Source organism: Carcharhinus amblyrhynchos, chromosome 30 (assembly GCF_965287045.1).
Source record: "Carcharhinus amblyrhynchos chromosome 30, sCarAmb.v2.hapA, whole genome shotgun sequence".
Classification (NCBI taxonomy): domain Eukaryota; kingdom Metazoa; phylum Chordata; class Chondrichthyes; order Carcharhiniformes; family Carcharhinidae; genus Carcharhinus; species Carcharhinus amblyrhynchos.
In genome coordinates this window covers 91,386-235,564 of record NC_137353.1, presented here as the reverse complement: position 1 = coordinate 235,564, position 144,179 = coordinate 91,386, and the positions used below count along the sequence as shown (strand labels likewise).

Sequence of the window (144,179 nt, the reverse complement as noted above, 5' to 3'; positions counted from 1 at the left end):
TCACTCAAAGGGTGGTGAATCTCTGGAATTCTCTGCCCGTTGAAGTGTGGAGGCTGCCTCGCTAAATATTTTTAAGACGCGGGTTGATGGGTTTTTGATAAGAGAGGGGATTAAGGGTTATGGGGAGAAAGCAGGAAAGTGGAACTGAGCAGCGACAGATCAGCCATGATCTTATTGAATGGCGGGGCAGGCTCGAAGGGCTGGATGGCCTACTCCTGCTCCTATTTCTTATGTTCTTATGAAATTAGGAGAGCCAGAAGGGGTCAAGAGAAGGCCTTGGCAGGTAAGATTAAGGAAAACCCCAAGGCATTCTATAAGTACGTGAACAGCAAAAGGATGAGATGTGAAGGTATAGGACCTATAAAATGTGACAGTGGGAAAGTTTGTATAGAACCGGTAGAAAGAGCAGAGGTACTCAATGCATATTTTACTTCAGTATTCACAGTGGAAAAGAATCTTGGTGGTTGTAGTGCAGGCTTGCAACTGACTGAAAAGCTTGAGTATGCTGACATTAAGAAAGAGGGTGTGTTGGAGCTTTTGAAAAGCATCAAGTTAGATAAGTTGCCGGGACCAGATGGGACGTACCCCAGGTTACTGTGGGAGGCGAGGGAAGAGATTGCAGAGCCTCTGGCAATGATCTTTACATCATCAATGGAGACGGGAGAGGTTCCGGAGGATTGGAGGATTGTGGATGTGGTTCCTCTATTCAAGAAAGGGAGAAGAGATAGCCAGGAAATTATCGACCAGTGAGTCTAACCTCAGTAGTTGGTAAGTTGATGGAGAAGATCCTGAGAGGCAGGATCTATGAACATTTGGAGAGGATAGAATGATCAAAAATAGTCAGCACGGCTTTGTCAAAGGCAGATCGTGCCTTACAAGCCTGGTTGAGTTTTTTGAAGATGTGACTAAACATATTGATGAAGGAAGAGCAGTAGATGTGGTTTATGTGGACTTCAGCAAGGCGTTCGATAAGGTTCCCAGTGCAAGGCTTATTGAGAAAGTGAGGGAGCATGGGGTCCAAGGGAACATTGCTTTGTGGATCCAGAAATGGCATGCCCACAGAAAGCAAAGAGTGGTTGTGGATGGGTCTTTTTCTCCATGGAGGTCAGTCACCAGTGGAGTGCCCCAGGGATCTGTTCTGGGACCCTTGCTGTTTGTGATTTTTATAAATGACCTGGTTGAGGAAGTGGAGGGATGGGTTGGTAAGTTTGTCGATGACACAAAGGTTAAAGGTGTTGTGGATAGTGTGGAGGGATGTCAGAGGTTGCAACGAGACATAGATAGGATGCAAGACTGGGCGGAGAAGTGGCAGATGGACTTCAACCCGGATAAATATGTGGTGATTCATTTTGGCAGGTCAAATGGGATGACAGAATATAAGACTCTTGGCAGTGTGGAAGATCAGAAGGATCTTGGGGTCCGGATTCATAGGACGCTCAAATCAGCTTTGCAGGTGGAAGATGTGGTTAAGAAGGCATATGGTGTACTGGCCTTCATCAATTGAGGAATTGAGTTTAGGAGTTGGGAAATAATGCTGCAGCTGTATAAGACCCTCACTTGGAGTACTGTGCTCAGTTCTGGTCGCCTCATTACAGGAAAGATGTGGAAGCCATAGAAAGGGTGCAGAGGACATTTACAAGAATGTTGCCTGGATTGGGTGGCATGCCTTATGAGGATAGGTTGAGAGAGCTCGGTCTTTTCTCCTTAGAGAGATGAAGGATGAGAGGTGACCTGACAGAGGCGGATAAGATGTTGAGACATATTGATTGAGTGGATTCTTAGAGGCTTTTTCCCAGGGCTGAAATGGCTGCCACAAGAGGACGCAGGTTTAGGTTGCTGGGGAGTAGGTGCAGAGGAGGTGTCAGGGGTAAGTTTTTCACTCAGAGGATGGTGGGTGCATGGAATCAGCTGCCAGCAGTGGTGGTGGAGGTGGATTCGATAGTGAGTCGTCATCACTCCTGTCCTACCACAGAAATTCACTAAATAGTGCACCCAGGCCCATCACTTTCGGTGTTGCAGGAGAATGTAGGACTCCGGGTCAGAGGGGATGGTTGTTTGTTCATCATCATTGATGAGGACCTCAACACCATTAGTCATTCTGAAGCTGGTTGCGGTGTGTCCAAAGATGACTGATCAGGCCAATTCGGGCACGGAATGTCCTGGCACACATTGGACAGAGTTGTGTAGACACTGTAGTTGTTCCGCTGGTGGCTCTGGACTTGCGCAGCTTGTGCTTAAGTTGTGCTTCAGCAATACCCCTTGCTTCATGAGCTTGACAGCCTTTGTGGATGAGCCAGCGCTAGTTAGGGCGGTTTTGTGCCAGCATTTCCGAGACGGTCATGTCAATGTCAAGAGACTTCGGGGGGCCTTGAGTATGTCTTTGAAATGTTTCTTCTGCCCTCCATGCAAGCGTCTTCCAGCAGAGAGTTCCCCAAAAAGGAGCTGCTTGGGTATGCACTCGTCTGACATACGGATAACATGACCTGCCCACCGGGTCTGCGCTCTCATCAGCAGTGTGTGTGGACTGATGGTAGACTTGTTCTAGAGAGAACTTCAGTGTCTGGTTCTTTGACTTGCCATTGGATACGCAATATTCTGCGAAGACAAGTCATGTGGAAATGATTGAGCTGTCTTGCATGCCTTCGATACACAGTCCACGTTTCACAGGCACACAGGAGGGTAGTGAGTGCCACGGCGCTGTAGACCTTCAGTTTTGTTGCTGGGCTGATGCCTCAACGTTCCCATACAGTGGAGCATAGTCTACCAAAAGCAGGACTTGCCTTTGCTATTCTGCAGTTAACTTCTGCATCAATAGTCACTGCTTGGGAGAGGGTGCTGCCAAGATAAGTGAACTGGTCCACTGCCTGTAGTTTCTGCCCTTTGATTGTGATTATGGGTTCTGTGTATGGTGCCTGAGGAGCAGGCTGGTGCATGACTTCGCTCTTTTTAATGTTGATGGTGAGTCCAAAGTTGTCACAAGCCGTGGAAAATATGTCCATAGTGACTTGCATCTCTGGCTCTGAGCCAGCATACAGGGCACAGTCATCGGCAAAGAGGAAATCTCTCAGAACAGTCTCTTTCACTTTCGTAATAACTTGAAGTCTCCTCAGGTTGAAGAGCTTCCCATCCACTCTGTACTTGAAGCTGATCCAGCAACACTGTCCTGGAAGGCATCATTCAGCATGGCAGTAAACATCATGCTGAACAGTGTGGGTGCGAGCACACAGCCCTGTTTGACGCCATTGGTGACTGGAAATGCCTCAGAGGATTCTCCGCCAACCAGTACTTTGGCCATCATGCCATTATGGAACTGGTGTCCATCTGAATGAATTTGGGGGGGCAGCCGTGAAGGGGATGGAACCTTCATGTGGCAACACAGGCTTCTATTGTCCAAAGCGGGTGGTGATCAGGGCCGCCCTCGCACGCCTGACCCTTGCTGCCGCCAGTCCTCCAGCGCCTGGGTGGTGTTGCTCATCGACTTCCTCTTCCTCCTTCTGTTTGGCGGCCTGCTCCTCGGCGATACCCGGCTGGTCGGCCTCCACGTCCTCCTCCCCCAAAAGGTCTCCTTGCTGCTGCACCAGGTATTGTAGGCACAGCACACCACCACAATGCAGGGTAATATCAGGGGGCTACATTGGAGGGCCCCACCAGAGAGGTCCAAGCACCTGAACCACATCTTGAGGAGCCCCATACACCGCTCCACTATTGAACAGGAGGCAAAGTGGGCCTCATTATACTGGGTCTCTGCATCAGTCTCAGGCCTCCACACAGGCATCATCAGCCAAGTCTGCAGCGGTTACCCCATGTCCCCCACCAGCCATCCCTGCCCCCTGAGCTCCTCCTCAAAGACCTCTACGATAATGGAATTCCTCAATATGAAACTGCCATGCCCGCTGCTGGGGTGTCTGGTGCGGATGTGCATGATGTTCAGCTGATGGTCACACACCAATTGCACGTTTATTGAATGGAAGCCCTTTCTGTTCATGAATCTTCCTGGATTCTTCACCGGAGACTTGAGGGCGATATGGATGCAGTTTATAACCCTCTGCGCATTTGGCATCCTCACAATGCCATGGATCCTGCAGCCCGAGCTTCCTACTGGGCTGGTCCAGGTCAAATTTGATATAGTGGCCAGCCTGGGCATACAGGGCATCTGTAACCTCCTTCACATGCTCGAGGGTGGATGTTTGGGAAATGCTGCAAAGGTCTCCACTGGCAATCTGGAAGGACCCGGTGGCATATAAGTTTAAAGTGGCCATCACAGCCACTGGGAGTGGGGCCATCCCTGTGTCCCAAGGTGCCAGATCCTGCAACAAAAGGCACAGGTATTGCACTGTCTCCTTTCGGAGCCGGAGCCGTTGGCAGCACGTGATGTCCAACAGTTGCTGGAAGGACATTCAAAGAACAAATAAAATTATACCACAGGAACAGACCCTTCGGCCCTCCAAGGCTGTACAAACAATGCTGCCCATGTGAACTAAAACCCCCTACTCTTCTGGGACCATATCACCTCTATTCCCATCCTATTCATGTATTTGTCAAGACGCCCCTTATAAGTCACTATTGTATCTGCCTCTACTACCTCCCACGGCAACAAGTTCCAGATACCCATCATCCTCTATGTAAAAAATCTGCCTCGTATATCTCCTTTGAACTTTGCCCCTCACACCTTAAGCCTAGACCCCCTAGTAATTAACTCATCCACCTTGGGAAAAAGCTTCTGACTATCCACTCTGTCCATGCCCCTCATAATCTTGCAGACTTCTATCAGGTTGCCCCTCAACGTCTTGTCATTCCAGTGAGAAGAACCCAAGTTTCTCCAACCTCTCCTCATAGCTAATGTCCTCCATACCAGGCAACATCCTGAAAAATCTTTTCTGTACCCTCGCCAAAGTCTCTACATCCTCCAAGTAGTGTGGTGACCAGAACTGAACACTATATTCCAAGTGAGGCCTAACTAAGGTTCTATAAAGCTGCAACATGACTTGCCAATTTTTAAACTGAATGCCCCAACTGATGTAGGCAAACATGCCATATGCCTTCTTAACTACCTTCTCCACCTGCGTTGCCACTTTAAGTGACCTGTGTACCTGTACACCCAGATCCCTCTGCCTCTCAATACTCTTAAGGGTTCTGCCATTTAATGTATATTTTGTTTCTGTATTAGAGCTTCCAAATTGCATTACCTCACATTTGTCCAGATTAAACTCCATCTGCCACCTCTCTGCCCAAGCCTCCAACCAATCTATATTCTGCTGTAGCCTCTGACACTGTAAGGAAATTTGTACTCAATATGTACTGAATAATTGTACCTAAACTGGGTATGAAATATGGAATCACGGATAGTATTAGAGTGTCTTCCTGAAATAGATTTAGGATGGGACTAGTAGGTTACTTCACATAATCAAGTATAGCTGCTGAAATCAGTGCATGCAACCCGATGAAGTAGTATAGTAGTTATCCATTAATGAAAGTAAACAGCAGTCACTTGGGGAGACAATGGGTACTATACAGCTGTCCAGCTTAATATATGATCGTAACAAGCAAGAAAGAATAAAGTGAGCATGTTTTTCTTCACATTCGGCCTAAGTCAGCTAAACCACTATTGTTGTACAAGCAGAGTCGTAAAGATAAGGGCAAAGGATGTAACTACCATGGTTTCGAGAGGAAAAGAGATGTAACAATGGGTGACCAATCTCAAGCAAGGTAAATAAGGGGTCAGTACAGAAACAATGATGGCTAAACGAGGTCGCATTGTAAAAGCGAGATAAGAATCTTGAGATATGGAGCTGAAATGTGCATAAAAAGACTGTAAGCCGAGGGCTCTGTGGAGTGTTCCGGACCTCCCGGCTTTATTTCTGTTGTACTGGAAATAAAGTCCATTGCTTGGAGGATTACAACTCAGACTCTCTGTTTCAATCGGGTTAAATAAGTTGTCGTCTTGGGGAACCACGACAACACCTCTGTGTCTTCCGTAAACTTACCAATCAAACCAATTATATTTATCTCTAAATCATTTATATATATTACAAACAGCAAAAGTCCCAGCACTAATCCCTGAGGAATGCCAATTGACACAGCCCTCCATTCAGAAATGCACCCTTCCACTGCTACCCTCTGTCTTCTTTGACCGAGCCAGTTTTGTATCCACTTGCCAACTCACCTCTGATCCCATGCAACTTCACCTTCTACACCAGTCTGCCATGAGGGACCTTATCAAAGGCCTTACTGAAATCCACGTAGACAACATCCATTGCCCTCATCAATCATTTTTGTCACTTCCTCAAAAAACTCAATCAAGTTAGTGAGACATGACCTCCCCTTCACAGAAACATGTTGCCTTTGGCTAATACATCCACATGTTTCCAAGTGGAAGTAAATCCTGTCTTGAAGCAATTTCCCTACCTTTGATATAAGGTTCACTGGCCTGTAATTACCTGGATTATTCTTGCTACCCTTCTTAAATAAACGAACAGCATTTACTATTCTCCAATCTTCTGAGATCTGCCCTGTCGCCAGTGAGGATACAAAGATTTCTCGCAAGGCTCCAGCAATTTCCTCCCCTGCCTTTCTCAGTATTCTGGGATATATCCCATCAGCCCCTGAGGACTTGTCTACCTTAATGTTTCTCAAGAACCCCAATACCTCCTCCTTTTTGATCTCAACATGGCTCAAACTACCTAGATACTCTTTCCCAGATTCATCATCCACCATGTACTTCCCTTTACTGAATACTGATGCAAAGTACTCATTTAATACCTCACCCATTTCCTCTGACTTCACGCAGAGATTTCTTCCCTGTCCTTGAGTGGGCCAACCCTCTCCCTGGCTACCCTCTTGCTCTTTATATATGTATAAAAAGTCTTGGAATTTTCCTTAATTCAGCTGGCCAATGATTTTTTGTGACCCCTTTTAGCCCTCCTTACTCCTTGCTTAAGTTTTGTTCTACTTTCCTTGTATTCCACACTTGCTTCATGTGTTTCCAGCCTCCTAGCCTTGACAAATGCTTCCTTTTTCTCTTTGACTAGGTACACAATATCTCTCATTCTCCAAGATTCCCAAAACTTGCCATACTTATCCTTCACCCTGAATTCCTAACAACTTACACTTGAAAGCCTCCTACATGCCAGATGCTGATTTGCCCTCAAACACCTGCCCCCAATCCACATTCTTCTGTTCCTGTCTAATATTGTTGTAATTAGCTTTTTCCCAATTTAGCACCTTCACTTGAAGATTCTATTGATCCTTATCCATCAGTATCTTATCTTGTGCTTAAACAAAGAGGACTATAAAGGGATGAGGGAGGAATTGGATAAGGTAGACTGGGAGCAAAAACTTTATGGTGATATAATTGAGGAACAGTGGAGGGCTTTTTAAATGATTTTTCACAGCATTAAGCAGAAGTTTATACCAGTGATAAGGAAGGACTGTAGAAAAAGCGATAATTAGCCATGAATATCGAAGGAAATAAAGAAGGGTATCGAATTGAAAGGAAATTCAAAGTGGCAAAGATTAGTGGGAAAATAAAGGTTCGTGAAATCTTTAAAGGTCAACAGAAAGCCATGAAAAAAGCTATAAAGAAAAGTAACATGGATTATGAGGGTAAATTAGCTTAGAAGATAAAAACACATATACATAAAACGAGAAAGAGTGGCTATAATAAACATTGGTCCTTTAGAGAAGGGGGATTTAATAACAGGAAATGAGGAAATGGCCGAGGCATTGAACAGGTATTTTGTGTTGGTCTTCACAGTGGAAGACACAAATAACATTGATGACGAGAAGACTATGGCAGGTAAGAACCTAGAAATTATCATGATCATGAAAGAGCTAGTGGTGGGCAAGCTAATGGGGCTAAAGTCTCCTGGCCCTCATAGAATGCATCCCAGAGATGGTGGGGGAAATAGCAAAAGAACTAGTGGTAATTTACCAAAATTCACTAGACTCGGGTGGTTCCTGCAGATTGAAAAACAGCAAAACAGAGGTAGACAAAAGGCAAGTAACTATAGGCCAGTCAGCTTAACTTCTGTAGTATGGAAAATGCTTGACTCTATCATCAAGGAAGAAATAGCGAGACATCTGGATATAAATTGTCCCATTGGAAAGGCATAGCATGGGTTCATGAAGGGCAGGTCATGTTTAACTAATTAAGTGGAATTCTTTGAGAAAAATACTTATGTAGCGGACAATGGGGAACCTGTGGATGTAGTGCATCTGGATTTCCAGAAGGCATTTGACAAGGTGCTGCACCAAAGGCTGCTGCATAAGATAAAGGTGCACGGTGTTACAGGTAATGTATGAGCATGGATAGAGGGTTGGGTAACTAACAGAAAGCAAAGAGTGGGGGTAAATGGGTATTTTTCTGGTTGGCGATCAGTGACTAGTAGTAGGAATCAGTGTTGGGACCGTAATTGTTTATGATTTACATAGATGATTTGGAATTGGGGACCAAGTGTAGTATGTCAAAATTCACTGACGACACTAAGATGAGCGGCAGAGCAAAGTGTGCCGAGGGTGCTGAAAGTCTATAAAGGGATATAGATAGCCTAAGTGAGTGGGTGAGGTTCTGGCAGATAGAGTACAATGTTGGTAAATGTGAGGTCATCCATTTTGGTAAGAATAACAGCAAAATGGACTATTATTTAAAAGGTAAAAAATTGCAGCATGCTGCTGTGCAGAGAGACCTGGGTATCCTTGTGCATGAATCACAAAAAGTCGATTTCCAATGTAGCAGATAATTAAGAAGGCAAGTGGAATTTTGTCCTTCATTGCTAGAGGGATGGAGTTTAAAAACAGTGAGGTTATGTTGCAGCTGTATAAGGTGCTGGTGAGGCCGTACCTAGGGTACTGTGTACAACTTTGGTCTCCTTACTTGTGAAGGGATATACTGGCACTGGAGGGGGTGCAGAGGAGATTCACTAGGTTGATTCCGGAGTTGAGAGGGTTGGCTTATGAGGACGGACTGAGTAGACGGGGACTATACTCATTGGAATTCAGAAGAATGAGGGGAGATCTTATGAAAACATATAAGATTATGAAGGGAATAGATAAGACAGAAGCAGGGAAGTTATTCCCACTGGCAGGTGAAACTATAACTAGGAGGTAGGGCCTCAAAATAAGGGGGAGCAGATTTAGGACTGAGTTGAGGAGGGACTTCTTCACACAAAGGCTTGTGAATCTGTGGAATTCCCTATCTCAGTGAAGCAGTTGAGGCCATTACAGAGACTTGGATGTCTCAGGGACAGGACTGGGTACTTCAGGTGCCGGGATTCAGATGTTTCAGGAAGGACAGGGAGGGAGGCAAAAGAGGGGGCAGGTGGCACTGCTGATCAGGGATAGTGTCACGGCTGTAGAGAAGGTGGACACCGTGGAGGGACTGTCTACGGAGTCTCTGTGGTTGGAAGTGGTTGGTGTTTTCTATAGGCCGCCCAATAATGACAGGGAAGTTGAGGTGCAGATAGGGAAACAGATCCTAGAGAGATGTAGTAATAACAGAGTTGTCATGATGGGAGACTTTAATTTCCCAAACATCGACTAGAATATCCCTAAGGTAAGGGGTTTGGATGGGGAGGAGTTTGTTAGGTGTGTTCAGGAGGGTTTCCTGACACAGCACGTGGATAAGCCTACGAGAGGAGAGGCTGTACTTGATCTGGTGCTGGCTAATGAACCAGGTGATGGATCTCTCAGTGGGAGAGCATCTCGGGGATGGAGATCATAATTCTATCTCCTTCACGATAGCATTGGAAAGAGATAGGATCAGGCAGGCTAGGAAGGTGTTTGTCTGGAGTAAGGGGAAATATGAAGCCATCAGACAGGAAATTAGATGAGTAAATTGGAAGGACGTGTTCTTGGGGAGAAGTACTGATGGAAGGTGGCAGATTTTCAAGGAATGTTTGTCTGGAGCTCTGCACGACAACATTCCGATGAGACAGGGAGGTTTTGGTAGGTCACGGGAACCGTGGTGCACAATGGTTGTGGTGAACCTAGTTAGAAAGAAAAGGCGTACAGAAGGTTCAGAGCTGGGAGAGGTTAAGGATCTAGAGGAGTACACGGGTTGTAGGAAGGAGCTTAAAAAGGAAAGTAGGAGAGCCAGAAGGGTCATGAGAAGGCCTTGGCAGGTAAGATTAAGGAGAACCTCAAGGCATTCTACAAATATGTGAAGAATAAAAGGATGAGATGTGAAGGAATCGGACCAATAAAAGGTGAAGGGGGAAAAGTTTGTGCGGAACCTGAAGAAATGGCAGAGGTGCTTAATTAATACTTTGCCTCGGTATTCACGGTGGAAAATGATCTGGGAGGTTGTACTACAGGTTTGCGACGGACTGAAAAGATTAAGTATGTGGACATTAAGAAAGAGGATGTGTTGGAACTTTTAAATTGCATCAAGATAGATAAGTTGCCGGGACCAGATGGGATGTACCCCAGGTTACTGTGGGAGGTGAGGGAAGAGATTGCAGAGCCTTTGGCGATGATCTTTGCATCGTCGATGGAGACAGGAGAGGTTCTGGAGGATTGGAGGATTGTGGGTGTGGTTCCTATTTTCAAGAAAGGGAACAGGGATAGCCCGGGAAATTACCGCCCGGTGAGTCTGAACTCAGTGGTTGGTAAGTCGATGGAGAGGATACTGAGGGACAGGATTTACGAACATTTAGAGAAGATTAGTATGATCAAAAGTAGTGTGCACGGCTTTGTCAAGGGCAGGTCATGCCTTACGAGCCCAGTTGAGTTCTTTGAAAATGTGACTGAACACATTGACGAAGGAAGAGCAGTGGATGTGGTTTATATGGACTTCAGCAAGGCGTTTGATAAGGTCCCCCATGCATGACTTCTTGAAAAAGTGAGAGGGCATGGGATCCAAGGGGCTGTTACCTTGTGGATCCAGAACTGGCTTGTCTGCAGAAGGCAGAGAGTGGTTGTGGATGGGTCTTTTTCTGCATGGAGGTTGGTCACCAGTGGAGTGCCCCCAGGGATCTGTTCTAGGACCCTTGCTGTTTGTCATTTTCATAAATGACCTGGATGAGGAAGTGGAGGGATGATTCGTGCCGACGACACGAAGGTTTGTGGTGTTGTGGATAGTCTGGAAGGATGTCAGAAGTTGCAGCAAGACAGATAGGATGCAAGACTGGGCGGAGAAGTGGCAGATGGACTTCAAAGCGGATAAATGTGTAGTGGTCCATTTTGGCAGGTCCAATGGGAAAAAGGATTATAATATCAAGGGTAGGATTCTTAGCAGTGTAGAGGGTCAGAAGGACCTTGGGGTCCGGATCCATAGGACTCTTAAATCGGCCTCGCAGGTGGAGGATGTGGTCAAGAAGGTGTATGGTGTATTAGCCTTCATTAATCGAGGGATTGAGTTTAGGAGTCGGGAGATAATGCTGCAACTTTACAAGAGCCTTGTCAGACCCCACTTGGAGTAATGTTCACAGTTCTGGTCACCTCACTACAAGAAGGATGTGGAAGCTATTGAAAGGGTGCAGAGGAGATTTACAAGGATGTTGCCTGGATTGGGTGGCATGCCTTATGAGGATAGGTTGAGGGAGCTAGGTCTTTTCTCCCTAGAGAGTCAAAGGATGAGAGACGACCTTCTAGAGGTTTAAAAGATGTTGAGAGGTAGAGATAGGGTGGATTCTCGGAGGCTATTTCCCAGGGCTGAAATGGTTGCTATGAGAGGACACAGGTTTAAGGTGCTGGGGAGCAGGTACAGAGGAGATATCAGAGGTAAGCTTTTCACTCAGAGGGTGGTGAGTGAGTGGAATCGGCTGCCGTCGGTGGTGGTGGAGGCGAACTCGTTGGGGTCTTTTAAGAGATTTCTGGATGAAATCATGGGATTTAATGGGATTGAGGGTTATAAATAGGCCTGATAGGTAGGGATATGATCGGCGCAACTTGTGGGCCGAAGGGCCTCTTTGTGCTGTGGTATTCTATGTTCTATGTACCTCATTGAATGTTTTTAAGGCATGGATAGATAGATTTTTGAACAGTAAAGGAATTAAGGGTTAATGTGAGTGGGTGACTAAGTAGAGCTGAGTCCACGAAAAGATCAGGCATGATCTTATAGATGGCCAACTCCTGTTCTTATGTTCTTAAGTACCTTGAAGTTTACTGAATTGTGGTCACTTTTCCCAAACTGCTCCCCTATTGAAACATCAACCACCTGGCCGGGTTCATTCCCCAATACCTGGTCCAGTATGGCCCCTTCCCTAGATGGACTATCTACATACTGTTTCAAGAAGCCTCCTGGATGCTCCTTACAAACTCTGCCCCATCCACACTCCTAGCATTGTGAGTCCCAGTCAATATAGGGGAAGTTAAAATCTCCCAAAACAACAACTTTGTTATTTTTATACCTTGTCAAAATCTGCCTACATATCTGTTCCTCTATCTCCAGCTGGCTGTAGGGCAGCCTATAGTAAATCCCAACACTGTGACTACATCCTTCCTATTCTTGAGCTGTAGCCATATTGCTTCACTGTATGAGCCCTCCGAGATGTCCTCCCGCAGTATAGCTGTGATATTCTTAACCTCCAGAGCAACTCCCCCACTGCTTTTCCATTCCCCTCTATTCTGCCTGAAACATCTGTATCCTGGAATTTTAAGCTGCCAATCCTGTCCTTCCCTTATCCAAGTCTCTGTAATGGGAACAACATCATAATTCCTAGTACTAATCCAAGCTCTAAGTTCATCTGCCTTACCTGTTACGCTTTTCGCATTGAAACAAATGCACTTCAGTCGACCAAAACCTCTCTGGTCAGCAATCCCACCCTGTCTGCTCTTCCTCTGAGTCTTAACTGACCCTACTCTCTGGTTCCTCTTCAGTTAATTCACTTTTGCTTTGGTTCCCAACGCCCCTCCCCGCCAAACTAGTTTAAGTCCTCCCGCGTAACATTAGCAAACGTCCCAGCCAGAATATTTGTGCCCTTCCAGTTTAGATACAATCCATCCTTCTTGTATAGGTCCGACCTGTCCCAGAAGAGATCCCAATGGTTCAGATAGCTGAAACCCTCCCTCCTACACTAGCTGTTTAGCCACATGTTGAGCTGTACAACTTGCTGGAACTGCTCGTCTCCGCTCCATCCTTTTCCTGTCTCTCTCCCCCGCCCCCGCACCCTCGTCCCCAGATGAATGGCGGCCATGTCCTGCTTCCAGTGGCCGTCTCCCTCTGATCCTGAGAGTGGTAAGTCCCGGGCCTCCCGAGCCCACAATTCTTCCTCCAGCTCCTCCTCCTCAGCTCCAGCAGCAACCAAAAGAACGGCGAGATCAATCAGTTGCATTGCAAAAGTTATCTCGCCAATCTGGATAGTGGAGGAGGGGGGCAATTGGGAGAAGGGGAGAGACAGATGGTGAGATTAAAGAACTCTGCTTGCCTCCACCCCAGCAACACAGACCCCCCCAAACCTCCCTCAGCCCCTCGGAACACAGCCCCCCAAACCCCTCCACAGCCCCTCAGCAGTACACACACCCCCTTTCTCCCCCACAGCCACCCAGAAGCACAGCCCCCCATTATCCCCACAGCTCCCCAGCAAGACAGACACCCCATAACTCCCCCAACTACCCATCAACACAGCCCATCAGCAACACAGCCCTCGATTCCCCCCAAAGCCCCACCCCAGCAACAGAGCCCCTCCATTCCGCAGCCCCCACAGACTCCCAGAATGCAGGCCCCCCAACTTCCCCACCATCACACAGCCAGAACCCCTGCAGTAGTGAGCACACAAGCTGCCTGACAGTTTCTGAGGCTGCAGCACTGCCACTTCAGCCCATCCCCCACCTGCAACAGTGCTTCCTGCAACCTGCACAAGGATCACTACAGACAGTTACCTGCAGACCAAAGACCAAAGAACATACACGTCAACTCAACACTCTGATCAAGACCTTTGATCCGGACCTTCAGAGCACCCTCCGAGCTCTCATCCCACCTACTCCCCGCGTTGGAGATCTCTACTGCCTCCCAAAGATACACAAGGCAAACACACCCGGCCATCCCATCGTATCGGGCAATGGGACCCTGTGTGAGAATCTCTCTGGCTATGTCAAGGACATCCTGAAACCCATTGTACAAAGAACCCCCAGCTTTTGTCGCGACACTACGGACTTCCTACAGAAACTCAACACACATGGAGCAGTTGAACCATGTTCTCGTCACAATGGATCTCTCAGCACTCTACACCAGCATCCCCCACGACGATGGCATTGCTGCAACTGCCTCAGTACTCAACGCTAACAACTGCCAGTTTCCAGATGCAAGTTTACAACTCATCTGCTTCATTCTGGACCACAATGTCTTCACCTTCAACAACCAGTTCTTCATCCGGACACATGGAACAGCCATGGGAACCAAATTAGCACCTCAATATGCCAACATCTTCATGCACAGGTTTGAACAAGGCTTCTTCGCTGCACAGGACCTTCAACCGATGCTATACACTAGATGCATCGATGACATTTTCTTCCTTTGAACTCATGGTGAACAATCACTGAAACAACTATATGATGACATCAACAAGTTGGGGCGGCACAGTAGTATAGTGGTTAGCACTGCTGCTTCACAGCTCCGGGGACCTGGGTTCAATTCCTGGCTTGGGTCACTGTCTGTGTGGAGTTTGCACTTTCTCCTTGTGTCTGTGTGGGTTTCCTCCAAGTGCTCCGGTTTCCTCCCACAGTCCAAAAATGTGCGGATTAGATTGATTGACCATGCTAAGATTGTCCCTTAGTGTCCTGAGATGGATAGGTTAGAGGGATTAGTGCATAAAATATGTAGGGATATGGGGGTAGGACCTGGGTGGGATTGTGGTTGGTGCAGACTCAATGGGCCAAATGGCCTCTTTCTGTACTGTGGGGTTTCTATGATTCTATGATTTGAACAAGTCCCATCCTACCATCAGACTCACCATGGACTATTCTCTGGAATCAGTTGCATTCTTGGACAAGCGCATCTCCATTCAGGATGGTCACTTCAGCACCTCACTGTACTACAAACTCGCAGATAAGCTCACAATGCTCCACTTCTCCAGCTTCCACCCTAAACACGCTAAAGAAACCATCCCCTACGGACAAGCCCTCCGTATATACAGGATCTGCTCAGATGAGGAGGATCGCAACAGACACCTCCAGACGCTGAGAGATGCCCTCATAAGAACAGGATATGGCACTTGAATCATTGATCAACAGTTCCAATGCACCGCAGCGAAAAACTGCACCATTTTCCTCAGCAGACAAACATGGGAAACAGTGGACAGAGTACCCTTCGTCGTCCAATACTTCTCCAGAGCGGAGAAGCTACAACATCTTCTCTGGAGTCTTCAACATGTCATTGATGAAGACGAGCATCTCGCCAGGGCCATCCCCACACCCCCGCTTCTTGCCTTCAAACAACCACACAACCTCAAACAGACCATTGATGTCAGCAAACTACCCAGCCTTCAAGAGAACAGTGACCACAACACCACATAATCCTGCCACAGCAACCTCTGCAAGATGTGCCGGATCATCGACATGGATGCCATCATCTCACATGAGAACACCATCCACCAAGTACACGGCACATACTCTTGCAACTCGGCCAACATTGTCTACCTGCAGGAAAGGATGTCCTTAGGCATGGTACATTGGAGAGACCATGCAGACGCTACGACAACGGATGAATGAACATTGCTCGACAATCACCAGGCAAGACTGTTCTCTTCTTGTGGGGAACACTTGAGTAGTCATGGGCATTCAACCTCTGATCTTTGGGTAAATGTTCTCCAAGGCAGCCTTCATGACATACAACAGCGCAGAGTTGCTGAGCAGAGACTGGTAGCCAAGTTCCGCACACATGAGTACAGTCTCAACTGGGATCTTGGGTTCACGTCACACTACCTGTAACTCCCATGACTTGCCTGAACTTGCAACATCTCACTTACTGTCCTGTCTGGAGACAATACGCATCTCTTTAACCTATGCTTAATGCTATCTCCACTCACATTGTCTGCACCTTTAAGACTTGAATAGCAGATTAGATGTAAAGACTCGCATTCTAATCAGTATTCTGTAAACTGTGTGCCTTTATATGCCGTGTTTGTGATCAGAACTCTCCACTCACCTGATGAAGGAACAGCGTTCCAAAAGCTAGTGGCGTTTACTACCAAATAAAGTTATTGGACTTTAACCTGGTGTTGTGAGACTTCTTACTGTGTTTACTCCAGTCCAATGCCGGCATCTCCACATCATGCCTGCGCTAGGACCCACAGTCAATGCTCTGACCCGGGTCTACGCTGAGAGTCCGAGGTTGGACCCCATGAGCAACAACTGCCCCCACCCACTCCAAACACTCACAGCCCCCCTGACCCAAAACGCAACACGGCTGTCATGAAACAACCTCCCCCAACCCCCCCACCTCGAGCAGCACGGAGCAGTTTGACAGTTTGAGCACTCACACTCACTGATCAAGTACCAGAATCTGACTTTTCTCCAGGCGGTCTTTTCCTGACCAATCCAGCTGCAGCGAGCCAGGTAGTTAAGGTGGGTGAGCTGGGACAATTGGGAGTGAATCCCACGAATGGCTTTGTGATGAATGCAAAAAACATGCAAATTGATGTTTTGCCCATTTTGGGTGGGGTCCGATCGTGGCGATCTTTTTCCCATGCTAAGATGGGAATGGGCATGACAACGGGCAACATTTCCTTCAGCTCTTTTAGGCCCACTTTTACAACACTTTCCTGCAAAGAGATTGCAAAATTCCATCCTTTGTGTCTGCAGCGTCAGGTGATGTTAAACTTCTTACCAAGCTGCAAGTCTGTGGGCCACAGACTGGGGGCAGAATAATCTTTTGCTTTTCTTCAGCTGTTAATTCATTTGCAACAAAGGAATAACACAGCCTTCCAATATCCTATCCCCATTTTCCACTTCAGATGATTAAATTCTCCCAATCACAGGCACTTTACTCTGCGAATATACCTTGCTGCTTCATATTCTCAATGCTCAGGTCTCCTCCCCATTTAATTTCACTCTGGATCCCCGGTGAACATTTTTCTTCATCACCAGTGTAATAAATTGAGGGTGGCTTAATGTGACTCAAAGTAACAAAAGATTTATTACATAGAACATAGAACACTACAGCGCAAACAGGCCCTTTGGCCCACTAGTTGCGCCAATCACTTCTATACCTACTAAGCCATAGACCTATCTATAACCTCCAATCCCATTAGATCCCATATATTCATCCAGAAATCTTTTAAAAGACCCCAGCGAGTTCGCCTCCACCACCACTGACGGCAGCCGATTCCATTCACTCACCACCCTCCTGAGTGAAAAACTTACCCCTAACATCTCCTCTGTACTTGCTTCCCTGCACCTTAAATCTGTGTCCTCTCGTAGCGACCATTTCAGCCCTGGGAAATAGCCTCCGAGAATCCACCCTATCTATTCCTCTCAACATCTTATAAACCTCTATCAGGTCGCCTCTCAACCTTCGTCTCTCCAGGGAGAAGAGTCCCAGCTCCGTCAACCTATCTTCATAAGGCATGCCTCCCAATCCAGGTAACATCCTTGTAAATCTCCTCTGCACCCTTTCAATAGCTTCCGCGTCCTTCCTATAGTGAGGCGACCAGAACTGCACACAGTACTCCAAGTGGGGTCTGACAAGGGTCCTATAAAGTTGCAGCATTACCTCCCGACTCCTAAACTCAATCCCTCGATTAATGAAGGCCAGTACACCAAACGCCTTCTTGACCACATCCTCCACCTGCGAGGCCGATTTAAGAGTCCTATGATCCCGGACCCCAAGATCCCTCTGTTCTTCAACACAGCTAAGACTCCTACCCTTGATATTGTATTCCTTCATCCCATTGGTCCTGCCAAAATGGACCACTACACATTTATCCGCGTTGAAGTCCATCTGCCACTTCTCCGCCCAGTCTTGCATCCAATCTATGTCTCGCTGCAACTTCTGACATCCCTCCAGACCATCCACAACACCACCAACCTTCGTATCGTCTGCGAACTTGCTAACCCATCCCTCCACTTCCTCATCCAGGTCATTTATGAAAATGACAAACAGCAAGGGTCCTAGAACAGATCCCTGGGGCACTCCACTGGTGACCGACCTCCATGCAGAAAAAGACCCAGCCACAACCACTCTCTGCCTTCTGCAGGCAAGCCAGTTCTAGATCCACAAGGCCAAAGCCCTCTGGATCCCATGCCCTCTCACCTTCTCAAGAAGTCTTGCATGGGGGACCTTATCAAACGCCTTGCTGAAGTCCATGTAAACCACGTCCACTGCTCTTCCTTCGTCAATGTGCTCAGTCACATTCTCAAAGAACTCAACTAGGCTCGTAAGGCACGATCTGCCCTTGACAAAACCATGTTGACTATTTCTGATCATTCTAAACTTCTCCAAATGCTCATAAATCTTGTCCCTCAGAAGCCTCTCCATCAACTTACCAACCACTGAGGTCAGACTCACCGGTCGGTAATTTCCCGGGCTATCCCTGTTCCCTTTCTTGAAAATAGGAACCACATCTGCAATCCTCCAATCCTCCGGAACCTCTCCCGTCTCCATCGACGATGCAAAGATCATCGCCAGGGGCTCTGTAATCATTTCCCTCACCTCCCACAGTAACCTGGGGTACATCCCATCCGGTCCCAGCGACTTGTCTATCTTGATAGAGTTTAAAAGTTCTAACACATCCTCTTTCTTAACATACACATACTCAATCTTTTCAGTCTGCCGCAAACCTGTAGTACAACCTCCCAGATCACTTTCCACTGTGAATACTGAGACAAAGTACTCATTAAGCACCTCTGCCATTTCTTCCGGTTCCACACAGACTTTTCCCCCTTCGCCTTTTATAGGTCCTATCCCTTCTCTTCTCATTCTTTTACTTTTTACATATTTGTAGAAGGCCTTGGGATTCTCCTTAATCTTAGCTGCCAAGGCCTTCTCATGACCCCTTCTGGCTCTCCTAATTTTCTTTTTAAGCTCCTTTCTACAAGCCTTATACTCCTCTAGATCCTTACCATCTCCTAGCTCTCTGAACCTTTTATACACCTTTCCTTTCTTCCTGACTAGGTTCACCACAACCTTCGTGCACCACGGTTCCCGTGCCCTACCAAAACCTCCTTGTCTCATCGGAACGTTATCGTGCAGAGCTCCAGTCAAACATTCCTTGAATATCCGCCACCTTCCTTCTGTACTTTCCCCCAAGAACACCTCCTTCCAGTTTATTTATCCAATTATCTGCCTGATGTCTTCATATTTCCCCTTACTCCAGACAAACACCTTCCTAGCCTGCCTGATCCTATCTCTTTCCAATGCTATCGTGAAGGAGATAGAATTATGATCTCCATCCCCAAGATGCTCTCCAACCGAGAGATCTGACATCTGTCCTGGTTCATTAGCCAGCACCAGATCAAGTACAGCCTCTCCTCTCGTAGGCTTATCCACGTACTGTGTCAGGAAACCCTCCTGAACACACCTAACAAACTCCTCCCCATCCAAACCCCTTACCCTTGGGATATTCCAGTCGATGCTTGGGAAATTAAAGTCTCCCATCACGACAACGCTGTATTTACTACATCTCTCTAGGATCTGTTTCCCTATCTGCACCTCAACTTCCCTGTCACTATTGGACGGCCTATAGAATACACCCAGCAAAGTTATCGACCGTTTGCTGTTCCTAACTTCCACCCACAATGATTCTGTTGGCAGTCCCTCCACGGCATCCTCCTTCTCTGCAGCCATGACACTGTCCCTGATCAACAGTGCCACTCCACCACCTCTTTTGCCCCCAACCCTGTCCTTCCTGAAGCATCTGAATCCTGGCACCTGAAGTACCCAGTCCTGTACCTGAGACATCCAAGTCTCTGTAATGGCCACCACATCACATTCCCAAGCAGCAATCCACGCCCTAAGCTCACCTACCTTATTTACTACACTCCTGGCGTTAAAATAGACACACCTCAGCCCCTCGGTCTGGACATTTCTCTTCTTCACCACCCGTCTAACCTCCCTCTCATACCGTCTACAGTCCTTCCCTACCCGGGAGCTAAACTCCTCGGTCTCAGTCTCCTCATCTCTGTTCCCTCCCCCCAACCTTCCTAGTTTAAAGTCCCCCCAGTAGCCCTAGCCAGTCTTCCTGCCAAGATATTGGTCCCCCTGGGATTCAAGTGCCACCCGTCTTTACTGTACAGGTCACATCTGCCCCTAAAGAGGTCCCAATGATCCAGGAACCGGAATCCCTGCCCCCTGCTCCAGTCCCTCAGCCATGCATTCACCCTCCACCTCATTCCATTCCTGCTCTCATTCTCCCGCAGCGCAGGCAGCAATCCTGAGATTACGACCTTCGCATTCCTCTTTCTCAGCTGCCTACCCAGTTCCCTATAATCCCTTTTCATGACTGCTTCCCTCTTCCTGCCTATGTCAGTAGTACCTATATGAACCACAACCTGCGGTTCCTCACCCTCCCCTTTCAGGACATCTGGGACGCGTCCAAAGACATCCCGGATCCCAGCTCCAGGGAGACAAACCACCATCCGCGACTCCCGTCTGCGTCCGCAAAAACGCCTGTCTGATCCCCTCACTATGGAGTCCCCTATTAGTACTGCCTTGCTGCTCTCTTTTTTAGTTTTTTGAAGTACTGGCTCAGCTCCAGAGAGCTGGCCACTGCTTCCTCCTCCAGATGAGCTGTCCCCCCCAGTGGTACTCAGGCAGGAGTACTTATTTTGAAGGGGGACATCCACCGGCGTGCTCTCCATCACCTGAGGTTTCCCCTTCCTAATAGTTACCGACGTGCCTTCTTCCTGTTGCCCTGGTGTGACCACTTGCCGATAGCTCCTATCAGTTATCTCCTCATTCTCTCTAATGAGACGAATGTCCTCAAGCTGCCTTTCCAGTTCCTTTACCAGGTCCTGTAGGGACTGCAGCTCCACACACCGAGCACAGGTATGGATGTCTGGGAGACCAGGAGCATCCAAGACCTCCCACATATTGCATCGGCAACAACATACTGGCCTCACACTCATATTTGCCCTTTTTAGAAATACAGAGAAAAAAGTAATATAAAAAAAACTTATAAACTTACCTTGCCTCACCCTTTTTGCTTTGGCCCTCTGAGCCAAAGCCCTTACAGCTCACGCAAAGACAAACTTACCTGCTCTCACTCAGAGCCCCTCTCTCTCTCTCTTTTTGGTTAGAGGAGAAGGGAGGGGTGGGATACTCTACCTGTGTTGAGTATCGGGTTTCTTCACCTTTCCAATTTATGAGGGTCCAGAGGGGGGAAAAAAACTACTTCCCTATGACTACTTCCTGTCTCCGATTTAAAATTTAAAAAAAAGCTTTAAAAAAAGAAACACAGTAACTTACTCACCAGTCTCTCCCACTCTGATGTGCTCCCAAGGAACACATCAGAGAGGGATAGAACACATCACATTTATTGCCAACAATAAATAAATACTTACAACAAAGGGTCAGACTGAACTAACTGCGACTGTACAACACTCCTCAGCACTGATCCCTGTGCCACATCCAGAAAAAGACCCAGCTATGTCTACTGTGTGTTAACTAACCAATCTTCAATCTATGACACTATGTTTTCCCCTACACCATGATTTTCTCTTTTCTGCAATAATCTTTGATATGGAACCTTAGAACATAGAACATAGAACACTACAGCACAAACAGGCCCTTCGGCCCACGAGTTGCACCGATCACATCAACACCTGTCTATAACCCCCAATCCCATAAAACCCAATATACTCATCCAGAAGTCTTTTAAAAGACCCCAGCGAGTTCGCCTCCACCACCACTGACGGCAGCCGATTCTACTCACTCACCACCCTCTGAGTGAAAAACTTACCCCTAACATCACTCCTGTACTTTCCTCCCCGCACCTTAAATCTGTGTCCTCTCGTAGCGACCATTTCAACCCGGGGAAATAGCCTCTGAGAATCCACCCTATCCATTCCTCTCAACATTTTATAAACCTCTATCAGGTCACCTCTCAACCTTCGTCTCTCCAGGGAAAAGAGACCCAGCTCCCTCAACCTAACTTCATAAGGCATGCCTCCCAGTCCAGGCAACATCCTTGTAAATCTCCTCTGTACCCTTTCAATAGCTTCTACGTCTTTCCTATAGTGAGGCGACCAGAACTGCACACAGTACTCCAAATGAGGCCTGACAAGGGTCTTATAAAGTTGCAGCATTACCTCCCGACTCCTAAACTCAATCCCTCGATTAATGAAGGCCAGTACACCATACGCCTTCTTGACCACCTCTTCCACCTGCGAGGCCGATTTAAGAGTCCTGTGGACCCGGACCCCAAGATCCTTCTGCTCTTCAACACTACTAAGACTCCTGCCCTTGATAGTGTACTCGTTCATCCCGTTGGTTCTGCCAAAATGGACGACTACGCATTTATCCGCGTTGAAGTCCATCTGCCACTTCTCCGCCCAGTCCTGCATCCTATTTATGTCCTGCTGCAACTTTTGACATCCTTCCAGACCATCCACAACACCACTGACCTTCGTGTCATCAGCAAACTTACTTACCCATCCCTCCACTTCCTCATCCAGGTCATTTATGAAAATGACAAACAGCAAGGGTCCTAGAACAGATCCCTGGGGCACTCCACTGGTGACTGACCTCCATTCAGAAAAAGACCCAGCCACAACCACTCTCTGCCTTCTGCAGGCAAGCCAGTTCTGGATCCACAAGGCCAAAGGCCCTTGGATCCCATGCCCTCTCACCTTCTCAAGAAGTCTTGCATGGGGGACCTTATCAAACGCCTTGCTGAAGTCCATGTACACCACGTCCACAGCACTTCCTTCGTCAATGTGTTCAGTCACATTATCGAAGAACTCAACTAGGCTTGTAAGGCACGACCTGCCCTTGACAAATCCATGCTGACTATTCCTGATCATGTCAAACCTCTCCAAATGCTCATAAATCTTGTCCCTCAGAAGCCTCTCCATCAACTTACCAACCACTGAGGTCAGACTCACCGGTCGGTAATTTCCCGGGCTATCTCTGTTCCCTTTCTTGAAAATAGGGACTACATCCGCAATCCTCCAATCTTCCGGAACCTCTCCCGTCTCCATTGACGACGCAAAGATCATCGCCAGGGGCTCTGCAATCACTTCCCTCGCCTCCCACAGTATCCTGGGGTATATCCCATCTGGTCCCGGCAACTTATCTATCTTGATAGAATTCAAAAGTTCCAACACATCCTCCTCCTTAATATCCACAAACTCAATCTTTTCCATCTGCTGCAAATCTGTAGCAAAATCTCCCAGATCAGACCTTACCCCAGACCTTATCAAATGCCTTGTGAAAATTTAGGAACAGTACGGGGAAAATTAAGATTAAAAATGAAATTGAGATAAAAGAAAACAAAAAAGGACGGTTTTAAGGTCAGATGTCTAAAGAGATGTTGAGATGCAAGTTAACATATCAATGAGAAAAGCCTCTATATCAAGAGGAAACCAATGGGTGGGTGTAGAAAATGTAGCTTCAAAGTGGAGAGATAAGGAAAGTGACGCTTATATACCAAAAGCTGACTCCACGAGGTGGATAACATCAAAGGGAAGAATGGTATATCTATTGCACAATGATTATGGAAAGGGACATAGTGACAGCTAACGTCATCCACACTCAGCTGCAGAAGCAGTCTCTCAAAAAAAAGTAGCTTGTTTGGCCTTCACTGAAACTGAAGATTGTTTTCCCAAATGTGGCCACTTAACCTGTTTGTTGGATTTGGCTCAAAGAGTTACCTAATATTGAATGTTATTTGGAAACAAAGGGGCGGCTCAGGATTCATGAAACATCAGTAGCTGAACGTAAAGGGGTAACTTCATGTAATTCTGTATATGTATAGCCATCAGTGTAGTTAAATATATTGCATAGTGTGCTATAGTCCTTGTTGTGTGTGCTTTTTTTATCCTTTTATGCTAATAAATATTCTTTATTCATAGATTTTTTCACAATACTGTTCACAGAAAGACTGGACTATCCTCCCTGGTTTGTATATTTTTAGTAAAAAGTCTGACAACACCAGGTTTAAGTCCAACCGATTTATTTGATTTTATTTATGGCATATCCACATCTTGTATATTTTTCTCAGTCTACCAGATTGAAAATGTTTAAGAGAGTGGTGTATCTAAGAATTGGTGTTCCAAATTGCTTTTCCTGGTTTTGGGGTACACTGACAAATAACATCAGTGGAGTTCTAAACTGTAAATCCACCAGTTATCCACAGCATATGAGACTCTTGCAAAGAACCCCAGTAAATTGGTTAAACATGATTTCCCTTTCACAAAGGACAGTGCAGAGGCACAGTGGTTGGCACTGCTGCCTCACAGTATTAGAAATAAGGCATATCTTGAAGTAAGTTTAATTTTTGTGATTCTGAATTTCAAAGGATTTGTCCTTCAGTTTAGCTGAGATGCATGCATGGTATGCATGCATGACCAAAGAGGTGGATGGGGTAAGGCAGTTGACGTGGTATATATGGATTTTAGTAAGGCGTTTGATAAGGTTCACCATGGTAGGCTTCTGCAGAAAATGCAGATGTATGGGATTGAGGGTAGTCTGGGAAATTGGATCAGGAATTGGCTAGCAGATAGGAGACAGAGGGTGGTGGTTGATGGTAAATATTCGTCATGGAGTTCGGTTACGAGTGGTGTGCCTCAGGGATCTGTTTTGGGGCCACTGCTGTTTGTAATTTTTATTAATGATCTGGATGAGGGTATAGTTGGGTGGATTAGTAAATTTGCTGATGACACCAAAGTCGGAGGTGTGGTAGATTGTGAGGAAGGGTGTCACAGTTTGCAGGGAGACTTAGACAGGTTGCAGAGCTGGGCCGAGAGGTGGCGGATGGAGTTTAATGCGGAGAAGTGTGAGGTAATTCACTTTGGTAGGAATAACAGATGTGTTGAGTATAGGGCTAACAGGAGGACTTTGAATAGTGTGGATGAACAGAGGGATCTAGGTGTATGTGTACATAGATTCCTGAAAGTTGGGAATCAAGTAGATAAGGTTGTTAAGAAGGCATATGGTGTCTTGGCGTTTATTGGTAGGGGGATTGAATTTAGGAGTCGCAGCGTCATGTTGCAACTGTATACAACTCTGGTGCGGCCGCACTTGGAGTACCGTGTGCAGTTCTGGTCCCCACATTACAGGAAGGATGTGGAGGCTTTGGAGAGGGTGCAGAGGAGGTTTACCAGGATGTTGCCTGGTATGGAGGGGAGGTCCTATGAGGAGAGACTGAGGGATTTGGGGTTGTTTTCGCTAGAAAGAAGGCGGCTAAGAGGGGATCTTATTGAAACATATAAGATGATTAGAGGTTTAGATAGGGTGGATAGTGATAGCCTTTTTCCTCGGATGGAGAAAGCTAGCACGAGGGGGCATGGCTTTAAATTAAGGGGGGGTAGTTATAGGACGGATGTCAGGGGTAGGTTCTTTACCCAGAGGGTGGTGAGGGATTGGAATGCCCTGCCTGCTGCAGTTGTAAATGCGCCTAGTTTGGGGGCGTTTAAGAGATCCGTGGATAGGTTTATGGACGAAAAGGGATTGGTTTAGATTAGTGGGTCATTGTTTTTTAACTGGTCGGCACAACATCGTGGGCCGAAGGGCCTGTTCTGCGCTGTAATGTTCTATGTAATGAAAGTTCATGATACGAAAACAAATAGAGTCAAAGGAAGACTCAGCTGTTGCTTAGCAACCACAGGCCATCCTAGATTCGAAAGAATTTTTGAGTTTAAACTGGACCAGGTGGTGCTGGGCAGGAACAAGAAGCTGGGAAAAGCAAAAGAACCAAAAGAACAAAAGAATATCCAGAAATCAAGGAGTTGGGTCAAAAAGTATTTCTCAGGAAAGCAATAAGTTAAAGGAACAAAGAACAAAAAGTTGATCAAGGTTGAATTCAGGGGAATGCGAGTAAAAATTAACGAAAATGCTCTCAGTTAAAGTGACAGCTTCAAAAATCTGATTTAAAGTGAGAACCCAGACATTTGACATAAACCAAAAGTTTGGTGATATCTTAATACTGGCTGTATAGCAATATCTCACCAAGGCCATCCCCACACCCCCACTTCTTGCCTTCAAACAACCACACAACCTCAAACAAACCATTTATCGCAGCAAACTACCCAGCCTTCAAGAGAACAGTGACCACGACACCACATAATCCTGCCACAGCAACCTCTGCAAGACATGCTGGATCATCGACATGGATGCCATCATCTCACGTGAGAATACCATCCACCAAGTACACAGTACCGAATCTTGCAACTCACTGATATGCTGCAGGAAAGGATGTCCCGAGGCATGGTACATTGGGGAGACCGTGCAGACGCTACGAAAATGGATAAATGAACGTTGCTCGACAATCACCACGTAAAAGTGTTCTCTTCCTGTTGGGGAACACTTCAGTGGTCACAGGCATTCGGCCTCTGATCTTTGCGTAAGCGTGCTCCAAGGCAGCCTTGGAGAGTTGCTGAGCAGAGACTGAGAACCAGGTTCCGCACACATGAGCATGGCCTCAACAGGATTTTGGATTCATGTCACACTGTCTGTAACCCCCATAACGACTTGCCTGGGCTTGCAAAATCTCATTAACTGTCCTGTCTGGAGACAATACACATCTCTTTAACCTATGTTTAACACTCTCTCCACTCACATTGTCTGCACCTTTAAGACTTGATTACCTGTAAAGACTCACATTCCAATCATTATTTTGTAAATTGAGTTTGTGTGTTTATATGCCCTGTTTGTGAATGGAACTCCCACTCACCTGATGAAGGGCAGTACTCCAAAAGCTAGTGGCTTTTGCTATCAAATAAACCTGTTGGACTTTAACCTGGTGTTGCGAGACTTCTTACTGATTTTACCCAAGTCCAACGCCAGCATCTCCACATTCTGTCCATTAGCCAGTCACCTATCCAAACTAACAAATTACCCCTAATCACTTGTGATCTAACCTTGTGAACTAGCCTTTTGTGTGGCACCTTATCGAACACCTTCCGGAAGTTTTGCCCTTCATAAAAATTGACTCTGATAGATAACATTTTGACTTTCCAAATGTCCTGACGCTGCTTCCTTGATAATTGATTCTAACTCTTTTCCAACAACTGATGTTAAACTAACTGGTCTGTAATTTCCCACATTTTGTCTCCCTCTCTTTTTAAATAAGGACGTTACATTAGCATTTTTTCAATCCATTGGAATTTTTCCCGTGTCCAGGAAATTTTGGAATAATATAAAAAATGGATCCACTATCTCTGCTGCCACTTCCTTCAATACCCTTTAATTCCTTCTGTAGTCAAACTTCTCACATTTAATAAATGTGTTATTCTTTTGTTAAAAGTTAATACGTAGTCCTGTTCATTCACATCTCTGAACAAAAAATAACAGTTATGACTTATTCAGCCAGGGTTTCAATTTTGGATCTAACTGAAATGAAACAAAAGTGAGGCTGTTGCTGGATTCGAAATGTGGCGAATGGATTGTTGGTTGCTGATTAGTAACAATACTTCAGATAATTTGAAATGTGGAAAACAAATTACTGGACACATACTTGTTTGAAATTTATTGTTATCAAGTGGGATCTCTGAATCCTTCAAAAAAAGAATATTTATGGGGTGGAATCCAAAATGACATTGAAATTTGCTAATATTTTTCTAAAGATGTAAGATGTAACTCACAAAAAGTAATCAAAAGTCAGTTGATGGAATTGGAAGATCAGCGCTGTTAATTACCCAAAGGGGTACAGAAAGCTGACATCATCAAATAGCCAAGCATTTTAAATTGCAAGGGATAATTGAAACCAAATTCTCCAAAGCGTGAGGCACTTGAATTGGCTAACATTCAGTTACAAATAAAGCAATTAGATATTTCAAGAGTAAGTTGACAGGGAATCAGGACCGGCACATTCCTACAAGGATAAATGATAAATATGGCAAGTTTTGGGAATCTTGGATAATGAGAGATATTGTGAGTTTAGTCAAAGAGAGAAAGTAAGCATCTGTCAAAGCTAGGAGGCTGGGAACACATGAAGAAAGTGTGGAATACAAGGAAAGTAGAAAGAAACTTAAGCAAGGAATAAGGAGGGCTAAAACAGATCACGAAAAATCATTGGCCAGCAGGATTAAGGAAAATCCCAAGGCTTTTTATACATATGTAAAAAGCAAGAGGGTAGCCAGGGAGAGAGTTGGCCCACTCAGGTACAGGGGAGAGAATCCAGAGGAAATGGACAAGGTATTAAATGAGTACTTTGTGTCAGAATCCATCAAAGAGAACATAAGAACATAAGAAATAGGAGCAGGAGTAGGCCATCCAGCCCTTCGAGCCTGCCCCGCCATTCAATAAGATCATGGCTGATCTGTCGCTGCTCAGTTCCACTTTCCCGCCCTCTCCCCATAACCCTTAATCCCCTCTCCTATCAAAAACCCATCAACCCGTGTCTTAAAAATATTTAGCGAGGCAGCCTCCACCACTTCAACGGGCAGAGAATTCCAGAGATTCACCACCCTTTGAGTGAAGAAGTTCCTCCTCAACTCCGTTCTAAACCGCCCCCCTTTTATCTTGAGGCTGTGCCCCCTAGTCCTACTGTCTTTTTTGAGCGGGAAGAGTCTTTCCACCTCTATCCTATCCATCCCATTCATCATCTTATACGTCTCAATGAGATCTCCCCTCATTCTTTTAAACTCTAACGAGTACAAGCCCAGTTTATTCAGCCTCTCCTCATAGCTCAACCCCCTCAACTCCGGTATCAGCCTAGTAAACCTCCTCTGCACTCCCTCCAAGGCCATGGATGATGAATTTGAGGGAGGGTGTGTAAATAGTTTGAGTCATGTTGAGATCAATAAGGAAGAGATATTGGGGTTCTTCAGAAACATTAAGGTAGTCAAATCCCTAGGACCTGATGGTATATATCCCAGAATACTGAAAGAGGCAAGGGAGGAAATTGCTGGGGCCTGAGAGAAATCTTTGTATCCTCACTGGTTACAGGGGAGGTCATGATGTGGAGATGCCGGCATTGGACCGGGATAAGCACAGTAAGAAGTCTCACAACACCAGGTTAAAGTCCAACATTAGTCAGGTTTATTTGGTAGCACAAACCACAAGCTTTCGGAGCGCTGCTCCTTCATCAGGTGATTGGAGTTGTGTTCACAAACAGGGCATATAAGACACAGACTCAATTTACAAGATAATGGTTGGAATGCGAGTCTTTACAGGGTCTGTTTTCTTGCACCTTTGTAGAAACTTGATGTCTGTGTCGATATGAGCGATCTTCTTTCTGTAAATTCCTCTAGACTCACATTCCAACCATTATTTTATAAACTGAGTTTGTGTCTTTATATGCCCTGTTTGTGGACACAACTCCCACTCATGTGATGAAGGAGCAGCACTCCGAAAGCTTGTAGCTTGTGCTATCAAATAAACCTATTGGACTTTAACTTGGTGTTGTGAGATTTCTTACAGGGGAGGCTCCAGACAATTGGAGGATTGGCTAATGTTGTTCCTTTGTTTAAGAAGGGTAGCAAGAATAATCCAGGTAATTACAGGTCGGTGAATATAGTGTTCGATTCTGGTTGCCACACTACCAGGAGGATGTGAAGGCTTTGGAGAGGGTACAGAAAAGATGTATCAGGATGTTGCCTGGTACAGAGGGCATTAGCTATGAGGAGAGGGTTGAGGGAAGACCTAATAGAAGTCTACAAGATTATGAGGGGCATGGACAGAGTGGATAGCCAGAAGCTTTATCCCCAGTGTGGAAGAGTCAATTACTCGGGGGCATAGATTTAAAGTGCAAGGGACAAGTTTAAAGGAGATGTATGAAGCAAGTTTTTTACACAGAGGGTGGTGGGTGCCTGGAACTCGCTACCAGAGGAGTTAATGGAAGCAGATACGATAGTGACTTTTAAGGTGCATCTTAACAAACACATGAGTAGGATGGGAATAGAGGGATATGGTCCCCAGAATGGTAGGAGGCTTTAGTTCAGTCGGGCAGCATGGTCGGTGCAGGCTTTAAGGGCTGAAGGGCCTGTTCCTGTGCTGTAATTTTTCTTGTTCTTTATATAGAAAGAGGAAAAGAAATGAAACACTTGAATTGGAGGCAGAGGTAAATGAAAAGGAAAGAGTGTTTCAAAAACAAATAGGAATTAAGAAACATGCAATAAAGAAACAAAACAAGAAAGAAAACATAAGAACATAAGAACTAGGAGCAGGAGTAGGCCATCTGGCCCCTCAGGCCTGCTCTACCAATCAATAAAATCATGGCTGATCTTTTCATGGACTCAGCTCCACTTACCCACCTGCTCACCATAACCCTTAATTCCTTTACTTTTCAAAAATCTATCTTTGCCTTAAAACAAGGTAGCCTCAACTGCTTCACTGGGCAGGGAATTCCACAGATACACAATTCTTTGGGTGAAGAAGTTCCTCCACAACTCAGTCCTAAATCGGCTCCCCCTTATTTTGAGGCCATACCCTCTAGTCCAGTGGAAACAACCTCCCTGCTTCAATCTTATCTATTCCCTTCATAATTTTATATGTTTCTACAAGATCTCCCCTGTTTCTTCTAAGTTCCTTTGAGAATAGTCCCAGTCTACTCAGTCTGTCCTCATAAGCTAAACAGGAAAGAGAATTGGAAATAGAGAAGTTAGCAAAGGAAGAAGGAGAAAGGGAGAAAGACAGAGGGTAGGATTTTCTGGCTGTGCTCATTCTGAAACCAAAAAAAAACACACCCGAGGTCAATGGACTGTTGCATGAGCCTTACATCAGTGGTAGGGAAATTATTGGAGAGATTTCTTCGAGACGGGATTTACACCCACTTGGAAATAAGTGGACGTATTAGTGAGGGGCAACATGGTTTTGTGAAGGGGAGGTCGTGACTCACTAACTTGATTGAGTTTTTTGAGGAAGTGACAATGATGATTGATGAGGGTAGGGCAGTGGATGTTGTCTACATGAACTTCAGTAAGGCCTTTGACAAGGTCCCTCATGGCAGACTAGTGCAGAAGGTGAAATCGCATGGAATCAAAGGTGAGTTGACAAGATGAATACAGAACTGGCTCAATCACAGAATGTGGGTATGCCGGCGTTGGACTGGCGTAAACACAGTAAAAAGTCTGACAACACCAGGTTTTAGTCCAACCGATTTATTTGATAATAGACTCACAAGCTTTCGAGATTTCCCTCTTCGTCAGGTGAATGGAGAGTTCTGGCCTCAGACAGAGCATATGAAGCACAGACAGTTTAGAGATTACTGATTAGAATGCGAATCCTTACACCTAACCTGCTGTTCAAGACCTGAAGTAGCTGACAATGTGAGTGGAAGGAGCACTGATCACAGGTTAAAGAGATGTGTATTGTCTCCAGACAGCACAGTAAGTGAGGTTTTGCAAACCCAGGCAAGTCACGGGGGTTACAGATAGTGCGACATGAACCCAAGATCCCTGTTGAGACCGTCCTCATGTGTGCGGAACTTGGCTATCAGTCTCTGTTCAGCGACTCTGCGCTGTCGTGTGTCGTGAAGGCCGCCTTGGAGAATGCTTACCCGAAGGTCAGAGGCTGAATGCCTGTGACCACGACACACGGCCTTCACGACACACGACAGCGCAGAGTCGCTGAACAGAGACTGATAGCCAAGTTCCGCACACATGAGGACGGTCTCAACAGGGATCTTGGGTTCATGTCGCACTATCTGTAACCCCCGTGACTTGCCTGGGTTTGCAAAACCTCACTTACTGTACTGTCTGGAGACAATACACATCTCTTTAACCTGCGATCAGTGCTCCTTCCACTCACATTGTCAGCCACTTCAGGTCTTGAACAGCAGGTTAGGTGTAAGGATTCGCATTCTAATCAGTAATCTCTAAACTGTCTGTGCTTTATATGCTCTGTCTGAGGCCAGAACTCTCCACTCACCTGACGAAGAGGGAAACCTCAAAAGCTTGTGAGTCTATTATCAAATAAATCGGTCAATCACAGAAGACAGAGGGCCCTATTTTACCATTGCGTGGCAAAGTTGGGTGTAAGGCCATTAACGCGATCCGTGCCTGCATCTGTGCAGATGGCCACTTCATCGAAACCCAGGAATGGCCATGACCCACTTTGTGCCCGAAACTGGCACAACGGTGATTTAAATGTATTTACGAACATAAGAACATAAGAAATAGGAGCAGGAGTAGGCCATCTAGCCCTTCGAGCCTGCCCCACCATTTGCATTTTATTTCAATTGAATTAATGAACTGCCTGCCCAACTTTATCAGCATTTCCCCCTTTACCACCACGTTCGTCGATCCAGAATCACGCCGAAATGAACCTGCTGAATAAAAGTCTAAATCGGCACTCCAGCTGCTGAAGAGCGAGTTCAGAGCTTCCAACGGTTCTCTGACTGATGCAGGGGTGGGGGGAGGGGTGGAGGCAGGTCAGATCATTCTCTGTTTGGAGGGGCCGGGGAGAGGAATGAGGCCAGACTGTTGTCTGGTTGGGGGGAGGAGGAGGAGGAGGCGGGTCAGATATATCTCTGGTGGGAAGAACATAAGAAATAGGAGCAGGAGTCGGCCATCTAGCCCCTCGAGCCTGCGCCGCCATTTAATAAGATCGTGGCTGATCTGAAGTGAATCAGTTCCACTTTCCTGCTTTCTCCCCATAACCCTTAATTCCTTTGTCTATCAGAAACCTATCTACCCGTGACTTAAATATATTCAGCGGGGTAGCCTCCAAGGGTCAGGGGAGGGAGGCCCGAGCGTTGTGTGGTGGTTGGGAGGGCAGAGGGGGAGGGGGGGGCAGGAAGGGCCGATTGTTGTCTGGTTGTGGGGAGGTGGGGGTGAGCTGATCGTTATCTGGTCGGGAGGGAGGAAGAGGCGGGTCAGATGTTCCACTGGCAGGGGTGGGGGGGGTGGGGGGTGGTGGTGAGGCCAGATCATTCTTGGGAGGGGGTGGTGAACGAGGCCAGACCATTCTCTGGGGGGGAGGGGGGGGATGAGTGAGGCCAGACCATTCTCTGGGGATGGGGGAGAGGGTGTGGGGGGAGTGAGGCCACACTGTTCTCCGGTGAGGGGGAGGACGGAAGTGGGTAAGATGTATCACTGGTGGAGGGGTGTGGGAGGCCCGATCGCTCACTGGTTGACGGGGGGGAGTGGGGGCAGATGAATCTCTGGTTGGGGGGGGGGGGGGGGTAGGGGGCAGGGGGGTCCGCTGCCACTCTGGGGGCGATCGGTGGGGGCGGGAAGGGGGAAGAAGGCAGGGATTCCTGAGGTGTACAGATAGAAATTTTGGAACACGATAACACAGCCAGGACACACCTACATTGAATTCAAGATAATAAAGTAAAGTAATTTTGACCATTTGATGTGTCTGTTAACAATACAGGGAACATTTAAAGCTCTTAGAGAGATAATTATTTTAGAAGAATTTAAAGATTCACTATCTTCAGTGGTAAGAACTCGTGTTGTGGGTTTAAGTCAGCTAGGCAGACAGCAGAAATAACAGATGATTATGAAATGAGCTATAGAAGATATTCTTTACTCCATCATCTTTTTAAACCTGAGAGAGATAGAAGGTGGGAAGGTGAGAAAAGAATAGGAGGTCAAAGAAAAGAAGGAACAGTTGAGACCGATCAAGAATTTTTTCCTCAAATCAGAAAGGAAAGTGTTGAAGGTGGCATCTCAATAACATCCTTGAAATGGCTAAAGAAGATATTGAGCAGGGAAGAAAGGAGATGTTAATGGCACAAAAACGGCATTTTGACTTTGATAAATCAAAATGAGAATTTATCGCATTTGAATTCAGGGAATAAACTTGAGAATGGAACTGTGCTTACAAGTAATGAAAAGGACAATTGGATTTGAATGAAATTTTCATTGCTGAGTTGAAAATGGAAAACATAAGCACAAGACTTGAATAGTGATAATGCTGTGATGTGCAGATTCTGATAGAGTTGTTACATTGTTTGCCCTTGATTTGATTAACTCTGAAATCATACAATATTAAATGTGTAATTGTGAAATATGAGAAGCTTACTTTTAGGATGGAATTAGGTTTTTGTTCGTTATCTCTGATGTTGAGGGTTTGTGTGAAGTGAATGTAACACCTGTAAAGAAATCTTGATAAACATGAAGCTTTCTTGCTTTCAAAGATGAAGTGTCAGAAAACAGAGGTAGTTTACAAATATAGGTAACCCATATTTGTACTTGTGGGCATTAGAAAGAAGGCATAGTTTTAACTAAGTTTAAATTTTGGTCCTAAATTTGAAAGGGTTAATGAGTTCAGTTTTGTTTAGACACATGCCTGGTGATGAGAAATTATGATATGTAAGCAAGCAAGGTTTAAGGAAAGATTAGGCTGTTACTTAGCAAAAAGGGGCTACGCAAGATTTGAAAGAACTTTTGAGTTCAATTTTAAGTTGGATCCAAAAGGAGCTGGACAGGACAATGGAGCTGGAAAAAGCAGACTTCTCAAAAGAACAAAAGAAAGTCCAGAAGCCAGGAAATTGGGAATAAAAAGTATGTCTCAGGAAGACAATTAAAATAAAGAAACAAAGAACAAGAAGTTGAACATGGTCCTGTTGGGTGAAATTCAAGTAAAAAACAAAGAAAGTAGTCTGAGTTAAAGTAACAGCTGCAAGAACCTGATTTAGAATATAAGAACATAAGAAATAGGAGCAGGAGTAGGCCATCTAGCCCTTCGAACCTACCCCGCCATTCAGTAAGATCATGGCTGATCTGAAGTGAATCAGTTCCACTCTTCCGCTCTCTCCCCATAACCCTTAATTCCCTTGTCTATCAAAAACCTATCTACCCGTGACTTAAATATATTTAGCGAGGTAGCCTCCACCACTTCAACGGGCAGAGAATTCCAGAGATTCACCAACCTTTGAGTGAAGAAGTTCCTCCTCAACTCCAATCTAAACAGCACCCCCCCCCTTATCTTGAGGCTGTGCCCTCTAGTCCTGCTATCCTTTCTAAGCGGGAAGAATCTCTCTACCTCTACCCTATCCATCCCTTTCATTATCTTATACGTTTCCATAAGATCCCCCCTCATCCTTCTGAACTCCAACGAGTACAGACCCAGTCTATTTAGTCACTCTTCATAGTCCAACCCCCTCATCCCCGGTATCAGCCTAGTGAACCTCCTCTGCACTCCCTCCAAGGCCAAAATTTAAAGTAAAAAGCTGAACGTTTGAGGTAAATCAAAACTCTAGTGACATCTTAATACAACCTATGAAATAGTGGTGTTCTGACAGTGTGAGAGATTTTCTGAAAGCTTCAATACACGTGGCAATCCAAGGCAGAGGAATACTAAAAGAAGCGATTGAAGTCCTGAACTGAATCTTTCATGAATGCAAATGAGGGAAAGTGTTGTTTGGGAGAACAGTCAAAGATGTGTTGTTCCAAGAGTTCAGGTTGAAAACACTCATGTGGAAGTCAGATTCCAGTGAGACCAGTTGGTTCACAGTGTAATAAGTATTAGGGGGATTCGATGAGAAATCCACAAACATTATATAAGGTGACACTGCCACTTTTTCGGAATGTACCATGTCTGTACATCTGTTTATTTATTAATGTCACAAGTACGCTTACATTGACACTGCAATTGAGTTACTGTAAAAATCCCCCAGTTGTCATATTCCGGCGCCTGTTCAGATGAACTGAGGGACAATTTAGCATGGTCAAAGCATCTAACAAGCACGTCTTTGGACTTTGGGAGGAAACCGGAACACCCGGAGGAAACCCACGCAGACATGGGGAGAACGTGCAAACTCCACTCAGTCACCTAAGCCGGGAATCGACCCCAGGTCCCTGGCACCGTGATGCAGCAGTGCTTGTTTCTTCAGAAGAACTCTTCAAACTGCAGCTAGTGAAACAACAACAAAACTTCCTCCATCTTATAAATCAAAGAAAGGGTTTAATAAAGAAACATCATTATTCCAAACTTAGGGCCTTGCCTTAGGCCACTCCAAGCCCCCACAATTCTACATTGTTCCTTATTTATAGTGAATCAGTTGGTCAGCTGACTATTATATCACTCTGTTTTATGTTTTACTGGGTCAGCTGACCCTTTCATCTTGTTCCCATTGGTCACATTACATCCAATACAAATTTGTCATTGGTTGTATTCTAACAGTGCTAACCACTGTGCTTCTGTGCCACCAAATCTATTGAGTCCAACAGTAACATCTCACTCAACTTGTCTAAATCATCTTGAAGCCTCTTAATATCCTCACCATGCTTATTCCAACCTAATTTTATGTCATAAGAACATAAGAACATAAGAAATAGGAGCAGGAGTAGGCCATCTAGCCCTTCGAGCCTGCCCCGCTATTCAATAATATCATGGCTGATCTGTCGCGGCTCAGTTCCACCTTCCCGCCCTCTCCCCATAACCCTTAATCCCCTCTCTTATCAAAAACCCATCAACCCGCGTCTTAAAAATATTTAGCGAGGCAGCCTCCACCACTTCAACGGGCAGAGAATTCCAGAGATTCACCACCCTTTGAGTGAAGAAGTTCCTCCTCAACTCCATTCTAAACATCAGCAAACTTAGAAATATATTTGATTCCCTCATCCAAATCATTAACATATGTAGTGAATAGTTAGGGCCGAAGCACTAATCGCTGTGGGACCCCACTAGTCACTGCCTGTCACTCTGAAAAAGATCCATTTATTCCTATCCTGTTTTCTACCTGTTAATCAATTTTAAATCCATGCCAATATATTGTCCCTAATCCCATGCACTTTAATTTTGCACACTAGCCACTTGTGTCAAAAGCTTGTGAGCATAAAGTGGCAGCACATATTCAATGTTGATGTACTACCTGCTGGTCATATGTGACATGCCTGTGCATTCACATACACTTACAATGCCTGATGCCCTCATGGGATTGTCAGTTTACAGTGATAGACATAGCACCTAACTCAGTTGGAGCACAGTAGATCATTCATTCTCTCCCAGCCCTGCAGTGGGGTTCTGTGTTGCACTCAAAGGGCACTAATATCTGTTGTGTTCTCCATCCAAGCCATATGTACTATCTACAAGGTGCACTCCATGAATTCAGCAAGGCTCCTTAGTCAGCATTTTCCAAACCCAAGACCACTACCATCTAAAAGGGCAAGCACAACAGATGTATGGGAACACCACCACCTGGAGGTTCCCCTCCAAGACACTCACCATCCTAACTTGGAAATATATTGCTGTTTCTTCTCTGTCACTGGGTCAAAATCCTGGAACTCCCTCCCTAACAGCATTATGGGTGTACCTATACCTAAGTAACAATAGCAGTAGTTCAAGAAGGCACTCACCACTACCTTCTCAAGGGCAACAAGGGATGGGCAATAAATGCTGGCCTAGCCAAAAATGAATAGTTTTTTTTTAATACGTGTTTAGCTGGCCTGCCTCCTAGCTGGAATTATTCTATTTCCACACCCTCCACCAAAACTTATACTTTGCTAGCAATGAAGCAGCTGGTGAAATTTAAGTACAACTAATTAAGAAATCGAGAATTAAAAGCTGGGCCTGAATTTCATGCTTGGCGTGTACGCAAAGTCTGTGGGTCCAGAAACAAAAGTAGAATTCATTCCTGGACGAATTCACATTCTCAACATGATTTCACGATGAGTAGCCAATTAAAGCTCAGCAAGCATGAAATGTATCTTCCAGTTTGCCTGACATTTGGATTGGATGGGAATGAGTCGGGAGAGCAACTGGTTCAATACTGTCTCCAGAGGTCCCTTTAGTGACTTTAGTTTAACCTATAATGGCAAAACAGGTAGGTCTTACAACATGGTAGAAAAGTGAAAGGGGAGTTGCTGGGCATTGCAAATGAAGTGTAGATATTTACTTTTGAGGGAAATCCTGTTTTAAAAACTGTTTCTAATTATACAGCAATCTAGTCATATTTGACATCAACTACTGGGTCAGTTGGGACAACTCCATCGACAAAACAGTAGTGTCTGTGTGTTGCATCACAGTGAAGGCCTGAGTCTTAGGGATTCTCATATTCAGAGAGCCCCTACCCTTAGCTCAATACCAGCCCTTCCTCCACACCCCTCTCTCCAGGTAAGTACACTGGCAAGATGCCAAAAAGCCATGGATTTTTGAGGCCAATATCTTTTATAAACGTCAATGTTCCCATGATTTGCATAGACTGATCCATTTTATTAGAATTTTGGCACAGATTTGTAGATGAAGAAGTTAAGAAAGATAACGCAGTCTAATGGAAGTCTGTCAAAACTCAGAAATGTGACAGCAACAAATTCAGAAATAAAATGAAAATGTTTGTCCCCCAGAGATCTTTAGTGTCCACTTTCACCACAAACTGATCAAAAGTGTAACACCTGCCTGTCCTTTTTTGCCTGTGTGATGAGCCAGAAAATTATACATTGTTTTGATATGGCAGGTGGTAATCGCTGGACTCAAAGAAAGTTTGATCAAGCTATCACTACGATTTGCAATGTATATTTTATTACGAGAAGGTACACGCACTTAAGACAGGAATAGATATCCAATACCACTTTTGGAGATTTTAAATATCAAATTAAATTTCTCACAAATAAATAACTTCTCTGCAAAAATTCCAGTAATATTACCACACGGCATCCACTTGGGGAAGTATTTCTCAGGGCTTTTTTCTCTCATTCAGCAATGGAAATTCAAGGCTTGTTACAAAACCTTGCATTCTGGAGCAAACAAACATTGCCCTAGGGATGGCTAGAGATGCTTACTTCACTGGCCTGAACTTGGAGCAGCACACTCTTCAAGATATCACATGGCCACTGCTCCTAACACTGTCAATCTCTCCTTAAATATGTCTCATCTTTGAACTCATTGTTATTTGGAAGTTCACTTTTCCAGAATGTAAAAATCTTTTCTGTTGTCTTTATGGCCACTAAACATTGCTTTATTCATTTATGATCTTTGCCAGTTTTAAACCTTCTTTTCATTTCCCTTTAGATATTCACCAAGTAAACACAAACAAACCTTTACTATACTTTCATGCAAATTTCCATCCATGTTATTTACTTATCCCACCTCAGCTTTGCTCACCTTCACTTCATAGTATCATAGCATCTATGGCACAGAGATAGGCGCTTCGGTCCAAACTAGTCCATGCCGACCAAAATGCCCATCTAAGCTAACCCCATTTGCCTGCATTTGGCCCATATCCCTCCAAACCTTTCCTAACCATGTATCTACCCAAATGCCTTTTAAATGTTATCAATGTCCCTGCCTCAACCATTTCCTCTGGCATCTCATTCCACATATGTACCATCCTCTGTGCAAAAACGTTGCTCCCCAGGTTCCCATTAATTCTTTCCCCTCTTAACTTAAACCTATGCCCTTTAGTTCTTGATTCCCCAACCTAGAAAAAAGAGAGTGCATTCACTCTATGCATGCCTCTTATGATCTTCTACATCTCTATAAGAGCACCCCTCAGTCTCCTGTGCTCCAAAAATAAATACTAGCCTGTCTCATCTCTCCCTATAATTCAGTCCCCTGAGTCCTTGTAAATCTCTTCTGCACTCTCTCCAGTTTAATAACATCTTTCCTATAGCAAGGTGACCAAAACTGAACACTAAACTCCAGCTGCAGCCTCACTCACATCCTGTACAACTGCAACATAACTTCCCAAATTCTACTCAATGCCCTGACTGATGAAGGTCAGCATGCCAAAAGCCTTCTTCACTGCCCTACCTACCTGTGACTCCATCTTTGGAGAGCCATGCACCCGAACTCCAAGGTCCCTCTGTTCCACGATACACCCTAACATCCTACCATTCACCATGAAAGTCCTACATTGACTTGACTTTCCAAAATGCAACACCTCACGCTTATCTGCTTTGAATTCCATTTGACATTTCTTGGCCTACTTCCCCAGTTGATCAAGATCCTACTGCAATTTTTGATAACTTTCCTCACTGTCTACAATACCACCTTTTTTAGTGTCACCTGCACACCTACTGATCATGCCTTGTACATTCTCATCCAAATAGTTGATATAGAAAACAAACAGCAATGCGCCTAACACTGACCCCTGAGGCACACCACTAGTCACAGTCCTCCAATCAGACAAGTATCCTTCCGCCATTACCTTCTGCATCCTAATTAGCAAAACTAGTTTACATTCTCTCTACAAACGATCATGTAGACTCGAAGCACTGGACTATTCTCTCCCCACACGTGCTGTCAGACCTGCTGAGATTTTTCAGCATTTTCTGTTTTAGTTTATATTCTCAAAATTCTCAGGTAACTTAGAGGTTTACAGCATGGAAACAGGCCCTTTGGCTCAATTTGTCCATGCCGTCTTTTTTTTAAAGCCCTTAAGCCCCTTCCAATTGCTTGCATTTGGCCCATATCTCTCTTTACCCATCATACCCAGGTTACTATCTGAATGCTTTTTAAAAGATAAATTTGTACCCGCTTCTACTGCCACCTCTGGCAGCTTGTTCCAGACATTCATCACCCTCTGTGTGAAAAATTGCCCCTCTAGACACTTTTGTATCTCTCCCTTCACACCTTAAACCTATGCCCTCTAGTTTTAGACTCCCTTACCTTTGGGAAAAGATATTGACTATCTACCTTGTCTATGCCCCTCATTATTTTATAGACCTCTATAAGGTCACCCCTCAGCCTCCTACGCTCCAGAGAAAAAAGTTCCAGTCTATCCAGCCTCTCTTTATAACTCAATCCATTAAGTCCCGGTAGCATCCTCGTAATTCTTTTCTGCACTCTTTCTAGATTAATAATATCCTTTCTACAATAGGGTGATCAGAATTGCACACAGTATTCCAAGTGTGGCCTTACAAATGTCTTATACAATTTTAGCAAGACGTCCCAACTCATGTATGTTCTGACCGATGAAACCAAGCATGCCGAATGCCTTCTTCACCACTCTGTCTACCTGTGACTCCACTTTCAAGGAGTTATGATCATGCAGTCCTAGATCTCTTTGTTCTGTAACTCTCCCCAGTGCCCTACCATTAACTGAGTAAATCCTGCCCTGATTCAATTTATGAAAATGCATCACCTTGCATTTGTCTAAATTAAACTCCATCTGCCATTTGTCAGCCCACTGGCCCAAGTGATCAAGATCCCATCGCAATTGGAGATAACTTTCTTCACTGTCCACTATGCCACCAATCTTGGTGTCATCTGCAAACTTACTAACCATGCCTCCTATATTCTCATCCAAATCATTAATATAAATGACAAATAACAGCGGGCCCAGCACTGATCCCTGAGGCACACCGCTGGTCACAGGCCTCCAATTTGAAAAAATAACTCTCTACAACCACCCTCTGGCTTTAGTCAAGAAGGCAATTTTGTATCCATTTAGATACCTCGCCTTGGATCCTGTGAGATTTAACTTTATGCAACAATCTACCATGCGGTACTTTGTCAAAGGCCTTGCTAAAGTCCATGCAGACAACATCACCTGCACTGCTCTCATCTACCTTCTTGGTTACCCCTTCAAAAAACTCAATTAAATTTGTGAGACATGATTTTCCACTCACAAAGCCATGCTGACCGTCCCTAATCAGTCCTTGCATCTCTAAATGCCTGTAGATCCTGTCTCTCAAAATACCTTCCAACAATTTACCCACCACAGATATCAGGCTCTCTGGCCTGTAGTTCCCAGGCTTTTCCCTGCAGCCCTCTTCAGACACAACATTTGCCACTCTCCAATCTTCAGGCACCTCATCCGTGACTATCAATGATTCAAATATCTCGGCTAGGGGACCCACAATTTCCTCCCAAGCCTCCCACGTATCCTGGGATATATCTCATCAGGTCCCGCAGATTTATCTACCTGATGCGCTTCAAGATTTCCAGCACCTCCTTCTCTGTAATATGTACACTCCTCAAAGTGTCGCTATTAATTTCCCCAAGTTCCCTAACATCCATGCTTTTCTCAACACTAAATATTGATGAGAAATATTCATTTAGGATCTCACCCATCTATTGTGGATCCATATCTAGATGACCTTGTTGATCCTTAAGAGGCCCTACTCTCTCCCTTGTTACTCTTTTGCCCTTTATGTATTTGTAGAAGCTAATTTCTGTGCATCCAGAAAATGAAAATTGAAAAAAATCACTTCTAAAGTCCGTAATGTTGAAAAATTCCCTCCCTAATTCAGAGACACTGAGGTTAATTACAACTCAGCCTCTGCCCTAACTGAGATTAGCTAACTCAGTATAGGCTAAAGCCAGTTTAGTTTTAATCTGTGCATAACCTAGATATGTTCTATATTGTCAAGAAACCTGAGCAAAAAACATGAACAAGTGTCTTGAACATGAGCTGTCCAACTGAAATTAATAGAGCCTTAGTGTGTCATCAATAATTCCATTTGTTTTTCTTATTTTCCTTCTGTGCAGAGGCTTTCTGTTTTATTATATGAAGTTGTGTTTTCAATTCCAAATACTATGTCTAATCCATATTTAATAAACCTGTAATTACTTTATAAAAATGGGAACTAGTTTTAACATTTTAAAATTGAATTTGAACTGCAGTGATATATCATGGAGCTTTTTAAATATTTTGAAGAAATCAGCCATTCTCTCAGGCAAGAAATCAATCATCGTCTGCTTCAACATTTATCACACTAACAGGGGTGCCAAAAGAGGGACAAGGAAATTCATTCTCTTGCTCATTGGGATGTTATATTTCCATAGTGCTTCTTGTTGTGATAACTATATGCAGCTGCTATGACAAATTAATTAAAAGTAAAATGGAAATTAAGACAAATAATTGTCTTTGACAATAGCTTTCCCTTATGTGTAATTTTATAATAAAAGGACATTTCTCAATCAGATTATCTGGTCAATTAGCAAGCATTTGCATGCAGCTTTTTGTGGCTTTGCAAACCTGGACATGTGATTATAAAGTTACTTGTTAACTAACTGCTCATCTTTAAAGGCATATATCTAACTTGTTATTCAGGTATTATTTTTATACAGAATTTTATGGTATCTTGCTGATACCAAGATAATTGAATATTTACTAACTATGATTGTATAGGAAGTAATTAGGCTTTTTTTTACAATGCACAGGGATTATCAGTGCTGTTTGCAAACACTGAATGCCCAATATTTCAGTGGTACTTTGGCTTGCCTTTATCATACCCTGAGCTAGGACATTATAAAATAATTACTACACCAATACATTCACAATTAAATGCAGTGCATGATGTGTACTTAGCCATAGAAGGTCCTTTTAAGTTAGACAGATGCTGGTGAAAGTCACTGCATGGTCCTGCCATCATGCGTCCTTGAAAGTATAAATGATCTGATTTTCAGTGTTCTATGCAGTTACGAATTGATGATTGTGAGAGTCTGCAGAAAGCAAAATATTTGTTCATTTTATTTACCATTATCAACTATTAATTCCCCATTGCTGCTCTCTAGAGGATCAACACTCACTTTACTTATTCTTTTCCTTTTTAAATAATTGCAGAAATCCTTACTAACCATTTTTCGATTTCTAGATAACTTCCTCTCATACTCTAATTTATTTCTCCTGATCAATTTTTGAGTCTTCTCTGCTGTTCTTCATATTCTGACCAATCATCTGACCTGCCAAGGTGCTACCAATTCTGGAAAGTATGAAAATAGTTGGTCCCCTCAGCCAGATGGGATTTATCCTAGGATTCTCTAGGAGGCTAGGGAGGAAATTGCAGAGCCTTTGGCTTTGATCCTTACGTCGTCATTGTCTACAGGAATAGTACCAGAAGACTGGAGGATAGCAAATGTTGTCCCCTTGTTCAAGAAGGGGAGTAGAGACAACCCTGGTAATTATAGATCAGTGAGCCTTACTTCTGTTGTGGGCAAAGTTTTGAAAGGGATTATAAGAGATAGGATTTATAATCATCTAGAAAGGAATAATTTGATTAGAGATAGTCAGCACGGTTTTGTGAAGGGCAGGTCTTGTCTCACAAACCTTACTGAGTTCTTTGAGAAGGCGACCAGAGGTGGTTGAGGGTAAAACAGTTGATGTGGTGTATATGGATTTCAGTAAAGCGTTTGATAAGGTTCCCCACGGTAAGCTATTGCAGAAGATATAGAGGCATGGGATTAAGGATGATTAAGCTGTTTGGATCAGAAATTGGCTAGCGGCAAGAAGACAGAGGGTGGTGGTTGATGGGAAATGTTTATCCTGGAGTTCAGTTACTAGTGGTATACCGCAAGGATCTGTTTTGGGGCCACTGCTGTTTGTCATTTTTATAAATGATCTGGATGAAGGCGTAGAAGGATGGGTTAGTAAATATGCAGATGACGCTAAAGTCGGTGGAGTTGTGGACAGTGCAGAAGGATGTTGCAGGTTACAGAGGGACATAGATAAGCTGCAGAGCTGGGCTGGGGGGTGGCAAATGGAGTTTAATGCAGAAAAGTGTGAAGTGATTCACTTTGGGAGGAGTAACAGGAATACAGAGTACTGGGCTAATGGTAAGTTACTTGGTAGTGTGGTTGAGCAGAGAGCTCTCGGTGTCCATGTGCATAGATCTCTGAAAGTTGGCACCCAGGTTGATAGAGTTGTTAAGAAGGTGTACGGTGTGTTAGCTTTCATTGGTAGAGGGATTGAGTTTAGGAGCCATGAGGTCATGTTGCAGCTGCACAAAACTCTGGTGCGGCTGCACTTGGAGTGTTGCGGACTGTTCTGGTCGTCACATTGAAGGAAGGATGTGGAAGCAATAGAAAGGGTGCAGAGGAGATTTATCACGTTGGTGCCTGTATGGTGGGAAGGTCTTATGAGGAAAGACTGAGGGACTTGAGGCTGTTTTCGTTAGAGAGAAGAAGGTTAAGAGGTGACTTAATAGAGGCATATAAGATGATCAGAGGATTAGATAAAGTGGACAGTGTGAACCTTTTTCCTCGGATGGAGATGGCTAGCACAAGGGGATATAGCTTTAAATTGAGGGGTGATAGACATAGGACAGATGTCAGAGAGTAGTAAGAGTATGGAATGCTCTGCCTGCAACAGTAGTGCATTCGCCACCATTAAGGGCATTTAAATAGTCATTGGATAAACATATGGATGGTATTGGAATATTGTAGGTTAGATGGGCTTTAGATTGGTTTCACAGGTCGGTGCAACATCGAGAGCCGAAGGGCCTGTACTGTGCTGTAATGTTCTATGTACTCTAAGAAACTACCCTGAAAACATTCTATGAACTCTTCATCCAGGCTGCTACTGCCAATCTGATTTTTCCAGTTCACGTGTAGATTAAAATCGCCCATGATTGTATCCATCCCTTCACTACAAGCATCCATTATTTCTTCTTGTGTACTTTGTCCTGTATTGTGGGGCTTACTGTTGGGGGCCTGTAGACCACTCCCACAAGTGACTTCTTTCCCCTACTATTCCTCGTCTCTGCCCAAACTGATTCTACAGCCTGATCTCCTAAACCAAGGCCACCTCCAACAATTGCACTAATGTCATCTTTGATTAACAGTGCTATCCCTCTACCTTTACCTAATTTCCTTTTCTTCCTGAACGTCATATACCTCTCAATATTCAGAAGTCAATCCTGGACGTCCAGCAGATGCATGTCCATAATGGACATCAGATCATAATTATTTACTTCAATGTGCACTATCAATCAATTTACTTTCTTATGAATACTATTAGCATTCAGATATGAAGACTTCAGTTTTATATTTTTGGTATCTTTGCAACCGCCTCAACAGATCCACAGTAGATGCCATCTCCCTGGCCCTTCACTCAACCCTGGAACACCTAGATAACAAAGATGCCTATGTCAGACTCCGCTTTATTGACTACAGGTCAGCCTTCAACACCATTATTCCTACAAAACTCATCTCCCATCTCCATGGCCTAGGGCTCAGCTCCTCCTTCTGTGACTGGATCCTGAACTTCCTAACTCACAGACCATAATCAGTAAGGGTAGGCACAAACCGCCTCCACGATCATTCTCAATACTGGTGCCCTACAAGGCTGTGATCTCAGCTCCCTACTATACTCCTTAAACACTATGACTGTGCGGTCAAATTACCCTCCTATTCGATTTTCAAGTTTGCTGATGACACCACTGTAATGGGTCAGATCTCAAACAATGATGAGACAGATACAGGAATGAGATAGAGAATCCGATGAACTGATGATAGACTTGGAAGTTGGTGTGCATTTTGGTGATAGTGACCACAATTCGGTCACGTTCACCTTAGTGATGGAAAGGGATAGGCATGAACCTCGGGTCAGTAGTTTTAGCTGGGGGAAGGGTAATTATGAGGCTATTGGGAGAGAATTAGAAAGCATAGGTTGGACTAGGAGACTACAGGGACTGGGAACGTCTGAAATGTGGAGTTTTTTCAAGGAGCAGCTACTGCGAGTCCTTGATAGGTATGTCCCTGTCAGGCAAGGAGGAATTGGTAGAGCTAGGGAACCGTGGTGCACTAAAAAAGTTGATTCGTTGGTTAAAAAGAAAAAGGAGGCTTATGTTCGGATGAGACTTGAGGGCTCAGGTAGTGCACTAGAAAGCTTTAGATTGGCTAGGAGGGAGTTGAAGAGTGAGTTAAGAAGGGCTAAAAGAGGACATGAGAAGACTTTGGCTGATAGGATTAAGGAGAATCCTAAGGCGTTCTATAGGTATGTTAAGAACAGAAGGTTGGTTAGGGCAAGATTAGGGCCAGTTACAGACAGCAGAGGGAAGTTGTGTGTGGAACCGGAAGAGATTGGAGAGGCATTGAACTAATATTTCTCTTCGGTGTTCACGCAGGGGGAATGTAGCTGAGGAGAACACTGGGTTGCAGGGGTGTAAACTAGACAGTATTGCAGTTGATAAGGGGGATGTGCTGGATATTCTTGAGGGTTTGAAAATAGATAAGTCCCCTGGTCCAGACGGGATTTACCCTAGGATTCTCTGGGAGGCAAGAGAGGTGATTGCAGAGCCTCTGGCTCTGATCTTCAGGTCATCGTTGGTCTCAGGTATAGTACCGGACGATTGGAGGATAGCGAATGTTGTCCCATTGTTTAAGAAGGGGAACAGAGACTTCCCCGGGAATTATAGACCGGTGAGTCTTACTTCTGTTGTGGGCAAAGTTTTAGAAAAAATTATTAGGGATAGGATTTATAGTTATTTGGAGAGTAATGAATTGATTGGAGATAGTCAGCATGGTTTTGTAGCGGGTAGGTCCTATGAGGAGAGACTGAGGGATTTGGGGTTGTTTTCGCTAGAAAGAAGGCAGCTAAGAGGCGATCTTATTGAAACATATAAGATGATTAGAGGTTTAGATAGGGTGGATAGTGATAGCCTTTTTCCTTGGATGGAAAAAGCTAGCACGAGGGGGCATGGCTTTAAATTAAGGGGGGGTAGTTATAGGACGGATGTCAGGGGTAGGTTCTTTATCCATAGGATGGTGAGGGATTGGAATGCCCTGCCTGCTGCAGTTGTAAATGCACCTAGTTTGGGGGCGTTTAAGAGATCCGTGGATAGGTTTATGGATGAAAAGGGATTGGTTTAGGTTAGAGGGTCATTGTTTTTTAACTGGTCGGCGCAACATCGTGGGCCGAAGGGCCTGTTCTGCGCTGTAATGTTCAATGTTCTATGTTCTATGATGCGGCAACAATAATCTCTCCCTCAATATCAACAAAATGAAGGAGATAGTTACTGACTTCAGGAAGCGTAGTAGAGAACATGCCCCTGTCTACATCAATAGGGGTGAAGTAGAAATGGTAGAGATCTTCAAGTTTTTAGGTGTCCAGATCACCAACAACCTGTCCTGGTCCCTCCATGCCACGCTATAGTTAAGAAAGGCCACCAACACCCCTACTTTCTCAGGAGTCTAAGGAAATTTGGCATGCCAAGTACGACTATCACCAACTTTTACAGATGCACTATAGGAAGCATACTTTCTGGTTGTATCACAGCTTGCTATGGCTCCTACTCTGCCCAAAAGCACAAGAAACTACAAAGGGTCATGAATGAAGCCCACCAGTCCATCACACAAATCAGCCGCCTATCCATTGACTCTATCTACACTTCCCACTGCCTCAGAAAAACAGCTAGCATGATATCGCACAAATTTTTTGAAGGGATAACCAAGAAGGTAGATGAGTGCAGTGCAGTTGACGTTATCTACATGAACTTTAGCAAAGCCTTTTTCCAGGGTACAGCATGGTATGTTGTTGCATTCAGTTAAATCGCATGGGATCCAGGGTGAGGTAGCCTGGATACAAAATTGGCTTGGCGACAGAAAACATAGGATGGTTACAGAGAGTTGTTTTTCAAACTGGAGGCCTGCAACCAGCGGTATGCCTCAGGGATCAGAGCTGGGTCCAGTTATTTATTATTTATGTGAATGATTTAGATGAGAACTTAGGAGGCATAGTTAGAAAGTTTGCAGATGACACCAAGATTGGTGGCATAATGGATGGTGAAGCTTATCTAGGATTGCAATGGGATCTTGATCAGTTGGGCCAGTGGGCTGACGAATGGCTGATGGACTTTGATTTAGATAAATGCGAGGTGATGCATTTTGCTAGATTGAACCAGGGCAGGACTTACTCAGTTAATGGTAGGGCATTGGGCAGTTACAGAACAAAGAGATCTAAGGGTACAGGTTCATAACTCCTTGAAAGTGAGTCACAAGTGGACAAAGTGGTGAAGAAGGCATTCAGCATGTTTGTTTTCATTGGTCAGAACATTGAATACAGGAGTTGGGACGTCTTGTTGAAGTTGTACAAGACATTGGTAAGACCACACGAGCAATACCGTGTGCAATTCTGGTCACCCTATTATAGAAAGAATGTGATTAAACTACAAAGAGTGCAGAAAAGATTTACTAGGATGCTACCAGGACTTGATGGTTTGAGTTATAAGGAGAGGCTGGATAGACTGGGACTTTTATCTCTGGAGCGTAGGAGGCTGAGGTGTGATCTTAAAGAGGTCTATAAAATAATGAGGGACGTAGACAAGCTAGATTGTCAATATCTTTTCCCAAAGGTACAGGAGTTAAAACTAGAGGAAATAGATTTAAGGTTACAGAGGAGAAATACAGAAGGGTCCAGAGGGGCCAGGCTAAACTGGGATGGAAATCTCTCTCTCGGTTTCGAGGCATATTAATGATTTTGGCGGGACTCACAGTCTGATCGAGCCTGTGTCCGGAGGCCCCGGAACCAACATTTGGAGTTCGGGTAGCAGCCCGGAGTTGGCCGAGGGCGGACCGGACTCTGCGCCTGCGCACTGCGGCCTTCACCTTGGTGGGGAATCATGGCGACGGACTCGTGGGCGCTGGCGGTGGACCTGCAGGAATCAGCAGCCGAGTCGGTGAGAGTCCGGCCCGAGCCCCGGGCGGCCGCTGCACACCCAACGGCACTGCCGGGGCGAGGTGCCGAATAAGGGCCCAGTGCAGGGATGGTCCCGGGACCGCCCCCCCCCACTCATTCTTCCCTTTTCCCCCGACCCCCCCCCGCATCACCCCCTCCCCCGACGCCCCAACTTCCCCCCCCCACCCCCACACACTGCCCCCCCACCCCCACACACTCTCGCCCCACCACTCACTCTCCCCCCCTGCCCCCCCGCCCCCTGCCCCCACACACTGCCCCCCCACCCCCACACACCACCCCCCCGACCCCCACACACCGACCCCCACACACCGCCCCCCACCGACCCCCACACACCGCCCCCCCCCCCGACCCCCACACACCGCCCCCCCCCGACCCCCACACACCGCCCCCCCCGACCCCCACACACCGCCCCCCCCGACCCCCACACACCGCCCCCCCCGGCCCCCACACTCCGCCCCCCCGACCCCCACACTCCGCCCCCCCGACCCCCACACTCCGCCCCCCCGACCCCCACACTCCGCCCCCCGACCCCCACACTCCGCCCCCCCGACCCCCACACTCCGCCCCCCCGACCCCCACACTCCGCCCCCCCGACCCCCACACTCCGCCCCCCCGACCCCCACACTCCGCCCCCCCGACCCCCACACTCCGCCCCCCCGACCCCCACACTCCGCCCCCCCGACCCCCACACTCCGCCCCCCGACCCCCACACTCCGCCCCCCCGACCCCCACACTCCGCCCCCCCGACCCCCACACTCCGCCCCCCCGACCCCCACACTCCGCCCCCCCGACCCCCACACTCCGCCCCCCCGACCCCCACACTCCGCCCCCCCGACCCCCACACTCCGCCCCCCCGACCCCCACACTCCGCCCCCCCGACCCCCACACTCCGCCGCCCCGACCCCCACACTCCGCCCCCCCGACCCCCACACTCCGCCCCCCCGACCCCCACACTCCGCCCCCCCGACCCCCACACTCCGCCCCCCCGACCCCCACACTCCGCCCCCCCGACCCCCACACTCCGCCCCCCCGACCCCCACACTCCGCCCCCCCGACCCCCACACTCCGCCCCCCCGACCCCCACACTCCGCCCCCCCGACCCCCACACTCCGCCCCCCCGACCCCCACACTCCGCCCCCCCGACCCCCACACTCCGCCCCCCCGACCCCCACACTCCGCCCCCCCGACCCCCACACTCCGCCCCCCCGACCCCCACACTCCGCCCCCCCGACCCCCACACTCCGCCCCCCCGACCCCCACACTCCGACCCCCACACTCCGCCCCCCCGACCCCCACACTCCGCCCCCCCGACCCCCACACTCCGCCCCCCCGACCCCCACACTCCGCCCCCCCGACCCCCACACTCCGCCCCCCCGACCCCCACACTCCGCCCCCCCGACCCCCACACTCCGCCCCCCCGACCCCCACACTCCGCCCCCCCGACCCCCACACTCCGCCCCCCCGACCCCCACACTCCGCCCCCCCGACCCCCACACTCCGCCCCCCCGACCCCCACACTCCGCCCCCCCGACCCCCACACTCCGCCCCCCCGACCCCCACACTCCGCCCCCCCGACCCCCACACTCCGCCCCCCCGACCCCCACCCTCCGCCCCCCCGACCCCCACACTCCGCCCCCCCGACCCCCACACTCCGCCCCCCCGACCCCCACACTCCGCCCCCCCGACCCCCACACTCCGCCCCCCCGACCCCCACACTCCGCCCCCCCGACCCCCACACTCCGCCCCCCCGACCCCCACACTCCGCCCCCCCGACCCCCACACTCCGCCCCCCCGACCCCCACACTCCGCCCCCCCGACCCCCACACTCCGCCCCCCCGACCCCCACACTCCGCCCCCCCGACCCCCACACTCCGCCCCCCCGACCCCCACACTCCGCCCCCCCGACCCCCACACTCCGCCCCCCCGACCCCCACACTCCGACCCCCACACTCCGCCCCCCCGACCCCCACACTCCGCCCCCCCGACCCCCACACTCCGCCCCCCCGACCCCCACACTCCGCCCCCCCGACCCCCACACTCCGCCCCCCCGACCCCCACACTCCGCCCCCCCGACCCCCACACTCCGCCCCCCCGACCCCCACACTCCGCCCCCCCGACCCCCACACTCCGCCCCCCCGACCCCCACACTCCGCCCCCCCGACCCCCACACTCCGCCCCCCCGACCCCCACACTCCGCCCCCCCGACCCCCACACTCCGCCCCCCCGACCCCCACACTCCGCCCCCCCCGACCCCCACACTCCGCCCCCCCCGACCCCCACACTCCGCCCCCCCCGACCCCCACACTCCGCCCCCCCGACCCCCCACACTCCGCCCCCCCGACCCCCCACACTCCGCCCCCCCGACCCCCCACACTCCGCCCCCCGACCCCCCACACTCCGCCCCCCCGACCCCCCACACTCCGCCCCCCCGACCCCCCACACTCCGCCCCCCCGACCCCCCACACTCCGCCCCCCGACCCCCCACACTCCGCCCCCCCGACCCCCCACACTCCGCCCCCCCGACCCCCCACACTCCGCCCCCCCGACCCCCCACACTCCGCCCCCCCGACCCCCCACACTCCGCCCCCCCGACCCCCCACACTCCGCCCCCCCGACCCCCCACACTCCGCCCCCCCGACCCCCCACACTCCGCCCCCCCGACCCCCCACACTCCGCCCCCCCGACCCCCCACACTCCGCCCCCCCGACCCCCCACACTCCGCCCCCCCGACCCCCCACACTCCGCCCCCCCGACCCCCCACACTCCGCCCCCCCGACCCCCCACACTCCGCCCCCCCGACCCCCCACACTCCGCCCCCCCGACCCCCCACACTCCGCCCCCCCGACCCCCCACACTCCGCCCCCCCGACCCCCCACACTCCGCCCCCCCGACCCCCCACACTCCGCCCCCCCGACCCCCCACACTCCGCCCCCCACACTCCGCCCCCCACACTCCGCCCCCCACACTCCGCCCCCCACACTCCGCCCCCCACACTCCGCCCCCCACACTCCGCCCCCCACACTCCGCCCCCCACACTCCGCCCCCCACACTCCGCCCCCCACACTCCGCCCCCCACACTCCGCCCCCCACACTCCGCCCCCCACACTCCGCCCCCCACACTCCGCCCCCCACACTCCGCCCCCCACACTCCGCCCCCCACACTCCGCCCCCCACACACCGACCCCCACACACCGACCCCCCCGACCCCCACACACCGCCCCCCCCGACCCCCACACACCGACCCCCACACACCGCCCCCCCCGACCCCCACACACCGACCCCCACACACCGCCCCCCCCCCGACCCCCACACACCGCCCCCCCCGACCCCCACACACCGCCCCCCCTGACCCCCACACACCGACCCCCACACACGGCCCCCCCCGACCACCACACACCGACCCCCACACTCCGCCCCCCCGACCCCCACACTCCGCCCCCCCGACCCCCACACTCCGCCCCCCCGACCCCCACACTCCGCCCCCCCGACCCCCACACTCCGCCCCCCCGACCCCCACACTCCGCCCCCCCGACCCCCACACTCCGCCCCCCCCCGACCCCCACACTCCGCCCCCCCGACCCCCACACTCCGCCCCCCCCGACCCCCACACTCCGCCCCCCCGACCCCCACACTCCGCCCCCCCGACCCCCACACTCCGCCCCCCCGACCCCCACACTCCGCCCCCCCGACCCCCACACTCCGCCCCCCCGACCCCCACACTCCGCCCCCCCGACCCCCACACTCCGCCCCCCCGACCCCCACACTCCGCCCCCCCGACCCCCACACTCCGCCCCCCCGACCCCCACACTCCGCCCCCCCGACCCCCACACTCCGCCCCCCCGACCCCCACACTCCGCCCCCCCGACCCCCACACTCCGCCCCCCCGACCCCCACACTCCGCCCCCCCGACCCCCACACTCCGCCCCCCCGACCCCCACACTCCGCCCCCCCGACCCCCACACTCCGCCCCCCCGACCCCCACACTCCGCCCCCCCGACCCCCACACTCCGCCCCCCCGACCCCCGCACTCCGCCCCCCCGACCCCCGCACTCCGCCCCCCCGACCCCCGCACTCCGCCCCCCCGACCCCCGCACTCCGCCCCCCCGACCCCCGCACTCCGCCCCCCCGACCCCCGCACTCCGCCCCCCCGACCCCCGCACTCCGCCCCCCCGACCCCCGCACTCCGCCCCCCCGACCCCCGCACTCCGCCCCCCCGACCCCCGCACTCCGCCCCCCCGACCCCCGCACTCCGCCCCCCCGACCCCCGCACTCCGCCCCCCCGACCCCCGCACTCCGCCCCCCCGACCCCCGCACTCCGCCCCCCCGACCCCCGCACTCCGCCCCCCCGACCCCCGCACTCCGCCCCCCCGACCCCCGCACTCCGCCCCCCCGACCCCCGCACTCCGCCCCCCCGACCCCCGCACTCCGCCCCCCCGACCCCCGCACTCCGCCCCCCCGACCCCCGCACTCCGCCCCCCCGACCCCCGCACTCCGCCCCCCCGACCCCCGCACTCCGCCCCCCCGACCCCCGCACTCCGCCCCCCCGACCCCCGCACTCCGCCCCCCCGACCCCCGCACTCCGCCCCCCCGACCCCCGCACTCCGCCCCCCCGACCCCCGCACTCCGCCCCCCCGACCCCCGCACTCCGCCCCCCCGACCCCCGCACTCCGCCCCCCCGACCCCCGCACTCCGCCCCCCCGACCCCCGCACTCCGCCCCCCCGACCCCCGCACTCCGCCCCCCCGACCCCCGCACTCCGCCCCCCCGACCCCCGCACTCCGCCCCCCCGACCCCCGCACTCCGCCCCCCCGACCCCCGCACGCCCCCCCCCCGACCCCCGCACGCTCCCCCCCGACCCCCGCACGCTCCCCCCCGACCCCCGCACGCTCCCGCCCCCCCCGACCCCCGCACGCTCCCGCCCCCCCCGACCCCCGCGCGCTCCCGCCCCCCCCGACCCCCGCGCGCTCCCGCCCCCCCCGACCCCCGCGCGCTCCCGCCCCCCCCGACCCCCGCGCGCTCCCGCCCCCCCCGACCCCCGCGCGCTCCCGCCCCCCCCGACCCCCGCGCGCTCCCGCCCCCCCCCGACCCCCGCGCGCTCCCGCCCCCCCCGACCCCCGCGCGCTCCGGCCCCCCCCGACCCCCGCGCGCTCCCGCCCCCCCCGACCCCCGCGCGCTCCCGCCCCCCCGACCCCCGCGCGCTCCCGCCCCCCCCGACCCCCGCGCGCTCCCGCCCCCCCCGACCCCCGCGCGCTCCCGCCCCCCCCGACCCCCGCGCGCTCCCGCCCCCCCCGACCCCCGCGCGCTCCCGCCCCCCCCGACCCCCGCGCGCTCCCGCCCCCCCCGACCCCCGCGCGCTCCCGCCCCCCCCGACCCCCGCGCGCTCCCGCCCCCCCCGACCCCCGCGCGCTCCCGCCCCCCCCGACCCCCGCGCGCTCCCGCCCCCCCCGACCCCCGCGCGCTCCCGCCCCCCCCGACCCCCGCGCGCTCCCGCCCCCCCCGACCCCCGCGCGCTCCCGCCCCCCCCGACCCCCGCGCGCTCCCGCCCCCCCCGACCCCCGCGCGCTCCCGCCCCCCCCGACCCCCGCGCGCTCCCGCCCCCCCCGACCCCCGCGCGCTCCCGCCCCCCCCGACCCCCGCGCGCTCCCGCCCCCCCGACCCCCGCGCGCTCCCGCCCCCCCCGACCCCCGCGCGCTCCCGCCCCCCCCGACCCCCGCGCGCTCCCGCCCCCCCCGACCCCCGCGCGCTCCCGCCCCCCCCCGACCCCCGCACGCTCCCGCCCCCCCCGACCCCCGCACGCTCCCGACCCCCGCACGCTCCCGCACCCCCCCGACCCCCGCACGCTCCCGCCCTCGTCCCCCGCTCCTCCCCCACCTCCCAACTGACCCCCCCCAACCGTCCCCCTTTCCCTCCCGTGTCCCCCTTGTCTGAGCCCTCTATTGTTTGCCCCCGTCCCCCTTGTGTGCCCCCAATCTGCCCTACTCCTCCCTCATGAAACCCCGTTTTCTTTCCCTCTGCCCTTTAATGAATGTGTACTCTTTCTTATTGCAGTTGGGGAACTTGAAACTGAAGGATGATAGATTGAATGCTGAAACTAAAGAAGGTATGAACTTTTCACTAATACATTATGGTGACGTCCCTGGCTGGGGCTCAGCCTCAATTCTGGCCTTGCGTGCCTGTCTATGTGGAGTTTGCACATTCTCCTTGTATTTGCTAAAACTAAAACCGTATGCACTTACGGAGTCCGTATCCTTCCATCCGCATCCTGTTCACCTGATTTTTATCTAGTTGTCACTTAAATGCTGCTATTGTACCTGCTGCCGCCACCTTCCTAGACTGTGCGTTCCAGACATTCACCACACTCTATGTTATGTTTAAAAGAAAAACTTGTCTCACACATATCAGTGTAGGAACAAGCCTTTTGGCCCTCCAAGCCTGCAGCGACCATGCTACCCGACTTATCTAACTACCCTCTTGGGAACCATAGCCCTCTTTTCCCATCCTATTCATGTATTTGTCGAGACATCCCTTAAAAGTCACTACTTTCCCCAGCAACAACTTCCAGACACCCATCATCCTCTGTGTAAAGAAATTTGCCTCGTACGTCTCCTTTAAACCTTGCCCCTTAAACCTGGGCGGCACGGTAGCACAGCGGTTAACACTGTTGCTTCACAGCTCCTGGGTTCAATTCTCGGCTCAGTCGCTGTCTGTGTGGAGTTTGCACATTCTCCTTGTGTCTGCATGGGTTTCCTCTGGATACTCCGGTTTCCTCCCACAGTCCAAAGATGTGCGGGTTAGGTTGATTGGCCATGCTAAGAAATTGCCCCTTAGTGTCCAGGGTAGCGGAGGTCAGAGGGATTAGTGGGTATAATGTGTAGGGATTGGGGGTAGGGCCTGGGTGGGATTGTGTTCGGTGCAGACTCGATGTGCCGAAGGGCCTCTTTCTGCACTGTAGGATTCTATGATCCATGTGCCCTAGTAATTGACTCTTCTACCTTGGGGAAAAGCTTCTGACTATCCACTCTGTCCATGCCTCTCATAATCTTGTAGACTTCTATCTAGTCACCCCTCAACCTCCGTTGTTCCAGTGAGAACAAACCAAGTTTCTCCAACCTCTCCTCATAGCTGATGTCCTCCATACCGGGCAACATCCTGATAAATCTTTTCTATACCCTTTCCAAAGCCTCCACGTCCTTCTGGTAGTGTGGTGACTAGAACCATAGAAAATTACAGCTCAGAAACAGGCCTTTTGGCCCTTGTCTGTGCCGAACCATTTTTTGCCTCGTCCCACTGACCTACACTTGGACCATATCCCTCCACACCCCTCTCATCCATGAAACCGTCCAAGTGTTTCTTAAATGTTAAAAGTGACCTTGTATTTACTACTTTATCCGGCAGCCCACTCCACCTCTTTCTACGTGGAGAAGCACCCCCCCCCCCACCCCCAATATCCCCTTTAAACTTTTCTCCTTTCAGCCTTAACTCATGCCCTCTGGTTTTTTCTCTCCCTTAGCCTCAGTGGAAAAAGCCTGCTTGCATTCACTGTATACGCATCAAAATCTTATACACCTCTTATCAAATCTCCCCTCGTTCTTCTATGCTCCAGGGAATAAAGTCCTAACCTATTCAATCTCTCTCTCTAACTCAGCTTCTCAAGTCCCGGCAACATCCTTGTGAACCTTCTCTGCACCCTTTCAACCCTATTTACATCCTTCCTGTAACTAGGTGACCAAAACTGGACACAATACTCTAAATTCAGCCTCACCAATGCCTTACCATAACACTTCAACTAAGGTTGTATAAAACTACAACATGACCTGCCAATGAAGGCAAGCATGCCCTAAGTCGTCTTGACTACCTTCTCCACCTGCATTGCCACTTAGTGACTGTGTACCTATACACCCAGGTCCCTTTGCCTATCAATACTCAAGGGTTCTGCCACTTGTCACAGCCCTCCATTCAGAAATGCACCCTACCACTGCTATCCTCTGTCTTCTTTGCCCGAGTAAGAAGTCTGACAACACCAGGTTTAAATCCAACCGATTTATTTGATAGTCGTGACATCTTTGACTGAGCCAGTTTTGTATCCACGTAGCCAGCTCTCCTCTGAACCCGTGCAACTTCACCTTCTGCACGAGCCTGCCATAAGGGACCTTGTCAGAGGCCTTACTGAAGTCCGTATAGACGTTACTCAAACTATCTACATGCCCTTTCCCAGACTCATCATCCACCATCTTCTCTAATCTTTTCCCCGTGGAAAGATTATGTCCCCCCGGTACTTTCCTTTCCACCCCAGGAAAGAGTACCTGATTATTCACTTTGTCCATACCGCTCATAATCTTGTAAACCTCGATCGGGTTGCCACTCAACCTCTGTCGTTCCGGTGAGAACAAACCAAGTTTATCCAACCTCTCCTCATGGCTAACACCCTCCAGACCAGGCAACATCCTGATAAACCTCTTCTGTACCCTCTCCAAAGCTTCCACATCCTTCTGGTAGTGTGGCGATCAGAATTGTACGCAATGTTCCAAATGAGGCTTAACTAAGGTTCTATCCAGGTGCAACATAAACTGCCAATTTTGATACTCAATGCCCCATCCGATGAATGCAAGCATACAGTATGCCTTCTTGACTACTTATCCACCTGTGTTGCCACTTAGTGATCGGTGGACGTGTGCACCCAGATCCCTCTGCCTGTCAGTACTCCTAAGAGTTCTACCATTTACTGTATAATTCCTACGTGCATTGGATATCTGAAGCCTCCCACTTTTCCGGATTAAGCTTCATCTGCCATTTCTCCGCCCAAGTCTCCAACTGGTTTGTACCTTGCTGTATCCTCGGACAATCCTCTTCACTATCTGCAACTCCACTAATTTTGTCATCTGCAAACTTGCAAATCAGATCAGCTTCGTTTTCCTCCAAATCATTTATACGTACTGCAAACAGCAAAGGTCTCAGAACTGATCCCTGTGGAGCACTGCTAGTCGCAGCCTTCCATTCAGATAAACTGTACTGCTACCCTATGTCGTCTTTGTCCAAGCCAGTTCTGTGTCAATCTTACCGACTCTCCTCTCAGCCTATCGAATCTGCTCTGCCATTCAACCGTGACTAATATTTTTCTCATCTCCATTCTCCTGCCTTTTCCCCGTAACCCCAGATTCCCTTATTAATCAAGAAGCTATCTCTTTCTGTCTTAAATATACTCAATGACCTGGCCTCCACAACCTTCTGTGGCAAAGAGTTTCACAGATTCACCGCTCTGGCTGAAGAAATTCTTCGTCATCTTTGTTTTAAAAGATCGTCCCTTTAGCCTGATGTTGTGCCCTCTGTTCTAGGTTTTCGAACTAGTGGAAACATCCTCTTCACGTCGCTCTAAACAGGTCACGCGGTATCCTGTAAGTTTCAGTAAGATCCCCCTCCCTCGTCCTTCTAAACGCCCCAACGAATACAAGCCCAGAGTCCTCAACCGTTCATCATTTGACAAGCTCTTCATTCCAGGGATCATTCTCGTGAACCTCCTCTGGACCCTTTCCAAGGCCAGCACATCCTTCCTTAGATACGGGGCCCAAAACTGCTCACAATACTTCAAATTGGGTTTGAGCAGAGCTTTATATAACCTCAGAAGTACATCCCTGCTCTTGTATTCTAGCCCTCTCAACATGAATGCTGACATTACATTTGCTTTCCTAACTGATGACTTAACTGGCACGTTAACCTTGAGAATCTTGAACAAGAAGTCCCAAGTCCCTTTGTGCTTCTGATTTCCTACACGTTTTCCCATTTAGAAAATAGTGTGTGCCTCCATTCCTCCTTCCAAAGTGCATAACTTCACACTTTTCCACATTGTATTTTATCTGCCACTTCTTTGCCCACTCTCCTAACCTGACCGAGTACTTTTGCAGCCGCAATATTCCTCAATACTACCTGTCCCTCTACATATCTTTGTACCATCTGCAAACTTGGCAACCGTGCCCTCATTTCCTCCTTCTAAATCGTTAATGTATATTGTGAAAAATTGTGGCCACAGGACTGACCCCTAAGGCACATCACTAGTAACTGGCTATGTATATAATATCCTCTGCCTTTCCTTCATCTATCATCTTTGTCACTTCCTTGAAAAACTTGATCAAGTTAGTGGGGCATGACCTCCCCTTAGTGTCCAAAGATGTGTAGGTTAGAGGTAATTACCATGGTAAGTGTGTGGGATTATAGGGATAGGGTGGCAGATGGGTCTGGGTAAGGTGTTCTGTCAGAGAGTCAGTATAGATTTGCAGGGCTGCCAGTGGGCTCAATGGCCTCCTGTAGGGATTCTATAATCTAAACACAAGTTATCAATATTCACACAATTCTTATTGTTTGTTTAATTTAAGTTTTTTTAGCCACAGAAGTCACATTCTAAAATCTTTAAATATGACAAAGCGAGTAGTGAAGAACAAAAAAAGTAGTGCACAGGCACAGACCCTTTGGCTCCCTAAGTATGACAATCATGATGCCCTCACCAAACTTAAAACAAAACTTCTGTCCTTACTCGGTCAGTGTCCCTCTGTTCCCTCCCTATTCATGTACCCATCCAAATGTCTCTTAAATGTGGCTAATGTACTTGCTTCCACCACCTCCTGTGCTAGCGTGTTTCAGGCAATCACCACGTTTTGCGTGAAACATTTGCCTTGCACATCTTTTTTAAACTCCACCACCACCCCCCTAAATCTGGGCCCCTCTTCCACCCTGGGGAAAAGCCTCTGACCATCCACCCTGTCTACGCTTTTCATAATTTTGTAGACCTTTATCAGAACTCCACTCAGCCTCTGTCTTTCCACTGAAAACAATCCTAGTTTATTCAACCTCTCTTTGTAGTCAACACCCTCAAGACCAGGCAACATCCTGCTGAACCTTGTTTGTACTCTCTCCAAAGGTTCCTCGTCCTTCTGGTAGTATGGTGACCAGAACTGCACGCTATACTCCAGATGTGGCATAACCAGGGTTTTATATAGGTGCAACGTGGTTTCCCAACTCCTGTTCTCAATGCCCTGGCCAGTGAAGGCAAGCGTCGCATATGTTGCCTTAATCACCTTGGCCACCTGTGTTTTCGCTTTTGGGGAAGTATAGATCTGCGCATCCAGATTCCTCTATGTTAGTATTTCTAAGCGTTCTGCCTTTTACAGTATAATTCACACCTCAATTTAATCTTTCAACATGCATCGCCTTGCATTTGCCCATATTAAACTCCATCTGCCATTTGCGTGCTCAAGTCTCCAATCTATCTATATCCTGTTGTATCCTCTGACAATCTCTGGCACGATCAGCAACTCCAATCTCTGTGCCACAAACTTACTAATCAGACTTAATCAGCACTCATCTGATGGAGTGACGCTCCTAAACTCGTGATTCCAAATAAACCTGTTGGACTTTCACCTGTTGGACTTTAACCTGGTGTTGTGAGACTTCTTACAGTCATTGATGTCATGGGGAAAGAGGGTGGGTGGAGGCCTGACTAAGATTGGAACAAGAGATGTTCCACATACTCCACCAAAGAACGTATATAACTGGGGCCCATGCAGGTACCCACAGTTAAACTTTTTATTTGCAGTAAGTGAGATGAATTAAAGGAGATATTATTCAGTGAGAGAACTTCACTAAATGGAGGAGAGTGACGGACACCGATTGTAACAGCCTTTGCTTGAGGAAGAAATGGAGAGCCTTGTGACCCTCCTATGGGATGGAGGTATAGAGGCTCTGGTCTTTCCATAGTGAAGAGGAGGCAATTAAGGTTGGCAAACTTGGAATTGTCAATGTGATGTTGGGCGTAGGAGGAATGGTTTGATCAAGCAGGTGCAGCACGGATTCGTGAAGAGGAAGTCGTGTTTAACAAATTTATTGGATTTCTATGAGGATGTGACTAGTGTGGTAGACAGAGGGTTCGGTTCGGTGGATGTGGTGTTTTTAGATTTCCAGGAGGCGTTCGATAAGGAGCCTCACAAAAGGTTGCTGCAGAAGGTTAGGGTGCAAGGAGTTGGGGGTAAGGTGTTAGTGTGGATTGAGGATTGGTTATCTAACAGGAAGCAGAGAGTTGGAATAAATGGGTGCTTTTCTGGTTGGCAGTTGGTGACTAGTGGAGTGCCACAGGGATCGGTGCTGGGGCCTCAACTGTTTACATAGATGATTTGGAGGAGGGGGTTGAGTGTAGGGTAGCTAAATTTGCTGATGACACGAAGATGAGTGGAAAAGCAAATTGCGTGGAGGGTGCGGAAAGTCTGCAGAGAGATCTGGATAGGCTGAGTGAGTGGGCGAGGACCTGGCAGATGGAGTATAACGTTAGCAAATGTGAGGTTATCCACTTTGGTAGAAATAATAGTAGGAGGGATTATTATTTAAAGGGTGAAAAGCTGCAGCATGCTACGGTGCAGAGGGACCTGGGAGTCCTTGTGCACGAATCGCAAAAACCCAGTCTGCAGGTGCAGCAGGTGATCAAGAAGGCAAATGGTATGTTGGCCTTTATCACGAGGGGGATAGAATATAAAAGCAGGGAGGTTTTGCTGCAACTGTACAAGGCACTGGTGAGGCTGCAGCTGGAGTACCGTGTGCAGTTTTGGTCCCCATATTTGCAAAAGGATATATTGGCCTTGGAGGGAGTACAGAGAAGGCTCACCAGGCTGATACCGGAGATGAGGGGGGTTAGCTTATGAAGAGAGATTGAATAGACTGGGTCTGTACTCGTTAGAGTTTAGAAGGCTGAGGGGGGGATCTTATTGAGACTTACAAGATAATGAAGGGGCTAGATAGGGTAGAGTTGGAGAGATTCTTCCCGCTTAGAAAGGATAGCAGGACTATCCTTTAGGTGAATCTCTGGTGAGGGTGGTGAATCTCTGGAATTCTCTGCCCATTAAAGTGGTGGAGGCCACCTCGTTGAATATATTTAAGTCACAGGTAGATAGATTTCTGATAGACAGGGGAATTTAGGATTATGGGGAGAAAGCGGGAAAGTGGAACTGATTCACTTCAGATCACCTATGATCTTATTGAATGGCGGGGTGAGCTCGAAGGGCTAGATGGCCTATACCTGCTCCTATTTCTTATGTTCTTATAAATGTAGGTTGTAAGAGACTGGACAAAGGAAATGAGAATAGAATTCAGATAGGAACAAATGAGTCTGCCAGGGCAGTCCTGGTTGTGAATTTTGGGAACCAGAAACAATGGCTTGTTCAGTGGTGGGGTCGTGGTCCAGGGGGAAGTAGGACAAAGTGTTTGAGAATTGACACTCTCCAGACAACAGAACCACCTTTCTTCTCAGGCTTGATAACTAAGTCAAGTTGAAGTTAAGAAGCAGAGTGCACCAAGCTCAGAAGGAGACAGGTTGGAATGGGTAAGAGGAGAGAGTGGCTGTATACAAAGAACAACCCAGCACGGGAAACAGGCCCTTTGGCCCAACAAGCCCGCGCCGCCGCATCACCCTACACCTATTCTACCCTGCATATCTACAAATAGAACCCCTGACTTAGCCAGATTCAGGGGAGAATAGTGTCAATCTGGTAAAACCAATCAGCCTAAGAGCACATCTTTGGGGTGTGGGAGGAAACCGGAGCGCCCGGAGGAAACCCACGCAACCACAGGGAGAATGCACAAACTCCCACAGACACAGGCCCAAATCCATGTATCTGCACAGCTAGCAGTGCTAGTCACCGAGCTGTTGCAGCGCCCGTCTACCGGTCCAGGATCAAGCGCACACACCGACACGAAGTACTAGGCCACTCCCGGAACCTCCAGGAGCAGCCCACGCACAACCCACCGTGTGCATGCCCCTCGTTTGACAACGAGGTGGACCTCCACCTGCGGAGTGAAAAGACAAAAACGTTAAAAATCTATCAAAAATGTTACCTATGCTTTCTAACCTGTCAGTTTGTTTTTCTAAATTTTGATTTCTCCCTCCAGTGTTTAATAGGATTGTCTCAAACATTGTGAACAAGAGCATGTACAGTACATAAGTTATTTTAGGCAGTTTGGAAGTCTTTTTTATCTTATTAATTGTCTTTCAGCAGCAGTAAAGCAGGACCAACCAGAAAAACTGGACAAAACTGATAAATCTGATAAAAGTGCTAAACCTGACAAAGGTGGCGATAATCAGGAAGTCAAACAAGATGATGATGATAAAGGTAAAGTTTAACTTAAATTTTAAAGCAAATTCCTGTGCAGAGGTTTATTTTGTGAACTTGGTGTTAGTTGAGCAGCACTCAACTCAGCATTTCTGACAGAAACACTCACTTTGATCTCTTTGCCTGTGAGAGGTTTTGTGTAATAATTAGTACCTGAGCCACACAACATGCTTTTGCTTTACTGCCAACTCTGCTGGTTCCATTAAGGCTTTTTCCCCTTCAAATTTCCTCCTCTAGGAAGGAAATGGGGGTGAATTTTCTTGCTGTTTTTGGTATTAAGTTGCAAAGGCAACTAAGGAGGCTCAAAACTGGAAAATCCCACCCAACTCAGTGGACCTTTGCATGGTTCGTCCCCAGCCCGCTACGATTCCCTCGGTGGGTAAGACAGGTAAGCTTCCCTTGGTGGGTAAGACAGGTAAGCTCCCCCCCGATGTGTTAATCAAATAACTAGGCAAAAGGAGCGTGATGTGGGAAATGTGATATACTAATTTTAGCAGGAAGAATCAAAAACAAGTATGTCATCTAAATATGAGAGAGATTGCAGAGCTCTGAGGGCAGAGGAATCTGAGTGTCCTAGTGTTTGAATCACCAAAGTTTAGTATGCAGATACAGTAAGTAATTTGGAAAACTAATAGAATGTTCTTATCTACTGTGAAGGGAATTGATTACAAAAGTAAGGAGTTTATGTTTCAGTTATGCAGGGCACTTGTGAGACTACATCTAGAGTGTTATATACAGTATTTGTCTCCTTATTTAAGGAAAGATGTTACTTCCTGCAGTGAAGTTACTATGAAAATTCCATAGCCTTCACACTCTGGTACCTGTTCTGGTACACTGAGGGAGAATTTAGCATGTCTAATGCATTTAACCAGCACATCTTTTGGACTGTGGGAGGAAACTGGAGCATCCGGAGGAAACCCACGTAGACATGGGGAGAATGTGCAGAGTTCACACACACACACAGTGACCCAAGCTGGAAGTCAAACCCAGGTTCCTGGCACTGTGAGGCAGCACCGTGCTGCCCCATATAGTTTGAAAAGTGCTCTGCAGAAAGTGAGACACTTATTGTAGAGAACAAGCAATTGGAGGAAAACACACAATCGACTTTTACGTGTGAAAAAGGATTTGCTGAAAGAAAAGAGAACTGATGAGAACAGTTGAGAATCAATTAGGGAAAGTGGTACATTTGACTGAGGGTTTGAACAAACTTGAAAAAGCAAACTCTAAAAGGTTGTTCTTCAATTAAAACTTTGTGAACTTCAAGCATCCAAAGTATTGAAGTGTTGTGGAAAATGCCTTGAACAAGAAATGAAGTTCTGGTAAATCAGAATAATCAATTTGAATGCAGAATTAAAAATTAAAGCAAATGAACTTATAGAACTTTGTTGTGAGAAGAAAGAGATTTGTGAACTTCAAAGCAAAATGGAAGAAATGAAGATGATGGGTATGGACTGTCGCAATTCAAAAGTTGTTTCTGTGAATAAAAACTCATTGTGGCATATTGTGATACAGTTGAGCAAATAACTGCCCCAAGTAGTAATACTGATGTATCAAAGTCAGTAATCGGCAATAAAAAAAAACTGTAGTAACTGCAGAATTGGAGATTACAACCAGAAGCACTGAAATTACAAAGTGACCAGAAACTCTGATTTAAAAATGCTTGTCAGTGATACTATACAAGATGTAGTAGTTGGAAGAAAGGCAAGTGAACGGTTTTCTGAAAAACATTTAAATGTGACTGAGAGTTCAGAAATTGTGCAAAAAAACTGAAGGGATAGAACAAAGTATGAAACTTCAGAGAGGGGAAATGATTGACATGGCTCAAACAGAACTGAAAACAACCAGTCTGAAGTGGGACTGGGAGAAACAACAAGATCACAAGCAGTTCAAAGAACAAACAAAGCAAGAGTGTGATTCTATTTTGAATGAACATAAAAAGCATTTCCACATTGTTGAAACAGCTAAAACAGATTTTGACGAAAAAAAAGAGATGAAACATAGAAAATAGGAGCAGAAGGAGGCCCAATGAACAAAGAACAGTACAGCACAGGAATAGGCCCTTCAGCCGCCCAACTCTGTGCTGACACAATCCTCTCTAAACTAATATTTTCTTGCCTCTATTGGTCCATATCCTTCTCTTCCTTGTCCATTCATATCTATCCAGATGCCTCTTGAATGTTATAGAATTTGCTTCCATGACCTCTGGCAGCACTTTCCAGGCATTCACCACCCTCTGTATGAAAAAACCTGCCCCTTGCCTGTCTTTTAAACTTTCCCTCTCTCACTCTTAATTACTCAGGGGTATAGATTCACCATAGGAAGAAGACCCTGACTATCCACTCTATCCAAGCCTGTCATAATCTTGTAAACCTCTATCAGGTCCCCCCTCATCCACCGACAATCCAGTGAAAACCATCCAAGTTTGTTCAACCTTTCTTCATAATCAGTATCCACCAAACTAAACAACATCCTGCTAAATCTCTTCTGTACCCTTTCCAATGTATTAACATCCTTCTTGGTAGTGTGGCAACCAGAATTGTACACAGTACTCCAAATGAGGCCTAACCAAAGTCTTACACAGCTGTAATGTGATTTTTCATTTGGCCCTTTAAGCCTCCTCTGCCATTTATTATGATCATGACTGATCATCCAACTCAATAGCTTGATCCCACCTTCGCCCATATCCTTTAATTCCCTTTGCCCTTTTTAACTGCCTCTTGAAAACGGACAAGGATTTGACCTCGACTACTTCTCTGGGTAAAGAGATCGCTCCTCTTTTCTATCTTAAATGGTCTACCCTGGAACCTCCTACTATGAGCTCTGGTTCTGGACACACCACCATTGAAAACATTCTTCTTGCATTTCCTAGACAATTTCTTTCAAAGGGGGAGGTGTTAAGAAAATAGAGGTAGTTTGTGTGATTTTATATTTGTATTGGTCCAAAGATGTGCAGGTTAGGTTAATTGGCCATGCTAAATTGCCCCTTAGCGCAGGGGGATTAGCAGCATAAATACATTGGGTTACGGGGACAGGGCTTGAGTGGGATTGTTGCAGGCTCGATGGGCCGAATGCTGTAGGGATTCTATAGTAAACATTGTGAAATTAATTTAATGTTTCTGTGCCTGGAAGGGTAAACCCTATAGTTAGATTTGGGCTGGACAAAGGTGGGTGGGTGTGTGTGTGTGTGTGTGTGTGTGTGTGTGTGTGTATGGGGTGGGGGGGGGTGTTGTTGGTTAAGTTCCAACTGTTTCCATTATGCTCAGAGAGGGCTACAACATGAATAATAAATAAACCAGCAGAAGCTGCTTAGCAACTGGGGCCCTGTAAAGTTGAGAAGCTTTTATCTTTTAGTTTAGCTAACTTGATTGCAGTTGGAAACGAGTAGTTAGAGAGAATGGAGCTCTCAACTCTGCTAGAAGCAGTTGGTGTTAAAAGGGTGAAAAGAGAACATTTCTCTCAGCCTTGCTAAAAGAAAAACATGCTATGGAGAAATGGTTAAGGGAACGTGCTGAACAACTAAAGACTATCCGGTTAAAGAAGAGAAGAAATGAAGAGAAGTTTCGGAGAAGTCCAGAGTTATTGGAACAGAGTGAACTGGGAACCAGAATAGATCACTGTTCAGTAAAGTTATAGAGAATTGAAAAGGCATTGATTGGATTGTGAGAGACCAGACAGATTTCCGTAGTGGTGCTAAGCTTTGTGAGAAATTACTACAACTTGGGAGGTCTTATTTGAAATAATTTTGGAAATCGGTGGCTGGGTCTTGGAATTGTGTAAAAACCTTGAAGACAATGGAAACCCGAAGGAAAAGGTATAAAACCTAAAAGCAAAGGCTTGATGGAAGGCATTATTTAAAAGAAGATTCAGTAGTGTGACTTTCAAAAGTAAAATTTGAAATCACTTGTGTGGAAGCCGGAGTTCATTGAGACAAGTTGGTTCACGGTACAAGAACCGCCTGGGAGATTCTGAGGCAAAATCCTCAAACATTAACTTGGGTTCAGAGTGGAGAGTGCATTTAACCACAGTCATCTAGTGTGCTTAAAATAGGCTTCATGTCAACAGGGTTAAGAGGTACTTTATAATTCATGGCTACTAAATGAAAAGTTTCCATGTTCCTTAACCATCTTATTAACTTCCCTGGTTCCTTGGGGGATCAGTGGACATCCACTCCAAGGTCTTTCAACTCCTCAACACCATCGGTATCCTCCCGTTTATTGTTTAATCCCTTGCATTTATCACTTTACTGTTCACCAGACTAGTCTGGGCGGCAGGGACTCAGGTTTGATTCCCAGCTTGGGTGACTCTCCGGAGTTTGCACATTGTCCCTGTGTCTGTGTGGGTTTTCTCCGCGTGCTCTGGTTTCCTCACACAGTCTGAAAGACATGTCGGTTAGGTGCGTTGACCCAAACAAATGTCGGAGTGTGGCAACTAGGGGATTTTCACAATAGCTTCATTGCAGTGTTGATGTAAGCCTACCTGTGACTGGTAAATAAACTTGAAACTTAATCCACTGATACCTTACTTGAGACTGCAACAATCCACCTTACTATCTACCACACAGTTGATTTTTGGGTCAGCTGCAAATGCAATCATTCCCTTTACATTTAGAAACATAGAAGCTAAGAGCAGGAGTAGGCCATTTGGCCCATTGAGCCTGCTCCGCCATTCATCTTGATCATGGCACATTTTGAATTCAATATTCTGATTTCCCCCCTTCCTCATATGTCCCTTGATCTCTTTGGTTCCAAGAGCTATATCTAATTTCTTCTTGAAATCAGACAACGTTTTGGCCTCAACTACATTCGATGGTAGTGAATTCTACACATTCGTCCACCCTTCTCCATTTCTCCTCACCTCAGTTTGAAGATAAGTTTTTAGAACTATGTTCTAGACTCCCTCACTATAGTCATAGAGGTTTACAGCACGGAAATGGGCCCTTCGACACACCTTTCCAAGCGGACTTTTTTAAACCCCTAAGCTAATCCCAGTTGCCCACATTTGGTCCATATCCCTCTACACCCATCTTATCCATGAAACTATCTATTTCTTTTTTAAAAGACAACTTTGTACCCACCTCTACTACTACCTCTGGCAGCGTGTTCCAGGCACTCACCACCCTCTGTGTGAAAAAATTGCCCTCCGGACACTTTAGTATCTCTCCCCTCTCACGTTAAACCTATGCCCTCTAGTTTTAGATTCCCCGACTTTTGGGAAAAGACATTGACTATCTGGCTGATCTATGCCCTTCATTATTTTATAAACTTCTATAAGGTCACCCTTCAGCCTCCTATGCTCCAGAGAAAGAAGTCCCAATCTATCCAGCCTCTCTTTATAAGCCAAACCATCAAGTCACAGTAGCATCCTAGTAAATCTTTTCTGCACTCTTTCTAGTTTAATAATATCTTTCTATAATAAGGTGATCAGAACTGCATACAGTATTCCAAGTGTGGCCTTACCAATGTCTTGAACAACTTTTTTGAACAAGACATCTCAACTCCTGTATTCCGTGTTCTGACCGATGAAACTAAGTGTGCTGAGTGCTGTCTTCACCACTCTGGGAACATTCTTTCTGAATCTACCTGTCTAACTCTGTTAGAATTTTATAAGTTTCTGTGAGATGGCCTCTCACTCTTCTAAACTCCAGTGAATATAATCCAATCGATTTAGTCTCTCCTCATATGACAGATCTGCCATCCCAGGAATCAGCCTGATAAACCTTTGCTATTTTCCCTCTGTAGCAAGGACACCTTTCCTCAGATAAGGACACCAAAACTGCGCACAATACTCCAGATAAGGTCTCAACAACACCTCTACAATTGAAGCAAAACAACCCTTTGTGTATACGCAAATCCTCTCGCTATGAAGGCCAACGTGCCATTTGCCACCTTTACTGCCTGCTGTCCCTGCGTGGTTACCTTCAGTGACTGATGCGTGAGGACAATAAGATGTCATCGAGTATCCACCTCTCCCGATTTACACCCATTCAAGTAATAATCTGTCTTCCTATTATTGCTATCAAAGCGGATAACCTCACATTTATCCACATTATATTGTGCCTGCTATGTGGATGCCCAGACATTCGGCCTTTCCAAATCATGCTGAAGCATCTCTGCGTCCTCCTCGCAGCTCACCCTCCCACCCGACTTTGTATCATCTGCAAATTTGGTGATAATACATTCGGTTACCGCTTCCATTATATATAATCATTAATATATAATGTGAACAGTTGGGGTTATAACACAGATCCCTACGAAACCCCACTAGTTACTGACTGCCAATTAGAAAAAGACCCATTTATGCCCCTTCTTTGCTTCCTATCTGCTACCTTGCTTTCTGTCCATCTCACGGCATTACCTGCAATCCTATGTGTTTTAACTTTACACAGACTTTACATCCAAGTCATTAAGTTGGGTGTAATTGGAAAAAGTGGATACGCAACAAGACCTTGGTGTCCTCATGCATCAGTCGCTGAAAGTAAGCGTGCAGGTACAGTAGGCAGTGAGGAAGCCAAAAATGGTACATTGGCCTTCATAGTGAGAGGATTTGAGTATGGGAATAGGGATGTTTTACTGCAATTATATAGGGCATTGGTGAGACCACACCTGGAATATTGTGTGCAGTTTTGGTGCCTTTATTTGAGGAAGGATGCCCTTACTATAAAGTGAGAACAGCGAAGGTTTACCAAGCTGATGCCTGGAATAGCAGGTCTGTCATATGAGGAGAGATTAAGTCAGTTAGGATTATATTAATTGGAGTTTAGAAGAGTGAGGGGGGGATCTCATAGAAACTTAAAATTCTAACAGGGTCAGATAGGGTAGATTCAGAAAGAATTTTCCCAGTGGTGAGGGAGTCAGGAACTAGGGGTTATAGTTTGAGGATAAGGGGTAAATCTTTTAGAACTGAGGTGAGGAGAAATTTCTTCATCCAGAGGGTGGTGAATGTGTGGAATTCACTACCATAGAAAGTAGTTGAGGCCAAAGTGTCTGAACTCAAAAAGAAATTAGATGTAGCTCTTGGGGGTCAGGGGATATGGAGGGAAAGGGGGAATCAGAATATTGAATTCAATGATCAGCCATGAACAAGCTGAATTGTGGAGCAGGCTCGAAGTGCCGAATGGCCTACTGCTTCGAGTTTCCACAAGAGCATAAGTAGGAGCACAAGTAAACCATCTGGTCCCTCAAACCTGCTCCACCACTCAATATGATCACGGCTGTTCTTGTCATGGACTCAGCTCCATTTACCCGCCTGCTCACCATAACCCTTAATTTCTTTACTTTTCAAATATTTATCTATCCTTGCTTTAAACACATTCAATGAGGTAGCCTCAGCTGCTTCACTGGGCAGGAAATGCCACAGATTCACAACCCTTTGGGTGAAGAAATTCCTCCTCAACTCAATCCTAAATCTGCTCCCCCTTATTTCTGAGGCCATGTCCCCTAGTTCTGGTTTCACTTGCCAGTGGAAACAACCTTTCTGTTTCTAACATCTATTTCCTTCATAATCTTGTATGTTTCTATGAGATCTCCCCTCATTCTTCTGAATTCCAATGAGTATAGTCTGTCTATTCAGTCGCTCCTCATAAGCCAACCCTGTCAACTCCGGAATCAACCTAGTGAATCTCTACACCCCCTCCAGTGCTAAGAACATAAGAAATTGAAGCAGGAGTAGGCCATCTAGCCCTTCGAGCCTGCCCCGCCATTCAATAAGATCATGGCTGATCTGAAGTGGATCAGTTCCACTTTCCCGCTTTCTCCCCATAACCCTTAATTCCCTTGCCTACCAAAAACCTATCTACCCGTGTCTTAAATATATTTAGCGAGGTAGACTCTACCACATCAACGGGCAGAGAATTCCAGAGATTCACCACCCTTTGGGTGAAGAAGTTCCTCTTCAACTCTGTTCTAAACTGCGGCCCAACCCCCCACCCACCCACCCACCCCATCTTGAGGCTGTGCCCTCTAGTCCTGCTGTCCTTTCTGAGCAGGAAGAATCTCTCTACCTCTACGCTATCCATCCCCTTCATTATCTTATTCGTCTCTATAAGATCCCCCCCTCATCCTTCTAAATTCCAACGAGTACAAACCCAGTCTATTCAGCCCCTCTTCATAGTTCAACCCCCTCATCTCCGGTGTCAGCCTAGTGAACCTCCTCTACACTCCCTCCAAGGCCAAAATATCCTTGCGCAAGTGCAGCGACCAAAACTGCACACAGTACTCCAGCTGCAGCCTCACCAGTGCCCTGTACAGTTGCAGCAAGACCTTCCTGCTTTTATATTCAATCCCCCTCGCTATAAAGGCCAGCATTCCATTTGCCTTCCTGATCACCTGCTGCACCTGCAGGCTGGGTTTTTGCGACTCATGCACAAGGACCCCCAGGTCCCTCTGCACCACAGCATGCTGCAGCTTTTCGCCCTTTAAATAGTAGTCCCTCCTACTATTATTCCTACCAAAGTGGATAACCTCACACTTGCTAACATTGTACTCCATCTGCCAGGTCCTTGCCCACTCATAAGAACATAAGAAATAGGAGCAGGAGTAGGCCATCTAGCCCTTCGAGCCTGCCCCGCCATTCAATAAGATCATGGCTGATCTGTTGTGGCTCAGTTCCACTTTCCCGCCCTCTCCCCATAACCCTTAATCCCCTCTCTTATCAAGAACCCATCAACCCGCTTCTTAAAAATATTTAGCGAGGCAGCCTCCACCACTTCAACGGGCAGAGAATTCCAGAGATTCACCACCCTTTGAGTGAAGAAGTTCCTCCTCAACTCCGTTCTAAACCGCCTCCCCTTTATCTTGAGGCTGTGCCCCCTAGTCCTACTGTCTTTTTTGAGCGGGAAGAGTCTCTCCACCTCTATCCTATCCATCCCATTCATCATCTTATACGTCTCAATGAGATCTCCCCTCATTCTTCTAAACTCTAACGAGTACAAGCCTAGTTTATTCAGCCTCTCCTCATAGCTCAGTCCCCTCAACTCCGGTATCAGCCTAGTAAACCTCCTCTGCACTCCCCCCAGGGCCAAAATATCCTTGCGCAGGTGCGGCGCCCAAAACTGCACACAGTACTCCAGCTGCGGCCTCACCAATGCCCTATACAGCTGCAGCAAGACCTCCCTACTTTTATATTCAATCCCCCTCGCTATGAAGGCCAGCATCCCATTTGCCTTCCTGACCACCTGCTGCACCTGCAAGCTGGGTTTTTGCGACTCATGCACAAGGACCCCGAGGTCCCTCTGCACCGTCGCCTGCTGCAGTTTTTCGCCACGTAAGTAATAGTCCTTCCTACCATTCTTCCTACCAAAGTGGACCACCTCACACTTGCCAACATTAAATTCCATTTGCCATTTCCTGGCCCATTCGCCCAGCCTATCTAGATCCTTCTGCAGACTCTCCACACCCTCCGCACAATTTACCTTTCCCCCAATCTTGGTGTCATCAGCAAATTTCGACACCCTGCACTCGGTTCCCTCCTCCAGATCATCTATATAAATGGTAAATAGCTGAGGCCCCAGCACCGACCCCTGGGGCACCCCACTAGTCACCAACCGCCAATCCGAATAGCACCCATTGACCCCCACTCTCTGCCTCCTATTTGACAACCAATCCTCTATCCACGCTAACACCCTACCCCCAACTCCATGTCCCCTGACCTTCTGCAATAACCTCTTGTGAGGTACCTTGTCAAACGCCTTCTGAAAATCCAGAAAGACCACATCCACCGGCTCTCCTCTATCCACTGCCCTAGACACATCCTCATAGAACTCCAGTAAATTTGTCAGACACGACTTCCCTTTAATGAAACCGTGTTGCGTCCGCCCTATCAAGCAATTCCCTTCAAGATGCCTCGCAATTTCCTCCTTAATGACGGATTCTAACATTTTACCTACCACAGACGTTAAACTAACCGGCCTATAATTCCCCGCCTTTTGCCTGGCACCCTTCTTAAACAACGGCGTAACATTAGCCGTTTTCCAATCTTCCGGCACTTCCCCGGAATCCAGCGACGTCTGGAAAATAACCACCAAGGCATCCACTATCACCTCCGCCATTTCTTTCAGAACCCTCGGATGCATTCCATCCGGTCCTGGGGACTTGTCCACAATCAGCCCCTCCAGTCTGTCGAGCACCACCTCTCTAGTAACAGTAATGTCATTAAGACCCTCCATTCCTACCACCTTTCCATCGCTAACACCCGGCAAATTATTCACGTCCTCCTCCGTGAAGACAGAAACAAAAAAGTTATTCAAGACCTTAGCCATATCCCCATCCCCTACCACTAGCTCCCCTTTCTCATCCTCTAAAGGACCAACGTTCACCCTAGCCAGCCTCTTCCTTTTTATATATTTATAAAAACTCTTGCTATCCTTTTTTATATTAAGTGCTAGCCCAGCCTCATAGCTTCTCCTACCCTCCTTTATCAACTTCTTTGTCAATCTTTGTTGACATTTAAACCTTTCCCAATCCTCTTCTCGCCCACTGCTCTTAGCTACTCTAAATTCCTCCGCTTTTAATTTAACACTTTCCTTCACCTCCTTCGTTATCCACGGCTTATTACCTCTCTTCCTACTGTCCTTTTTAACCATCGGAATAAATTTCTGCTGAGCACCAAGAAAGATCTCCTTAAAGATCCTCCACTGCTCCTCAGCAGACCTACCTTCCAACGCACTCCCCCAGTCCACATTCGCCAATTCTTCTCTCATCCTACCATACTCCCCTCTATTCAAACAAAGGACGCGTGTCCGGGAACCCACTTTCTCCTCCTCCATCTGCACCAGAAACTCCACCATACAATGATCACTCTCTCCAAGAGGATCCTTCACCGCAAGGTCCCTAATTCTACCCGCCTCATTACATAGCACCAGATCCAAGATAGATCACTCAGCCTATCCAGATCCCTCTGCAGACTTTCCACACCCTCCGCACAATTTGCTTTTCCACTTATCTTTGTGTCATCAGCAAACTTCGGCACCCTACACTCAGCCCCCTCCTCCAAATCATCTATATAAATGGTAAATAGCTGAGGCCCCAGCACTGATCCCTGGGGCACTCCACTAGTCACCAACCGCGAATCCGAATAGCACCCATTGATACCAACTCTCTGCCTCCTATTAGACAGCCAATCCTCTATCCATGCTAACACCTTACAGAAGTTCTGCTCGCAGAACTAGAGGGCTGGTTCTCAAAATAAGGGTTGTGTGTCGGGGGGGGGGGGGGTGCAGTTTAGATCAGAGTTGAGAAGGAACTTCTTCACTCAAGGGGTGGTGAGTCTCTGGAATTCTCTGCCTGTTGAAGTGGTGGAAGCTACCTTGCTGAATATATTTAAGTCACGGATAGATAGGTTTCTGATAGACAAGGGAATTAAGGGTTATGGGGAGAAAGCGGGAAAGTGGAACTGATCCGCTTCAGATCAGCCATGATCTTGTTGAATGGCGGGGCGGGCTCAAAGGGCTGGATGGCCTACTCCTGCTCCTATTCCTTATGTTCTTATATCCTTTCTCCGGTAAGGAAAACAAAACTGTACAGAGCTCCAGGTATGGCCTCTCCAACATCTTATACTGCTGCAACATAACCTCCCTGTGTTCAACTCCATCCCTCTGGCAATGAAGGGCAAAATTCCATTTGCCTTCTTAATTACCTGCTGCACCTGCAAACCAACTTGTTGTGATTCATGCACAAGGACAATCCAGATCCCTCTGCACAGCAGCATGCTGCAATTTTTTACTATTTAAATAATCCGTTTTGCTGTTATTCCTGCCAAAATGGATGACCTCACATTTACCAACTTTGTACTCCATCTGCCAGATCCTCACCCACTCATTCAGACTATCTATACCCCTTTGCAGACTTTCAGCATCCTCTGCACACTTTGCTCTGCCACTCATCTTAGTGTCACCTGTGAATTTTGACACACTACACTTGGCCCCCAACTCCAAATCATCAATGTAAATTGTAAGCAATTACATCCCAACACTGATCCTTGAGGCATACCACTAATCACTGATCAACCAGAAAAACCTCCACTTATCCCTACTCTTTGCTTTCATTTAGTGAACCAATTTTCTATCCATGCTAATGCATTACCTGTAACACCCTGCACCTTTATCTTATGCAGCAGTCTTTGGTGCGGCACCTTGTCAAATGCCTTCTGGAAATCCAGATACAACACTTCCACAGGTCCCCCATTGTCCACCGTGCATGTAATGTTCTCAAAGACTTCCACCAAATTAGTCAAACGTGACGTGCCCTTCATGAACCCATGCTGTGTCTTCCCAATGGGACGATTTAAATCCAGATATCTCACTATTTCTTCCTTGATGATAGAAGCATTTTCCCTCCAAAAGTTAAGCTAACCAGCCTATAATTACCGGCCTTTTGTCTACTGCCTTTTTTAAACAGTGGCGTCACGTTTGCTGTTTTCCAATCTGTGGGCGCTATCCCAGAGTCCAGTGAATTTCGGTAAATTACCACTAATGCATTTGTTATTTCCACTATCTATTTTAGTAGCCTGAGATGCATTCCATCAGGGCCAGGAGATTTTTCTATCTTTGGCTCCATTAGCTTGCACACCACTGCCTCTTTAGTGATAATAGTTTCTGGGTCTTCATTTGCCATTGCCACCTTGTCATCAATTTTTGGCATGTTATTTGTATCTTCCACTGTGGAGACCGCCACAAAATATCTGTTCAATGCCTCGGCCATTTCCTCATTTCCCATTATTAAATCCCCCTTCTTATTCTCTAAAGGAACAGTGTTTAATTTAGCCACTCTTTTTCATTTTATATATTTATAGAAACCTTTGCTGTCTGTTTTTATGTTCTGAGCTCACTTGCTGTCAATCCACCTTACTTTATAGCTTTTTTCCTGGCTTTCTGTTGACCTTTAAAGATTTCCCAATCCTCTGATTGTATCAGGCAGGAAATTCAAAAGTTAATTGGGGGAATCTGTGGGAAGACAAAGAGACGTATGGTACATAGGAAGCTTTCAAAAGTGTGTTAACTAGGGTACAGAGAAAGAGGCGCTGGAAGTCTTAAAGCGCATTAAGGTAGATGAATTCCCAGGACCTAATGAAGGTGCATTCCAGGACATTGTGGGAGACTAGGGAGGAAATTGAGGGGCCCCTAGCAGAGATATTTGAATCACCGACAGTCATGGGTGAGGTGCCTGAAGATTGGAGGGTGGCAAATGTTACGCTTTTGTTTAGAAAGGGGTCTAGGGAAAGGCCTGGGAACTGCAAGCCAGTGAGCCCCATATCTGTGGTGGGTAAGTTGTTGGAAGGTATTTTGAGAGACAGGATCTACAGGCATTTAGATCCACAAGGACTGATTAGGGACAGTCAGCATGGCTTTGTGAGTGGAAAATCATGTCTCACAAATTTGATTGAGTTTTTTGAAGGGTAACCAAGAAGGTGGTTGAGGGCAATGCAGTTGGCCTTTTGAGAAGTTTGTTGCATAAGGTTAAATCTCACAGGATACAGGGTGAGGCATCTAAATGGATACAAAAGTGGCTTGACGACAGAACGTGGAGATGCCGGCGTTGGACTGGGGCAAGGCAAACACAGTAAGAAGTCTTTCAACACCAGGTTGAAGTCCAGTAGGCTTATTTGGTAGCAAAAGCCACTAGCTTTTGGAGCGCTGCTCCTTCATCAGGTGAGTGGAAGTTCTGTTCACAAACAGGGCATATAAAGACACAAACTCAATTTATAAAATAATGGTTGGAATGCGAGTCTTTACAGATCAACCTATAACACACACTATGCTGAGAGACTTTGCCATCGCACCTCTCGCACACTCCTCAACCACCTCATTCACCATCTCTACAGCAAAAGCCGCATCCTGAAAACCAAGATAGAGTCCATATTCTCAACGTGCGCTCAGGACGCAGACCAGCTGCAAAACTCTGCCAAGCAGACGAGACAAAGGAACTACATTGTCTACTTGCACACCAAGAACAGGAAACTTGAGAAACTGGGGATCACCACCAGCAGCAACCAAGCCTCCCCCGGTACCACAGTAGAAAATAGTACCATTGCAGGGAAGTCCATTGTCAACTTGTTGGACTACACGGTTCAATCAGATGAAGTTCTCAGCCGAAGCCTTAATTTCTGCCCCACCACCAAAGTAGACCCTATCAATCTTGCAGCAGACACAGAGGAATTCATCAGGCGAATGAGGCTGCAGGAGTTCTTCCACAAGCCCCAAGAGGCCAGCAGTGAACACAACAATACAGCCAGTGAACCAGAACAGCCAACAGAGATCTGCAGTGCAGCAACCGAAGAGGAAAGAGTCGAATTGGACTCCTCCAGAAGGCTGCTGCTCTTGACTTGACGTATGTCCAAGACGTCAGGAGGTGCATCAACACCAGATTCATCAGCTGCAATCACAAAACAGCCCTGAACATCACCCAAGCACAATTTAATGCCACCCGTATGCTCAAGGCCAACCGCAACATTGTCATCAGATCAGACAAAGTAGGGGCCATCGTCATACTGAACAGAACGGATTGCTGCAAAGAAGTGTACCAACAACTGAACAACAAGGAACACTACAGACGGTTACTCGCAGATCCGACTAAAGAACACACCAGTCAACTCAACACTCTGATCAAGACCTTTGCTCTGGACCTTCAGAGCACTCTGTGCTCTCATCTCTTGTGCTCCTTGTGTTGGAGATCTCTACTGCCTCCTGAAGGTACACAGGGCAAACACACCTGGCCATCCCATCGTATCAGGCAATGGGACCCTGTGCGAGAACCTCTCCGGCTACATTGAGGGCATCCTGAAATCCATTGTCCGAAGAACCCCCAGCTTTTGTCGTGACACGATGGACTTCATACAGAAACTCAGCACAAAGGGAGCAGTTGAACCAGGAGCACTCCTCATCACAGTGCATGCCTCAGCACTCTACACCAACATCCCCCATGACAAAGGCATTGCTGCAACTGCCTCAGTACTCAGTGCCGACAATTGCCAATCTCCAGATGCAATTTTACAACTCATCTGCTTCATCCTTGACCACAATGTCTTCATCTTTAACAAACAGTTCTTCATCCAGACACACGGAACAGCCACGGGGACCAAATTGCACCTCAATATGCCAACATTTTCATGCACAGGTTCGAACAAGACCTCTTCACTGCACAGGACCGTCAGCTGATGCTATACGCTAGGTACATTGATGACATTTTCTTTCTTTGGACTCATGGTGAACATTCGAAACAACTATATGATGACATCAGCAAGTTCCGTCGCACCATCAGACTCACCATGGACTACTCTCCAGAATTGGTTGCATTCTTAGACACACGCATCTCCATCAGGGATGGTCACCTCATCACTTCACTGTACCGCAAGCCCACGGATAACCTCTTGATGCTCCACTTCTCCAACTTCCACCCTAAACGCGTTAGAGAAGCCATCCCCTACAGACAAATCTTCCGTATATACAGGATCTGCCCAGATGAGGAGGATCGCAACAGACACCTCCAGATGCTGAAAGATGCCCTCATAAGAACAGGATATGGTGCTCGACTCGTTGATTGACAGTTCCGATGCGCCACAGCGAAAAACCGCACCGACCTCCTCAGAAGACAAACACAGGACACGGCAGACGGAGTACACTTCGTCATCCAGTACTTCAGTAGAGTGGAGAGGCTACGACACCTTCTCCAGAGCCTTCAACATGTCATTGATGAAGACGAACATCTCGCCAAGGCCATCCCCACGCCCCCGCTTCTTGTCTTCAAACAACTGCAAAAGCTCAATCAGACCATTGTCCACAGCAAACTACCCAGCCTTCAGGAGAACAGGGAACATCATACAAACCTGCCACAGCAACCTCTGCAAGACGTGTCGGATCATCGACACGGATGCCAACATCTCACTTGAGAACACCATCCTCTAGGTACACGGTATATATGCTTGCAACTTGGCCAACGTTGTCCACCTGATACACTGCAGCAAAGGATGTACGAAGCATGGTACATTGGGGAGTCCACGCAGACGCTACGACAACGGATGAATGAACACCGCTCGGCAATCACCAGACAAGAATATTCTCTTCCTGTTGGGAAACAATTCAGTGGTCAAGGACGTTCGGCCTCTGATCTTTGGGTAAATGTTCTCAAGGCAGCCTTCACAACACACAGTGCAGAGTCGCTGAGCAGAGACTGATAGCCAAGTTCTGCGCACATGAGGATGGCCTCAACCGGGATCTTGGGTTCAAGTCACATTATCTGTAACCCCCAAGACTTGCCTGGCATTGCAAAATCTCACTAACTGTCCTGACTGGAGATAATACACATCCCTTTAACCTGTGCTTAACACTCTCTCCACTCACATTGTCTGTAGCTTTAAGACTTGATTACCTTTAAAAACTTGCATTCCAAACATTATTTTGTAAATTTGAGTTTGTGTCTTTATATGCCCTGTTTGTGAACAGAACTTCTACTTACCTGATGAAGGAGCAGCGCTCTGAAAGCTAGTGGCCTTTGCTAAAAAAATAAACCTGTTGGACTTTAACCTGGTGTTGTGGACTTCTTGATGACAGAAAAGAGAGGGTGGCTGTAGAGGTTGTTTTATGGACTGGAGGACTCTGATCAGTGGTGTGCCTCAGCGATCAGTGCTGGGTCCGTTGTTATTTGTCATTTATGTCATTGATATAGATGAGAATATAGGAGACATGGTTAGTAAGTTTGCAGATGACACCAAGATTCATGGCATATTGGACAGTGAAGAAAGTTATCTCCAATTGCAACAGGATCTTAATCAGTTGGGCCAGTGGTTTGATGAATGGCAGATGGAGTTTAATTTAGATAAAAGCAAGGTGATGCATTTTGGTAGATTGAACTAGGGCAGGACTTAGTCGGTTAATGATAGGGCATTGGGGAGAGTTACAGAACAAAGAGATCTAGGGGTACATGTTCATAGCTCCTTGAAAGTAGAGTCACAGGTGGACAGAGTGGTCAAGAAGGCATTCAACATGCTTAGTTTCATTGGTCAGAACACTGAATACAGGCGTTAGTATGTCTTGAAGTTGTGCAAGACATTGGTAAGGTCACATTTGGAATACTGTGTACAGTTCTAATCACCCTATTATACAAAGGATATTATTAAACTAGAAAAAGTACAGAAAAGATTTACGAGAGTGCTACCGGAACTTGATGGTTTGAGTTATAAGAAAAGGCTGGATAGACTGGGACTTTTTCTTTGGAGCGTAGAAGGCTGAGGGATTATCTTATAGAGGTGTATAAAATAATGAGGAGTATAGAGCAATTAGATAATCCATCTTTTCCAAAGGTAGGGGAGTCTAAAACTAGGTTTAAGGTGAGAGCGGAGAGATACAAGAGAGTCCAGAGGGGCAATTTTTTCGGAGGGTGGTGAGTGTCTGGAACAAGCTGCCAGAGGTAGTAGTAGAGGTGGGTACAATTTTGTCTTTTAAAAAGCAGTTAGACGGTTACATGGGTAGAGGGATATGGGCCAAATGCGGGCAATTGGGATTAATTTAAGTGCTTAAAAAAAAAGGAGCGGCATAGACAAGTTGGTCCAAAGGGCCTGTTTCCATACTGTAAATCTCTTGACTCTAGTTTCCCACTAATCTTTGCCACTTTGTATGCATTTTCTTTCAATTTGATACTCTACTTTATTTCCTTAGATATCCGTGGCTAATTATGTCTTTTTCTATAGTTCTTCCTGATTACTGATATATACTTCTGCTGAGCACTGTGAAAAATTGTTTTGAAAATCCTCCACTGTTCTTCAATTGTTCCACCATTAAGATTTTGCTCCAGTCTACCTTAGCCAACTCCTCCCTCATCCCATTGAAGTTTCTTTTGTTTCAGCACAAGACACTGGGATTGGATTTTACCTTCTCACGCTCCATCTGTATTTTAAATTCAACCGTACTGTGATCCCTAATTGTAAGATCAATCATTATTCCTGTCTCATTACACAGGACCAGATCTAGGATAGCTTGCTTCCTCGTAGGTTCCATTACATACTATTGAAGGAAACTATCGCGGATACATTCTCTGAACTTCTCCTTAAGGCTACCTTGACTGACCTGGTTTGACCCATCAACATGTAGATTAAAATACCTCATAATAATTGTTGTACCAGTTTTACATGCATCAGTTATTTCTTTGTTTATTTCTTGCCACACCATGATGTTACTATTTGGTGGCCTATGGACTTTTTCTCATTATTTCTAATTTCCACCCAAATGGATTCAACCTTTTGTTTCCATACAACCTATATCATCTCCCACTACCGCCCTGACATCATCCTTAAATATCAGAGCTACACCACCTTCCTTACCTTCCTGTCTGTCCTTCCGAACAGTCTGATATCCCTGGATATTTAACTCCCAGTCTGGGCCATTTTGCAACCATGGGGGGGGGGGGGTGCGATTCTCCCATTCCGACCCACTAATTTTTTTCTCGGGTCAGGAGATGCACGTTACGTCGATTGAACGCACGCGGGTCTCTCACTGGCAATGTAGCGCAGCTGAGACCACACTGGAAACTGACAGGAAGACCAGATAATTAATTTTAATCTATTTTTAATGTTGTTTGAATGTAATTATTGGGCCCTGGTCTGAATTCTTAGGGCCCGATAGCATTTTCCACCACGCCAGTATAGGGTTTGTAGTAGCTCCCCACTTTTGGGGAATAGTGGGAGACTCTGCTGGAGTGAAGGGGTGGGGGAAGCCCAGGGGGTCAGGCAGCAGGTCATGTCCCCTGGGCGTAGCCATCCTGGCAGTGCCCCGACATGGCCCAAGGGGCAAAGTGTCCATGCTTGGTGGGAGCGTCTTGGCACTGCCCACTGTGCCCAAGGGGATGGGGCTTGATGGAGAGGGGCCTAGGTTTGGATGGGAGGGGTCCCCACTGCTACTCTGCATTGAATCTGGTTGGGGCTGGAGGGAGGCCAGCAATTTTGGTGGAGGGGGGGGGGGATCTGCTTCCGTTGTGGAGGTGGGGGGAGAGAGACCGCGGCTTCAGAATGGGGTGAGGGGGGGCTGGAGACTGTGGAAGCGTCGGGGATGCGAATGCCTGTGGAGACAATGATCGGGTCTTGGGGGTCAGTGTTGGAGAGGCAGCACTATGAGGATCCTGGCCTGGCCAGCAGACCAGAGGCTGACAGTTCGGGGCATATTGCACGTGCTCAAAGTTCTGGAACTGTCGCACTCTGGCATGAATAGGCCCTACCCCGCAGAACTTTTAATGATATTCGCAGTTGTGATCCCTGCAGTGCACAGAGTGTGGGAGATTCGAATTTCCATTCCCAGTGAAAAAACAATCCTGATTTACACCATTATTCCCGCAAATTCAGCACTTAGAATTTTTTGAGGAGAATCTCTCCCCCCCCATGTCTCTGTCGTGGCCACCAAATCATTCTCATTCACAATGATTTGTGCCAGCAACTCATTTACCTTGTTTCAAATGCCGCAAACATTCAGATAAAATGCCCTTATGCTCGCTTTTGTACCTTCTTTTTGAATCTTAACATCTCCTGAGTTCTCCTTCCTATTAACTTTTTTCCTGATGTTTGATGTAGTTGGAACCTTCTCCTGACGTCTAACCTGATGCTTTGCTTTCCATTAAATGTTGTACTTTCCGTAGTTTTACTCTTCCCTTCTCCCAACTTGCTATTTATCCATTTTGCTAGAACTCTGGTCCCAGATTGTTTCAGATGAAGACCATCCAACAGTACAGATCCCTCCTGTTCCAGTACTGATATCAATACCCCATAAAATGGAACCTCTCTTTCCTGCACTATTCCTTTACGACTCGTTAACTTCCCTAATTTTCTTAACCCTATGCCAATTTGCACGTGGTAATCCAGAGATTATAACCATTGAGGACTTGCTCTTTAATTTAGTTCCTAATGTTAAATTTGTTTTTCGTGAGACTCTTCCATCCTTGATACGAAGGCAAACACCAACTGCTGTCCAATTCAAATGTTCTTTATTTTTCTTACATATGCAAGCTGGCAAACCTCTGCTACGTAACTTCCACCCAGTGCTGGGAGTCACGTAGCAAAGGCGCGCTGAATAATGGGACAGTCCTCCTTTATGTAGCTTTTACAATCCTTATGATCACATGCGGTTTGATATAATATAGCTATTCTCAAAACACCGTTTGTTGTAGTCAAGTTAACTATATCGTAAGGTCGTAATATTGTTATGTTGAAAGAAACAGAACTGTTAAAGGGTAACTTTGTTAATCGCAGATGTCTTAACTTGTCATTTTGAAATCAACTCAAAAGTTCTTAGTTGCATGCGATGTTAACCCCTTAATATCTCATTCCCTTCTTTTATCATTTCGTGATAACTTTAACCTTTAGGGAGGAGCTTGAGCTCTGTTATAAGCCAGGCATCAACAAACACATTGTAGCAAGAATAGTAATAAGCATTCCCAAATGCATTAACATTCTGTTTGGGTTGATCCCAGTTCTTCATTAGCACGACTTCTCCTATCTGTGGTCCAGGGAAGCAGTCCTCTGGATCAGAATCTTGATCCGGTGTCCGTGGAGTTGATCCAAAGGTGCACCATATCTGTGAATGAAGAAACTTTATAGACGATGTTAGCTGTTGGAAGTACTTCTACATTTTGTCTCCCATAATGTGTAAATCTATCTGGGTGGGCGGGTTTGTATTTGGGCATCCTGCTTGGCTTACCATAGATTATCTCCGCAGCTGATAGTCCACTGATAAAGTAGGGTGTTATTCTCATGTGGTAGAGGGCTAAGGATAAGACTTTTAACTAATTTAGACCGGTTTCAGATGTTAGCTTGGCGAGCTTAGCTTTAAAGGCCCTATTAGCTCTTTCCACTATCCCTGCTGCCTGGGGGTGGTAGGCACGGTGGAACTCCTGCTGAATGTGTAAAATGTCACATAGTTATTAATTTTCCCTACAAAATGGGGGCCATTGTCTGAGCTAATCTGTTCGGGTACCCCAAATCTCGGTATTGTTTCTGTCAATAATAACTATACTACTGCCGAGGCCCTGTTATTTGTAGTTCAGAAAGCCTCTATCCATCGACTAAACATATCAACAATTACAAGACAATACTTATAATACTGCGCACGCGGTAATTCGATAAAATCCAACTGAATACAATCAAATGGGCCGTCTGGCAAGGATGATTCCCCTGGTGAGCACGTTATTCCTTGGCCAGTGTTATTTTGTTGGCATGTTAAACTTGATGCTATGCGAGACTGAGCAGCCTTGGCCGGTTGTGGGTGCCACCAGATAAGAAGCAATATTCCACTCATTCCCTCTTTCCCAAGGTGGGTGTCAAAGTGTAGACAATCAATCAATAAAGGCAGTAATACATCTGGTATACAAACTTGGCCAGCTGGGGTAACCCAGGGGCCTTTTGACGCAGAATGCAAACATCCATGCGTCTTCCAAAGATCGTGTTCAGAAGCAGGGCCGTCGCCCTGTAAGCGCTGAATAGTGACTATATTTGGCATGCCCACTGTGCTCAAAGAAGGCGAGCGATTTATCACCTGTTTATTCACGGAGGACACTGTTAGTTTGGGCTGTTGCAGCCTTTTTGGTGGCATAGTCAGCCCTGGCATTACCCCTGGTGTTGGTACTTTGGAACAACAATGGCATGCCACATATGTCAGGAGGTACCTCCAGTTTTTTATTTTACCATTGTTTGGCTTGTCGCTCTAGCCCTTTTTCTCGGTCTCGTCTCCCTTTCCAGTCTCAATTGTTCTGCTCTATCTCTTTTGCTTTTCCCATACTTCTCACATTCCCACTTCAACATTTCCCAAGTTTTGGGTTTCCCTACATCATCACATTCACTGATCCCTCTCCTACGTGCGTTATCTTCCCAGCTGGCCAGCTTTCATTTTTCAGCTACTTCCTTTCGATTGGCACAGGTAGTCACGTCTCCAGCTTCATTTAATTCCCACCCTTTACTTTTTTTTCTGAAGGGCATAGATAGGGTGAACAGTGGGAATCTTTTTCCCAGGTCGGAGGTGACAATCACGAGGGGTCACAGGTTCAAGGTGAAGGGGTGAGGTTTAACTCAGATATCAGAGGGACGTATTTTACACAGAGGGTGGTGGGGGCCTGGAATGCACTGCCAAGCAGGGTGGTGGCGGCGGACATGCTGGGATCGTTTAAGACGTATCTGGATAGCCACATGAACAGACTGGGAATGGAGGGATACAAACGAATGGTCTAGTTGGATCCATGAGTGGCGCAGGCTTAGAGGGCTGAAGGGCCTGTTTCCTGTGCTGTATTGTTCTTTAAAACAATTTAATAAATACTCTACAAGGACAAACAGGCTTTAACAACTCCTACTTTCAATCTAATGCAACAACAACCACCTATATTTGACAAGCAAGCAGACCACACAAACACTCTGAAATACAAAAACTATTCCAGTTATTGGATCAACCTTAGATTTTTTCAAATCAATTTTCCATCTTGCCAATTAATTTATAATATTTCCCTAGTAATTCCCATCCGTTACTATGTCTCATGGGACTCGAACCTCAAATTCTACCGATTTAGGGACTCGAACCCCTGCCACGGGGGACTCAAACCTCCCGAGTTTAATATACCAAAGCCCTGGGGACTCTAACCTCCAGGTACATGTGGGGGACTCGAATCCTCCACTTTCTTACTGAATAAGTCTGGGGACTCTAACCACCAGGCCACTCGGGGTTTGGGGGGGGGGGGGGGGTCTCTAACCACCCGGTGTCTTAACAAATAAACCTGGGGACTCTAACCACCAGGGCAACTGGGGGACTCAAACCGCCCAGCGAAGGACGAGTCAGTGTTCAAGGACATAAGTTGTCTCCAGGTGCCATCAATACAGGACCTCGGGGAACGAGAGGTCAACTGGGAATTAGTTTAGTGAGAGAGATCAAAGTTAATCTTACCTTGTGGGCCTATCTATCTCACGTTACCAACACCCAGACGATCGCTTATTCAGCCCACCTCAGAGGACATTTGTATATGTTGGAACCCTGCTCGCAGCACCAGTTGTTAAATTTGTTTTTCGTGAGACTCTTCCGTCCTTGATGCAGAGGCAAACACCAACCGCTGTCCGATTCAAAAGTTCTTTATTTTTCTTACATATGCAAGCTGGCAAACCTTTGCTACGTAACTTCCACTCAGTGCTGGGAGTCACGTAGCAAAGGCGTGCTGAATAATGGAACTGTTCCCCTTTATGTAGCTTTTACAATCCTTATGATCACATTATGTCTGATACAGTATAGCTTATCACAAGATACCTTTTGTTCTAGTCAGGTTAACCATATCTAAGGTCGTAATATTGTTATGTTGAAAGAAAGAGAACTGTTAAAAGGATAAATTTGTTAGTCGCAGATGTCTTAAGCTTGTCATTTTGAAATCAACTCAAAAGTTCTTAGTTGCATGTGATATTAACCCCTTAATATTTCACTAGTACTTGATTATCCCTGACAGGTCCTCTTTCCTGGTGACCTGACAGGTGGTCAGGAAGGCTAATGGGATGCTGGCCTTCATAGCGAGGGGGATTGAATATAAAAGTAGGGAGGTCTTGCTGCAGCTGTGTAGGGCATTGGTGAGGCCGCAGCTGGAGTACTGTGTGCAGTTTTGGTCGCCGTACTTACGCAAGGATATTTTGGCCTTGGAGGGAGTGCAGAGGAGGTTTACTAGGCTGATACCGGAGTTGAGGGGGTTGAGCTATGAGGAGAGGCTGAATAAACTAGGCTTGTACTCGTTAGAGTTTAGAAGAATGAGGGGAGATCTCATTGAGACGTATAAGATGATGAATGGGATGGATAGGATAGAGGTGGAGAGGCTCTTCCTGCTCAGAAAGGACAGTAGGACTAGGGGGCACAGCCTCAAGATAAAGGGGGGGCGGTTTAGAACGGAGTTGAGGAGGAACTTCTTCGCTCAAAGGGTGGTGAATCACTGGAATTCTCTGCCCGTTGAGGTGGTGGAGGCTGCCTCGCTAAACATTTTTAAGACGCGGGTTGATGGGTTTTTGGTAGGCGAGGGGATTGGGGGTTATGGGGAGAGGGCGGGAATGTGGAACTGAGACACAGTAAAAAGTCTGACAACACCAGGTTTTAGTCCAACCTATTTATTTGATAATATACTCTCAAGCTTTCGGGGTTAGTCCCTTCGTCAGGTGAGACACAACTGAGACACGACAGATCAGCCATGATCTTGTTGGGTGGCGGGGCAGGCTCGAGGGGCTGGATGGCCTGCTCCTGCTCCTATTTCTTATGTTCTTATGTTCTTTCCTAGTTTGCCTATGTTGTTGTTCCAATGTGGACCACGACAACTGGAAACTCCCCTCCCACTCCAGTATCTATGTCTTTTCTATAACAGGCTAAAAATGCACATGATACACCAAGTGCGGCCTCACCAACAACTTCTACAGCTGTAATATAATTTCCCAGCACCTATATTCAGTGCCCTGACTGATGAAGGCCAGTGTGCTGAACGCCTTCTTCACCACCCTGCCGACCTGTGACATTGCTTTCAATGAACTGTGTACTTGTACTCCTGCCTTCCAGGACAGTGTTGCTGGAATCAGCCTCAAGTACAGAGTGGTTGAGAAGCTCTTCAACCTGAGGAGACTCCAAGCTATTACTGAAGTGAAGGAGACTGTTCTGAGAGACTTCCTCTTTGCCAATGACTGCGCCCTATACACTGGCTCAGAGCCAGAGATGCAAGTCAGTATGGACAAATTTTCCATGGCTTGTGACAACTTTGGACTCATCATCAACATTAAAAAGACCGAAGTCATGCACCGTATGCAGAACCCATAATCACAATCAAAGGGCAGAAACCACAGGCAGTGGACCAGTTCACTTATCTGGCAGCATCCTCTCCCAAACAGTGACTATTGATACAGAAGTTAACTGCAGAATAGCAAAGGCAAGTTCTGCTTTCGGTCGACTGCACTCGAGGAATCAGCCCAGCAACAAAACTGAAGGTGTACAGCACTGCGGTACTCACTACCCTCCTGTATGCCTGTGAAACGTGGACTGTGTATCAAAGGCATGCAAGACAGCTCAATCATTTCCACATGACTTGACTACACAGAATGTTATGCATCAGATGGCAAGATAAAGTACCAGACACTGAAGTTCTCTCTAGAGCAAGTCTACCATCAGTCCACACACTGCTGATGAGAGTGCAGACCCGGTGGGCAGGTCATGTTATCCGTATGTCAGACGAGTGCATATCCAAGCAGCAGCTTTTTGGGGAATTCTCTGCTGGAAGACGCTCGCGTGGAGGGCAGAAGAAACGTTTCAAAGACACACTCAAGGCTTCCCTGAAGTCGCTTGACATAGACATGACCACCTGGGAAACGTTGGCACAAAACTGCCCTACCTGGCGCTGCCTCATCCACAAAGGCTGTCAAGCTTATGAAGCAAGCTGTATTGCTGAAGCACAACTTAAGCGCGAGCTGTGCAAGTCCAGAGCCACCAGTGCAACAACTACAGTGTCTACACAAGTCTATCCAACATGTGCCAGGACATTCTGTGCCCAAATTGGCCTGATCAGTCATCTTCAGACACATCACCACCAGCCTCAAAATGACTAATGGTGTTAAGGTCCTCATTGATGACGATGGAAGCACAGCAACTTGTACTCCTAGGTCCCTCTGTGCCTCAATAATCCCTAGGGCCCTACCATTCACTATATAAGTCCTACCCTGGATTGACTTTCCAAAGTGCAACACCTCACACTTATCAGCATTGACGTTCATTTGCCAATCCTCAACCCTAACTAATCAAGATCCCCCTGTAATTTTTGATAACCTCCTTTGCTGTTAACAATACATCCTAATTTAGTATCATCTGCAAACTTACTAACCATGCCTTGTACATTCACATCCAAATTATTTATATAAATAATGAATAGCAAAGGTCTCAATGTCGACCCTTGAGGCACATCACTAGTCACAGGCTTCCAGTCCGTGAAACAACCATCGATCACATTCAGAGTCTGAAAAGGAATCTGGAAAGGTTGGGCAAAGATGTGGAAGATTGAGTATAATATGGTGGACCTGTCCAGTTTGGCAAGAAGAGCAGAAAAGCATCATGTTATTGCAAATAGAAAGAAATTGCAGAATTATGGCACAGAGGGATCTCAGTGTCCTGGTCCACGAACCTCAAGTGAGAATGCAGCTACAGCAAATGATTCGGAAAGCAAATGGAATGTTGTCATTTATTGCAAGGGGAATGGAATTTAAAAGTAAGGAAGCTTTTGGTAGAGCTACATAGGGTGTTGATGTGACTGGAATATTGTGGGTAATTTTCCTCTCATTTAAGGAAGGACAGACTGTCATTAAAAGTAGTGCAGAGAGTGTTTGCTTGTGAATCTTAGGATGAAGGGATTATCTTGTAAGGAAAGGGTGGACAGGCTGAGCCTGTATTGATTGAAAACAGAATGAGAGATGGTCTTACTGAAACAAAATGATCCAGAGGGGACTTAACAGTGGATGCTGAAAGGGAAAAGCATCTCCCTTTGTGGAAGAGACTAGATCATGGGGCACAGTTTAAAAAAAAGTCTCCCATTTAAGACCGAACGAAATGAGGAGAAATATTTTCCCTGAATGTGGTGAGTCTGTGGAATTCTCTTTCCCTAGCGAGCAGTGAGGCATGGTCATTCAATATGAGAGAACATAACTATCAGAATAGATAAGGAAGAAATGGATGTGGTGTATTTAGATTTTCAGAATGCATTTGATAAAATGCCACATAAGAGGCTAGTGTGCAAAATTGAAGCATATGGGATGGGGAAAATATATTGGCATGATTTGAGAATTAGTTAGCAGACAGGAAACCGAGTAGGAATAAATAGGCCTTTTTGAGTGGTAGGTAGTGACTACTGGGGTCCCGCAGAGATCTTGGTGGGAATGTGAGTGGTGAGGGGGATATTAAAAGGCTTCAAGATGATTTAGACAAGTTGAGTGAGTGGGAAAATACATGACAGATGCGGTAGCCCTTAGATAAATATGAAGCTATTCACTTCAGATTGAAAAACAGAATGGCAGAGTATTATTTAAATGGTGATATATTAGGAAATGTTGGTATACAGAAGGACTGGCTTGTCGCTTGTACACCAGTCACTGAAAGCAGGTTTAGCAAGCAGTTAAGGCACCTGGTTGTCTGCCCTTCTGTTCAAGAGGACTTGAATAAAGTGTCTTCTTGCAGCTATACAGGACCTTGATGAGACCATGCCTGGAACATTGTGTGTAGGTTTATTCTCTTATCTAAGAAAGGATATACTTGCCATAAATGGAGCGCAATGAAGATTTACCAGACTGATTTCTGGGGTGGTAGAATTGTTTTATGAGAGATTGAGTTGACCAGAGCTGCATTCACTGGAATTTGGAAGACTGAGAGAGTTTCAAATTGAAAAGCATAAAATTCTGACAGAGCTATACAAACTGGCTGAAAGGATGATGTTTCCTCTCTCTAGAGCAAGGGGTCACAGGATATGGGAGTAGGCTATTTAGGACTGAAATGAGAATCTTGTTCACTGAGGATGGAATTATCTACCAGAGAAGGCTGTGGAGGCCAAATCACTTAATATATTTAAGAAGGAAAATATATATTTCTCGACTCTAAAGGTATTAAGAGATATGGGAGAGTGCAGGAGTACAGTGTCGAGATTAAGTTTCAGCCATGATCACAGTGGATGGTGGGTCAGGCTTGAAGAGCTGGATGACCTACTTCCCTTATTTTCCATGTGCCGTTAATATTTTTAAGATATAGTTGGATTCTTGATCGATAGGTGAGTCAAAAGGTATCACGGATAGACAGGAAAGGAGAAGCTGCAATTAATCAGATTAGCAATGATCTTATCAAATGGTGGACAGGCTCAAGGGGCCAAATAGCCTTCACTTTTTCCTGGTTTGTATGTTCTAAGACCTTAATAAATTAGCAATTTTATTGGGTGAGTAATTCAGACACCTGCATCAATGCTGCAAAGATATGAATTAAAATCCTACCAAAGCACTTGGAAAATTTAAATTCTATTAATCTGTTTTAAAATGCTAGACATTGGTAATAATTAGGAAACAACCAGATTATTGTAAAATTAATCAGATTCAGCAATAACCTTTGGGGGCAGAAATCTATCGTCCTTGCCTGTTCCGGCCTGTGCATGACTCCAGACCTATTGCAATGTGGTTGATTCATAACTGTCCTGTGAAATGACCTAGCAAACCAATTAATTGTTGGTGTTTTGCCACCACTTGCTCAGGGACAATTATGGATGGAAAATAATTGCTGGCCTGGTCAATGATCAAGAGGAAACTGTTAGTATTCTCATAATGTTTATAAAATTAAATTTAATAAAATTGAATTGGGGCGGTACGGTGGCTTAGTGGTTAGCTCTGCTGCCTCACAGTGTCACGGTCCTAGGTTTGATTCCTGCCTTGGGTCACACTCTGTGCAGAGTTTGCATGTTCACCCCATGTCTGCGTGGGTTTCCTCCCACAGTGTGAAAGATGTGCTGGTTAGGTGCATTGAACCGAAAAGGCACTGGAGTGTAGCAACTAGGGGAATTTCGCAGTAACTTCATTGCAGTGTTAATGTAAGCCTTACTTGTGACTAATAAGCTTAAACTTTAAAGTTTCCAATTTTCTGTATGGATAAAGGGTTAACTGTTGTAGCAGTTGTGCTCTATGTTGTTGTTTGGTAACTGGTGCATTTTTATTTCTGTAGAGGATAAAGCTGCCCAATCCCTGTTGAATAAACTAATCCGCAGTAACCTGGTTCAGTCGACACATCAAGTTGAGGTACTCCAGAGAGATCCAAATTCTCCCCTGTACTCTGTGAAGTCCTTTGAAGAGCTGCATTTGTAAGCATTTTTTCTCCTTCTTTGTTGTTTACATTTCTCTTGGTACTGTCAAATCTAGATAATTGATGACGCCTGTAGCTCCAATGTACCAAAACTCCCCATTCATTCTTACTGTACAGTTTTCCTGATTATGGGCATAGCTCTTTACTGTCCAACTCTGATGAAAGTGTAAAATGTTCCTATTCATATTCCCAGTGCTACACATCGTAATGATCATTGGCCAGGCCCCCAGGTTGTTGGTGAGTTCTGGTTAGGGACCAATAGAATTTGTTTGAAATAGACTAAATTTGGGATTTGAGATGCTTTCTAAGTGAATAAAGCCACAAGTTTTGGAAAAACCAAAGTAAATTTTACAATGCAAGGTTAAAAAGATGAATCAGTTTACACGATCTATCACTCTGAAACCCAAGTGGGGGTTTGTGGATGCCTCCTCAGCATCCGCCCAGATGATTGTCACAGAAAAATTTCCATGTAGTGTGTCCAACATAGCTTGCCTGTTAATTCATGTATACCTCATATTAACCCCGATTGTTGGATATATAGTAGAATCATAGAATCCCTACAGTGCAGAAGAAGGTCATTCGGCCCATCGACCATGATACAACCCAAAGAGCAGAAAGTGGAATCGTTGTGGGTGGAGATTAGGAACAGCAAAGGGAGGAAGACGCTGGTGGGTGTCATTTATAGGCCCCCAAATAATGATCTGGAGGTGGGGCGGGCTGTTAACACGCAAATAAATGCGGCGTGCAGGAATGGAACAGTGATAATTATGGGGGATTTCAATCTACATATTGATTGGTCGACCCATGTTGGACGCGGTGGGCTTGAGGAAGAGTTCTTGGAATGCTGCCGGGATAGTTTCCTTGAACAGTGTGTGTTGGAGCCGACGAGGGAGCGAGCTATCTAGGATCTGGTATTACGTAATGAGGCGGGTAGAATTAGGGACCTTATGGTGAAGGATCCCCTTGGGAAGAGTGATCGTTGTATGGTGGAGTTTTTGATGCAGATGGAGGAGGAGAAAGTGGGTTCCCGGACATGTGTCCTTTGTTTGAACAGAGGGGAGTACGGTAGGATGAGAGAGGAATTGGCGAATGTTGATTGGGGGAGCGCGTTGGAAGGTAGGTCTGCTGAGGAACAGTGGAGGATCTTTAAGGAGATCTTTCTTGGTGCTCAGCAGAAATTTATTCCGATGGTTAAAAAGGATCGTAGGAGGAGAGGTAATCAGCCATGGATAACGAAGGAGGTAAAGGAAAGTGTTAAATTAAAAGCGGATGCGTTTAGAGTAGCTAAGAGTAGTGGGCGAGAAGAGGATTGAGAGAGGTTTAAATGTCAACAAAGAATGACAAAGAAGTTGATAAAGAAGGGTAGGATAAACTATGAAGCTGGGCTGGCACTTAATATAAAAAAAGGATAGCAAGAGTTTTTATAAAAAGGAAGAGGCTGACTAGGGTGAACGTTGGACCCTTAGAGGATGAGAGGGGGGACTTAGTGGTAGGGGATGGGGAAATGGCTGAGGCCTTGAATAACTTTTTTGTTTCGGTCTTCACGGAGGAGGACGTGAATAATTTGCCGGGTGTTAGCGATGGAAAGATGGTAGGAGTGGAGGGCCTGAATGACATTAATGTTACTAGAGAGGCGGTGCTCGACAGACTGGAGGGACTGATTGTGGACAAGTCCCCAGGACCGGATGGAATGCATCCGAGGGTTCTGAAAGAAATGGCGGCGGTGATAGTCGATGCCTTGGTGATTATTTTCCAAACGTTGCTGGATTCCGGGTAAGTGCCGGAAGATTGGAAAACGGCTAATGTTACGCCATTGTTTAAGAAAGGTGACAGGCAAAAGGCAGGGAATTATAGGCCGGTTAGTTTAACGTCTGTTGTAGGTAAAATGTTAGAATCCGTGATCAAGGAGAAAATAGCGAGGCATCTTGAGGAGAATTGTTTGATAGAGCAGACGCAGCACGGTTTCGTTAAGGGGAAGTCGTGTCTGACAAATTTATTGGAGTTCTATGAGGATGTGTCTAGTGCGGTGGATAGAGGAGAGCCGGTGGATGTGGTGTTCCCTGATTTTCAGAAGGCGTTTGACAAGGTGCCTCACAAGAGGTTATTACAGAAGATCAGGGGGCATGGAGTTGGGGGTAGGGTGTTAGCGTGGATAGAGGATTGGCTGTCAAATAGGAGGCAGAGAGTGGGGGCCAATGGGTGCTATTCGGATTGGCGGTTGGTGACTAGTGGAGTGCCCCAGGGGTCAGTGCTGGGGCCTCAGCTATTTACCATTTATATAGATGATCTGGAGGAGGGAATCGAGTGTATGATGTCGAAATTTGCTGATGACACCAAGATTGGTGGAACAGCAAATTGTGCGGAGGGTGTGGAGAGTCTGCAGAAGGATCTAGATAGGCTGGGTGAATGGGCCAGGAACTGGCAAATGGAATTTAATGTTGGCAAATGTGAAGTTGTCCACTTTGGTAGGAAGGACTATTACTTACATGGCGAAAAACTGCAGCATGCGATGGTGCAGAGGGACCGCGGGGTCCTTGTGCATGAGTCGCAAAAACCCAGCCTGCAGGTGCAGCAGGTGGTCAGGAAGGCAAATGGGATGCTGGCCTTCATAGCGAGGGGGATTGAATATAAAAGTAGGGAGGTCTTGCTGCAGCTGTATAGGGCACTGGTGAGGCCGCAGCTGGAGTACTGTGTGCAGTTTTGGTCGCCGCACTTACACAAGGATATTTTGGCCTTGGAGGGAGTGCAGAGGGGGTTCACTAGGCTGATACCGGAGTTGAGGGGGTTGAACTATGAGCAGAGGCTGAATAAACTAGGCTTGTACTCGTTAGAGTTTAGAAGAATGAGGGGAGATCTCATTGAGACATATAAGATGATGAATGGGATGGATAGGATAGAGGTGGAGAGGATCTTCCTGCTCAGAAAGGACAGTAGGACTAGAGGGCACAGCCTCAAGATAAAGGGGGGGTGGTTTAGAACGGAGTTGAGGAGGAACTTCTTCACTCAAAGGGTGGTGAATCTCTGGAATTCTCTGCCCGTTGAAGTGGTGGAGGCTGCCTCGCTAAATATATTTAAGTCGCGGGTTGATAGGTTTTTGATAGGCGAGGGGATTAAGGGTTATGGGGAGAGGGCGGGAATGTGGAACTGAGACACGACAGATCAGCCATGATCTTATTGAATGGCGGGGCAGGCTCGAGGGGCTAGATGGCCTACTCCTGCTCCTATTTCTTATGTTCTTAACCCAGTCTCTATCCCCATATATTTACCTTGTTAATCCCTTTAAATTGCGCTTCCCGGGACAGGGCAATTTAGAATAGCCAATGCATCTAACCCATACATCTTTGGACTGTGGGAGGAAACCGGAGCACCCAGAGAAAACCCACGCAGACATGGGGAGAATGTGAAAACTCCACACACCCAGTGACCCAAGCCAGGAATCGAATCCTGGTCTCTGGCACTGTAAGGCAGCAATGTCAAGCACTGTGTCAGCATGCTAATCTTTGACCTGGTATAGTAACATTTGTTTATTCAAAATGCGTGGAATCTTGTGCCTTTATTCTTAGTGTCTTGAATCTCAACCTTTGTCTACCTTAAACAAAATGTTATTGGCCCCTAACTGATCTTATCAAAAATTTGGGAGTCTGATTGAGGAACATAACAGCACCTAAAATGGTGTTCTTACCACATCACATATTTGTCTGAATTACTGGTGCCATATTACTTTTACATCTATTTCTCATGAACATTGATAGCATCATTTTCATTCAAACTCACATCCAGGAAGTGTCTTGTCATTACTTCAGACACAAGGGCCTTTGAAGTTTTTTCTCCCTTTGTGTGGTGAGAGAGAATCAGTTGAATAATTTTTGCAGCAGTATCGACAGTGATCGAGTCATATTATTTATTTAATACAGTTAAAGTCATGATATTTTCCAGACAAATAAGGAAAGGTTTGCTGAGCTTTTTTTAATGGCCTTTGATTAATACCTTGGCTCTATTTCCAAAGCATTAATCATGATTGCCTATTTTGTGAATCAGCACTTTTCTAACTGATGTATTTCTGGCCACAGTTCTGGACATGTGTGACTGCATTATAGCATGACTAATCTAACGCTACACATCACTGTATAAACCACAATTTCTTTCCTGAACTCGACAGCAATTTACATGATTGAACATTCTGTACTCGCTGCTCACAGCTCTGTCTCTGCGCCAGTGGGGAAATTAGCTGATCGCCATGTCAAATTAGCTGATTTATTGTATCAGAAGTGTTCAGTATAGTGTTTGGAATTAGTTGTAGTCATTGTTTCTAGTCATACTGTGATTCATATTGGTTTTCTAGTAAAAATGTTAAGGATACGTAGTTCCCATCACTACCTTATGTTTTGAGTATGATTTAAAACCAAACTGCAAGACAGTGAAAACAATAATAACCAATGGACAAAATATTCAAGTTTTTTTTGTCTGTGTAGCATCTGCTTTATTAAATCTGCCATTTAGCTTAGCAAAACTAGAGATCATCAATATAAGGTAAGACACAAAGAAATTAAAATGGACATTCTGGAGAATGTTACTTACCTGGCGAGTGGTGGGAATATGGAGCTTGGAGTCATTGAGGCGAATAGAATAAATGCATTTAAAGGGAAGCTAGATGTGATGGGTTTGGGGGAATTCAGGGTTATACTCTGAGGATGAGCGAGAGAAAGCTGGAGTGACACACAAACTCGGGCTCGGACATATTGGATTGAGCTTTCTCTTTCTGCCCCGTCTGTTCTCTGAGTGACTTATTGCGTAATATTGATTTCAAAGGCAACAGAGTTTAGCTTTGATGCTGAGCATTTGAATTGCAAACATAAGTAGACCTTCTTTGAAACCTGTTTCTCTTTCCTCATTACGTTAATTATATTAATTTGTATGGCATATATTGATTTTGTTTTTTAATAAATAGTGGTAAGAGATGTTGAAACTCATTTAAATGCTATTCAACCTTCTGATGGATAATTTGGAGTGATCATGATTTGCAGGTCATCTTGTTGTTTTTATACACTAGATGTTAGGCATGCTTGGATCGGATAGTTTTGAAATTGATCTGTTGAAACTAATTTTATGTAAAAAATTAGTTCATTGTAAGATCTTGTTATTAAACTGTAAGTGAATGATATGAATACGACTGGTATTTTGTGAGAACTAGAACAAAGAACAACCCAGCACGGGAAACAGGCTCTTCGGCCCAACGAGCCCGCGCCGCCATCCCAACAAAGCATTTTCCTACAGCTACCTTGACCCGTGTGTATGCGAATGGTACCCCTATTGTAACCAGATTCAGGGGAGAATAGTTTAGGGACAATTTGTTACACCAGTCAGCCTAAGAGCACATGTTTGGGGTGTGGGAGGAAACCGGAGCACCCGGAGGAAACCCACGCAACCACAGGGAGAATGCGCAAACTCCCACAGACACAGGCCCAAATCCATGTGTCTGCACAGCTAGCAGTGATAGTCACTGAGCTGTTGTGGTGCCCGTCTGCTGGTCCAGTTTTAAGTGCACACATCGACGCGAAGTACTCGGCCACTCTCAAAACATCCAAGAGCAGCCCACGCACAACCCCCGAGTGCATGCCCCTCGTTAGACAACACCTGCAGATTAAAAGAGACGAGACATTAACATGTAGCATTACATTTGCAGTATTGTCCCGGGGCTCTGACCCTTTTTAAAACCGTCTCCTATAACTTCCATCCCTGTTTCATTCATGTGCCTAAGTAACTATGAACTATGAGGAGAGGCTGAATAAACTAGGCTTGTACTCGTTAGAGTTTAGAAGAATGAGGGGAGATCTCATTGAGACATGTAAGATGATGAATGGGATGGATAGGATAGAGGTGGAGAGACTCTTCCCGCTCAGAAAGGACAGGAGGACTAGAGGGCACAGCCTCAAGATAAAGGGGGGGGGGAGGGGGGTGCGGTTTAGAACGGAGTTGAGGAGGAACTTCTTCACTCAAAGGGTGGTGAATCTCTGGAATTCTCTGCCTGTTGAAGTGGTGGAGGCTGCCTCGCTAAATATTTTTAAGACGCGGGTTGAAAGGTTTTTGATAGGCAAGGGGATTAAGGGTTATGGGGAGAGGGTGGGGATGTGGAACTGAGCCACGACAGATCAGCCATGATCTTATTGAATGGCGGGGCAGGCTCGAGGGGCTAGATGGCCGACTCCTGCTCCTATTTCTTATGTTCTTATGTTCTTAAGTAAACCTTAAACAAGTCCAGCATGCCTGCCTCCACCACCTTACTTGGTAGTGCATTCCATACCCCCACGACCCTCTGTGTGAAAAACCTTCCTCTAGTATCCAAATTATACTTCTCCCCCCTCACCCTTAGCTTATGACCCCTCGTAACTAGAATTGAGGATTAATGAATAACAAAGTGCATTGCACAGATGAAAGGCTGCTTTGGCAGTTAGGTGCTGTAAAGATTGTCACCTGAACTATAGAAATATAAAATCATTTCAGATATAGAAGGAGGCCATTCAGCCCATCATGACTGTACCCCATGGAAAAGGCTATTCAGCCTAATTCCACTTTCCAGCTCTTGGTCCCTAGTTCATGGCACTTCAAGTGCATATCCAGGTGCTTTTTAAATACATTAAGAGTCTCTACCTTTCAGAGTTTTTCAGGCAGTGAGTTACATTGAGTTGTCAACTCCCCTGTAATCCTCCTACCAGATTAACTTTATGCTCCTAGGTTGTCCTCCCTGATAATGGAAATAAGTCCATCCTATCCACTCTAGCCAGACCCTTCATAACTTAATGCATCTCAAGTAAATTTCCCCTCAACATCCTGTGCTGCCCCACTGATCCAGTCTTCATCACTAAAATCCTCTGGCAACATCCTTGTCAGTTTCCTCTGTGCTGTCTCATGAGGTCATGCCCTTTAATGTGACGAACTGTATGCCATACTACAGCAGTGGCCTAACTAATGTTTTCCTGAATTAGTATGACCCCCTGCTGCTTTAATATTCTATGCCTTCATGAGTAAAGGATTGTGTCCTGTCTTTTTAACCACCTGGTCTTACCTGACTTGCGACCTTCAATGATCATTCATTCCAAAGTCCTCTGTTCCTCTACACTTCTCAATATCCACTTAGTCTGTAACCCTTCACCTTACCTGCCCTCCCTAAATGCATTTCCTCACACTTCTCCAGATTGAATTTGATTTGCTATTTTTCTGCCCACCCAACTAGTCAGTTGATATCATCTTGCAGTTTATAACTTTCTCTATCAATCACATGAACAAGTTTTGTATCTTCTGCAAACATAGCCGTTATATTTAAGCCTATATCTTTAATACGTATCACAACAGCATTGATGTACAGAGGGGTCTTGGGGGTCAAGTCCATAGCTCCCTGAAATTGGCCACACAAGTAGATAGGGTGGTAAAAAGGCACATGGTATACTTGCCTTTACTGGTCAGAGCATTGAGTACAAGAGTCAGGATGTCATATTGCAGCTTTATAAAACTTTTGGTTAGGCTGCACTTGAGTATTGTGTTCACTTCTGGTCATCACATTACATGAAGGGTGTGGAGGCTTTGGAGAGGAGGTTTACCAGGATGATACCTGGATTAGAGGGTATGAGCTATTAAGAGAATCTGGACAAAGTAGTGTTGCCTTCTCTGGAGAGGAGGAGGCTGAAGGGAGACCTGATAGCCTATAAAGTTATGAGAGGCATAGATAGGGTTGACAGTCATAATCATTTCCCAGAGTTGAAATGGGGCATGCAGTGAAGGTGAGAGGGGGGAAAGGCAATGTGACGGGCAAGTTTTATTTAGACAGAGAGTGGTAGATGTCTAGAATGCTGCCAGGGGTGGTGGTGGAGGCAGATGCATAGGGGTGTTTAAGGGCCTGTTAGATAAGATATGAATTTCTAAGGAATAGAGAGATATGAACCAAGGGCAGGCAGAAGGGATTGGTATTATGTTCAACACAACATAGTGGGCCAAAGGGCCCATTCTTGTGTTGTACTGTTCTAAGGGATAAATCAATCATGGTTAACCAGGGAAGTCAAGGATAATATTAGACTGAAAAAAACATACAATATGACATAGATAAGACAGATGATTTAGAACGTCTTCAAACCCAACAAAAGATGAACAAAAAATAGAGGGAGAAGATAAACTGAGGGTTTCCTCTCCCAGTCCAAAGATTTACATGTTAAGTAGACTAGTCGTGATGAATATGGGGGTTACTGGGAGAGGGCCTGGACAAGATACTCTATCAGAGAGTTGGTGCAGACTTGCTGAGCCAAGTGGTCTCCTTCTGCACTGTAGGGATTATATGTGGATTGTAAGAGTTTTTTTATCTGTATATTAGAAGAAAGAGAGACCAGATTGAACATAGACCCCTTGGAGAATGAGACTAGGCAAATAATAAAAGAGAACCAGGAATTTGCAGAGGATTCGTCTTTACAATAGAAGATGCTAATAACATTCCAAAAATACTAAATAATCAAGGAGCAAAAAAGGGGAGGAAATAAATATAATAGCTATTGCTTGCCTTTATTTCCTTTATTTTCTACACTCACTCACTAGCTTTCTGATTTTAATTTCCTATTTTGCTTCTCTCTCTTCTGAATCTACAATCAGATTCTACCCTCTTCCTCCCTCAAAATGAGTGGCAAACCTTCTCATGACAATTGAGGTCCTGGCCTGTTGAGGTGCAACCCTTCCAGTCTGTACAGGTTCCACCTCCCGACCCTTAACACCTCCTTTGATTCCTCTAGTTGCCAACTCAGCAGCGTTTAGAATTTACCTTATTTATTATACCAAATTATTTCATAAATTTTAACACAAAGAACAAAGAAAATTACAGCACAGGAACAGGCCCTTCAGACCTCCAAGCCTGCACCGACCATGCTGCCCGACTGAACTAAAACCCCCTCCCTTTCCGGGGACCATATCTCTATATTCCCATCTCATTCATGTACTTGTCAAGATGCCCCTTAAAATCGTATCTGCTTCCACAGCCTCCCCCAGCAATAAGTTCCAGGCATCCGCCACCCTCTGTGTTTAAAAAAAAAAATCTGCCTCGGACATCTCCTTTAAACCTTGCCCCTCGCACCTTAAACCTGTGCCCCCTAGTAATTGACTCTTCCACCCTGGGAAAAAGCTTCTGACTATCCACTCTGTCCATGCCCCTCATAATCTTGTAGACTTCTATCAGGTCGCCCCTCAACTCTGTCGCTCCAGTGAGAACAAACCAAGTTTCTCCATCCTCTTCTCATAGCTAATGCCCTGTATACCAGGCAACATCCTGGTACATCTTTTCTGTACCCTCTCCAAAGCCTCTACATCCTTCTGGTAGTGTGGCGACCAGAATTGAACACGATATTCCAAGTGTGGCCTAACTAAGGTTATATAAAGCTGCAACATGACTTGCCAATTTTTTAAACTCAATACCCAGTTGATGAAGGCAAGCTTACCACATGCCTTCTTGACTACCTTCTCCACCTTCATTGCCACTTTCAGTGGTCTGTGTACCTGTACACCCAGATCCCTTTGCTATCAATACTCTTAAGGGCTCTGCCATTTACTGTTTATTTCCTTTCTGTATTAGACCTTCCAAAATGCATTACCTCACATTTATCCGGACTAAACTCCATCTGCCATCTTTCCGCCCAAGTCTCCAACCTGCCCTCATCAATCATCTTCGTCACTTCCTCAAAAAACTCGATCAAGTTCGTGAGATAAGACCTCCCCTTCACAAATCCATGTTGCCTCTCACTAATATGTTCATTTAGTTCCAAGTGGGAATAAACCCTGTATGAAAGAATCCTCTTCAATAATTTTCCTACCACTGATGTAAGGCTCACCAGCGTGTAATTACCTGGATTATTCTTGCTACCCTTCTTAAACAAAGGACACCTTCCAGTTTCTTTAGTCTTTCTTCATAACCAAAACCTTATCTTTGGGACTGTAAAGTTTGGAGCTCTATTTATCAAACCGAGAGAAAAAAAATTGAAGAAGCATTCATTCATAACAGTTGTTGGATCAAGGGCTGAATATGTTAGCTTTGTATTCTTGGTAACATTGTGCGTCTTGAATCTGATGCTGTTGTATGTATTTTCAAGATTTATTTTCACATTATATCAGTATATTGAAGCGTAAGCTGTTCACTTATGTTTGAAATCTGAAAATTAGAAATAAAATGAAGGAAAGTTGTCTTTTTACTGTGAATTGATCTGTCAATGTGATATGAAAGTTGAAGGTAAGCAAAAACAAAAGTATGCAGCATCCTTGCATTAATCTCATCATTTGGAGGGAATGGGAATTAGTACAATTCCGTATAGTGGGAGGTGAATTGAGCGAGTCATCTCCTTAGTTAATAATCAATTTAAGTGAAAGAAAGCAATAAGAAAGATTTTGTTAAAAAACAGGTTTTTTTTATCTTTTAGGAAAAAAGAGCTTCTGCAAGGTGTGTATGGAATGGGATTTAACAGACCATCAAAGATCCAAGAGACAGCATTACCCATGATGCTTGCAGAACCGTATGTTTAGCACTCTTAATATAATTGGCCAGATGTGAAAATTGTCATGTGAACATCTTACAGTATATTTTTCTTGATGTATATTTTATTTTGTGACATTTTGTATTTGAATTGTCCTTGCAGCCCTCAGAATCTAATTGCACAATCTCAATCAGGTACTGGTAAGACAGCTGCCTTTGTTTTGGCTATGCTCAGCCGCGTAGATCTCTCCCAGAGACACCCACAGGTAAAGTGTTATAATTTTGCAAAATAATCCATTCATTGGCAACTAGAATTACATGAACAATTTTTTGATTTATTCTTTTAAAATAATGACAATTAGAAATATAATGATCTGGGTTTAAAATTGGAACAGCTTTGTAATTGAACTCGAGCACAATTTTCAGAAACAGAACAGATCAGCCATGAAATTAATGAATAGTAAACACGCTTGAGGAGCCCAATGGCCTATTTCTACTGTTTTTGATGTTTGTATAACAGTGCTAATGTGTATATATAAAAGCAAATGACTGTAGATGCAGGAATCTGAAACAAAAACAGAAAATGCTGGAAAATCTCATGTTTGACAGCATCTGTGGAGCGAGAACAGAGCTAATGTTTCAAGTCTAGTAATGTATACTTCAGTTGGAGGAAGTCCTGGCCAGTTTCACGATTGTATACCAGCGCACTTTCCCCTCAGAGGAGAGATTGCAGAAATGGGCCTCTTGGTATTGACTTGTAAATCACTGTTTTCTGTTTGAACTCAGTGTTAAATATGCAGTTTGTAACTATGTATATCACTATCCAAATGTTTTTTCTGATTTGCCCGGTTATAATCCTGAATGATTTATTGTCCTTTATCCCCCCCAGTGTTTATGCCTTTCTCCAACGTATGAACTGGCTTTGCAGACCGGACAGGTTATTGAACAAATGGGAAAGTGCTGCCCTGATATCAAGCTAGCATATGCAGTGCGAGGCAACAGACGTGAGTAATACTCTAGCATTGATGTCTGCCTACAATTCTAATGAGTGCATGTGCAGCCTGGAGAACACACTGCTAACATTTCAATAATCAATCAAGAAACATCTCTTAAAATCATACAATCATTATAAACATGACAGCTCTTCATCAAACCATCAAATCAGTCCCACTCCCCTGCTCTATCCCATTGGCTGTGTAAATTTATCTCCCTCAAGTACCCAACCAATCTTTGGAATTTGGTACTAAAACTGAAAGGTAATATATACTGGAAGTTGTTTTTATAGAGATTATTCTTTTGCTGTTAAACCAGACTATATACAAAATGTTCCTCACTTTGTCGCAAAAGAATTATGTCAATTTCTTTACAAATTTAGACAGTTCATTTTTTTTTAATTCCTTGATAATATTCAACAAAATAATGGCTGATCCAATCAGAATAGATTTTGATGTGCATGGATCTAGAGTCTTTGCTATTTGTGGTGTTCATTAATGATTTGGGCTGAAATGTAGGGGGAATGATCAAGAAGTTCACAGGTTCATGGAAATTGGTAGGTTGGTAATCACAGAACCGACAGTTCGAAAGACACACTTTGGCCCATCAAGACCACACCGATGCATGAAAGGCCCTGACCTACCCACCTAATCCCACTTGCCAGCACTTGGCCCATAGCCTTGAATGTTATGATGTGCCAAATACTCACCCAGGTACTTTTTAAAGAATGTGAGGCATCCCACCTCTACCACCCTCCCAGGTAATGCATTCCAGACTGTCACTCACCCCTGAGTAAAAAATGTTTTTCCTCAAAGCCCCCCCCCCCAAACCTCCCACCCATCACTTTTAACTTGTGTCCCCTTGTAACTAACCCTTCGACTAAGGAGAACAGTTGTTGCCTATCCACCGTGTCCGTGCACCTCGTAAATAGTGAGGAGATAGCTGTAGACTGTGGGAGAATATCAATGGACCAGTCAGGTGGAAACAGCAATGGCAAATGGAATTCAACTTGGAGAAGTGAGAGGTAATGAACTCAGGGGAGGGATAACAAGGCAAAGGATTTCACTATGAATAATGTTATGGTTCAGGTTAGAAACTTCAAAGTGTTTTATGAAACCCGTCTGAATCGTAAGTTTTGCATGTTGAATTTGGCTAGGGTGAGCATGATACGTTTCACTTCAGGTGTGATTCAAAAGACCCACTAGGGAGCTTTTATCTAATAAAGTTTATTTAAGAATATAGTTAACACATGGGAAGAAAATTAGCAATAATTTCTATCGATTACAAACAAGAAACGACACAACCATTATAATGTATAACCTGTAACAAAGATATCGAATTGTTTCAATCAAACGAAAATCCTTGCCATAGACAAGCTCTTTAAACAGGTTCAATATAGCAAAGTCTGCTGCTCGTGATAAGCAAAATTAAGCCCTTTGGTTGAACTCTGCAGTTCTTTGGATCCATTCCGAAAAGTTAGGCTATTCAGCTTCTCAAAACACCAAAGAGACTCTGGTCCAGTCCCCAACAACAGATTTTTCATCCTTCAGGAAAACAAGATCTTGTTTTCAGCTAACCAACGGGAAGAGAGGGAAAACACTTCTTTTTAGCTTGCTGTCCCTTCTAAAACTAAAGCCTGCAGCTCCAAACTGGAAAATGGAAAAAAATTGTCCCAAATCACACGATCATCCTCCTAACAATGCAAGATCTTAAAACTAATCCCAGAGTAAACACAAACAACCCCATTTAAGTCTCTTAAGTAGCAGTAAAAGGACATTTCCACTCAAGCCAGCAGCAGTGACATCACTGAAGCTGCGAGAGCTGCAGAAATCATGCATCTCTTCAAGTACACTAACGTCACAATAGTAGGACCCCACTAAATTACTGAAAATCAGAGGGATCTTGGAGTACGTATCCATAATCATTGAAGGTGAAAGGGCAGGTAGCTGAGACGGTTAAGATGATGTACAGGATACTTCCCTTAATTCCCCAAGACATAAAATACAAAAGCAGGGTGATCATACTTAAGGAAATTAGGAGAGCCAGAAGGGGTCATGAGAAGGCCTTGGCAGGTAAGATTAAGGAAAACCCTAGGACGTTCTACAAGTATGTGAAGAGCAAAAGGATGAGATGTGAAGGAACAGGACCAATAAAATGTGACGGTGGGAAAGTTTGTACAGAACCGGTAGAAATAGCAGAGGTACTCAATGAATACTTCGGTATTCATGGTAGAAAAGGATCTTGGTGGTTGTAGTGCAGACTTACGGCAGACTGAAAAGCTTGATTATGTGGACATTAAGAAAGAGGATGTGTTGGAGCTTTTGAAAAGCATCAAGTTAGATAAGTCGCTGGGACCGGATGGGATGTGCCCCAGGTTACTGTGGGATGCGAGGACAGAGATTACAGAGCCTCTGATGATGATCTTTGCATCGTTGATGGAGACGGGAGAGGTTCCGGAGGAATGGAGGATTGTAGATGTGGTTCCTCTTCTCAAGAAAGGGAGTAGAGATAGCCCAGGAAATTATCGACCGGTGAGTCTAACCTCAGTGGTTGGTAAGTTGATGAAGATCCTGAGAGACAGGACTTATGAACATTTCGAGAAGTATAGTGTGATCAAGAATAGTCAGCATGGCTTTGTCCAAGGCAGATTGTGCCTTACGAGTCAGGTTGAGTTTTTTGAAGATGTGACTAAACACATTGATGAAGGAAGAAGGGTAGATGTGGTTTATATGGACTTCAGCAAAGCATTCGATAAGGTCCTCTGTGCAAGGCTTATTGAGAAAGTGAGGGGGCATGGGATCCAAGGGGACATTGCTTTGTGGATCCAGAACTGGCTTGCCTGCAGAAGGCAAAGAGTGGTTGTAAATGGGTCTTTTTCTGCATGGAGGTCGGTCACCAGTGCAGTGCCCCCAGGGATCTGTTCTGGGACCTTTGCTGTTTGTTATTTTTATAAATGACCTGGATGAGGAAGTGGAGGGATGGATTGGTAAGTTTGCCAATGACACGAAGGTTGGTGGTGTTGTGGATAGTGTGGAGGGATGTCAGAAGTTGCAGCAAGACATAGATAGGATGCAAGGCTGGGCAGAGAAGTGGCAGATGGACTTCAACCTGGATAAGTGTGTGGTGATTCGTTTTGGCAGGTCAAATGGAATGAAGGAATATAATATTAAGGGTAAGACTCTTAGCAGTGTGGATGATCAGAAGGATCTTGGGGTCTGGGTTCATAGGACTCTCAAATTGGCTTTGCAGGTAGAGCATGTGGTTAAGCAGGTGTATGGTGTACTGGCGTTCATCAATCAAGGAATTGAGTTTAGGAGTTGGGAGATAATGCTGCAGCTGTATAAGACCCCGGTCAGATCCCACTTGGAGTACTGTGCTCAGTTCTGGTTGCCTCATAACAGGAAGGATGTGGAAGCCATTGAAAGAGTGCAGAGGAGATTTACAAGGATGTTGCCTGGATTGGGTGGCATGCCTTATGAGGATAGGTTGAGAGAGCTCAGTCTTTTCTCCTTGGAGAGAAAAAGGATGAGAGGTGACCTGATAGAGGTGTATAAGATGTTGAGAGGTATTGATCGAGTGGACTCTGAGGCTTTTTCCCAGGGCTGAAATAGAACATAGAACATTACAGCGCAGTACAGGCCCTTCGGCCCTCGATGTTGCGCCAACCAGTGGAACCAGTCTAATGACCCTCTAACCTAAACTATTCCAGTGTTATCCATATGCCTATCCACTGACCATTTGAACGCCCTTAAAGTTGGCGAGTCCACAACTGCTGCAGGCAGGGCATTCCACGCCCTTACTACCCTCTGAGTAAAGAACCTACCTCTGACATCCGTCCTATAATTACCACCCCTTAATTTAAAGCTATGTCCCCTCGTGTTAGCCATCACCATCCGAGGAAAACGGCTGTCACTGTCCACCCTATCTAACCCTCTGATCATCTTGTATGCCTCAATTAGGTCACCTCTTAACCTTCTTCTCTCCAATAAAAATAACCTCAAGTCCCTCAGCCTTTCCTCATAAGACCTTCCCACCATACCAGGCAACATCCTGGTAAACCTCCTCTGCACCCTTTCTAATGCCTCCGCATCTTTCTTATAATGCGGCTACCAGAACTGTACGCAGTACTCCAAGTGCGGCCGCACCAGAGTTTTGTACAGTTGCAACATGACCTTACGGCCCCGAAATTCAATCCCTCTACCAATAAAAGCTAACACACTGTACGCCTTCTTAACAACCTTATCAACCTGGGTGCTAACTTTCAGGGAGCTATGCACGTGTACACTGAGATCTCTGTGCTCGTCAACACTACTAAGAGTCCTTCCATTAGCCCTGTATGCTGTATTCCTGTTACTCTTACCAAAGTGAATCACTTCACACTTTTCTGTATTAAACTCCATTTGCCACCTCTCAGTCCAGCTCTGCAGCTTATCTATGTCCCTCTGCAAACTGTAACATCCATCCTCACTGTCTACAACTCCTCCGACTTTGGTGTTGTCAGCAAATTTACTAACCCATCCTTCTACACCCTCATCTAGGTCATTTATAAAAATGACAAACAGCAGTGGCCCCAAAACAGATCCCTGAGGTACACCACTTGTAACTGAACTCCAGGTTGAATATTTCCCATCAACCACCACCCTCTGTCTTCTATCAGCTAGTAAAAAGTCTGACAACACCAGGTTTAAGTCTAACCGATTTGTTTGATAGTAAACTCACAAGCTTTCGGGTTTGTCCCTTCGTCAGGTGAATGGAGAGTTCTGGCCTCAGACAGAGCATATAAAGCACAGACAGTTTATCTGTAATCAGGTAATCTGTAAACTGTCTGTAAATAGTCAGCATGGATTTGTCAAGGGCAGGTCGTGCCTTACAAGCCTAGTTGAGTTCTTCGATAATGTGACTGAACACATTGACGAAGGAAGTGCCGTGGACGTAGTGTACATGGACTTCAGCAAGGCGTTTGATAAGGTCCCCCATGCAAGACTTCTTGAGAAGGTGAGAGGGCATGGGATCCAAGGGCCTTTGGCCTTGTGGATCCAGAACTGGCTTGCCTGCAGAAGGCAGAGAGTGGTTGTGGATGGGGCTTTTTCTGAATGGAGGTCAGTCACCAGCGGAGTGCCTCAAGGATCTGTTCTGGGACCCTTGTTGTTTGTCATTTTCATAAATGACCTGGATGAGGAAGTGGAGGGATGGGTAAGTAAGTTCGCTGATGACACGAAGGTCGGTGGTGTTGTGGATGGTCTGGAAGGATGGCAAAAGTTGCAGCAGGACATAGATAGGATGCAGGACTGGGCGGAGAAGTGGCAGATGGACTTCAACGCGAATAAATGTGTAGTCGTCCATTTTGGCAGAACCAACGGGATGAACGAGTACACTATCAAGGGCAGAAGTCTGAGTAGTGTTGAGGAGCAGAAGGATCTTGGGGTCCGGGTCCACAGGACTCTTAAATCGGCCTCGCAGGTGGAGGAGGTGGTCAAGAAGGCGTATGGTGTACTGGCCTTCATTAATCGAGGGATTGAGTTTAGGAGTCGGGAGGTATTGCTGGAACTTTATAAGACCCTTGTCAGGCCTCATTTAGAGTATTGTGCGCAGTTCTGGTCGCCTCACTATAGGAAAGATGTAGAAGGTATTGAAAGGGTGCAGAGGAGATTTACAAGGATGTTGCCTGGACTGGGAGGCATGCCTTATGAAGTTAGGTTGAGGGAGCTGGGACTCTTTTCCCTGGAGAGACGAAGGTTGAGAGGCGACCTGATAGAAGTTTACAAAATGTTGAGAGGAATAGATAGGGTGGACTCTCAGAGGCTATTTCCCCGGGTTGAAATGGTCGCTACGAGAGGACACAGATTTAAGGTGCGGGGAGGGAGGTTCAGAAGTGATGTTAGGGGTAAGTTTTTCACTCAGAGGGTGGTGAGTGAATGGAATCGGCTGCCGTCAGTGGTGGTGGAGGCGAACTCGCTGGGGTCTTTTAAAAGACTTCTGGATGAGTATATGGGGTTTAATGAGATTGAGGGTTATAGATAGGTCTGTAGGTTGGTAGGTGATGATGTGATCGGCGCAACTTGTGGGCCGAAGGGCCTGTTTGTGCTGTAGTGTTCTATGTTAACTCTCCATTCATCTGACGAAGGGACAAACCCGAAAGCTTGTGAGTTTACTATCAAGTAAATCGGTTGGATTTAAACCTGGTGTATTCAGACTTTTTACTGTGTTTACCCCAGCCCAACGCCGGCATATCCACATCATGACTTCTATCAGCTAGCCAATGCCTGATCCAAACTGCTAAATCACCCTCAATCCCATGCATCTGCATTTTCTGCAGTAGCCTACCATGGGGAACTGTGTCAAACGCTTTACTAAAATCCATATACACCATGTCAACTGTCATACTCTTATCCACCTCTTTGGTCACAATGGCTGCCACAAGAGGACACAGGGTTAGGGTGCTGGGGAGTAGGTACAGAGGAGATGTCAGGGGTAAGTTTTTCACTGAGGGTGTTGGGTACATGGAATGGGCTGCCAGCAGTGGTGGTGAAGGCAGATTCGATAGGGTCTTTTAAGAGACTTCTAGATGAGTACATGGGACTTAGTAGGATTGAAGGTTATAGGTAAGCCTAGTAGGTAGAGATGTTCGACGCAACTTGTGGGCCTTAGGGCCTGTTTGTGCTGTAGTTTTTCTATGTTCTATGCTGGAACCATGTAAAACACCAGTTAGAACACTGGAATACTGTGTGCATTTCTGGTCATCACACTATAGGAAGGATTGCATTGGAGAGAGTGCAGAGGAGATTTATTGGGATGCTGCTTGGCCTGGAGTGCCTGAGCTATGAGGAAAAATTGAATAGGTAGGTGCTGTTTTCCTTGGAACAGTGAAGGTTGAGAGGGGGCCTGACAGTGAGTGCAAATTTTTTTTATTCGTTCGTGGGGCATGGGCATTGCTGGCTGGCCAGCATTTATTGCCCATCCCTAGTTGCCCTTGGAGGGCAGTTGAGAGTCAATCACATTGCTGTGGCTCTGGAATCACATGCAGGCCAGACCAGATAAGGACAGCAGATTTCCTTCCCTAAACAGCATTAGTGAATCATATGGGTTTTTCCAATAGACAGTGGTTTCATAATCATCGGTAGATTCTTAATTCCAGATATTTTTTATTGAATTCAAATTCTAGTATTTGCCATTAACCCAGATCCGCAGAACATTTGCTGAGTTTTTGAATTAATAGCCTGGGATAATACTGCTAGGCCATCACCTCCCAGATGAGGAACATAGAGTGGATGGGAAGGCACTTTTTTCATTAGTGGAGGAGTCAGTAACCAAGCTGCATAGATTTAAGGTAAGAGGTAAAAGGCTAAGAGGGGAGTTGAGAATAAACTTTTTCACTGAGGGTGGTGGGAGAATGGTAATCACTGCCTGAAAGTGTGGTTGAGTCGGAAACACCTTAACATTTAAAGAGCGTTTAGATATTCACTTGCCCTGCCATAACCTCCAGGGTTATGGGCCAAGCACAGGAAAACAGAATCAGTGCAGTCAGATCTTTGTTGACTGGTGTGGCACAATGAATGGCTTCCTTCTGTACTGTAAAGATGTATGAATCCAAAATAATTTTTCTTCCTCTGGTTGCATTTGGTACTTTTTATGACTGTAGATGTTTCCAAACACTTTACGGTCAGTGAAATACTTCTAAAGTATGGTAATGTTGAGAAAATCAACATCTAATGTTCACACAGCAAAGCCCCACAAACAGCATTTGGATAGATGACCAGGTAATCTGTCTATCTACAACCTGCTATCAAAAGGATTTCATCTGACTAAATTTGTGTGGATGGATAGATGTTGGTCAGAGAACTAAGCCTGCTCTACAAAGTGCAGTGGGATCTTTAGTTTGATATTTTGTCTGAAAGACTATATCTTCAACAATACTGCACTGGGATCTCAGCCTAGTTTGTATTCAAGTCTATGAAATAGGGCTTGAACCCAGAAGCAAGTATATGATAGAACATTTGGGAAAAAGCTTGTATTTTTGTAAGAGACCCTACTTGAAAGGAACTATCCTAGTTGCTAAGGAAACTAAAACTAAAAGTGAGAGTTGGCAACAAAAGCTTTGGTTGATGCTGTGTAAAAAGACAGTGTCCTCAGAGCTCAGGAGTACGCAGGATGCAATGGTGCAGTTCAAGACGACTTTAAATTCAGAAGATGAGAATAAGTTGCTGCAGCTGTTTCTGTTAGTTGAAAGTAACATTGATGGATCTACGCTCTCCAGACCAAATTGAGGAGGCTCTGCAGACATGTCATTTTTGTTAAAGATTATACCCATAAAACTGGGGTTGGTTGTGTGCTGCCAACAACTGAGAATTAGGCTACATCCAAGATGAAGAGAAGCTGAAATTCATTGTGACGAAAACAGAGTTTTGAGGAATTTGGTGATTGAGATAGATGACCACTATGCTGAATGGATGCTGAGCTAATTTTTAAAATGTATCTTAGTTGTATCAATCATTCAATGCATAATTTATAATCAACTGTAATTTGCCTGTTAATTCATGTTTAACTTGTGTTGATTGGGCTGTTGGCGTATAAGCGGTTAGCTAAGATAGTATTTTGTGTTTGATTTAATTCTTGTGGTGAAAATTACTTTGTTTAAACTGTGGAATCTTGTGGTTTCAATCTTTCAGTAAATAACTGGGAATTGAATTTGTTTTTAAGCTACTGGTCTGAACAGGGTCATAACAAATGCTACCACTGAGTCAAGGCTGAATCAAATGCTACCACTGAGTCAAGTACTTGAATTAAGGGGCAAAAATAAGCATTTATTAAATAGCAGTAGTACCCACAATATATTAATTGATAAAATTTAAACCATGTTATTTACATTCAGGCAACTACTGCGTATTAACCAAACTAGACAATATCTAATGCAGCGCCAAGTATTTGCAGGTTCAGCTCATGTTTATTTAGACAGATTTGGAAAATTTGTACTTTGCAATTTATTTTCAAAAAATAAATAAAAGTAAATCAAAAAATAATAGAAGTTGGAACAAATTGCAGTGCTTCAAGCATCTTCCTGGCAGGGATTTGCTAAATCAGCAAAACCAGGAATGATTCTGGGCTTTCCCCAGTATTGAACACCTGAGTGAATTTCTCTAGGTGACCCTGTTAACACTGAATCTAGCTAAATGTGATGCTTCTAGAAGACAGCCTTACCTCAGTATCCCAGTTCCTTCACTCACTGTTAGTGACACTTCATGCCAGCAGCAGAGCCCAGTGAGATCACCCCTACAGTGCTTATACATTGAACTACTATTGGAGAAGTCAATAACAATTTTGCAAATAATAATGAAAATCATGCAAAGATAACCTTGTTTAGGATCCCAAGAAACACTATCCAAATTCCTAGTGGTAGGTGATTATGATAATTAATAAATTAACTCAAGTTGTTTTTGAATTGTACTCCAGTAGTTTGAGGAAATGTTTTGTCTTCATTTCATATTTTACTTTTAAACTCCTAATCCCCGTTCAGTAATCGTATTGCTATCCTTGTACTTCCTCTGTTCAGTAATGAGCAGAAGTGTCTTCCATTCTTCCATTTGTGTATCATAATTCACTCACAATCTGTCTCCTTACTTCCTTGATGCTAAAAAGTTACAAATGCTATGCAAAGTGGAATGTGAGTTAAAGCAGTGATGGTGTTGGGTGGCTGTTTGAACATGGAAAGCATCACTACTTACCTGAGAATGTCCATATATACATATTTTTCAGCAAAGTTTATTAGATATTGACAAAGATGAGGGCTTTGTACCAACTCTTTACTATTAATCTGTGGTTATGTCATTTTTTTCAACAAGAATCAATTGACACTCTTCGGAGACTTATGACAATGTTTATTGCAAGGGCACTGTTCCCTGACTGCTTCACGGTGATGCTGACTGCACAGACACTTTTCCCAGACTTAATGCACTTGGAGGAAAATACACTTATTATCTTTATGTAGTCTGTTCAAAGGAGACTTGCCTGGTTGTCTTGCCCTGGTCATCTATTCCCATCCTGCTTGTACAATGTCACCCTGCAGTGTGACCATCTCTCTATACATGTTATCCAAAATACACTCGGTCTTGAGGATGCTTCATAGTGTCCCCAGCTGCCGCTTTGGCTCCTAGGCTTCCACGAACTGCAGCTGGAGACAGTTCCCGAACACGTGCTGGCCCTGGGCACTGGAAATGTTTCCAGCTTCCCACATAGACCAGTAGAACCACACTATGGCTTTGAGCTCTGCTGCCATTACTTGCTTCTTTAAATTAAAACATTTGGAAGATGCTTAAAATCAAATTGTAAGAAGTCCCAACACCAGGTTAAAGTCCAACAGGATTATTTGGTATTCTTAGCTTTGACAAAGGGTCATCTGGACTCGAAACGTCAGCTCTTTTCTCTCCTTACAGTTGCTACCAGACCTGCTGAGATTTCCAGCATTTTCTCTTTAGGTTTATTTGTTGGCAAAAGCTTTCGGAGTGCTGCCCCTTCATCAGGTGAGTGAAGAGTTGGATTCAGAAACAGAGCATATGTATAGGTAGTCGTGATGTGGAGATGCCGGTGTTGGACTGGAGTAAATACAGTAAGAAGTCTCACAATACCAGGTTAACGTCTAACAGGTTTATTTGGTAGCAAATGCCACTAGCTTTCGGAGCGCTGCTCCTTCGTCAGGTGAGTCACTCACCTGACGAATAAACCTATTGGACTTCAATGTGAGACTTCTTACTGTATATATAGGCACAGACTCAATTTACATGATAATGGTTGGAATGCGAGTCTTAACAGGTAATCAGATCTTTACAGGTTTAGACAATGTGAATGGAGGGTTAACACAGTAAAAAGTCTGACAACAGGGGCTAACCCGAAAGCTAGTGAATTTACTATCAAATAAATCGGTTGGACTGAAACCTGGTGTTATCAGACTTTTTTTTTTACTGTGTTTACCCCAGTCCAACGCCGGCATATCCACACAGTGGAGAGTTAAGCAGGGGTTAAAGAGATGTAAATTGTCTCAAGCTGGGACAGTTAGTGAGATTTTACAAGTCCAGGCGTGTCATGGGGGGTTACAGATAGTGTGACATGAACCCAAGATCCCAGTTGCGGCTGTTGTCACGTGTGGAATTTGCTAGCGGCTCTGAAAGCTTGTGCCACCAAATAAACCTGTTGGACTTTAACCTGAGACTTCTTACTGTGCCTACCCAAGTCCAATGCCGGCATCCCTACATCATAAAATCAAATAATGTCACTTACTCTAGGGCCCTTCCCTTGTCCTCGTTATGACAGAATATAGCCTTTGCAATCTATAGATCACAAAATAAAGCCTTTACAAATGAAAAGCAATGAACATAGTAAATACTTACCTGACCGTACTCACCCTGTCAGCCGCTTTCACTTGCCCTGTGTCACTTTTGAATCCTGACATCACCTCAGGATCTCCAAATTTCAAGCTAGCACTCTTTTCAACAAGAACTGATTGCAGGACACTCTTCCCAGACTGCTTCACAGTGATACTGACTGCAAGGACACTGCTCTTGCAGGAAAATAAATTTATTGCCTTTACCTAATCTGGATTACAGAATAATCCAGTCTCACTAAAATAGTTGACTTCTAACTACCCTCTGAAATTGTTTAGGCAGCCACTTAATTAGTACAAACTACTATTTTAAAAAAAAAGTTGCCTGCTTCTAAGGGCAATTAGGGATGGGTAATAATTGGGCCTTGCCAGTGACATCCACATCCCCAGAATTAATTAAAACTTGTTGGTAGTTTTTGAAATTCGACTGAGGTGATGGTTGTTTTAAAATTTAGTGGAAGAGAAATTTGGGGAATTAATTGTAGCTTTATTTGACAATTGAAACTCTTCTATTGCGGGTTTATGTTGTAATTTTACTTCAGGAGTTTTATGACTGCTCAAATTGATTATAGTGTGTTAGTGAACTGAATGCAGTTTTACTAGTTTTAGATTGTAATGTGTTTTTTTTTGTTTTTAGTTGAGAAGGGTCAGAAGATTTCAGAACAAATTGTTATCGGTACACCTGGGACAGTTATGGACTGGTGCACAAAACTAAGATTCATAGATACTAAAAAAATAAAAGTTTTTGTCTTAGATGAAGCTGATGTCATGATTGCGACTCAAGGACACCAAGACCAGAGTATTAGAATTCAGAGGTAGGTTATCTAATTGTGGGACTGAAGCATTCTTCTGTGTGGTTTAACCTGGAAAACCAGTCTTATTTATTAATGTGGGACTTACAATTACTTCCATTTCCGCCTATCCCAGAATGTAGCTTAACTGGCTCCACTTAGTGCCTTCTTACAGTGCCACATTAATCATTATAATCCCAGAACTGCCTTCATGGTCTTAAATTAGTGAACAGTTGTGATTAGTGTTGAATTATGTTCAACATGATAGCAAAAGCAAAATACTGTGGAGCTGGAAATTTGAAGGAAAAACAAAATGCTGGATAAATTCAGCAGGTCTGGCAGCAACTGTGGAGAGGCAAAATTAATGTTTTGAAATGTTAACTCTGTTTCTCTCTCCATGGATGCTACCAGATGGATTGCATTTACCCAGCATTTTTTTAATTTATGTTCATCGTGATCTAGGTTAAGATTTCCCAATTCGCTGATTATTACATATACTAAGAAAAGATATGCTTGCCAAAGAGAGACTGCAGCAAAGGTTCACTGAATTTCTGGCGTGGAAAGATTGTCCTATGAGGAACAAGTACATAGATTGGCCATTTATTCTGTAGCGTTTAAGAAGAATGAAAGGTAACCTCATTCAAACATACAAAATTCTTACGAAGTTCAACAAGATGGGTGCAAGAAGGATGTTTCCGTTGACTGGGGTGGTCTAGAACCAGGGAACAGTCTCAGAATAAGCAACTGGCCATTTAAGACACAGATAAGAAGGAACTTCACTTAGGGGGTGGTGAATCTTCGGAATTCTCAACCTCAAGGCTGTGGAGGTTCAATCGTTGAATCTATTCAAGACTGAAATCAATAGATTTCCACACATGAAAAGCATCATGGGATATGGGAATAGTGCAGGAAAATGGTGTTGGGGTTAAAGGTCAGCCATGACTTCATTGAATGAGCGCTTGAAGAGCCAATTGACCTCCTGATCCTTTTTCTTATAATAGTACAATTATTGACATGTTAATTTCTGTTTTTGATGCTTTGTTGAACTTGGATCCTAAAGATGAATGTGTAGGTTCTGAGCATAATTTGATGCAAACATACATAGAACATTACAGCGCAGAACAGGCCCTTCGGCCCACGATGTTGTGCCGACCAGTTAAAAAACAATGACCCACTAACCTAAACCAATCCCTTTTCGTCCATAAACCTATCCACGGATCTCTTAAACGCCCCCAAACTAGGCGCATTTACAACCGCAGCAGGCAGGGCATTCCAATCCCCCACCACCCTCTGGGTAAAGAACCTACCCCTGACATCCGTCCTATAACTACCCCCCCTTAATTTAAAGCCATGCCCCCTCGTGCTAGCTTTCTCCATCCGAGGAAAAAGGCTATCACTGTCCACCCTATCTAAACCTCTAATCATCTTATATGTTTCAAAAAGATCCCCTCTTAACCGCCTTCTTTCCAGCGAAAACAACCCCAAATCCCTCAGTCTCTCCTCGTGGGACCTCCCCTCCATACTAGGCAACATCCTGGTAAACCTCCTCTGCACCCTCTCCAAAGCCTCCACATCCTTCCTGTAATGTGGGGACCAGAACTGCACACAGTACTCCAAGTGCGGCCGCACCAGAGTTGTGTACAGTTGCAACATGACGCTGCGACTCCTAAATTCAATCCCCCTACCAATAAACGCCAAGACACCGTATGCCTTCTTAACAACCCTATCTACTTGATTCCCAACTTTCAGGGATCTATGTACACATACACCTAGATCCCTCTGTTCATCCACACTATTCAAAGTCCTCCTGTTAGCCCTATACTCAACACATCTGTTATTCCTACCAAAGTGAATTACCTCACACTTCTCCGCATTAAACTCCATCCGCCACCTCTCGGCCCAGCTCTGCAACCTGTCCAAGTCTTCCTGCAAACTATGACACCCTTCCTCACAATCTACCACACCTCCGACTTTGGTGTCATCAGCAAATTTACTAATCCACCCAACTATACCCTCATCCAGATCATTAATAAAAATTACGAACAGCAGTGGCCCCAAAACAGATCCCTGAGACACACCACTCGTAACCGAACTCCATGACGAATATTTACCATCAACCACCACCCTCTGTCTCCTATCTGCTAGCCAATTCCTGATCCAATTTCCTAGATTACCCTCAATCCCATACATCTGCATTTTCTGCAGAAGCCTACCATGGTGAACCTTATCAAACGCCTTACTAAAATCAGGTAATGAAATTACTAAAAGCAGGTAATGAAATTAGCTAAATTAGTAACAAATTCTTTCCCATTCCAGGATGCTGCCTAAAAACTGTCAGATGCTGTTGTTCTCAGCTACATTTGAAGAGTCTGTGTGGAAATTTGCCCAAAAGGTTGTTCCTGATCCAAATATTATCAAGTTGAAACGAGAGGAAGAAACCTTGGATACAATTAAACAATATTATGTGCTTTGTGACAACAAAGAAGAGAAATACCAGGCTCTGTGCAATATATATGGAGCAATTACCATAGCACAGGCCATGATCTTCTGCCATGTGAGTAATCAACAATATTAACCCTTAAACTTGCTTATCAGTCCTGCCCATAAGATGCAACAAGCAGTCTTCTAGTCACTTTCTCCTCTTCTTAAAAATAACAGCTTTGTAATATGCGCCATTAGCAACATGTTACTTTTAACATGTTTTGATTAGTTTGCATTAAAGGTTTTCTTGCTTTCTACATAAATCAGTTATGTAACTTGCAATTTTGCTTGCAGACTCGCAAGACTGCCGGTTGGCTGGCAGCAGAATTGTCTAAAGAAGGCCATCAAGTGGCACTGCTGAGTGGAGAGATGATGGTGGAGCAGCGAGCTGCTGTGATCCAGCGTTTCCGGGATGGCAAAGAAAAAGTACTTGTCACGACTAATGTTTGTGCAAGAGGTAAGTCACAATGCACAGCTAAAACAGAGTCTGAGACCTTGATATTAATGGGAGTGGGTCACACTAGCAGGGATGGATTCACAGTTTTGAATGAGAGTTTTAACTCAATTTCAAGTGCCTCTGTCACTGATGGGCTCCCAGGCCCGTTGACAGTCTTGGCTTCCAGTCAAATAGAGTTAAGTCAGGAAAGGGTGTGAAGAGAGTACAGAGAGATTCACAAGAATGTTTGCAGGGGTAAAGCTATCAGGACAGATTGGAGAGATTGAGACTGTTTTCTTTGGAGAAAAGGAGAATGAGAGGAGACTCGATAGAGATATTTAAGATCCTGAGAGTTCATCAGTAACTAAAAGGCATAGATCAAAATAGTGGACAAAAGTAAAAGTGATGCAAGGAGAAATGTTTTCATTCAGAGGGTGGTTGGAGTCTGGAATGAACTTAGTGAGAGGATGTTGGAGGCAGCTTCAATTGAGATATTCAAAAGGAGATTGGATTGTTATCTGAAAATCATGGTATGGAATTCTAAAGGGGAAATTGTGTTCAACTAATTTGCTGGACTTTTTGAGGAGGATAACAGGGTCAAAGCATTTGATAGTGACATGCAACAGACCTGAGAGAAGTTATAGCTCAAGTAATAAAAGGGACAGTAGCAACGTGAATACAAACTTGGCAGAATAATAGGAAGCAAAAGATAATATTCAGTGGATATTTTTCAGACTGGAGGAAGGTTTGTACTGTTCGCCAGGGGTTGGTATCGGGACCCATGCTTTTCCTGACATATGTCAATGATCTAGATTTTGATGTCCAGGGGACAAGTTGGAAGCATTGTGAACTGTGAGGAGGACAAAACTTCAAAAAGACATAGACAGTGGAGTGGACTGGTGGGTTGTAGACCAACGTGGAGAAGTGTGAGTGATGCATTTGGTAAGAAGAAGATGGAAAGACAAATACAGTAAAGGGTAAGATTTTAAAAGGGGTTTAAAAGCAGGAGAACCTGGGTCTGTATGTGCACAGATCATTGAAGGTAGCAGGATGGGAAAAGAGCAGTAATATAGTATATAAAGTATATCATATTCTGGGTTTTATTAATAGGAACATAGAGTACAAGTGCAAGTTCTATACAACTCCAACATGACTTCCCCACTTTTATAATCTATGCCTCAACTGATCGAGAAGTTTTCCACACGCATTTTTCACCACCCTATTAACATGTCCTTTTGCCTTCAGATCTGTGGACAAACATGCCAAGATCCCTTTGTTCCAGAGAACATCCCAGTGTCCTACCATTCATTGAATACTTCCTTGTCAAATTACTCCTTTCAAAGTGCGTCACCTCTCAATTTTCAAGGTTGAATTCCATCTGCCACTTACTACCCATTTGATCATTCCATCTATATCTTCGTATAAGCCAAGACATTCTACCTCTGTTAACCACCCGGCCAATCTTTGTGGCATCTGCATGTTTACGAATCCTACCCCCACGTAGTCATCTCTGTCATTTATATAAATGATTGATAATAGGGAACCCAACACAGATCCCTGTGGTATGCCACTGGACACTGGTTTCCAGTCACTAAATCAGCTTTCCATCATTGCCTTCTGTCTCCTACACCTGAGCCAATTTTGAATTCATTTTATTAAATTACCCTGTATCCCATGTGCGTTTACCTTGTTGAGCCGAGAGAGAGCAATTTCCCATCTAGCTGCAAGTATCCATAGCTTCCAGCTGAAATGAAAGAACAAAGAAAGCTTTTTGTTTTACCTTAAATGGCTTCTTATTGCTAAGCAACTATATTTATCTTTCATACCACAGCTCTCTAAACACATTAGAATCCCAGTTGGAACTGAAACTATTAGTTCACCTTTGTCCAGCCTGAATCTAGCTATAGGTTTCTTCCAGGCACAGAAACATTAAATTAAACTCACTTAGAATTATATCACTTCGAATGTTTACCACTACAAATATAAATCCCTTAAAAATACTTTATTTTCTTAACATCCACTTCCCTTTATCGACAGGATATGTTAACTCTTCAAAGAATTCCAATAAATTGATTGTATGTGATTTCTCTGTCAAAAACCTGGAGTATTGCACACAGTTTTAGTCTCCGTATTTGAGGTAAGATGTAGCGGCATTGGAGGCAATTCAGAGGAGGTTCACTAGATTGATTCCAGAGATGAAGGGTTTGTCGTATAAAGAGAGATTGAACAGTTTAGGACTATACTGTCTGGAATTTAGAAGATTGAAGGGAGGTCAAATCGAGGTATATAAGATAATAAAAAGTATGGATAAAGTAGGCATGGGGTGGATACTTCCTCTTCTGGGGCATTCTAGAACGAGAGGTCATTGTCTTAGGATAAGGGGTAGCAAATTTAAAACAGTTGAGTAGAAACTACTCCTCACAAAGGCTTGTGAATCTATGGAATTCACTACCCCAAAGTGCAGTGGATGCTGGGACAGTGAGTAAATTTAAGGAGGAGTTAGACCAATTTTTAATTGGTAATGGGTTGAAGGGTTATGGGAATGAGGAGCGTTTCAGCCATGATTGAATGGCTGAGCCGATTCGATGGGCTGAATGGCCGAATTATGACCGTCTGATTACCTTGAATTTATCAAAATATCTTGCTGTAATGTATTTAATAGCAGCTTCTGACATTTTTTCTGTGACAAATGTTGAGCTAGTTGCCTTCCACTTTTCCCCTTTCTGCCTTTTGTTTCTTCTGTCCCCACTTTACATCCCTCAAACTTCCTGCATTGGTTCTCATCCCCCTACCACATTAGTTAAAATCCTCCCCAACTATCAAACACTCCCCCAAGACATTGGTTCCAGTCCTGCCCAGGTGCAGACTGCCTGATTTGTACTAGTCTCGCCTCTAATCCTCAAACCAGGTATTCATCTTAGCTACTCTGACTAGCATGTGACACTGGTAGTAATCCTGAGATTACTAACTTTGAGGTCCTACTTTTTAATTTAACCCCAACTCCCTAAATTCTGCTTGTAAGACCTCATCCAGTTTTTTACCTATATTGTTGGTGCGTATATGCACTACAACAGCTGGCTGTTCACCCTCCCCCTCCAGGATGCCCTAGAGCCACTCCAGGACATCCTTGACTCTTGCACCAGGGAGGCAACATGCCATCTTGGAGTCTCGTTTACATCCGCAGAAATGCCTGTCTATTCCCCTTATAATTGAATGCCCCATCACTATAGCTCTGCCATTCTTTTTCCTGCTGTCCTGCGCAGCAGAGCCAGCCATGGCTACTGCCATGTTCCCCTGGTGAGCATTTCCCTCAACAGTATCCAAAATGGTATATCTGTTTCAAAATTGGGATTGCAGTTGCCTCATTGGCGGGGGGGACGATCAGTCGGGAAAATCTCAACGTCAGAGCAGTCATTTTGGGACCCCAATCTCCTCTCCCCCGCCCCCCACCACCGCCGCCCCTGCCCCTGCCCCTGCATTGTTTCCTGGGTCTCTTAGAATTTATACAATTGAAACAAAGTTTATCATTTTGCTCAGGCTCAGCACATGCAAACCTGGCTTCCTATTTAAAGCAGAGCTGTACTTCAAGCACTAACACACTAACCATTATCAATGCTTCCACCTCCATAATTTTAAGTTATAAACTTGAGTTAAGTTTCCACGTCCATAATTTTACCTGCCTCAATCCATTTGTCCCAAGATAAATCTGAAATTTCGGTTTAATTTCTGTAATGTCTACTTTGCTGGTCACCAATGACCAACCTACATAAATTAAAAATTGCTCCAAAGCTCAGCTGTCCGTAACCACCTTGCGCTGTTTTTCTCCCATCCTCCAAATGTACCAATTTCAGTTCTATATCCTTTCTTGCAGTGTGTCCTCTGACTCTAGGAACTCTGTCGCACTATTGGCCATAGTCCTGAAACTCCATGTCTTTACTTTTAAACATCTTAAGACATTTGTTTGACCATGCTAGTAATCGTTCTCTCCTAATGTCTCCAGACCTCAGTAATCATTTCCTTACTCTTTGCAAAAGAACCATGGAATTCCTCTTAATGTAAAGGTACCATACAAGTTGTCTTTTTTTGTATGGAAGCTAGTGAAAATTAGTTCCCAGACTGTGATGATACTGTGCCTTTATTCTAGATGAAGGAACTGAGGGCATTGTGGCTAAATTTGCAGATTATGCAAAGATAGGTGGAGGGACAGGTAGCATTGCGGAGGCGGGGAGGCTGCAGAAAGGCTCGGACAAGTTAGGAGAATGGGCAAAGAAGTGGCAGATGGAATACAACATGGGAAAGTGTGAGGTGAATAGAGGGGTAAACTATTTTCTGAATGGGGAGAGAAATCGGAAGTGCAAAGGGACTTGGGAGTCCTAGTTCAGGATTCTCTTGAGGTTAACCTGCAGGTTGAGTTGGTAGTTAGGAAGGCAGGTGCAATGTGAGCATTCAGTTTGAAAGGACCAGAATGCAAAAGCAGAGATGTACTGCTGAGTCTTTATAAGGCTTTGGTCAGACCACATTTGGAATATTGTGAACAATTTTGGGCCCCATATCTAGGAAGGATGTGCTGGCCCTGGAGAGGGTCCTGAGGAGGTTCACAAGAATGATCTCAGGAATGAAAAGCCTGACAAATGAAGAGCATTTGAGGACTTTGGTTCTGTACTCAGTAGAGTTTAGAAGGATGAGGGGGAATCGCATTGAAACTTGCAGAATACGGAAAGGCATGGTGTTGATGGGGGATTTCTTTTGGAGGTTGTGTATTGCTAAAACTTGAGCTAAATACAAGACTCTCAAACTCAATGTCCTGATTGAAAGACGTGTCTTTATTTGACCAGTATGTATTAGAAGAGACGGTTCAACTGCTCTCTAAAGTTACATCACATGAGCACAGTCGATACCAGTTTCAAAGATTTGCATTCCCTACCCAATTTGCCATACAGACTGGATGGTCCAATTACATTAATGCACATTATTTACCTTGGCCAGTAACATTCTATCTCCTGGCATAATTAGGAATTCCGTGGCTAATTGGACCCAGAAGTTCTTCCTCCGTCGCTTAGCAACCTGCTTACATACATCAGTCTGGTCTGGCTGGCTATACCTTTATCAGCAAAAACTGAATACTACCATTCATTCCATTTAGTGCTTGAACACTTCTATTCATTTATAATCTCAGCAATTCTCCAGTTGCAAAGACCTTACTCAAATAATTCTGTATCCTGTTGTTACCAGAGAATGCAGTCTGTCTGATTTTACTATCTCTCATTATACTGTGGGGTAAATGCTTTTGACCAAATCTGTCAAATACCTTTAAAACTACTTTTCAAGGTTACAATACTTGTTAAAAATCCATTATTATTGATTATATATGTGGTTAATAAACAATACCTTTGCATAATTTATGAGACATATCGTGATATCTTTGAAATAGGTAAGGCAGATTATGGTCCCTAACCTACTTTAGTTTTAAAAGTCCCTTAAGCAAGGGTTTCAGTATCCCCTGCCATACCTAGATATAGGGGGAAGATGTTTCCATTAGTAGGTGAGACAGGGATCTGAAGGCACAGCCTCAGAATGAATGGATGACCGCTTAGAACCAAGTTGAGGGATTTCTTAAACCAGAGAGTGGTGAATCGATGGAATTAATTGTGACAGAAGGCTGTGGAGGCAGGGTCATTGAGTGCAAATAAAACAGAAATAGGTAGATTTTTGATTGGTAAGGGGATCAAAGGTTACAAGGGAAAGCTGGAAGAATGGGGTTGGAAAACTTATCAGCCGTGATTGGATAGCAGAGCAGATTCGATGGGCTGAAAGGCTTAATTTGGTCTAATGTCTTATGGTCTTTAAAAATGAATTTATAGCATATTTCTTGTGAGGAGTATGTTTAAAATTCAGCTCTGGTTTACCTGGTGCCAATCTGCTCATGCTGAGAATGCAGGAGAATATTTGAGCTTAGATAGTGGGCATTTATTTTAGTCAGAGCTAGTGCATTTTTGTCCTGTTTTTTGTCTTTTCCCCTGGGATTCAGAGAAGTGTTTAATTAGGTTGATTGACTGGGTCATGTGAATGGATGGGGCTAACCTTACAGGGAAAAGTAATTGTTCATGTATGGCTTGATCCTGAAAGTTAAGCTAATTTATTGATTATATTTATTCATTATATTTGAACTATATTGTTACATAAAGTTCGTTTTGATAAAAGTTTCTTCGTGTGTCAATAGAATCATACCTGAAATACTTTATCCTAATACTAATACCAAAAATAAATACAAGTTTGGGTCTAGTCCAACTTCATAATATACCTTGGGGTTTCTGATCTGGTACCTAACAAAATATTTATGTATTCATACATAATCAAGTCAGTAATGTACTACCAAAGCTGGGTGCCTGACTAACGCAAATGGATTCATGAAGGGGAAGTCGTGTTTGACAAATTTACTGGATTTTTATAAAGATGTGACTAGTGTGGTAGACAGAGGGGAACCGGCGGATGTGGTGTCTTTAGATTTCCAGAAGGCGTTCGATAAGGTGCCTCACAAAAGGTTGCTGCAGAAGGTTAGGGTACACAGAGTTGGGGGTAAAGTGTTAGCGTGGATTGAAGATTGGCTATCTAACGGGAAGCAGAGAGTTGGAATCAATGGGTGCTTTTCTGGTTGGCAGTTGCTGACTAGTGGAGTGCCGCAGGGATCGATGCTGGGGTCTCAACTGTTTACAATATATATAGACGATCTAGAGGAGAGGGCTGAGTGTAGGGTAACAAAATTTGCTGATGACACGAAGATGAGTGGGAAAGCGAATTGCATGGAGGATGTGGAAAGTCTGCAGAGAGATTTGGATAGGCGGAGTGAGTAGGCGAGGACCTGGCAGATGGAGTATAACATTAGCAAATGTGAGGTTATCCACTTTGGAAGAAATAATAGGATGGAATATTATTTAAATGGTGAAAAGTTGCAGCGTGCTACTGTGCGGAGGGACCCAGGGGTCCTTGTGCACGAATCACAAAAACCCAGTATGCAGGGGCAGCAGGTGATCAAGAAGGCGAATGGAATGTTGCATTTATAGCGAGGGGGATAGAATATAAAAGCAGGGAGGTCTTGCTGCAACTGTACAAGGCACTGGTGAGGCTGCAACTGGAGTATGGTGTGCAGTTTTGATCCCCTTATTTGCGAAAGGATATATTGGCCTTGGAGGGAGTACAGAGAAGGTTCACCAGGCTGATACCAGAGATGAGGGGGTTAGCTTATGAAGAGAGATTGAATAGACTGGGCCTGTACTCGTTGGAGTTTAGAAGGCTGAGGGGGGATCTTTTAGAGACTTATAAGATCATGAAGGGGATAGATAGGGTAGAGGTAGAGAGATTCTTTCCACTTAGAAAGGAAACCAGAACTAGAGGGCGCAGCCTCAAAATAAGGGGGGGAGGGGGCAGTTTAGATCGGAGTTGAGGAGGAACAACTTCTCAGAGGGTGGTGAATCTCTGGAATTCTCTGCCCATTGAAGTGATGGAGGCTACCTCGTTGAATATGTTTTAAGTCACGGGTAGATAGATTCCTGATCGATAAGGGATTTAAGGGTAATGGGGAGCAGGCAGGTAAGTGGAACTGATCCACTTCGGATCAGCCATGATGTTATTGAATGGCGGGGCAGGCTCGAAGGGCTAGATGGCCTACTCCTGCTCCTATTTCTTATGTTCTTAGCCAGATTACTGGCAGACAGGTGGAATGATCCCCCAGTCTGAATCGCTGCCTTCAGAAAGTGAAAAGTATGTTGTGAGGAAATATATGTTTATATATGTTAGAGATATTCCATAATAGAGAGGTGTTTATAATAATAATGCCTTTCTGAGTAAATAATAAGGAAATACGTCATTTTATTTTCCCTCTCACCATTTGCAATTTGTTCACACTTTATTAAATTACTTTTAATCTACAGATTAAAAAAGTTGGCTGTTTGGTAAGACTTTGTGATTAATTTCAATCCAGGTATTGATGTTGAGCAAGTCTCCGTTGTCATAAACTTTGACCTTCCAGTGGATAAAGATGGCAATCCAGACTGCGAGACATATCTTCACAGAATTGGACGAACGGGTCGTTTTGGCAAACGTGGCTTGGCTATTAACATGGTGGACAGCAAATACAGCATGAATATCCTCAACCGAATCCAGGACCATTTCAGTAAGTCACCTAGATCCTATTAAGTTCTTTTAAGTGTTGATATTAAGACTTCTGACACCTTAATTGTAACAGTAAAGAAGATGAATCACATTTAATTGAACCCAAGATGCATTAATGATTAATTATCCTAATAAACTGAACAAATTCCAGTTTAACCATGTCAACTAACTTTGGATTGTTCTAACTATTCGGTTCAGATTCCACGATGGTACAAAATATTTACTGCAGTATTAGACTTTTTGACTTCTCAGAGATGCATTATATTATAAAATAAATGCTGTTCCTTCTCACTTCATAGAGTCATAGAGGTTTACAGCATGGAAACAGGCCCTTCGGCCCAACTTGTTCAAGCCGCTCTTTTTTTTAAATCCCTAAACTAATCCCAATTGCCTGCATTTGGCCCATATCCCTGTATACCCATCTTACCCATGTAATTATCTAAATGCTTTTTAAAAGATAAAATTGTACCCGCCTCTACTGCTACCTCTGGCAACTTGTTCCAGACACTCACCATCCTCTGTGTGAAAAAATTGCCCCTCTGGACACTTTGGTACCTCTATCCTCTCACCTTAAACCTATGCCATTGAGTTTTAGACTTCCCTACCTTTGGGAAAAGATATTGTCTATCGACCTTGTCTATGCCCCTCATTATTTTATAGACCTCTATAAGGTCACCCCTCAGCCTCCTGTGCTCCAGAGAAAAAAAATCCCAGTCTATTCAGCCTCTCCTTATAACTCAATCCATCAAGTCCCGGTAGCGTCCTAGTAAATCTTTTCTGCACTCCTTCTAGTTTAATAATATCCTTTCTACAATAGGGTGACGAGAGTTGCACACAGTATTCCAAGTGTGGCCTTACCAATGTCTTGTACAACTTTAACAAGACGTCCCAACTCCTGTATTCAGTGTTCTGACTGATGAAACCAAGCTTGCCGAATGCCTTCTTCGCCACTCTGTCCACCTGTGACTCCACTTTTAAAGGAGCTCTGAACATGTACCCCTAGATCTCTTTGGGGAGAGTTAGAGAACAATGTCCTGCCATTAACTGAGTAAGTTCTGCCCTAGTTCAGTCTACCGAAATGCATCACCTCGCATTTGCCTAAATTAAGCTCCATCTGTCATTCTGCCCACTGGCCCAATTGATCAAGAGCCCGTTGCAATTGGAGATAACTTTCTTCACTGTCCACTATGCCACCAATCTTGGTGTCATCTGAAAACTTACTAAACATGCCCCCAGTATTCTCCTCCAAATCATTAATATAAATGACAAATAACAGTGGGCCCAGCACTGATCCCTGAGGCACACCGCTGGTCACAGGCCTCCAGTTTGAAAAAACAACTCTCTACAACCACCCTCTGGCTTTTGTGAAGAAGCCAGTTTTGTATCCATTTAGATACCTCACCCTGGACCCTGTGAGATTTAACCTTATGCAACATCTAGCATGCGGTACCTTGTCGAAGGCCTTGCTAAAGTCCATGTAGACAACATCAATTGGTCTGCCCATCTACCTTCTTGGTTACCCCTTCAATTAAATTTGTGGGATATGATTTTCCACTCACAAAGCCATGCTGACTGTCCCTAATCAGTCATTGTGTCCCTAAATGCCTGTAGATCCTGTCTCTCAAAATACCTTCCAACAGTTTACCCACCACAGATGTGAGGCTCACTGGCCTGTAGTGAACATAGAACATTACAGCGCAGAACAGGCCCTTCGGCCCACGGTGTTGCGCCGACCAGGCTTTTCCCTGCAGCCCTTTTTAAACAAAGACACAACATTTGCTACTCTCCAATCTTCAGGCACCTCATCCGTGACTATCCATGATTCAAGTATCTCGGCTAGGGGATCTGCAATTTCCTCCCTAGCCTCCCAGAACGTCTTGGGACATACCTCATCAGGTCCCGCAGATTTACCTCCTTTGATGCACTTTTAAGACTTGCAGCACCACCTCCTCTGTAATATGTACACTTCTCAAGACATCACTATTTATTTCCCCAAGTTTCCTTATATCCATACTTTTCTCAATACTGATGAGAAATATTCATTTAGAATCTCACCCATCTCTTGTGGGTCCACACATAGATGACCTGTTGATCCTTAAAAGGCTTACTCTCTCCCTTGTTGCTCTTTTGTCATTTGTGTGTTTGTAGAAGCTCTTTGAATTCTCCTTTGCCTTATCTGCCAAAACAATTTCATGTCCTCTTTTTGCCCTCCTGATTTCTGTCTTAACTCTACTCCTATATCCCCTTCGTACTCGAGATTCACTTGACTCCCTGAAGAAACTCCTGATTTAAGAAGTTACCTCATTAGCAGAAGCAAAAAAAGTCTACAGTTTCAAATTGGATTAACAATGATGTTAAAATAGCAGTAACTGTGAAATCTAAACTATGAAATCTGTACAGATACAGATTATTATTTAAAAACATTTTAGATTCCAACATGCAGCCAAAAGAATAATTAAACTCTTAATTAATTTGAGATTCCGTTGGCCTTAACGATTAAACCTCAGAGATGCAGCTCCGCCTTAGAAGCAGAATAATAATTGTCCAGTAATACAACAATCATCCAACTCATTCAAAGTCACATCACATAATCAAAAAAAGAAAAATCAAAAGCAAGCAGAAAGCACTGAAACCTGCCAATTAGTCAGTGTTAACTGAATCCATGACAGTAGGTGAAGTTAAAACAAAGATACAGTGGCATTCTTTGTGGTGAGACTTCAGTTCACAGTCAAAAACTACTCCAACCTACCAGTCTCAGCTATCACCATTTATACCATTTTGATTAAAACAAATGAACAAATAATATCTCCATTCATCGGTGTATAAATGCCCATTACCTGTTTAATGATGTGATTATTTCCCACTTATGGAACATGGTGTCGCTGGTTGGCCAGCATTTATTGCCCATCCCTTGTTGCCCTTGTTCAGACTGTAGCTGAGAGTCGACCACATTGCTGTTGCTCTGGAGTGGCATGTAGGCCAGACCAGGTAAGGACAGCAAATTTCCTTCCCTAAAGGACATTAACCAAACGGGTTTTTCCAACAATGGTTTCATGGTCATCAATAGATTCTTAATTCCAGATTTTCTTATTGAATTCAAATTCCACCATCTGCCATGGTGGGATTCGAACCTGGGTCCCCAGATAATAAGCTGAGTTTCTGGATTAATAGTCTAGCAATAATACCACTAGGCCATTCCCTCCAACCTAATTGTCATTAAAACTGAACAATGTAATGCATAAGCATTTACAGTCAGTGCTAAACATATAGGATGGATGATGAGCAAAAGTAAGAAAATGTTACAGATGTTACTTGAACTAGCATTTCGAATTGTTATTTGATCTGAAAACATAAAAACATAGAAATTAGGAGCAGGAGTAGGCCTTTTGGCCCTTCGAGCCTGCTCCATCATTCAATATGATCATGATTGATCATGCACTTTTAGTATCCTATTCCCGTTTTCTCTTCATGTCCCTTGATCCCTTTAGCCACAAAGACCATATCTAGCTCCCTCCTGATCGTTTCTAACAAACTGGCTCCAACAGCTTTCTGTGGTAAAAAAAATTCCACAGATTCACAACTCTGAGTGAAGAAATTCTTCCTCATATCAGTCCTGATTGGCTTCCCCCTTATCTTAGACTGTGACCCCGGTTCTGGACTTCAACATCGGGAACATTCCAGTCCCATCAGGATTTTATATGTTACTACGAGATCCCCTCTCATTCTTCTAAATTCCAGTGAGTACAAGCCCAGTCAATCCAATCTCTCTTCATATGTCAGTCTTGTCATTCCAGGAATCAGTCTGGTGAACCTTCACTGGAGTCCCTCAATTGCAAGAATGTCTTATACGTCTCTATAAGATCCCCCCTCATCCTTCTAAACTCCGAGTACAGACCCAGTCTATTTAGTCTCTCTTCATAGTCCAACCCCCTCATCTCTGGTATCAGCCTAGTGAACCTCCTCTGCACTCCCCCCAAGGCCAGAATATCCTTGTGCAAGTGCAGTGACCAAAACTGCGCACGGTACTCCAGCTGCCGCCTCACCAGTACCCTGTACAGTTGCAGCAAGACCTCCCATAGATTCACTCTTGCGCCAGACAGGGATGGACAATTGTTGAAATTCATCTGTGTATTCTTTAAATGTCTCCTATTGCCTTTCCACTGTCAACCCTTCAAGTATCCTTTGCACATCTTATACTATCAAAGTTAGCTTTCCTCACGTTGTCTCAGTCTTAACTTTGTCATTCTCCATCATAATGAAGAATTCTACCATATTATGATCCAATAATTAATAGATGCAAAATGACTTCTAAATAAAATATGTAGTATGTATAAAGTCCTGACTGTCAGGAAAATGGAATTAGTTTTAAATGATGTATGTTTGTATTGTTGAATATTAGAAATAGGTATAGAAAGATATAAGTGGGTTTAATTTAGAGATTCTGAGTAAGAAGTGTAAAACTAGTTAGATTCATGTTAGACAAAGGTGTTTGAATGTTTGGGAGTTTTAGTCAGCTTAAATTATGCAACTGTGCTTAAAAAGGTTTACAATGTGAAAAGTAAATACATCTTGAAGAAAGAAAGAGCAATTGCTTAGCAACCAGGGGCACCTTTAGGGTAGGAAGGCTTTTTGTGCTCACTTAACTGAATTCATGGCTGTTAGTGGCAGGCAGTTAGAGAGGGAACATCTCTCACCCCTAGGTGAAAAGCCGTACAATGGAGTAATGGTTAAGTCAGTGCCAGAAATCTAAAGCACAGCCAGTTGAGGAAACTAAAGAAATGAAGAAAAGTTTCCACAAGTCTAAAGTTAAAGACACAAATAGGAAGTGGAACAGGAACACAGTACTGTTCAGTGGAGATAGAACTGAGAGGAAGTTGGCTAGTGATAACTCAGAGATATCTGAAGTGATTCTAGGGTTTGTGAGATTTTACTACAGCCTACGGAACATAACTTGAAATAAGTGTGGAGCAATCGATGGCTGGATCTTGGAGTTCGTGTGAAATTCAAGACATTCAAGACAGAGGAATACTGAAAGAGTTGGAGAACCTGGAGGTAGATTCCTAATGAAAACAACTGTTTGAAATCATTGTTTGAAAGAAGATTTTAAAACAGATTTTTGCGAGTGAAATTTGGAGACATTCATGTGACACTCATCTGGGGGCAGTGCGAGGAGATTGAGTGGCATTGGCCATTGATTTGAAGGTGTTATCCTTAAAATCTGTGTACGTTGCGAAGGTAGGGAGTAGTGAAAGAGTATTGTAGTAAAATCAAACTTTTCGTGTTTAATAAATAGTTTTTTTCTTGTTAAATTAATTGGCAGTCCTGCGACTTTCTTCTGAGTTTTCTAAAATAAAGTAAAAGTTATGATCTCCCGAGCCAGGATTCCATTCTTCCCATCCAGAAGTAACAGCAATTGGGATCATACATGATGTTCTGAAGCCTTGGTGGGAGGGAAATTCTTCAGTGACTTGTTACAATGTTGTAAGGCTGGGATTTAATTTGTATTAATTACAGATAACATTCCAGACACCACCACCACCTTTCCCAGGTATGTCCCGTCCCAGCAACAGGATAGATCCAGCAGAGGAAGCAGCAGCACAATAATATGCAGTGGAGTGGGAGATGCCCTAGGAGTCCTCAATATTGACTGTGGACCCCGTGAACTCTGTGGCACCAGGTCAAACGTGGGCAAGGAAACCTCCTGCTGATTACTGTGTATCGTCCTCCCTCTGCTGATGAATTAGTAGTCTGGCATGTTGAACAATACTTGGAGGAAGCACTGAGGATGACAAGGGTGCAAAATGTACTCTGGGCCGGGTTCAGTGTCCATAACCAAGTTAGGCTTGGTAACACCACCACAGATCAGGCTGTCCAGGTCCTAAAGGACATAGCTGCTAGACTGGGACTGCAGCAGGCAGTGAGGGAACCAACAAGAGGGGAAAAACGTACTTGACCTCATCCTCATCAATCTGCCAGCCTCAGATGCATCTGTCTGTGACAGTATCGGTAGAAGTGACCACTCACAGTCACATGGGAGGTGAAGTCCCATCTTCCCATTGAGGATGCCCTCCATTGTGTTGTCTGGCACTATCACCATGCTAAATGAGAGAGACTTTGAACAGATCCAGCAACTCAAGACTGGGCATCCATGAGGCACTGTGGGCCATCAACAGCAACAGGATTGTACTCAACTGCAATCTTACCTCATGGCCTGGCATATTACACTCACTACCATTACCCTTAAGCCTGGTTATGAAGAGGACATGCCAGGGGCAACACCAGCATACCTAAAAATGAGGTGTCAACCTAAAGCTACAACACAGGACTGCTCTCCAACAAGAGAGGATAATTGAATGGCATTAGATCATTGACTCCCCTCCCCTCCCCCTGACTATCAACATTGTTGGGGTCACCATTGACCAAAAATTGAAATGGATGAGCCATGTAAATATTGTGGCTAAAAGAGCAAAACAGCAGGGCAAAGGCTAAAAGTCCTGCAGCAAGTAACTCACCTCCTGACTGCCCAAAGCCTGTCCACTATCTATCTACAAGGCAAAAGTCAGGAGTGTGATGGAACACTCATCTAGATGAATGCAGCTCCAACAACACTGAAGAAGCTGGACATCAACCAGGACAAAGCAACCTGCTTTATTGCTACCCCTTCCACCCCCTCTACCATAGATGAATAGTGGTAGCAATGTGCACCATCTACAAGATGATGCACTGCAGAAACTCACCAGCATTCCTTAGGCAGCACCTCATTACCTTCTGAACCCACAACCAACCAGAAAGATAGGAACAGCAGGTACCTAGGAACATCACCACCTGCACGTTCCTCTCCATGTCACTTACCATCCTGACTTGCAGTTATATCACTGTTTCTTCACTGTCGCTGGGTCAAGATCCTGGAATTCCCTCCCTCGCTGGGTCAAAATCCTGGAATTCCCTCCCTGACAGCGTTGTGGGTTGTGGGACTGCAGTGGCTCAAGAAGGCAGCTCACCACCACCTTCGCAAGGGCAGCTAATGATGGACAATAAATGCTGGTCTAGCCAGTGACACCCACATCCTGGAAATGAATTTTAAAAATTATTGCAAGCTCAAGTTGCTTTTATTGGCAGCTTAATTTTTGTAAATGTCTCCATTCCTCCTCATTGGTTAATCAAAGTAAATGCCTTCTTCTCTTCAGCTGACTTCAGAATGATGTTTAGTGGCCTTCCTTTCTTCCTGAGCACTTTTATATTCCTGACAGCTTCTCTCCATCCCCACTTAGTTTAACATTGCTTCATCCCATCATCCTGCATACTCTTAGACCTTTAGTTTAAAAACAATGACTGAAATCTGCACATTAGGAAAGGGCGACATGTGGCATCTACACAGACACTGGGGGCATGTGAAATAAAGGAGGAGATGGAAGGACATATAGAAACAATAAATGGTCAGACAGAAGAATGCAGATATCTCAGCAACTAATCAAAACAACAGGAAGAGATAGACATTTAAAACTTTTTTTGAAAATCCTCACAGGCATCTACACAGAGAAGGAATTAAAAGTCGGGCTGATGACCTTTCATCAGAACTGAAAACTTAGATCAGCAATTGTTAAACAACCACAGTGGAAGCCACAAATAGCATGCTAAAAATGACAGGAAAGCTATGAGTGAAGACCTAGAAACTATTATTATCAGGAAGGAGGTAGTGTTGGGCACTTTAATGGGGCTAAAGGTAGACAAGTCTACCCTGATGGAATGCATCCCAGGGTATTAAGAGATGGTGAGGGAAATAACAAATGCACTAGTGGTAAATTACCAAAATTCGATGGACTCTGGGATGGTTCCCGCAGATTGGAAACAGCAGATGTGTTGCCACTGTTTAAAAAAGGAGGTAGACAAAAGGCAAGTAACTAGGCTTAACTTCATAGTAGGGAAAATGCCTGAATTTATTACCAAGGAAGAAATAGCGAGACATTTGGATATATATTGTCCCATTGGTAAGAAACAGCTTGGTTCATGAAGGGCAGGTCGTGTTTGACTAATTTGATGGAATTCTTTGAGAAAAATACATGTGCAGTGGACAATGGGGAACCTGTGGTGCGGCACCTTGTCAAATGCCTCCTGGAAAGCCAAATACACCACATCCAAAGACTGCTACATAAGATAAAGGTGCATGATGCCACGGGTAATGTATTAGTGTGGATAGAGGATTGGTTAATTAATAGAAAGCAAAGATTGGAGGTAAATGGGTGTTTTTCTGGTTGGTGATCAGTGACTAGTGGTGTGCCTCAGGGATCAGTGTTGGGACTGCAATTGTTTATGATTGACGTAGATAATTTGGAGTTGGGGGCCAAGTGTAGTGTCAAAATTCGCAGACGAATGGCAGAGCAAAGTGTGCAGAGGACACAAAGTCTGCAAAGGGATATAGATAGTGTAAGTGAGTGGGCGAGGGTCTGACAGGTGAAGTACAATGTTGGTAAATGTGAGGTCATCCATTTTCGTTGGAATGACTGCAAAATGGACTATTGTTAAAAGGTAAAAAGTTGTCCTTGTGCAAGAATCACAAGGGGTTGGTTTCCAGGTGCAACAGGTAATTAAGAAAGCAAATGGAATTCTATCCTTCACTGCTAGAGAGATGGAGTTTAAAAACAGCTTGATTATGTTGCAGCTGTATAAAGTGTTGACGAGGCCACACCTGGAATACTGTGTACAGTTTTTTTCTGCTTGAAAAGGGATATACTGGCACTGGAGGGGATGCAGAGGAGATTCACTAGGTTCATTCTGGAGTCGAGAGGGTTGGCTTATGAGGAGAGACTGAGTAGACTGGGGCTATACTCATTGGAATTCAGAAGAATGAGGGGAGATCTTATTAGCAACACAAAGATTATGAAGGAAATAGATAAGATGGAAGGCAAGGAAGTTATTTTCACTGGCGGGTGAAACGAGAACTTAGGGGCATGGTCTGAAAATAAGGGGGAGCAGATTTAGGACTGAATTAAGGAGGAACTTCTTCATACAAAGTGTTGTGAGTCCGAGGAATTCCCTGCCCAGTGAAGCAGTTGACACTACCTCACTGAATGTTTTTAAGGCAAGGACAGATAAATTTTTGAACAGTAAAGGAATTAAGGGTTATGGCAAGTAAGTGGAGCTGAGTCCACAAAAAAATTAGCTATGATCGTATTTGACAAATTTATTGGAATTCTATGAGGATGTGACTAGTGCGGTAGACAGAGGGGAACCGGTGGATGTGGTGTTTCTCGATTTTCAGAAGGCGTTTGATAAGGTGCCGCACAAAAGGTTGCTTCAGAAGGTTAGGGGGCATGGAGTTGGGGGTAAGGTGTTAGCGTGGATAGAGGATTGGCTGTCTAATAGGAGGCGGAGAGTTGGTATCAATGGGTGCTATTCTGATTGGCAGTTGGTGACTAGTGGAGTGCCCCAGGGATCGGTGCTGGGGCCTCAGCTATTTACCATCTATATAGATGATCTAGAGGAGGGGGCTGAGTGTAGGGTGACGAAATTTGCTGATAACACAAAGATGAGTGGAAAAGCAAATTGTGCGGAGGGTGTGGAAAGTCTGCAGAGGGATCTGGATAGGCTGAGCAAGTGGGCGAGGACCTGGCAGATGGAGTACAATGTTAGCAAGTGTGAGGTTATCCACTTTGGCAGGAATAATAGTAGGAGGGATTACTATTTAAAGGGCGAAAAGCTGCAGCATGCTACAGTGCAGAGGGACCTGGGGGGTCCTTGTGCATGAGTCGCAAAAACCCAGTCTGCAGGTGCAGCAGGTGATCAAGAAGGCGAATGGGATGCTGGCATTTATAGCGAGGGGGATAGAATATAAAAGCAGGGAGGTCTTGCTGCAACTGTACAGGGCACTGGTGAGGCCGCAGCTGGAGTACTGTGTGCAGTTTTGGTCGCCGCACTTGCGCAAGGATATTTTGGCCTTGGAAGGAGTGCAGAGGAGGTTCACTAGGCTGATACCGGAGATGAGGGGGTTGGACTATGAAGAGAGACTAAATAGACTGGGTCTGTACTTGTTGGAGTTTAGAAGGATGAGGGGGGAGTCTTATAGAGACGTAAAAGATAATGAAAGGGATGGATAGGGTAGAGGTAGAGAGATTCTTCCCGCTCAGAAAGGACAGCAGGACTAGAGGGCACAGCCTCAAGATAAGGCGGGGGTGGGGAGCAGTTTAGAACGGAGTTGAGGAGGAACTTCTTCATCAAAGGGTGGTGAATCTCTGGAATTCTCTGCCCGTTGAAGTGGTGGAGGCTACCTCGCTAAGTATATTTAAGTCACGGGGAGATAGGTTTTTGGTAGGCAAGGGAATTAAGGGTTATGGGGAGAAAGTGGGAAAATGGAACTGATCCACTTCAGATCAGCCATGATCTTACTGAATGGCGGGGCAGGCTCGAAGGGCTGGATGGCCTACTCCTGCTCCTACTGCTTATGTTCTTATGATCTTACTGAATGTGGAGCAGGCTCGTGGGGCCAGATGGCCTACTCCTGCTCCTAGTTCTTATGCTCTTATAAAAGGATCGTTCTTTGTCTACAAACACTAAAAAATCAATGAGTTAATAGATAGCATGGCCTAATGTCCTTGCCAAAGTAAAATACATAATCTGGTTCATTGTCAACATGACCATTCTAGATGAATTTATAAAATGATCCAAACTGATCGATGGGAGCAAAAACATCCAGCTTATAGAAAATATTTAACAATCGTTTGTTTGGAAGTGCAAACATGTGCTTGAAAAGTGAATGTGGAAATATTGTAAAATTGCTAGTCAATGCTAACATTCTATCAACAAACTTGATTTGTTCTCACTGGAATGACAGAGGTTGAGGGGTTATGAGTGACATGGACAGAGTGAATAGTCAAATGCTCTTTCCTAGGGTAGAAAAGTCATGTACTAGGGGACATAGGTTTAAGGTGTGTGTGGGGAAAAGTTTAGAGATGTGTGAGGCAAGTTTTTTTACACAGGGAGGTGAATGTCTGGAACACGCTGCCTTGGGAGGTGGTGGGAGCAGGTATGATTGTGGCAATTAGACGAATATATGAATAGGATGGGAGTGAAAGAATATGGACTCCGAAAGTGTATACAGTTTTAATTTAGGCAGGCTTTGTGATTGGTGCAGGCTTGTAGGGCCGAAGGGCCTGTTCCTGTGCTGTACTGTTCTTTGTGCAGATGTACTCTCTAAAACTGTTTGACTGCTAATCGTTCTGGGGAATGCTGTATTGCAAATGTACATTATGTGGTTCACACAAGGCTGCAGGCCTCAAAAATCTCTAATATTAGAGTCCAAACAAGTTGCAGGAGACACAATAATCTGCAGCATGACATTTACCTGTCCAGAAGTTGCCAGATGAGCTGCAGAGCCATATGCTCAGTGTCATTTCCTGAGAAATACCTGTAAATACCAGTCAGTCCTACGAGATGTGCAGCACACCTGGGTAGGCAGTTGTAAAGAGTATGCAATTATTAAATGCATTTGTTGACACGTGAGTATAATTAAAAATAACATTCCTTGATGTGCTAAACTTTTAAGTGGAATATTTTTCTTTCAGACAAGCGGATTGAAAAGCTTGATACCGATGACCTTGATGAGATTGAAAGGATCACTAACTGAAGTACAACAGGCGAACTAGTTTAAACCCTTCTCAACCCTGTGACGACATGCACTGCCCAGCTGCAATTGGACTTTTGGACTTGGAATCCCATTGGGTTATTCTGCAGCCAATTTTGAGAATAGACTGACAGAATCAAATTATATTCAATTTACCTCATTTCAAACTTTGCAGTTGGACTGTAAAATTTTGTATTTTTTCCTTCAAGGAGTGAATAAACATGCCAGGAAAACGTTTACACATAAAACATTTAAACATGTTTTATGAAGTTTGTCTTAGTTAACTTTAAAAACAAAAAATAAAAATAAAATTTAAATTGCCAAACAACAGAGAAGGGTGGAAGTTGTAAGAATGTTAAGTAAGCAAATTTCCCTTTCAGTTTAGGTACACTGCATTTTTACTGGGTTACAAACAGGTATAGATCTGTGTGAAGTGAAATGGATACTGAAACTAATTAAAACAATAGGTCTGAAACAACAATGTATTAGTATGCATTACAAAATGTATTGAATTTTAATTGGCACTTCAATTATGGTAGTTGACTAATGATTTAATTAATTTTTATTTCAGAGAGGTGATTTATTAAAGGCTCATTTTCTCCTGGATCAGTTATTTTTAATCTGGTTACCCATGCTGTCCAGCCTTCTGGATAAAGATATCTTTCCAACGTAGTCTCAGCCTGAAGTGACTACAGACTCTCTGCCACACCAACCTTTACAAAATTTCTCTGTAACAAATCACATTATAGGAAATCAAAAATCACTAACAATTATCCCAGTACTTTAAATAATCACAAATAGCAATACTTAAACAGTTATTATTAAAATGGTAACAAGAGATTTCTTTGAGAAGTTTTATGAATTCAGAATCTGGTTTAATTTTCACCTAATATTTCCATGGCGTTAGGGGAAAAGTAGCATTGCTGGGCTGAAGAGATTGTGTTGAATAATGAGGAATTTGGATATAAATCAGAATAAAAATGCTCTTTCAATAAATAGTATTAGATCAGCATGTAAAATGCTTTGCTCGTTTTCTTCAGCGCTAACAGATGAATTCAGGATAACTGCGTTATGAACATATTTTATACAATAGGCTCTGAATTCACTGTTTATAAGTTATGTATCTACACATGACGTATATCATCGTCAGCCCTTAGATTTGTATCAACTTAATGCTGAAAATGCTTGTGCGCGCTCTAATGAGTGAGTGTAAAGCAGAGATTATTCACAGTATTCTATACTTGGATACAGCTTTTTACACCTGTGCTCTTACATTAAACCTGATTTTTTTTTTACATTCTATTCTTAGGTATTAATTGATTAGTGAAACTATCTTTGCCACGCACTATTCCGCTGTACCAGGAAGCTGGCTACTGAAACCAATTAAATTTATCAATGTGCAAGATAAGAGTCTAATTAAACTTCTAGAAGTGAACATCAACTCACCATTATATTATTTCCTATTTATGCAATGTCCAAATCTAATGAATGGTGAGCATTCCTATGAAATATGTTTATAAACAGACCAATCATTTTAAAACCATTTCGTGAAAGTTAACAATGTATTGTTCCTTAAATATGAATTGGGATATGCACATTTTTATATTTCTATTTGAAAGCTAGCAACCAGAGTTTGGGTCGTTGTGCTTGTGAATGGACTCTCTACCTTGAACCTCAGTGCGCTTCATGCATTGCATATATTCAGCAATTATTTTGAGGTAGTTCCCATTGCGATATACCAGCTTTACTGGCTTTTTTTAGAATTAGTAATAAGAAGCAACTATCTTGAACAGCGTAGTGATTCTATTTAAAAAGGGAATTCCTGGTTTGGCAAAAGATTATTTGCAGTTTATGGCCAGCTGTTGAAAATGCTACAGTTTATATTCTCAAGTAATGTTTTCAATTGGTGACTGTTGCAGCTTTGCATTGAGTGAAACTGGCTAACAATCACTTCTCCCATTGGAACTGTTAAAATTTATTGGGGAAAAGAACTGAAAAAACAGTTTGAGAAAATGAAATACTTATTCTTATGCAACATATTGGCTGTAAAATTCTGTTCAAATACAGGAACAAATTAAACTTTTACCAAGTAAAAAAATGAAATTAATTTGAGATTGTACCTAAAATTTTAGGAGAATTTGACAAAATGCCCTCTCTTCAAATATTTGTATTAAAGCTTTATCTTGAAATGACTGTGCAGCTTAAATTACTGTGTATTGAATTTTGTACAATAGGGTGTATGCATTTGTACGCAGTGCATTTTTATTTGGTTGTGAACTGGATTGTAATTGGAAATATTTAAACTGCAGAAATGAATGAGTGCTTTGAGAGTCATGGATAATTTGAGATTGAAATGCCTATTATTTTACAAGTTATTAAAGATCTGTCAGCAGCCCTTACAATGGACAAAACTAACATTGCTGCAGATTGGCTTCCAGATTATTCTTCTGTACTAATTGGAATAAAGAGTAAGTACGTCAACTGTTTTGTATTTTTTTAACTGTCATGAATCTATGACTCATTATTTACTCAATCTCCTTGAGTTTACTTTAACCCTTTACTTTTTCCCCTTGGGGAAAGGTGGTTGGAATAGTGTGTTTTTATATTTTGTATCTTACCTAAAAGTCAGCAATAATTGTTAAAATTTCTTTGTGCCCTGTGCCTGAGTTTTGTTCATCTAATCCATTCCACAAATCTTTCAATAGTAATGACTATATAGACAGTCTCTTTTAATCTGTATCTTATTGAAAATTGTGTATTTGGTGAAATTCAAATCTTCAAAATTGACTTGCTATTGTGACATTTTTGTGCCAACCTTTGCACATTGTAAGCTGCAATATTTACATTTATAATAGAAATATCCAATGTACAGTGACTGTGGTTACTGTAAATATTGGTTTTGTTCACTAGATAATGACCCAAATCTTCAGAGCGTAATTTCTGGCTGAGAATTCTGATTCTGGCTTCTCTAGAAATGGAACGACTGTTGATCAGGGAAAGACAATCTATTGCCCTTTTTGGGGGATGAGGTAAGTGAGTAAGGAGGTAAGGTGGCAGCTGGGCCCTGGAGTAGTCAGGTTAGGACAGGAGGGGAGTTGGGTTAGAACATAAAACATAGAACACTACAGCACAAACAGGCCCTTCGGCCCACGAGTTGCGCCGATCACATCAACACCTACCAACCTACAGACCTATCTATAACCCTCAATCTCATTAAACCCCATATACTCATCCAGAAGTCTTTTAAAAGACCCCAGCGAGTTCGCCTCCACCACCACTGACGGCAGCCGATTCCATTCACTCACCACCCTCTGAGTGAAAAACTTACCCCTAACATCACTTCTGAACTTCCCTCCTTGCACCTTAAATCTGTGTCCTCTCGTAGCAACCATTTCAACCCGGGGAAATAGCCTCTGAGAGTCCACCCTATCTATTCCTCTCAACATTTTGTAAACCTCTATCAGGTCTCCTCTCAACCTTCGTCTCTCCAGGGAAAAGAGTCCCAGCTTCCTCAACCTAACTTCATAAGGCATGCCTCCCAGTCCAGGCAACATCCTTGTAAATCTCCTCTGTACCCTCTCAACAGCTTCTACATCTTTCCTATAGTGAGGCGACCAGAACTGCGCACAATACTCTAAATGAGGCCTGACAAGGGTCTTATAAAGTTGCAGCATTACCTCCCGACTCCTAAACTCAATCCCTCGATTAATGAAGGCCAGTATACCATACGCCTTCTTGACCACCTCCTCCACCTGCGAGGCCGATTTAAGAGTCCTGTGGACCCGGACCCCAAGATCCTTCTGCTCTTCAACACTACTCAGACTTCTGCCCTTGATAGTGTACTCGTTCATCCCGTTGGTTCTGCCAAAATGGACGACTACACATTTATCCGCGTTGAAGTCCATCTGCCACTTCTCCGCCCAGTCCTGCATCCTATCTATGTCCTGCTGCAACTTTTGCCATCCTTCCAGACCATCCACAACACCACCGACCTTAGTGTCATCAGCGAACTTACTTACCCATCCCTCCACTTCCTCATCCAGGTCATTTATGAAAATGACAAACAACAAGGGTCCCAGAACAGATCCTTGAGGCACTCCGCTGGTGACTGACCTCCATTCAGAAAAAGCCCCATCCACAATCACTCTCTGCCTTCTGCAGTCAAGCCAATTTTGGATCCACAAGGCCAAAGGCCCTTGGATCCCATGCCCTCTCACCTCCTCAAGAAGTCTTGCATGGGGGACCTTATCAAACGCCTTGCTGAAGTCCATGTACACTACGTCCACGGCACTTCCTTCGTCAATGTGTTCAGTCACATTATCGAAGAACTCAACTAGGCTTGTAAGGCACGACCTGCCCTTGACAAATCCATGCTGACTATTCCTGATCATGTCAAACCTCTCCAAATGTTCGTAAATCTTGTCCCTCAGAAGCCTCTCCATCAGCTTACCAACTACTGAGGTCAGACTCACCGGACGGTAATTTCCCGGGCTAACTCTGTTCCCTTTCTTGAAAATAGGAACTACATCCGCAATCCTCCGGAACCTCTCCCGTCTCCATTGACGACGCAAAGATCATCGCCAGGGGCTCTGCAATCTCTTCCCTCGCCTCCCACAGTATCCTGGGGTACATCCCATCTGGTCCAGGTGACTTATCTACCTTGATAGAATTCAAAAGTTCCAACACATCCTCCTCCTTAATATTCACGTACTCAATCTTTTCCATCTGCTGCAAATCCATAACAAAATCTCCCAGATCAGCTTCCACTGTGAAAACTGAGGCGAGTACTCGTTAAGCACTTCTGCCATTTCTTCTGGTTCCACACAAACCTTTCTCCCCTCACCTTTTATAGGTCCTATCCCTTCTCTTCTTATCCTTTTACCTTTCACATATTTATAGAAGGCCTTGGGATTCTCCTTAACCTTACCCGCCAAGGTCTTCTCATGACCCCTCCTGGCTCTCCTAATTTCCCTTTTAAGTTCCTTCCTACAGTCCTTATACTCCTCAAGATCTTTAACCTCTCCTAATTCCCTGAGCCTCTTATACACCTTCCCTTTCCTCCTGACTAGGTTCAACACAGCCTTTGTGCACCACGGTTCCCGCGACCTACCAAAACCCCCTTGTCTCATCGGAACGTTGTCATTCAGAGCTCCAGACACACATTCCTTGAATATCTGCCACCTTCCTTCGGTACTTTTCCCTAAGAACGCCTCCTTCCAGTTTATTTGTCCAAGTATCTTCCTGACTTCTTCGTATCTCCCCTTACCCCAGACAAACACCTTCCTAGCCTGCCTGATCCTATCTCGTTCCAATGCAATTGTGAAGGAGATAGAATTATGGTCACCATTTCCAAGATGCTCTCCTACCGAAAGATCCATCACCTGCCCTGGTTCATTCGCCAGTACCAGGTCAAGTACAGCCTCTCCCCTCGTAGGCTTATCCACATACTGTGTCGGGAAACCTTCCTGAACACAGGTTATGTGGGATGGTCAGGTCTGGGCTCATCAGATTGGGGAAATTGGGTGGAGGGAGCAAGTTGGGAGAGATGGGAAGTCACGTGAACAATAATGGA

At 45.3% G+C, this 144,179-nt stretch overlaps 1 protein-coding gene across 2 annotated transcripts; it reads left to right on the top strand.

Moving 5' to 3' along the window:
• The first annotated feature begins 49,154 nt into the window (after positions 1 to 49,154).
• ddx19a (DEAD-box helicase 19a) lies at positions 49,155 to 141,088 on the top strand. Of its 2 annotated transcripts, none has more exons than XM_080215032.1 (12): positions 49,155 to 49,263; positions 55,331 to 55,382; positions 63,313 to 63,426; positions 92,120 to 92,255; positions 102,697 to 102,789; positions 102,913 to 103,015; positions 103,639 to 103,753; positions 115,751 to 115,928; positions 118,221 to 118,458; positions 118,680 to 118,842; positions 126,800 to 126,991; positions 138,549 to 141,088. In XM_080215032.1, the coding sequence occupies exons 1-12, from the start codon at positions 49,207 to 49,209 to the stop codon at positions 138,608 to 138,610; spliced, it is 1,503 nt and encodes a 500-aa protein (XP_080071158.1). In that variant the 5' UTR covers positions 49,155 to 49,206; the 3' UTR covers positions 138,611 to 141,088. The 2 variants fall into 2 exon arrangements, with proteins under 2 accessions (XP_080071158.1, XP_080071157.1); XM_080215031.1 differs by having other exon boundaries at positions 63,310 to 63,426.
• Positions 141,089 to 144,179: the final 3,091 nt, after the last annotated feature.

Excerpts from the sequence above, each read along its gene's own strand:
- ddx19a (XM_080215031.1), top strand. The coding sequence starts at position 49,207 with ATGGCGACGGACTCGTGGGCGCTGGCGGTGGACCTGCAGGAATCAGCA. Across the intron at positions 55,383-63,309 it reads GAATGCTGAAACTAAAGAAG|CAGCAGTAAAGCAGGACCAA; the intron begins GTATGAACTTTT and ends ATTGTCTTTCAG. Across the intron at positions 115,929-118,220 it reads CAGAGTATTAGAATTCAGAG|GATGCTGCCTAAAAACTGTC; the intron begins GTAGGTTATCTA and ends TTCCCATTCCAG.